The following is a 141,845-nucleotide window of genomic DNA, read 5'->3' on the forward strand; positions in this document are numbered from 1 at the left end:
AGAAGAAAAACTTGAATGAGTAATGTTGCCATGACCATGAAATAAAATACATTCAAGTTAAACGGAAATATGTCGAAAGCTTATAAAAAAATAACTTAACTAAACCATGGAAATTATAGTTCACAAAAATTTAAAACATCCTGTTACTTGAAATAACATAAAAAATTATCTGAAATAAAATGCAATATCCATTTTTATTATTATTTTTATTTTCTGTTGCTGAGTTGCCCGTTTTGTAGAAATAAAAACCATTAAAAAGAAAGGATGACTGAAATATTAAATGAATTTTCATGTTAACTGATAACTCTAAAGATATGGGATGTCGTTCCAAACCTGTATCAATCTCTTTCTTTTGTTGAACACAAAAGATATGTTGAAGAGTGTTGGTAACCAAAGAGTAGTTTAACAAAAGAAAGAAGCTCATACAGGTTTAGTACAACTTCATGTGAGAAAATGATGACTGAACTTTCATTATTGGCTGAACTATCCCTTTAACTTTTGCATGTAGTCTACCTGATTATTTTCATTAAACACATTCACTTAACATAAAATGTCCCCATGAATGAATGCACACGGAGAGGAAAGCACTTGCTGTTTTAAATTATTGACATGACACATGAGCATTCATGAAACGAAACAACTCTCATCAAAACCTTGAAATGCCACACACACATGTAGATGAAACACAAAAAGGAAAACAATCAGCTGATCATTTAAATTGAGGAACAAACTGCAGCCTGACATCAACAGAGAACACAGCAGCTAAGCAAATAAAACTGGCAAACGGACAAACAATACAACTGTATTATTCATTCATGCCCCAGTGCATGCTGGGATTCCTATCACTCTGAGAAAACAGCATCTGTGCCGCTAGTTAGTATATAGACATAAAATGAGCATTTGGCACAGTTGTGACAGCAACTAGACTCCGAGCTATGCCATTATGATGCAAGCCAGAACAACTGCAAAATGCACGCTTTTTAATACTTTTTTCTTATTATTTTCTGTAAATTTGGTATTACATTGCAGGGAGGGTCAAGGCGTGACTTAAGTTAGATTCAGCGACACATCACCCACACATTAGGAGCAATTTACTACCCGCCGGGCCATGGCTGCAACAAGCTAACCGAATTGAATGGGAATAATGGCTGATTTAATTTGATCAATATTTTTTTTGTCTGTTCACTCTCTGTAATGAGCGCCACCTCAAGTCATTTTCGGTCTCACGCTAGCTTCCAAATGTTCACACACATTTACATAACATGCTACAATAAAACATCTTGTGAGATTCTTTTTTGACTTCTTGAAGTTTGATCTAACTTCCCATTACCAATCACACACACACACAGACAAATAGACACTCAGAGGTCATGAACTGTTAACAGAGTGATATTTATTCATTTTGACTCCTGCTATGTACATAATTCATCATGCCATGCACACTCATTTTAGTTGTATATTCACATATTTATGATGGACTCCCTGCTCCCCGTGCACATACATGAACACACACACACTTTGACATGTAATTATATATTTATGTAAGACACACACAAATTCCCACACCTACATGCTTCCATCTAAGGCTTCATGAATGCATTTATGAAAGGTACACACGTTCCCATACACTTATTGGAGACACATCTGCAGTGTCATGAACATACATTTGTGTCTTGTCCATTAGCCCAAATACTAATGCACTGGCCATTAGTTTAGCACTTTACAGTGTGTTTAGCAAAGTACTTCTGTCCATCCATTCATCCATCTATCATTTAGCAGTTTATTGTATCATTAAACTCTGGAATAAGTCCTCAGCTTGCATTATAAAAGAAATGCATAGCATTTTAGGGGTTAAAAACTTTATTCAATCTTTTAGTTCTTATTTGTTCCTTTATTTCATGAATAAAGTTAGTATTTGAAATGCAAGAATTAAGAATGAATGAAATGACATGACATTCTTTGTGCGAATCTCATCTTTTTTTTATATATATATTGAAAATTCCAACTCAGACAATACATCTATTCCATGATAAACATGTTTTTTAAAAATAAAAAATCATTTTGAGAATTTATGTTAAGCACAGATGAGAAATAGATCCTCCTTACAGATCATTTGACTTTTGGTAAAGTTAGTTTATGATACACAAATACTTTTAACTTTGTAAAATTTTATTTTTTGCTTGGCTATCAGGTTCACCACTTGCAATTTCACAGTCATTAAAGCAAAACTTCCCGAAAATGGCATTTATGCAGGTTTTTCAAAAACATATGAAATCAACATGAATACAGAACCAACAAAATAAAGACGGAGACAGCCTTTCTACATGACATTTCTAAGAATCCATGTTTTAAATTAGATTTTTAAAGATTTCTGTATTTCTTTCATTAAAGCCATATCTTCACAAACCCTATAGGTTATTGATCAATTTTTTTCCCTTTAATATGCAGGAACCAAAGATAGCAGACAGCAGCATGAAAGGAGAGCCCTGGGGACTGGATCAGGACACAGCACAGGGCAAACTTAAACCAGCGTCCCGTCGAGCACGTGCAAATCCTGCTGCGTCACGGCTCCGGCGGAGAATATGATTCGAAAAGTTGTCTTCCTTCCTAGAAGGTTCATGCTGAGTATCACCAGCATCTCGCCAGGACCAGCTGTTTGGATGAATTTCACAAACCCCTTTCAAAAGCATTCCCATTCATTCCAAATGAGAAGCAAAAATGCCAGAAAAGATATTCAAATCAGTCATGCAGCGCCCCGTCTACATCTAAGGAGGGAAATCTTCCGAATGCAGCAGAGTGTTTCCTGTTTCCTCCAGATTGCAGGTTTTGGCAGGAGACTGGCGATCATTATAACTAAAGGAGACATGTCCCCCTCATTTTTGGAAACTGAGAATGTTCATTGTCGGTGCTTTTGGGAGGTAATCATTACTTTTCAAAGATCTGTGCTTTGATGTGTCCCCCCTCTGCTTTCGAATCCCTCCGCAGCCCCTGATGGCAGGCATTTTTATTCTGTCCATCAGGTAGTCTTAATAGGCAAATGGGAATAGACAATGTTGGTGCTGCACAATCACAGGCCTGTCCTCGTCTGTCAAAGTACACCCTAATTATTGGAGAATCTGAATTCCTAATTCCAGCCATTTGGATTTGAATTTGATTAAAACGGATCAAACATCATGAGGGTTGGCACAGCCTTTGGTGATTACTTCTAATCTTGGAAATTCTGCTCTAATAAGGACACCTGAATCTGCAGAAGAGCCTTTGTTTGATAATACATCACAGAGGCAATTAAAGAGCCTGTTTAGAGCGGCTCCAGCCCTCTTGTCTTTCATCTAATCAGCAATGAATTCAGCTGTCAGCACCCTAAAAGTCAGTGATTATATGATCGTTCGTGTTTACTGAAAACAGCGACATCTTATTTCACAGGTCATTTCACACTGAATCTTCCCCTTGCTAGTCATTAAACTTAAAAACATTAAACCGCATTAGACTGAAGAGAAAGGTCGTTCAAAAATTAAAATGGTGTCATAGTTTACTCTTATGTTATTCCAAATCTGTATGGGTTTTTTTCCTCAAAAAAAACAAAAGAAAACAAAAAAGGCACAGACAGACTCTGTGCCACTCTCTTAGAAGAACCATTTAAATTCCCCAGAGAACCTTTCACTGAACGGCTCTTAAGAATCTTTTTTTTTCTTAAAGGAATAGTTCACCCAAAAGTACAAATTTGCTGAAAATGTACCCCCCCCCCACCCCAGGTCCATAATCTATTATTTTCATTTTTCCAGTGACATGTCATCCCATCTGAATCAAAAGAGAAATATGAACAGATCAAGCACTATATAAAATGTTCTTTCCTAACAGTTCTGAACAAATATGTCTGTACATTTTGATTTGCGATGAATACGGGGATAGCCTTTTTTACTGGCGGAAGCATTATTATATATTATGGACTCCAATTTTGGCAGAAGCAAGTTTAAAGTTAAATCACCTTAATGATGGATTTGTTTCTTACAAGCATGCAGTTTATCAGTCTATTCCTAGTATATTCCTTTAAGGCGGGAATATACTACACAACCTTTAAAATTGGAACTGATTTTATGTCAATCATATACTGCATGATTTTCTGCAAAATGTGTCAGATCTGATCCTTATTTGCAGGCTGGCTTTTTCTTTCGGGAACAAGCGTTGACTCATCCAGAGCGCAAATCATGACAAAAATCTGTGCATGTGTATTCAAGACTTTAGCATGTAGAGCATTTAAAAAATCTAAAGACACTTTTCCACTTGTGCAATGGACATTTCCATGGATGTTAAAGGTTATTTGTAGAATCATAGATGCTAATAAACATTTAAAAACATTAAAGTTACCCTGTTATACAACCAGCATATGCTTTGAAGCATGGAAGCTGGTTTAAACTTCTCCTTAATTAGTCATGAGCTGGTTTGAGCTGGTTAGAAGCTAGTCCTGAGCAGAAGCTAGTTTCTCAGGACTAGGTTAAACCAGCTCAAACCAGCTTCCATGCTTCACCAGCATATGCTGTTTTTTTTTTTCAACAGGGTAATAGTGACTGTCAAGCACCACAAATGTAGTTTTACATGACCATATCATCTTGGCATCATTAGGTGCTAAACAGATGTGGTCACAACAAACAGTTTTTTTATGGAAATATCTGCATAAATATTCTAATTAACTTCAACAACATAAGGGAGAGTAAATGAATATGGCAGATTTTTACATTTTTTGTGAGAACTGTTCCTCTAAAGTAATATAATTCTGAGTAACAAAATCTTAGAATCACCCCTTTATAAATCACCAGCAGCCTTCAGCCTGTGCCATATATACACTGTTTTATGACTCAAACATAACTTTTTCCTTGAGATGTTTTGCTATTCCACTCCACATACACCTACGGCCTTTCCTGAATCAGAAAGCTTTTTATCAAGACTATGAATGCTCTCAAGATTAATCTTTATTTCAATCTCATTTCAGAGTTGCAGCAAATGGGTGACACCATCTGAACGTCAGCATGAATCGTACAGTGACCCCTGCAGCATATGAGATCAGACTTGCTAAATTTACTACTCTGCTAAAGACAGGATGATTCTCTTGAGCTGCTCCTGCGGTCAACATATATTATTCAAAATAGTGCATAGGTCCATGCTGAGTCCTGCGACTGTATGAGTGTGTGTGTGTGTGTGTGTGTGAGAGAGAGAGGGAGAGAGAGAGAAAATGTTCTTGCTGTGAAAGCTCTCATCCCAGACAGCACACCCTGCGGGAGATGAAGGGAGAGAGATAGAGGGTAAAAGAGAGAGAGAGAAGGGGAGAGGAAGAAGGAGAGGAAAAGGGAGTGATTGAGAATAAAAGAGTGAGAGTGTCTAGGGAATGCAAAACTTTACTAAAGTTAAGTATTAAAGTTAGTATTTTAGTCCTTTCTGATAAGTGCTCACCGTCTTGTGTGTGTGTGTGTGTGTGTGTGTGTGTGTGTGTGTGTGTGTGTTTGTCTCGGCCAGCTGGTCTAACCCAGATTGATGAGGAAAAGTTTGTGTCAGATGGAACATTGCTGAGTGGCCTGAAACTAACAAAGCAGTTTTAGCAACTTTAGCAAACTGTAGATTTAAAATGTTTAAAAATGAAAAGATGTTTAGATCGACAAAGGGCCGCTCTTCGCTACCACTTTATGGGAAGTCTGTGCATGACAGAGCAAAGCTCGTCTTTAGAGGAAAATCTAACTTTCTCATCATCTGTTTGTGTATACGGAAAGCCATCTGTGTGGTCTTTGTGACTATAAAACTAGTCAGACCAGAGAAGAATATAAGATAAGCATAAGAAATTAGAATCAACCTAGAATATCCCTGGAATTTACTACAGAACAGATGGTGTTTTCAAAAATAGGGTGACCGTACAATGGAAAAAATGTATTTGCAAAGTATCACAAATGCTAAATCAGTTTAAAGGGGTCATATGACGCTGCTAAAAAAAACATTATTTTGTGTAACGCAATGTGTTTATGTGGTTTAAGGTTAAAAAAAAAAAAACATTATTTTCTACATAACTGTTCATTATTGTTTCTCTTCTATGCCCCGCCTTTTGAAAGCACATCATTCTGAAAATTGAGGTGTGCTCTGATTGGCCAGCTATCCAGTGCGTTGTGATTGGCCGAATACCTCAAGCGTGTGACGGAAATGGTACACCCCTTAACATACTGTGATGCCGTGTCCCGGCACGCCAAAACCAATAAAACGCACTACAAACAAGGCATTTGTTGCATCCAGTAGGAACATAATTACTGATTATGACTTATACTGTCTTTTTACGTGTTGCATATCGCGCCGCATAAAAATAAAACCATGTCTGTATTTGTGATTGGAGAAAAGACAAACAACAAGCTCTACACTGCTCAAAACTCACGTTTGAATCGTCAGTGGCAAATTCTTTTGATATGAAAACATATTTACAGACTCTTGAGTCAGAAGCGGCAGACTGTCCTTGCAAAGTTGGAACTGCCCCACTTTATAGAAACAGCCTTTGTGTGTAGATGACATTAGGTTACTGTCCCAGGAAACAGTCCTCCGTAAAATGCGCTGCACACATCTGAACATTTGGAAGGAGGGAAGACCAAACAAAGTAGTTTCACTTTTACAACGAAACACACAGCATCTCCACGACATGCTGGCGACGACAACAAGCACACTGCAGCGAGAATCAAAGTTACACCTTCTTTCTTTGCGTGAACATTTGGGCAGCGTTATGCAAACCTTCCCACACAGTGACGTAGACATGTTGGGGGTGTGTTTAAATAAGACTTTTTAGAAAGGCACGGTCAAGTCTTAACTTTTATAAAGAGCATCTCTTTGGGTTTGAGACTAGTCTTTGCAACTTTAGAGAGCTTATCTATGAACGAAAAAGCTTGTTACACTCCAAAGAGAAACGAAAACTTGAAATGGCATCATATGACCCCTTTAAAGTCATAATGACTTTCAAAACCCAGTTTAGATTTATACAGAGTAAAAGAGATATTTACAAAAAAAATATACAAAATTTAAATTACTTACAAGTTGTTCTCAATGTATTTGACTACAAGCCCACATTTGTTCACAACATTTGACAGCCTCTTTTTTTACCTACTGGATAAGGATAAGGGTTGCAAATATTTTTACTCTCAATTTCAACCCAATTAAAAATTATTTTCCATGTCTAAAATCACACTTTTAAAAGACTAAAATAAGAAATAAAAATGTCTTGATTTTTAGTTGGTTTGGCTTATTTTAATGTTTGTTTTTACTTATTGTTAGATCATTTTAAATAATCAAATCAAGTCATATTAAAGCCACCTTGGAAGTTTTGAAAAGTAAATGTTCCATTTTGATTTCATGTACATTATATATATGCAGTTTATATATCAAATACAAAAACATTACGCTGTCTGAGAAGGCGTCTTTTAGATACGGACATTTGTGCACAAAGATTCTGGTGATAAAAATAGGCTTTTGTTCACTCTGAGGTTTTTCTGAGATGCAAGTAATTTCACAGAACCAGCCTCGGGGTCTCACTTTGTGTGTGCGGCAGAGATAGAGGCACAGACGGAGTTGCCCTTAGACAGAAGTAATAATATTTCGAAAGTGCTCCGGGGCTGGGTCTCACAGACCATTCAATACATGAGAGGAACCAAAGTGTTTGTGTGTTTTCAAGTGGAACACGGCCAAGGTGGACGAGAAATCTCTGGGTGGGAGAGGAAGAGGAAGAGAGGAACATTTGAGGGATAAGAGAGGGGCTGTGTGTGGATTAAAGGAATAGTCACCCAAAATAATCCAAATCCTAAAATAGATATAAAATCTCTCTGATTTGACATCTTCTGATCTTTTTTATACAATCAACCTCAATTCAGCAGCCAAGTTCCAGAAAAATAGCAAAAATGCCTACAAAGTAATTCATATGGGTAATCCTTATATTTATTTGTAACCCCTGCATCCTAGTACATCCCTGCATCTTACTCAATCCTATTCCATTATCATTTATAGTACAATTGTTTATACAACTTATTTATTTGCAAATATTATTATTAATTAGTTTTATTATTTTTTTGGTCTGTGGTCTTTGTTTACTGGAAACTTATGTCACTAAAACAAATTCCCTGTATGCTCCAGCATACTTGGCAATAAAGCTCTTTCTGATTCAGATTCTGATAAACTTGTGATTACCAGACTAAAGTTGTTTTTGTGTGAAATCTCCCTGGTGGCCTTCAGATATCGATTAAAGGAATAGTTTACCCGAAAATTAAAGTTTGCTGCAAATTTACTCACCGAGGCCATTCAATATATAGATGAGGTTTTTTCTTCATTCGGACAGATGTGGAAAAATGTAACATAACATCACCAGTCCAACAATTAATGTCTTGTGAAGAAAGAAGCTGCTTGTTCATTATGTATTTTACATTTTGAAGTGATGGTTTAAGGTTCAAATAGATGTTTATTACACATAGCTTTTCACTTCACAAGATGTTAACAGATGGAATGGAGTAGAGTGGATTAGTTCTGGATTATTGTGATGTTTTTATCAGCTGTTTGGACTCTCATTCTGACGGCACCCATTCACATTGACAAGTGATGTAATCCTACATTTCTCTAAAGCTAGACTTTTGAAGAAACAAACTATGTACATCTTGGATAACCTGAATTCCCAGCAAATATTAATTTTTAAGGTGAATTATTCTTTTAAATATTAGCTACTTGGGCCTATTTCTGTAACTATTGAGCTCGACTTATTCATGTCGTAGAAAATAATAATAGGAAATAATTTCTGTTGTAATTTTCATTATATTCTGACTAACATCTCCTTTTGTGTTAGACAGAAAATAAGTGTTCATGTTTAGAATGACATGAGCGTGAGTAGATGACAAGTTTTCTTTTTCTTTTTTTGCGTGCATTATTAAGTGTTTGATGTGTATTACAGACTTCAGACTACATACAATACACATTTATTTCTCTCTCATTCCTTCTTCTCTCTCTCTCTCTCTCTCTCTCTCTCTCTCTCTCTCTCCGTCAACCCACTCATGAAGCTTTGTTTGTGATTTTTCTCATTCAGCACAACACCAGTGAGCTCATCTTCTTTACAGAAATCTCTCTCCAAGTCCCCCTCCCTATCTTTTTTCTCTTCAAAGAGACAGAAAACCACCTTGTATTGACCTTTTTCACGCCAAAACTACTATCAAAAGAGGCTTTTACCTCATTTACACACAATCTCTGTCTACAAGACGCGATCTGCAAGAGCAATTTGGTGGTTTTGACGGATTTGATTTGGCACGCTCTCGTCGTCACGCGTGTTTGTGTTGTTAGCTGCTGCCCCCTAGCGGTGACTGCTCGGCATTACGCCAAAGAAGAAAAAGACGGCCTCCGTTTGTCTTCGCAAGGAAGGATAAATATTACTTCTAGATATGAAGCGTGTTGCTATGGTGATGGGCTCACGGTCCTCTTTACTGAGAAGCGAAGATGATTGGGAGGACAGCAGGGTAAAGGAATGCGGAGCCGGTGACGGTGTACGGTGAGCGGCGGATTGATACCAGGGGATCGAAGAGCGCGTGCGAAGCGTCAACGCTTATTTTTATCAATGAAACAAACAACAGGTTTCGCGGAAGAAACAGGGAGGAATGGGTCAAACGGTGTGTTAAATTGAAAAACATCTTAAAGAGATAGCTCACACAAAAAATGAGAACTGTCATCACTTAAATTCACCCTACTCGTTTTCCAAATCCGTATGGTTTTATTATTCTGTGGGACGCAAAAGGAGATTTTTTGAAGAATATACAAGATGCACTGACATTGAATTGTCAGTGAAGTTTTTAAATTGCAAAATCATATATAATATATATATATATATATATATATATATATATATATATATATATATATATATATATATTAGTATAAAAATAATATTTTCTATTAAATGTATTAAGAAAAAATATATAGTGCACAAGTATCTTAAACAATAATTTTGAAATCTTCAGTCATTGCCATTGCGTTCATAAGAAATCATAGAAGATTTCAAAGCCTTTTAGTCATTTTAATTAGCCTACTTTGTATGGCACTGGTGGCAAAAATATTATGTGGTAACAAAATAATACCATAGTTTCATTTTTGTGACTACGATTACATTAATATGGTATCTTTTAGTTCATGAAGCAGCTTTCGGAAACCTATTCTCTGAAATAATCATCGCTGTAGATGTATTATTATATAATTTATTAAACAATGAATTTAGAAGAGTACAAAAAAAAAAAAAAAAAAAGGATAGTTTACCCCAAAATGTTGTTCCAAAACTGTATGATTTTCTTGTGTGAAACAAAATTGCAAATTGTTCACCAGAACAGTTTGGCAGTGAACATACATTATTTTGTGTGCTGTAAGAGAAGAAATGCAGAGTTTCTAAACAAAACTATAAATGATGACTATTGTTGACTATTTATTGTCTTATCCCTTTAAGCCTAAATAAATTACTTGATTATAAGGGAGTGATTTTATCTTTGGCAACTTGTCACCATTTTAAGTTTCTTCTATTTTAATAGGGCTGTGGTTCTGTGTCACATGATTATTCAAAGTATTCTTTTAGGGAGAAAAAAAGAAGCAGTTTAAAATAGTTTAGGATGCAGTATTGCATGTCACACCGTTTACACCACTTGGTACGTTGTCACCTACCAAACACATTTCAACAGCTCTTTTAGAAAAAAGAAAACAAGGTCACCGATTTGAAATTTGATTCTACACAAATTGTTGGATTGTAGCTAGTATTGTGTGGCCATGTAGCATCTCCAGCCTACGGAGACACATTCACTGAGTGTTCAAACACAGACGAACACATGGGCACAAGCAACCAGTTTGAAAGCATTGTTACTGGCAGCTGTTCTTCACAGATTGTCACAGGAACAGTAACAGATTGTACGTTTGATACAACAGAATGTGCATTCAGTATACTATTACTTTAATCTAGTTTAAGGATAAAATCCTGTTTGATCACAAATGTGACTCAGATGACAAAGGAGGTAGTTAAAAGCTTGATTTCTTTAATGCAAGAATCATTATTGTACATTAACAATTCAATGGTCTCTGCACAGCTTTTTTTACAATATGTACCACAAGTCTATGTCAGCACCTACAGGTATTTACATTACATGTTACACTGGAGACAAAGGTGCTGGGGAAAAGAGTGACGAGAGAGGATGAGTGAAAAAAGATGGATGCTCCGGAAGATTGAAGGGAAACTACTGAAGAAAAACAAGAGTGATTGAGAGATGTGCATGACAGCGGACGTATGGCTATCACATCACTTGTGCCTGCTGCTAGAGCAGAATTAAGAGAAGGCAAAAAAAGAACAAAAAAAAATCATGAATAGCATTGTCAATAACATTAAAATAAAACCTTTGTTGCTTTTCAAAGCCGCAGCGTGGTAACTGAGAGCTGGGGCAGTGACAGGTGCTGGAGGAAGGGGCAGGTACCACACACAAACACACTCTAACAAAACTCATCAGTCGTTCACAGACACACACACACACACACACACACACAAAGTACTTGTACACACGCAATCATACAGACAATGCTCATTATGTTGCAAACATGCACACAAAAATGTTTCTTTGTTCCTGCATTCGCTCGCATCTCAGTTCAGCCATAACACAACCTTACACACACACACACACAATCAACTCACGCAGCAATATAGTGAATGAGGGTTGTGTGTTTGTCGACAGGATCCTATGGAAGGGCACTTAAGCCTCTGCACTGAACACTGTCTCCCTCCGATCACCTCAACTGGGCTCTGTAGACCAATTAGAGAATGTGCTGGGCTGTGGTGAGCACTGTTATTGGCTACTTTTATTTCCTGCTCTGAATAAAGATGGGAGGATGACTGAGGAGTGGCATTTTATTCTCGTATTTCGCAGTTGTTGTTGTTGTTGGCGTCAGTTGTTTTCTTTTTCTTAAGAGCTCAGATCATCCTATTGCGTTTGTGAGTGGGCGAGTCTGTTATGACATCATTGCACTGGGCGGAGCTTCGTTTCCGAGTTCCGTTGTCGAGGTGGAGCGCCATCTCCTCGGCAATGAAAGTGTTGAGGTCCACGTCGTGGAGACCGTTTCGGCGGCGACTGGGGGCGGAGCTGGCACTCAGGTGTGTAGGTGAACCTGGGGCTCCGGAGCGCATACTGATGCTCGCCATGGCTCCACTTAGACCTTCAACACACACAGGTAGGAAAACAAACATGAAATCCAGATGACTTAACATACATCACAACCTCTAACTCATCAAGACAACAAAAGGCAACATGCAATCACTATACGTTCAAATTTGCAACATCTAATCAGAAATTGCTGTTGAAAATAGTCAAAACGCTTCACATCACATACATATAAATTCATTCACAGCTATTTCAATGAAGTCATGGGAACAAATTCTTCATTTGTGATCCTGGACCACTAAAACAGTCTTAAGTCTCTGGGGTATATTTTTAGCAATTGTCAAAAAAAATGTATGGTTCAAAATTATAGATTTTTCATTTATGCCAAAAATCATAAGGATATTAAGATCATGTTCTATAAAGATATTTTATAAATTTCCTACCATAAATACCATAGGAAAACTTAATCTTGATTAGTAATATGCTTTGCTAAGAATTCCTTTGCACAACTTTAAGGGCGATTTTCTTAGTATTTTTTTTGCACCCTCAGATTACAGATTTTTAAATAGTTGTATCTCGGCCGAATATTGTCAGATCCTAACAAACCATACATCAAGGGAAAGCATATTTATTCAGCTTTCAGATGGTTTTAGATCTTTTTTGACCCTGACTGAATTAAACCAAGGGAAAAATATAAAATGAGGTAACAAATTATTAATTTGTAGCCTCGATACATATATTTTTGCCCGAATGTCATGTGCAGGGCTAGTGAGTCTAGTTTGTGTGCTCGGATAACCTTTGTCAGTGACATTTTGCTGTATTGTCCCATACTATTTTTATGAAGAAAAAAATACTAGAGGCTATAGAAGGAGATGCAGTGAAAAAGTGTACAATGCATATTGCCCAAAGCAAGGAAGCACTTTATATTATACGCTTCAAAGAACGTCTCGACATGTTTCTTTTCTGTTCAACACGAATAAGAGGTTTGAGATCTATATACACGCGTGTGTGTGTGTGTGTGTGTGTGTATATATTAGGGCTTTCAAAATGGCTGAAAATCTAAATTCGAATTATATTAAAAATTAAAATGCATAATTTCAGTTAGAGTGATGAAAGCTTTTGGCTTCTCTGCTGAGGCCACAAGAGGGCGCATTGAGGAAAATATTACTAATGCATGTTTATTCAAAGCATTAGAATACATGACTGTGAAGTGAATACTATTTAAAATAATGTTTATAAACCAATTACAATTAAGTTGCTTAAACAACTATAAAAAAAACAGCATCATTTATGCATGCATAGTTTAATTAAAAGGGTGGGAAGCCAATCACACAGAGTACATTTTTCATTTAAAAACATGAGATGCGGTGGTATGGGGAAAACCCCAACATAAAGTCTCGAGATATGCTTTTAAAAAGTTTAACTTCTAAACATGTGGCTCTCGTGCAAAACGCGAGTCCAACGTTGGTAGAAGATGTCCCTCTAGAAAATGCATGAAATATGCATTCTTGTGTGAATGGCTTGGTTTCAGTTTCGATGTAAACAAGATCTTCATTGATGTTGGCATTGACATTGATGTTCTCTTTTTTTCATTATCTTTAGCGAACATCGCAGCAGCGATCTAATGGCTTCAACTGGTTAGGCTAACCAAAAAATTATAATGCAATGATGCTTATTGTCATCGCATCTCGTGCGCCACAGATAAAGGCCAAAATAAACTTTGGCCATCCGCATCCACGCAAGTGGGCTCGCAGACAGCCACGCACCCCGCCCGCGTGCAGGCTATTTTTGAGACCGTGCAGACGGTGTGAAGTATACCCGGGCCGGCCCTTAAAGCAGCCTCCTTCACGCACACCTAAAATGTGGATTTTTATTTTAAATTCGACGAATATTCGAAATTCAAATTTTTTGACAGCCCTGCTGTGTGTGTGTCTGTGTGTGTGTGTATATATATATATATATATATATACACACACACACAATTTTTTTTCTTCATATCTAAATCATTCTATCATATAAAGCAGACTCACCATGCAGAGCAATGGCCTCCCTGAAAGGCTGCAGGTCTGTCTCTACAGATGAACTCGTCTCCGAGGACGTGGGTCGGCTTGGCGACACCATTGCAAGTCTTGGCGGAGCCCTGGAGCTACGTGGCGGTGGGGCTTTACCACAGAGGAAGCTGATTAGATCCTCACGCCGAATAGTCCGCCTCCTTTTCTTCACCCACGCCAGGACATCTTTGTTTCGTCTCTGATGACCGATCTGAATACCCAGCTCGTAACTCCGCTGATGGGCATCAACACTCTCTAGAAGATGAAAAAAAAAAAAGAAGAAAAAAAACTTGGCATGGGTATTTCTGTATGCATGTCAGGAATCAGCCCAGCTGCATCAATGTCTCCTAGTGTTTTATTCCCAATGATGTCAGTCTCATTTTAAATTTCTAATAAGGGCTTTTCAGTTCAGAAATTGTTCTACGGCATTAAGTAGAGAGCAAGGATTTTATGCGGAAGAAGAAACAGAACAGCAGGTTAATTATTGCTGATAATTAAAAAAGGATGTTTTTAATAACATAATAATGTAAAGGTTACATCAACTTCAAAAGCAACTGCGCAACACCATCAATTTTCATCCTGCCAGAAACAGCAGCATCATCTCCACAGGAACAGCAACCACTGCTCTTCAATATATTATTTTCAATCTACAATAGGCAACACATAAATCGGCTCAACCGTAACTGGCAGGCAGGAAGATTTGTTTCAATCGACAGGGTTTCCACTGCCGGGCTGAAATGAATTATACGCTTACAATATCTCGAGATGGGGTGCATGAAATGATTCAAGAGGAGATAAAACCTCACCAATGTGTTCATAAGAAAAATGAGGGGGGTTCGAAAATACAGACTGGTTCATTCAAAGTTCAAACTGTGAACTTCCACACTAAACTTTTGATTGATAAATACAGAACGAAGAAATCAGGCAGACAAACTTTATCTTAACACATCCTATATGCTTCGAAAACTTCTCACAATGGATAACTTGCTAAATCAGTCATATGTAGGCAGTGATCGCCAGTAAACTGAACAAACAAACACTCCCTGTTCCTGACAGCTCCTAGAGTCGAATCATCCACATGACACATCTGACACAACCAAACAGACGAACATCTGAATGATGACTCAAGACAATACCGTACACATGTCGGTGATGAGTTGAAGGTCTCATAACTGCAATCTAATAAAACACCACTACTCTAGGCTGTGAATAAGAAGAGAGAAATAAATCAATAGGATTTTAAGAACTGCTGTCAACCATGTTGTTGCTAGTCTGAAATGTATGAATAACCTACTAAACACTGTTCAACAGCTATTTTTTGATGATGACAGCTGTAACAATAACTACAAAGTCATAATTTTAAATTCTAAAATTATCATTCTTATTCTATGAGAATAGAGAAAACCACAAATAGAACAATGTTGAGGAACGATATCATTGAAATCACTTTCAGAACAAATTTTTTCTCCAGATGTTTAATGATAAAACATTTGCCCATACAGACTCTACCTGATTTTAAAGAGTTTAAACATTTAAAGCGACAGGCTAAAAACTGAAAAGTGTGCTAATAATAAACAGAATGTCACCGTTGTTACTGACACTGGTATGGTATGTATTGTATTGGACAATAATATAGTTATTTTTGTTAATGTGAAAAGGACAGTTGTGTTCAAACGCAGGAATGACTTAAAGTGAACAAAAGAGGAGTGTGATAAAAAGACAAGCAATATGTTGTCAAATTAATACAGTAAACTGCAGTTCAGTTAACAACAAACCACAAACTGTCACTTAAAACGCAACAGTGTGTTTAAAACAATCTCAGCTTACCTTTGTAAAGGTTAGTGACGGCAGTTGCAGCATTTTGAAAGGGAACCCACAAGGAAAGGCCCTGTTGTTGACATACTCTATCTGAAGGGGGTGAAAAGACAGGAAATGTTTAGGTTGCAAGTGGAGATACATCATTTCCCGTCTTAATGTGACATACATTTAGCCAGTGTTTAAAGAAAGCCAAGAAAACACCCAAGACAACTAAACCAACATCAGCTTTATATTTAGTAACTCAGCCTCTCACGCTGGCTGTGTGTCATGAGATAGTGAGCTGCCTAACGTTACTCAAACAGCACTTTTGGACAACATTAGTGCGCGTGGAATGTTCTAAAAGCGTCTATGATGACCATAAGCGCGCTCTACATAAGCAGCTCTCTATGTTTTGAGACACAGCCATTAATTACACGACGTCTAAATATGATATGTAGCAATAGGTCTCTACGCCATTTTGTTGAGTAGCTTTAGTGTATGTGATTGTACCGGTTTGTTCAAACCACAACTTTGTGTATAAAAACATGTAGTCGCAAATTAAACCGACTGTATAGCGTTTTATCTGTTTAATAACAATTATCAACTAGACAAGCTCTGGCACAACAACTCGCAATATTTAAACTTAGTCTGCTAATCCTGCCTTCGCCATTTTGTGTCGCATAGTATTATTGATGTTAAAGAATAAATCACACGTTTCCTTCAGTTCATATCATAATTTGTATTCCTATATCTTTTTGTCAACATACAGGACGCCTGAGTTTCTAACAGATGAGCTTTCGATCACAAATAGAGTTATTTTCATCAGATGAACTCCTCCCTGCACTTCGCCATTTTGTCTTGCTGAAAGACAATCAGCTGGATGACGCTTTAAATATCTTGGAAAATGTTTAAATGTACTGCAAGTAGTTTTAGCAATAAATAAAGACGGGTAACCGGTGACTTTTCTGGATTGTATCCTCACAGAAACTGATCTGTGTGTCTCGTCTGCCACTTAGCATCAATGCTAATCAGCAAACGCCACCGACCTTCAAAACAGTCGAATAAGAAGCCAAAATAAACTTAACTGAGCTTTTAATATGTACTTTAGTGTAAAACAACTCCTTGGCATCTTAATTAGGTTGCGTTTGATTTAGTTTGGCGGCTATCCGCAGAGCTTTTTGGTTGGTGTCCTTTGTTTGGCCAACTAAGGCTAGCTCTCAAGTTACTTTTGATGACATATTTCGCACCTTTATACAGTTGTGCGACGGCGGTGGCGGAGTTCTGGAAGAGATGCCAGAGTGTTTGTTGGCTCTGCTCTGTGTCCTCCTCGCTCGGTTCCTCTTGCTCGGCCTCGGCGAGGCACTGCCGCTCCCATTTGGAGAACCAGTGCTCAGGTCCGTGTTCCTGGATCTCCGCTTCCCCCTCCTCCTTCTTCTTCTCCTCCATGGCTACAAAAAAACTTAAACCGCTGCTATAATGCGCTAACCTTCGCTTAAACAGTTCTCCGTGGTGATTAAACCCGGCCGTGATCGGTTGTCGGCGGTGGCCTCATCGACAGCTGTAAGTTTACGTCTGCATCGCGAACGTTGCCTTCACTTCTCCACCACACAGTCGATGAAAACAACTTAACGTTGCCTAGACCCAAACCACGCCCCTTGGATTATGCTCGACGCCAATTGGCTACAGAAATGCAGGGGCGTGGTTATGCGTCTTCGGTTTAACTGTTCATTAGATGCTTCAACTGTCTGTTATCTGTCACGGAGCGGCACCGCCCCTGTTTATGTGAACTGCTACACCAAATACTTGAGCCTCAAGTACACTGAACAGGAACGCAAGATTGCGAAACCCATAATGAGTCTCTATTCATGCTGCGAGTGTCCTTTTACAAAGTATTTTCCTGTTGCTCTACTGTTCAGTACAGAAGGCGTCTGTTAAACAAAGAAGGGATTTTTATTATACAGCCTGTTTGTGATGACCTTCTTTGGCCTACAGAGGGCGTCATTATACAAGTACACCAATCATGCATCTTTCCATTTAAAGCCATTTAAACTCACAGACGTCTTTACAGCTAGGAAACAAATTCAGAGAAAATACAGTTTCATGTTGGAATATTTTAAAACACTTTTTCTATGTGTAAACACAAGACTGTAGATCATTCCCTCAAAAAATAAAAGCAAACAACAACAACAACCAAAAAAACATGATAGGGTCATTCTACGCTTTTATCATAGTTTTTACTGCACTACATTTCATGAATAAAAGTTTTTTGTTTGTTTTGTTTTGTTTTTTACCTTTAATAGGCTACCTAACATTAAAAATTTAGTACTTTCTTGTACTCATGTACAACTTTGAACTACTTGAGTAAAAGTAAGAAATTACTAGATTTCTAATGTAATTAAGTATTAAACTATATTTAATATGAAATGTAATGCAGTAAAAAGTACAGTATTATGCTTTGGAATGTTGTGAAGTAAAAGTTTTCTAAAGATAATCAACCTGATAAAGTAAAAGTGTACTTTTAAAGCAGAGTAAAAATACTTCACTACTGTCCACCACTGGATATAAATGTTAAAAGGGAAAAATAAATATTCTTTTTCATTAATCATTAAGTTCATTTCATTCATTAAGTTGTTTCAGTCCAGTTAATGTTACTTGTTAAAAAAATAAGTATAGCTATACTCATAATGAGTAAATAAGTAAAAACTCATCAACGAGATATACTGAATTTATATTATTTCCACTGACATTTAAAAAAAAAAAGGATATTTAAGGAGGTTTTGATTGCATTTCACAAAAAGTTTAAGCATGATAGTCAAATTGTTATGTTGCTAGAAAACCATTTTTCCTATTACGTATAAACTTTTAACATATTTTGAACTATGTTATATGTTGTTTCATAATTGCAGGAGTTACATAGCAGTGAGTGTTACGTAGAACAAGGGCGTGTGAGGACTTTGACAGGAGAAGCGCAGTGACCTCTGGTTTTATGGGTAATTCACGTCTGGAGTATAAGGTCCTGAAAGGGTGGAGCATCATTAGACTCTTTAATGTTCATTCCACCTGGAAGCTTGTGACTTTTTCTTTCCTCTTCTCTGCTTCAGTCTCTCTGGCTCCATGGATGTGAGTGAGCTAAAAATGTTGCCTGGCGGGGAAAGCGATGGCACAAAGGTGTGTGTAAAGGTGCCGGGCCCAACTCTGACATACCAGAATATTCAATACTGCATTAGAGAAAGCCGTGGACCGTGCCGCAAGAGAGGTCCTGAGCGAGAAATCCTGAAAAACGTCAGGTTAGTGTCTGTCTGTGTGCTTATGTGCTGTAGAAACAGTTAAAGCAGATGCTTCATACCAATGACTTCTGACACACACCATATTCAGCAAAACACACTGCTGTGCAGTCAAATCATTTTGATACAGATAACACTTATCTTTAAGATAAGCATCCCAGATCCATTTAATTTGCATTTGTATATCACTGTCTTTCTATGTGTTTTAATTTTTTTTTATATCTGGAAAATAAAAGTTTATGACCTAATGCTAAAATATTTGTCCAGAGTTTAGATGTTTAGAGATTAAAATAAAAAAAAGAAGAATTGAAGTTGTAATTCTCCATAGTTTGTGTTAGTGTTCTTTCTTTCTTTCTTTCTTTCTTTCTTTCTTTCTTTCTTTCTTTCTTTCTTTCTTTCTTTCTTTCTTTCTTTCTTTCTTTCTTTCTTAATGGTTCAGACATATTAAAAAATATGAATGATTTTATTTAGATGTTGCCACATAAAGCACTTTTTAGGTTATTTGATAAACATTTTTACAGTGCACTGTTTTGCTATTTCCTGTTTTAGTGGAATCATGAAAACCGGCCTGAATGCAATCATGGGAGCAACAGGAAGCGGCAAAACATCGTAAGACGCTCACAGAATCAACAGCTGATGAAGAGCTGGCAACTATACTCAGTTTCTAACCTTTATTTTTGTTGCGTGAAGGCTGTTAGACGTGATCGCTGGAAGGAAGGATCCACGAGGTTTGCGTTCAGGTGAAGTTCTGGTTGACAACAAGGTTGTGACCTCTGACCTCCGTCTCATGTCTGCCTATGTCGTACAGGTAAGAATGCAGAATTTTAATGTCAGTCGTATGTCTGCAGTGAGGATGAAATAATATTCTTCTCTGTTGTGTGGCACATGTAAGTGTTAATGCCAGGAAGATTATTGTGGAACAGAATTAGTTTTGTCTCCTGTTCAAGAGTCTTCTGCTTAGCCTTAAAATAAAACACATTAATTTAGCTGGTTTAATTCTCAACCTTTTCTTTGTTCTGTGTCTGTGTCCTTCTGTAGGATGATATCCTGATGGGAACTCTGACTGTGCGGGAGAATCTTTTATTCTCTGGAAATCTGTATGTTATATTATACTATTTATAAATATTTGTAGTTTGTAACTTTTTTATATTAAAAATATATATAACTTATTTTTTTTATTAACTTTATGTGCTTATTTTTATTGATTCTTAATATTTAGCTTTAATTTATTTTTATTTCAGTATCAGTAGTTTTAGTAGTTAAACTTCTTTTACTTCAATTTGTTGCAAAGACAACATTAAGTACTGTTTTTTATTAGTTTAGTTAAAACAAATTATATTTTATTTCAGCTTTATTTCAACTAACAAAAATGATTTTTTATAGTTTTAGCTGTAACAACATTGTTATGTGCTAACAACCAATTATGTGTCCAGCTTCTGTATGTATGAAATTAAGCTTCCTTTCATTCATGTTTCTTTTACAAAATCAAGTAAGTCTGTTGTGTGTGTGTGTGTGTGTGTGTGTGTGTTTTAGGCACGAGAACGCTGGGGGATATTACCGTACATCTGTGTATTTCCTGTCCAAGGTGTTTGTGGATCTGTTACCTAATCGCATTGTGCCGATTTTCATCTTCTCCAGCATTTCTTACTATATGATGGGTTAGCAGCACTCATAATACATTATTAGTATGCTAAACATGTGGCACATCATTAAAACCATCAGTAGCATTTATTCTATACTAAATAAAACGAATATGCACTGTAAGTGTACTTATATATATTTGTGAACAGGGTTGAATCCATCATTCACGACCTTCCTGTGCTTTGCACTGACCATGTCCATGGTCAGTCTGGCAGGAGTCAGCTTGGCTTTTCTTGTCAGCGCCAGCGTGAGCACTTTCGCCATGGCCAACGTCCTCATTGCCTTGCCTTTTGTCTTCATGATGGTCAGAATTCAAACATACGCACTAATGTCATCAGTATGTGCTTGTACCAATCTCTCTGTCTCATTCACTCTTTATTTCTGTCTCTTTGTTGCAGGTGTTTGGAGGGTTCCTGGTGAATCTCAACTCTATGCTCAACTGGCTGTCCTGGCTCAAGTGGGCCAGTATCTTCAAATATGGCCTAGATGTAAGGAGGAGGAGAAGAGAAAACAGTTTAAAAATGCAAAAAAGTGTTGTTAAATTAAAAGAGTGCATCATATGTTGTTTTATTGCATCTTTATCAGGTTGTTTAAAAAGTGCTGATTATAGTGTTGTTGTCGTTTTTTTTTTTTGTTTTTTTTTGTAGGCTGTGACTATAAATGAAATGAAAGGGCAGGTCTTCTACAGTGGCAATACGACGTAAGTTGCTCAAACTAAAGTGTAATGACAGTTCAGTTAAGTTCACAAATTTTATAACTCAACCTCTTGAGTCATGACAGACACATCATTGTTTCCTTAATAGTTTTATTCAGCAAGCATGCTTTGAATTGATAAGTACAGACATGTTACAAAATATTTCTACCCCTCACTTTGAGTCATTCATCAATGAAGTTTTTGACTTACCAGTATTTGATTTCTTTCTCATGGTCAGACTAACAGGAGAGATGTATCTGCAGTCTCAGGGGATCGACTACAGTGTGTGGGGCTTCTGGCAGAACCAGGTGGCTCTTCTGGGCATTGTACTGGTGTGCATGACGTTTGCATACATACAGCTGCGCAGGATCAACCGCTGGAAATAATGTGCATGTTCTTCATTAAAGATTCACTCCTACACACAATATGTAATTTCATAAAATTATTATTTTGTTACACCATGTCCATTTCTGTATATTTAATTCACATTTGCCTATGTAAATTATTATATTTCAATGTAATTATTAATCTAGGCTTTCTGCGTTTGACAATGAAGCATTTTTGGAAATATGAAATGTGCTGTAAAGTTTTAAAAAAGCCATGCTGCATTTAAAATGTATTATCAACTCTTCAAATGCTTTTCTGCAAAATTTAGTAAAATTATTCGATAAAATGTTTCTGGAAAGGTAAAGTGACTAAATGTTTCTCTTGCAAAATAACTGTTAGTGCAATTGGAAAATTAACCTTAACTTCATAGTTACTGACATTTAACCTTTGTGACATGTAAATATAAATATATTAAATGAAATTTAAGTTCTCAGCTCTGTGTACCCATGGAAGGCACGTACTTAAAAAATACAAGGTCATTGATTTTTGCTCTATTAAATAAAAAAAGTTCATTATACTTTAAAATTCCTTTTTCATATATTTTGATCTATGTTTGTTTATCACATGAATAAAAATGCAAATGTGTAGCCTAGTAGAGTGCATGTTAGGATGTTTTCCTTACATGAAACGGAAGAAGTAATAAAACCACTAGGCGGCACTGTTGTCACTTATTGACATTTTGCATGTTCCTCCATGTCTTCCGCTGCCCTGGTGTTAATTACACACACAACTGTATTTTTGTAAGTAGTAGTTTGATTATAATGTATTAGCATAGTAGGTAATAACTGAAATTTGTCATTCTGTCTTTTAGCCATATATACACATATAGCTCACAGACCATGCAAGGCATTTATTTAATGAATATGTTCATATTGTGAAAATATATAGTTCTCAGCTCATCTCTCTTCGTTTATTTATAACACAATTTGAAGTGAAATCTCTCCATCATATAATTTGTCCTCCAGTTCCTGCTGTAGTCTCTAAAACCCGCATAAAGCAGCTGCAGACATTTCTTTGTTATTGCCACATAGAATATTCACATCTGTTAGATATTAGCAAATCCTTATGTGTGTTGTGTGTGTGTCTGAGAGAGTGTCTGTGTGTGTAGTGCAGTCTTCTTGGGTTTCATTCAGAGCCACAATGTCAGCGCAAAAAATCTTGGAAAGCCTCCAAGGCCGAGGTAGAGAGAATTCAGAGGAAAATAGTAAAGGAAAAGAGGTGCACATGATGGAGAAAGACAAAGAAAGAGAAGGAAGAAACAAAATCTACTCACATTTGCTTAGAATATGTCAAACTGTAGTTAAAACATTTTAATTATCGGTTAACTTGTGAGACGGACCTGCTTAGAAGAACTGAAAGCACTCTTTTTAGGTATTTACTTTATGACATTGTCTGTTTATTTCATTGTCATGTCTAGTTGCAAATGGCACATAATGAGAATAAAAGAAAAAGAAAAAAAATGCATTTTCACACCTTAGGAGATCTTATCCCACTAAGGAAGGCACAAACACTTTGTCTTTTTCTTTCAACACATTCACATGAAAAAGCTTTAGCCGAAAAAGTGCAAATCAACATGTTATCACCAATAAGCTAGAGTTACATAAAAAACACTGATGTTCCAGTATAGTCAGAATAATGCTGAATATAAGTCATGTAACCCAAAATGTCCATAAACACCACAAGAAACAATCTGACTTCAAATAAATGACTTTGTGTGCCTGTGTATGTGAGTGTAAGGATATCTGAATCTCTCTGATGTGAACAAGCCTATTTCTCCAGGTTTTCTGAGCCGCTATTTAAAACCTGGCCTCATTACAGAAGCCAGTTCAGTCTAAAAATGTTTTTGGGAGCAGAAACAAACCCTATGGCCGAAGGCTCGTCTTATGAGACACGGCTGTATGCCCAGTTTGCATATGCAAATTATTGACCATTATGTAATACCACATTTAGATTCTAAATTTCATTGAAACAGATATTATAAGAAGCAAAATAAGGCCATGAAAGCATTTAGAGGGAATGACAGTTACTTGAATGAGCCTACATGATGTGCATAAAATTGGTTAATGCTTTTTTGCAAGATTCATAACCCCATTGATCAGATATCTTGGTAGCACTTTACATAAAGTCACATTTATTAACATTAGTTGATATATTAAATAACATGAAATAATGTTTATATAACATTTATTAGTCAATGTTAATGTTAAACTGTTTGTTTGTTAGCTCACAGTGCATTAACTAATGATTTCAAAAATGTATTGGTAAGTGTTCAAATTAACCTTAACTAAGATGAATAAATACTGTAGAAGTGTTGTAGTTCATGTTAACTATATGTTAACTAATGAAAGCTTATTGTAAAGTGTTAATGCTATCTTGAGTTTGAGCAAAGAACATCAACAGTTTGTGTAACACTTATCCAGTTATTAAAAACATTTTATCAGTGCACCTTCAACTTGTGCTTCTTAAAGGGGCACTTCAGCCCAAAATGAAAATTCTGTCATCATTTATTTTGTTCCAAACCTGTATCCCTTTCTTTCTCCTGCTGAACACAAAAGAAGATATTTTGTAGAATGCTGATAACTAACCAGTTTTGGCTCCCATTGACTTTATAAAATGAAAATCAAAAGGGTCCAATGCATTTTTTAACTTCGTCTGAACTATTTAATTTAATTTAAAGATTAAAATAATTTGCGCATTGTGATCATTTGTGCATTTGTTTATACTTATACATTCAAATGTGTTTTTGTGCCTTGATCCATTCGATTATGTTGAGATATTTTTGTATGTTGTGTGATATGGACTGTATGTTATCATGTGCTTATGCTGTAGAGAATGTGTTATGTTTAAGTATAGGTTTAGAGAACACACATGTTAGTTTGTGTGTGTAGACTGCTGAATGTTTCTCAGTATTCCCACAATGTTGCATCAGCAATGCCCTGACCACTGGCTTTGAGCACCCCAGCATGGTCTCCCTTAAGATACTTGCCCTCCTTTGTCTTAATGGCCACTTTATTATAATCACAGAACTCAAAGTGGAAATAGACAGGTGTGTCACTACTGCTGATCACAGAGCCATCTGCCTCCACCGTCCAATACTTCCCCACTGAGTCTGAACAGAGAAATGAGAGAAATAATGAGTAACAGACAACAGAGTTTCTGATGAAAAAAAATAATAATTAGGGCTGTATTATTAAATAAATGTTAAGAAATCATTATATATTGTACACATTTTATACATTTAAATGTTTACACATGCCTTTTGATTATTGACATTTTAATAAACCATTAAATTGGACTGCAGGAAAATGAAAAAAACTAAACTAAACTAAACAGTATATATGTATCTTTGAAAAGATATATATAAAAAATATAATATTAAAAATATAATTTTTAATGAGAACTGAATGGCCTAAAATTTTTTGAAAATTTAAAACAGTTATTATAGGCTTTTTGATTGCAAAAAAAAAAAAAATGTAAACATTTAAATAAATTCCTAAGATTACAAATGTTTAAGGTTTTCTTTTTCCATTCAGGGAAAATTGAATGGCTCCAATATTCTTCAAAATTCTGGCGTTTATGCTCCACAGAAGTCATACAGTTTTCAATGACATGAAAAAATATAATTTGTACACACATTTAAACATTAAAATAATTTACATTTTGTTTTTTATTTTAATCATAAAAAAAATAAAAATCCAGGAAAATAAAATTAGAAAAAATTAATTTGGGAAAAATAAAATTTATTTTTAAAAACAGATTTCATACGACCCTAAGTAATTATTTGCATCCTATCAACTGTTAGTAAATCTTCATGAATTGCATTAGCACTATCACTCACCTCTGAGACTGTAAGCATTGTTGTTGTACTCTAACTGGAAGACATCATAGGATGAGCGGTTGGAATCCAGTGTTCCAGTTCCTTGTTTGCGGCAACCAATAAAGCCGTGTTCCCCACGCAGCACTATCAATGGCCTGTTGATGAGCTTCAACACAAACTCCTCCTGCTCACCTGTTAAACAAAACGACACCGGCTACAACATACATTACCCGTGAAAGATAGGTGTGCTGCTATTGATTTACACTAGCACAACAAAAAATTTAATTAGCCATTCAGTCACAAACCTGCAGAGTCCACAGAAGCCGCCAGCTGTCCGTTCTTTTTGGCTGCCAAGTATTTACCATTACTAGCCTTCAGTGCGACTTTTGACCCTTTCCACTCAAGGTCAAAGAAACAACTGGGGGATCTGGGATAAACAGTCAGTTTCTTAAAAATCAACATGAAAAATAATCAAATTTAATTTGGTAATGTACATTTCTGGTCTTATTGAGCACATTTGAGCTGGTGTACTTTACTATATGCACTGTACAGTCTTTATATATATAATTGTCTAACAACTTGAGTAAACAGATGACCATGCAAACAAACATCTATCCAAGGCAAGCTGTTATATTTGCATTCCCTCTTGCCTTTATTAATTCCTCTTGCCAAATGGTTCACTCCACCAATCTTTCAAAATGTCTAATCTACTTTTCTATCCTGTGCCTAACATTCTTCAAGAACATTGAATTGTTCTTACTTAGTGGAGGCAGAGCACTGGATCGCTCCACTTAGGGTGAGACTCCAGTACTTCCCATTGCAAGATCGGAAAGCACAGCGCTTTGTCTCCCAGTCCATCTCCATCTGAAACACCTCCTGATCAGACTCCTCATCCTGATTGGCTGATAAATCAACCCCTAAAATATAGTCATTCAGTCAGAGCTTGTTTTAGCCAAAGAGTGACATTAATCAATAGATATTATTTATTTTCATAAAGCTGTACTACAAAAGTGAAATGTGCATCTGTTGCATTCAGGAGCTCTTACTTCGTTCCTTAAACAACATTACCCTTCATAAATTTGGGATTAGAAAAACTTTTGATGTTTTTTTAAAGGTCTATTTTGCTAACCAAGGCTGCATTCATTTGATCAAAAATACAGTAAAAATAGTAATATTGTGAAATATTATTACAATTCAAAATAATGTTTTCTATTTTAATATATTTTAAAATAAACAGATTTTTTACAATATTAAAAACAGTGGTGCTGCTTAATATTTTAACAGCATTTATTCAAAATAGATAGGCCTATCTTTTGTAGCAAAACACAATCTACACTACCACTTACATTTTATTTTTTAAAGAAATTAATACCTGTATTCTGTGATATGTTAAACTGATTTAAAAATGATTTATATTAAAATAATAATATAATAATAATTTTCATTATCATTATTATTTATTAGTAGCCTAACAATTAAAAAAATATTCTAAATTTAAATTTAAGTCCTAATAATGCTTTTAATACTTGCTTTTTTAATACTGAAAAAAAACTGTAAACTAAAAATGGTTACATCTAAGTTAACTGGTTTTAGGTCATATATTGCTTAATCCTAAATACATAAATGTATACCAGTAAAAGCAAATTCCATGGATTAAATCATTTTGCAGGCATTTTGCAGGAAACAAACAGCTGCAAGTCACCAGTTTTACAGTGAAGGCTGAATCTAAAAATCTTAAGTTGAGCTCCATGCATGCTTTTCACAAAAAGAGCAAGCTAGAAAATGTGCAGAGACATTTAACAGCTATACTCAACTCGAAATGATTTACCAAAACTAAAATTGGCCCATTTCACTTAAACTCGCTCTACATTCGCCCAAATATGATGCATAACCGTTATTAAGAGCATTATTTATTAATCAGCATGCTGCAGTGGCACATCTCACCCTGGCGCATGGAGATGTTTCTCTCGTTGCTGGCGGTAAGCACCACTTGCCCGTGACTTTGCTCGAGGACAAACAGCTCATCTTTGCCGACGCGCGCGCTCTTGCCAGACTTCATGGTCCCGGTGGGGCCCGTGGGCGCGATGTATTTGCCCGTGGCGTCCCGGAAAGCCACCTTCCCCGCGCGGAATTCCAGCGTGAACCCGGTGCCCGTGCCCGCTTTGGTCGTCAGGTCACCGCTGCACGTGAGGAACCGGTTGTCGGCGGTCTGTAGGTGATACCGGTGATCCAGGTAGACGAGCGTGAGCAGCGAGTCCACGCCCCACGGCACATCGCGGTCCACGGCGAGCTCGTTCCTCCCGGTGCACAAGTGCGCGTACCGCTTGCGCGCGATGCTGTACACATTCACCTGAGGATGGACGGCCAGGTGCACGTTCCATTTCTCCGCAGGCGAGATGCTTTGCGCAAAGCACGCGATCCGGTCCTCGGACCCGCCCAGGTAGCGCGAGTGGGTCTCGGACTGCAGGGACCACCGGCCGTCGTCGTGGGCGATCACGAGGAACCGACAGTCCGGGCCGGGCTGCTCGCTGTCCGCCGTCACGTTGCCGTCCTTGTCGGTGGCGAGGTAGCGACCCAGGTGGCTTTTGATGAACACGGCATTGGAGTCTCCGTGGTCACCGGACTGCTCCAGGGTCCACACCTGCTTTTTCTTCATGGAGCTCGCCGAGGCGTTGATTTTGAAACCGAACGTCTCCGCTGTCAGATATTTGTTTCCGGCGTTTATCAGCCCGAAGCGAATCACCAAAGTCTCGCCCAATCCTTCCGAGGACATGCTGGAGCTGTTCGGATGCTACGGTTCGGTGAGAATCGGTGAGCAGCGGTTCCGAGGAGCGGGTGTGACGAGTGAGATGGCGAGTGTGTGTGTGTGAGAGAGAGAGAGAGATGATGGTGCGCGCGAGAGACAGAGAGAGGGTGTGTGTGTGTGTGTGTGTGTGATGCTGATATGTAGGTTGTATGTACTTTTTAGGCGTCTTGCTGTTTTATTTCACTCTCAGAAGCATCACTGATCTTGATAGCTGTTCGCAACCCTTGATTTCTATCCTGTAAACTGTAAAATGCAAAGAGTTTGAACCGCTGCCTCCCCACGTCATCTCGATGCTGTTGCTATGGGAAGAGTAGGGCGATATCCTAAATTAAAGTGCCTTCCCTTGTGAAAAGAAGTACATATTTATTTTATTAAAATGTGAACAATGTAATATCTTATGACACTTGTAATGTGGATTAGAATGGAAATCTGTTATTTCAATTTATATTAAATACAAGTTGAACATACACTCTTAGTTCTGGGACAACAATTTTTTTGTGTGTGAATTTTTACTCATTTATTGTGTTGATGATTTTAAAGTAAATGTTTCAGAAAGGTTTGCACAAAGATGTGTAAAACGTGTGTATAACAAATTATGTGCTGTCCTTTACTACTTTATGTTAAAAAATAGTGTTTTTGAGCAACTTTATGTATATGTAATTGAATTGTAATAACATGTAACTTGTAAAAGAATTACGTTACAAAATAAATGTAAATATGTTACAGTTAAGAAGAATGTGTAATTAAATTAAAATTGCTTATTAAAATTCAAGTGATGAAGGATTTTGACAGTAATCAGTGTTGAGAAGGCTACTGTTAACCCTGCTTGCTTTAAATGTTTTAAAATGATTAACGATTTAAAAACAAATTAGAAAAAAATTGACATTTGAATTTAGAAAAGTAATCAAAAAAATAATCAAAAAGTGATCAAATTGATATAGTTACATTACTGTAATAAAGTAATTGAAATAGTTACACATTATTGCATTTTAAATAGGGTAACTTGTAATCTGTAACCTATTACATTTCCAAAGTAACCTCCCCAACAGGGTTAACTGAATAATTATATTGTCTTTGAAATATGGTTAAAGCGTACTGCAGTGATGTCAAGCATTTATGCTAAACTAAAAGTGCATTTTTAAAAAGTGTTTTAATTGTATTAAGAATAAGTCAATAAGTGTACTTGTTGGCTACAATGTTTTTTTTAATTTCACTAATTATTATTATTATTATTATTATTTGAAAATACAGTTTTTTAATAGTTCTAAGAATTGAAGTACACTACAAATAGGCCTGCATATTCGTTACAATTTATGATTTTTTTTCAAAAGGAATCACTAAAATTAAAAATAATAAGTTTACCAAATCCTCTCATGCCCATACACATCAAATTTCAGAGTTCAATGAAATAACTGGCTTTGACAACTTTACTTTTACTTTTTGTTTAGTGTACATGAGTGAAATCCACTAAAGGAAATGTAGAATATCCCTTTGTCCACACCATATGAGCAATATTTAAGTCAGCAGTAATGATTACCAATCTGCATGTAATGTGTGCTATTTGAAGTTTAAAACTGTAAAACTATAGACACTGAAGAGACCTTCTGCAACAGATATGAACCTGTAGCTTTCCACTGAGGGCTTGAACCTGATCACATCATGAGAATCCTTCTGAGAAATCTAAGCTAAGGTTGCTGCAGGATGAAGGCCAGAAGGGGGCGCTCATCATCTGCTCTGTGCAGGTTCTAACGCCCTCAGTACAGTGATAATATTACATAGGAATATGTCAAATGCACTGTTGTTCAAATATGATTTTAAGCCAAGGTTCTAATTCTCTGTTGTCAGTAAACGCATAGGTCTTTTTCAGAAATATAGGGGCGTGAGAGTCTAGTTATACTTAAGGTGATGTCTCTATACTTTTTACAAATTGCTTTGAGTGGAATAAATACCAGATAACCACCAAAAAACTTCAAGATGACAAAATGTATAATTATTTAATTATTGTGATTGAGTAATAAGATGTCTCAGTGAGTGAATTTGCTGTTTTAGTCCCAACCAACTCCCAAGCATGCTGAAAACTCCAAATCCCCTGCCTAGTTTTAGGCATCAGCTGAACAAGCAGAAAATAATTTTTGATTTCTTATTGCTTCACATTCACCTGAAACATAATTTGATATACTACACATTTTAGAGCATTACAATAATCAAAATCAAAGAAATTAAGTTAGAAGAGAAACATAGTATGGTTGTCAAGATCACAAATAATATGACAAATCAGAAACTTCCCTCAGTGCATTTATATTTTTGAATTGACTTATTTAGGAGTCTTAAAAGTAATTATTTTATTACAATAAGAATATGAAAAATACAAGAGTAAAATAAGTCCCTGCACACAGGAAATCTATATCAGCAGTTACTTTTAATATGCCATGGATCTAACAGTGTATTTTGTGTCTGCTTGAGAACAGACTGCTCATGTTTTGGATTTATACCATAAAATAATGCATATGTTCCCCAAACATATCCTCTGCTCAACTGAAATAAGGAAATGATGAAGCAAGCAGGAACTTGCTCAGGTTATTTTCAGGGCAAACAGCAGCTTTCCTCTTCCTCTTGTAAAGGACAGGATATTGATTGAGTCCTTTATGCTCTGCTGACTGTTTGATGGAAATTAAATCTCTCTGCTCATATGCTACGCTTTTCATTTTTTTGCACATGCACAAAAGTGGGTAATCAAGAGATATAATTATATCACAAGTTATAATTCCAGATTCCAGAGTTAAAATTCAAGTTCCAAATAAAATCAACATGAAATGTCAAATTTAAAAATACACTGATAAATAACACTAGATGTTTAGTTATGAGATTGCATTCATATACAAGGGATTAATCAAGCTTCATTTACTGTCTTAATGAGCTAAACTCATGTATGGCCCAGAGCCACACACAGTTAAGCTGCTTCCATACTGCTCTGTCAGTTGAAAATCAGCATTGACAGAGATACACTCATAATCACTGCGCTAATGAAGCAGTCAAATGATGCACAGTGTGCAAATCTCTGGATTTAGTGAGGTTCATCTGCCAAATCCAAATAATGAAACCATTAAGTGAAAATAAAATCCTAAAATATTTAACGCTGCAAGCTAGATTATTTTTTTTTTCTTCCCAATTACCCTAAAGATAAGTAGAATAAGATATCAGTTAAAATATTGTTGATGCTCATGGCATATTTCCTGATATTTCTCACTTTGAGGTTAAGACTGCTATTGTCGGCTTAACATTTATCAGCTCACGTGGCATTTGTTGCATTTCCTTCTTTGTCCAAAGACCTGAAAGACAGAAAGCCAAAAACATGGTAACATCTGGACTGCTCCATCCTGTTGTCTGTTGGTGATTTGTGCCCATGATAAGGCAGGTATTCCAAAAAGTCAAGGCATCTCGAACACTTCCGTGAGTCATGAAAGTATTTCATATCCTTGCATAAAATTGTGCATGATCTATGTTACTCAGACTCAGCAACTCTCTATGCTGATTTTGTAGTTGTGGAAACTCTTTTTGCAGTTTGTCCCTAGAAAATGTGATTAAAGGTTATATTAATTTTATATGTGAAAAACATTATTTTTATGAATTTATAAGGTTTGGTGAGATTTTAGGCAAAGTCTACATTTATTTAATAATAATAATTTAAAAAATGTACACCAACCCGAATCTCTTATTATTATTTAAAGTAGTTGTGCTGCTTAATATTTTTGTGGTAGAAAGAATGGAGTCCTTTGATAAACAGAAAGTTCAAAAGAACAGTGTTGAATGAGAAATATTTTTACATAATATTTGACTTACCGTCACATTAAACTGATTTAATGACCTTGCTGAATAAAACAATTAATTTATTTTTAAAAGATTACTCACCTCAAACTTAGGAAAAGTAGTCCATTTTTATTTTACAAATATTAAATATGAATTAAAATATTTTATAATTAATATAATGAATCATTTTAATTATATAAATACAATTATGTTCTGCTAAACAGAATTATACATGACATACTGTGTTGAAATGAAGAATCCCTGTGACATGGTTGCATTCATATTTGCAGCAATGTGAAAAGAGAAACTAAATCTTTTTTTTTCGTGCATTTTTGTGCATGTTTTAACACATATACATTCCTGAAATAACAACCACTTGAGCGACCACCCTCTTTACCTTATTTAGTATACAATCAGAGAACTTATCATAAATCGTGTTGCATTTTATGAGTGTTTCGTTTGAGACTTCCTTGCTATTTTGTTACACTCTCCAGTTGTATCCTATTTAGGTAACATAAAGTTGGCTTCTACCATGTATATCAACTAAATGCAAAGCACTTGAACTCTGAACTGATCTGAGAAGGATTAAGCAGGACTGATCCATTGCCATACACGGAAAACACCTGGGAAAGGTTTGTACCTGTGCAAAACAAACATTGGGGTTACATCACGGCATGTGTCATGGAGTTTACTCACACAACCTATAATGCTAAGATCCTTTCTGTCAGCCTTGTCATTTTGGTTATATTTCCATATTGGGAGTCTACCTGTCCACATTGCTTAAAGAGTGCAACATCCAGTCCATCCCATCAGATCTTAGCGTGAGTGTGTGTTACCTGTCAGTATTTCCATATAGGGTCCTTTAGGTCTGATGGGTGGAGACAGTCAGTAGGCCACTTATAGTGTTTTTGTATTTAATCTTATGGTGTACTTACATTCTCCTATGTTAAATACGGTAAAGAAGCACAATAATGCTTTAAAAAGGAAAAAAAAAATTTCAGAATAAATGCAATGACAGGAGAAGAGAAGCAGAGAGTGCCAATCATTCTAAGTTCTCATTTCCGCTTTAAGGAGTCATGTGACTTCGCCTTGGGTTCCAAAGTACTAAACCATGTGACTCATCCAGAGATTGCCTTATTTGGAGATTGGCTGAATTTCTCTTAAAGGGGCCCTGAACATAGTGCCTCTGTAAACAATACACAAAGGTTATTTCATTTCCTTTATATTGGGCAGTGTGACATGTTTGAACTCTGTATATGGCTATATGGGAGGAAACATTTAATTTCTGGTTACTTCGTGTGTGTTGGTACACTCCATCACAATAAACATAGCCATATGTCAAAACAGCTGCTTAAACTAATAAATGAATGAACAATCACTCTTTACAAGCTTACCACACAGTTTATATGCTACTTATTTCCAAGAGTAGTCTAAATTAAACTTGGCTTACTTTATATTTCCTTTCTGATATAGGCCCTTGTGACTTCCTCTCAGAATTGTCACAATGTGCTGGGGGTGTAAGACTTTAAGTCGTCTATTTCTCTTCCTCTTCCTCTTTCTGTTTGAAACATCCTTATAAGGGCTACAGTATTCTGCTGATGAGAGAAACAATGCAGATTTCAAAACAGATAAAACACCATCATAAACACGCATGTTACAACAAATGGAGTCACAGACTCTCACACCCTAAACATCAAGCTGATACTCACACTCCCCGTATAGAGAAGAAATGCTCTATACAATAGGAATGTGAAGCACTTTGTGAAAAATGATGTAGCAATAGACAGTAAAAATGACTCATTCACCTCTGTGATTAAGCTTATCTATCCTTTATGGCTCATTGAACTATAGGTATAATATTAAGATTACACTGTTGAGTTTACTGTGGAAACCGGTACATGGATAGTCAAAACTATGAATACAATTGCATGCCTAAGGTTAGGTGGGTGTAAATGTGTCACTACTGTACTGAAGAATCCTTCAGGCCATCTCCTGATGACAAGCCATGTTCATCACTAGATAAATCACACACTAGACTGTTGATTAAATGCTTCACTGCAGTGAAACACCGATGCTTAGATATAACCGGCAGCTGAATAATTCAGTAACATAAAACACAATATTGTTGTCTTATCAATTCCACACTGATAAGCCAAGAAATGCAGAGCAGCCCAGTCAAGACATGTTACCACGCGTCTCAGATTGCCCATGCTGAAGGCAGCACATAGTGGTTATCACTTATGGAACCAAATATAGCCTAGCCTATAAACTCACAAAGTGAGTTTCCACTGTAACGTCATAATAAATTAATATGGGGTCTCATTTAATTAGTATAAAAAGATTCCAGAATGGCATTGAATTTTTTTTTTTTTATATATATATATATAAAATTTTAGGCTAATACCATTTTATCACAGTTTTACTTTAAATGCTGAATGTTAACTATAGTTACCCAGGGAAATATGATTTTCAAAACGGCTGCATTTAATATTTAGGAAACGCTTAAGATGCACACTGCTATTTTAAATATGAAATTTTATTTTATTTTATTTTTATATTTACATTTAGTTATTTAGCAGACGCTTCTATCCAAAGCGACTTACAAATGAGGACAGTGGAAACAATCAAAAACAACAAAAAGAGCAATGATATATAAGTGTATCTATAACAAGTCTCAGTTAGCTTAACTAAATAATATAATAAATAAAAATAAAACAGATAGAATAAAAAAAGAATAGTGCAATAGTGCAAGCTAGTGTTAGAGGTCTTTTTATTTACAAATGCATATACATACACACACACACACACACACACACACATATATATATATATATATATATATATATATATATATATATATATATATATATATATATATATACATACAAACACACACACATACAAATAAAATTGTAAAATAAATGAAAAGGGAATAGAATATAAAAACATTAGAAAGGTAGTTAGAATTTTTTAAAGAATAGAATTATAATAGTGAGTGCTAAATTATTAAGTTCATGAATTAATTAATTTATTTTTAATGCAAAGTAACAAAGCATGTAACGTGGGCACCCCCAACCCCAGTATTTTTTCTGATCTCATGCATGATCTGATGCAGCCGCGTCTAACGTAATCGGTTATGACGTGTTACGCAAAATCCGGTTTGACAGGAAGTGTCCGTTTCAGGCAAGCAGCATGCCATTGTTTTGTATCCCCTGCATTGCAGACAGCGCGAAAGGCTAAAATATTTCAAAATTAGTTGATTTTATACACTTCCGAGCCGTTATGTATACATGACACAAAGGTCTGAATAAGAAATCTTCAACATTTCATTCATTTCTGAATGGCTTCTGAAGCATCCGCAGCCTGCAAGCTGTTTACATTCACAGCATTGCAAACGGCAAACTGATTCAAAGCAATCTGCACAAAAGCGACCTGTGATTGCGTGATATAGTGTCACAGATGACAGATTAATACGATCTAATACTGATTAATATTTGAACTTAAAGCGGTCATGAGAAATGCATGTACTTTAAATGGGAGCCACGCCCACGTAGTTCATTAGTTCATCTAAAACAAACTGACAATGAGTAACTTGCATAGGAGAACAATTAATTTCATTTTATGAACTAATGCTAAAGGAATCGCTTTTAACTAGATTATGTAAAAAAAAATGTGGGAAAAAGAAAGCAACTCTCCCCCGTTTTACCAATAAAGATACCTCGCATATAGACTACAGCACTATGGTCATTTACAGTAGGCTACATGACATACATTAAAATACAAATCATGTTACTTATAAGGATTTTAAAATAATGTATTAAAACGAGAATACAGTATGTCGCACTAGGCTGCAGTGTTCTTTCTGTCGTTTATGCAACCTGATTACAGACTTTATAAATGTATTTGAGTATTCGAGAGGTTTCGTGATCTAGTAACCGATCTATTCAGTCGCTAAATGCATTACAAAGTGAAAACCTACAACCTTAGCAGTCCAGCATTCTACACTGAATCGCAAGATAATGTCACTGCGTCCCATGTCAAATTAAAATATGTTTTACTCAGTAATACATTTATATGGCTATGTAGAATAAAATTACTTTTCCTGTCTTTTTTTTTTTTAAGTAAATTTGCCTGCTTGATTAGCCTTGCCATACATTATTTCAATTCAGAACTTGAATTTCAAGCAACTAGCTTGAAACTCGCCAAGTGGACGACGGCTGGCCAATCAAATTGTTCGATGCCGAAAGTTTACCTTATATGGAAGCAGCGCCGGGTATAAAACTGTGTTCCACCTTACGCAGAGTATTGTGAGTTTTCAGTGCACGCTGAGAAGATCTTCACACCCCTTGTTAACAATAACCTACTAATACACAGGTGAGACTGGCTTTAAATAACTACTAGATGGTGTTCAATATTATATTAGTGGTCCTAACGACGCTGGTTGAAAGTTAATTTATTATTGTTGAAGTTATGCAGAGTATAGAGTATACTGGTATGCGACTTGTGTTTTAACTTTTAATGCCACTGGAGTAACGTTAAACACTGTAATTTACTACGTTATGGGTTTTAAAGCTGTAACGTTGAAGGCTAATGTAAAGCTAACACTTATTTTCCTTTTAATCTCTGTGGTATCAACCAATAGCCTTTTAGTTTTCTTAGCTGGACGGATTTAACTTTTTAAAGCTCTTTTTTTCTGTAAACAATGGCTTAATCTATTCTCTCGGATGTAAAGCGGTTTAATTTAATATATAAAGCAATTAAATGTGGGTTTAGTAGTATCCTCAGTGTTCGCAGTTTGAATGGTGGGTGTGGCTACTATAACACTTTAACCGGCATCTCTTCTGAGCCGTTTGACCTGATTAAGAAAGGTCTAAAGATTACGTTTCTTATTCAAGACAGTCAAGCTTAGCTGTAATGCAATTTCACAGGCTTGTAGTTCAGTCACTTAAATAGGATTGATGCACTCTTGTGCTGAAACGCCTGCACCTAAAAGTCTCTTGATAACGCTTAACACCACAAGCATCAGGATCATGATGCTGTTCGTCTTGCGTAGCGCTTATCTCGGCCTTTGGAACGGGGAGTGGTCGCGTCCGTTGGTCTGATTCCACGCGCTGAATCGGCTGCATTGAGCTGCTTGAACTTATTGCCATATAAGGCAATAGTGAGACTGCCTGACCACTTCCTTTGTCTCGCACTGCTTGGTTTCTTTCCTGCGCCTTTGCGCCGCCTACTGGCCAAATGGCAATCGACAGACACTGCCGCCTACAAGAGATGCTAACGATTGCATTAACAATTTCTCCCTTTTACAGCCATGGATGAGGAAATCGCTGCCCTGGTCGTTGACAACGGCTCCGGAATGTGCAAAGCCGGTTTCGCTGGAGATGATGCCCCTCGTGCTGTCTTCCCCTCCATTGTTGGCCGACCCAGGCATCAGGTATGTAACTTAACTATATATATATATATATATATATATGCGCTAAAATGTGTCATCAAAAGCCTAGATTTCATCACTCATTTGAATGTTAAGCTATACTTAGTATAATACAAAACGAATTTGCAAAGCATCTTCACCATAATATACAGCAAAGTGTTAAAGCCTTAAACTGCAGCGTCAGGTGTACAGCAACTTTTTCAGTTCAATAAGTGTCGGGTTTTTAAACCCTCTATTCCATTCAATTTTTTTTCATTGAATGCTGTTAATACAGCGCTAACTGTACGTTTCTTAGTCATAATGGTCTCTTTAAACCTATTTTGCATAGATTCTGAATGTTACTTGTGTTATCCTCATTGCTGTGTGGCCTGGTGCCTAATCTTTAAACTCTTTCCTCTAGGGAGTGATGGTTGGCATGGGACAGAAGGACTCCTATGTGGGAGATGAGGCCCAGAGCAAGAGGGGTATCCTGACCCTTAAATATCCTATTGAGCACGGTATTGTGACCAACTGGGATGATATGGAGAAGATCTGGCACCACACTTTCTACAATGAGCTGCGTGTTGCCCCTGAGGAGCACCCTGTCCTGCTGACAGAGGCTCCCCTCAATCCCAAAGCCAACAGGGAGAAGATGACACAGGTGCGTCTCTGTCAAATCTTCTGAATCCTACTACTCTTGACTTTCCTCTGTTCACTTTTTCTATCAATTCCCTCTCAGGCTCTATGTCCTCTGCCATGATCTCCTGATAGAGGTTCAAAAGGTTTATCCCTCTCTGAAGTGTTTTTCCTGCATGTTAGCTTCTAACCTGTTACTTTTCTAACCCTATCTTGAGTGTGAAGTTATAGCATGGTGTGCCAAGGAGGCTTCGCTCCTCTAACCATGCAGTGCCTTTTGGTTTTCTAGTGTATTCACTAGAAACTTCAAGATCTAATTCTATACATTTGTTTCTACAGATCATGTTTGAGACCTTCAACACCCCTGCCATGTATGTGGCCATCCAGGCTGTGCTCTCCCTGTACGCTTCTGGTCGTACTACCGGTATCGTGATGGATTCTGGTGATGGTGTGACCCACACCGTGCCCATCTACGAGGGTTATGCTCTCCCCCACGCCATCCTGCGTTTGGATCTGGCTGGTCGTGACCTGACAGACTACCTGATGAAGATCCTGACCGAGCGTGGCTACAGCTTCACCACCACGGCCGAAAGAGAAATTGTCCGTGACATCAAGGAGAAGCTGTGCTACGTGGCCCTGGACTTCGAGCAGGAGATGGGAACCGCTGCCTCATCTTCCTCCCTGGAGAAGAGCTACGAGCTGCCTGATGGGCAGGTCATCACCATCGGCAATGAGCGTTTCCGTTGCCCTGAGGCTCTCTTCCAGCCTTCCTTCCTGGGTGAGTTTTATGCTGTGCATTTTAAATGCATAGGTTTTGTGCTCTATCGCTGAATTTACTGAGACCAATACCTTTATTTCATACAGGTATGGAATCTTGCGGTATCCATGAGACTACCTTCAACTCCATCATGAAGTGTGACGTGGACATCCGTAAAGACCTGTATGCCAACACCGTGCTGTCTGGAGGTACCACCATGTACCCTGGCATTGCTGACCGTATGCAGAAGGAGATCACCTCCCTTGCTCCATCCACCATGAAGATCAAGGTGATGACCCTAGCTTTTTTTTTTTTCTTGTCTCTTATAGCAGCTCGCAGTTAAAGGTGCGCTAACCTATCTCTTCTCTTGTAGATCATTGCTCCCCCTGAGCGCAAATACTCTGTCTGGATCGGTGGCTCCATCCTGGCCTCCCTGTCCACCTTCCAGCAGATGTGGATCAGCAAGCAGGAGTATGATGAGTCTGGCCCTTCCATTGTCCACAGGAAGTGCTTCTAAACAGAACTGTTGCCACCATAAATGGCCATGCAGTTGGTTTCAGTCTAAACCTCTCGAACAAGATAACATCAGCATGGCTTCTGCTCTGTTTGGCGCATTGACTCAGGATGCGGAAACTGGAAAGGGATTTAGTTGACTTAGAGGGGGAAGAGCTTTCCCCAAGAGGACTTCAATGTACATTTCTTCTTTTAGTCATTCCAGAAGCGTCTACCACTTTGCCCTCACCACTGGGCATACATGACCTTTGTTATAGTGTTTATAAATTATGTAATCGCTGCATTGTTCTTTTTGTACTTCAGCCTTAACTTGGCACAGTTTGTTATTGTTGCAATGATGGGGAAAGCTTTACCTTTTAAACGTGAAGATCTTGCAGGACTCCCCTAGGGTATGTGAATGAGGGATGTCCCTTGTGTATGTAAGCCAGGGTGTCTCTGTACACTGACAAGTAAACTCAAATAAAACGTGCACATGTAAAACCACACACTGTCTCTGTCTTCAGTTGTATAAACACTTGCATTCAAACATTTTAATAGGGCAATATGCTATAATCGTTGCTATTAGCTGGTGTCTACTGGACTAAACTGACAAGAAGCATGCCTTCATCAAACCTGGATCCAGCAGTGTCAAAGGCCTCCATTTAATAGCATGTAGTTGATTGCACGTCCTGTTATAACAAGCCTTAGAAACTTAGGCATACCAATTCCTTTTTTTTTTTTTTTACTTAATTTTTGTAGACTTTAAATGAGTCAAATTATGACGAATGTTGCTTTTTGTATTGTCACAAATTAAACCTTTAAAAATGGTTTGCACTAATTGTTTTTGGGCTTGTTACATTTCCATGCCTTTATCTGGTTGAATGTTTTGCCTCAAAGTATGCAACATTGCAGTAATTTCAAGCATGTCCTTTTTATGCATTTAGTTTATTTTGGAAGTGAAGGACATAACATCCTATATATTAGCTATAGACAGTTATTCAGAAGAGCTTGTAGAGCAGGGTCCATGAAACCTGAAGTTGGAGCAATTTTTTTTCTTCATGGACAAAAATGTACATGAACACTTACGGTAGTACTCAACAGTTTCCAACCCAAGTCAATTTGTGAATGTCCCATTTGTATAAGTCCCGAGTCTATATACTCCCATCACTTTTTTTTTTAATCGGCTCTATGAATTGAACATCTTTATCGTTATAAGATAGAATACTAAAATGATATAAATGTATTTGTCTATTCAGTGTTTCAAGTTTAGACGCACTCGGGGATCCCCACTTCTGTTTGACTTATATGGTTTTAAATGGCATTTGATATTCTCTGAAATGAATGCCACACCCGGGGACCTTTTTACTAGATGGACCTTACCGGAAGTAGGCACGTCTTTCAAACGTTCCGATGGTGCTACATCTTGCTGCCTCTAATATGTCTGCCTACAGTGGCAGTCACATTTTCAATTGATAAATTATTATATTTTTGCTGAGATGACAATGTGTTTTTGTATATCACCGAATGATACATATCCAAACAGATTTCCCTAAAGCGTCATGGATAATCAAATTGAAACGGTAAGTTACATCCGAGAGCTGATCATTCTATTGCTAGTTAGCTGTTGCATGTTGTCTGCAAAGATTACTTTATAAACAACTAGGATACATTTTTTTTTTTGATATCTGGACACGAAGATATTCAGTTTTCGTAACGAGCAGATTAGCAGAACATGATCATTATAATTCCTGTACTAATAGTATATTACTTACGGGTTTACTTCTGTAAAATAGTTTTTAATACTGTAACGTTAGATACTTCTAGCAGGTGTATGGATCTTAGAATAAACTGACCAGCGTTCAGAAAGCTTTCTGTCATTTTTGGCATTTGTTTTGACTAGTGATGACCTCATCTGTATTGTAATTACATTACTTAGAAGCTGAGGATGTAGGACTTCACCGTCATATTTAGTAAACAATGAACTCTTGGTTTAAAATCCAGTCTAATTAGGGCTTTGTATGAATAACTGTTTCTTCTTGCTGCTCTCCAGGCTCTGTGCTGCTTAGACAGCATTTCCCAGACCTCTGTCACGATCTCAGACTTTTCAGATGAGATTTTACTGAATATCCTGCGATTCATTCCAAGCCATGACTTAATGCTCAATGTGAGTCAGGTGTGCCGGAAACTTCGAACTCTCTGTCTGGACAAGAGCTTGAGAGCCCATGTACATTTGCAGAAAGAATACACAGTAAGCTTGAAACACACACACACACACACACTCTTTTACTGTCTCTCATGTACAGTATTTCTTACAAACAAAGGTTTGATTAGGGTGAACGTATACATTTTCCCCCAAACAATATATTCCATCTAAGTTTCCAGAACGTCTGAACAGTTATCCATCTTGTCTATTGTGCATTATAATGTTTTGATGCCTGATCAGTTCAACAGTTCTTGTATGCTTGGGCCAGTATTTTTCAGCTTGTCCTGCCAGCATTTTCATTGTCAAATCAAAATCAATATTAAAATCAATTTTAAACATTATTATATTGCTTGGCCGATTTTAAATTTTACAATTTGTATGTTTGTTATTTAATCTATATTTCAACATTTAATATATTATACAAATTATCAAGTTATTATGTATTGTACAATTAATAACATTTACTATACATTTAACAAACATGTTAATTATTTTTGTAAATATTTTTCACACATAATTAAATTTATTCCATGTACAACAAATGTACATAGAAAAAAAAATCAATAATTACTAGGAATTATACTGTTATCATATATTATAATTTTATTAGTATAATTAAAGGGGGTCATATGATGCTTTTTTAAAGCTCGTTATTTTGTGTATTTGGTGTAACACAACATATTGACAATTTTTAATGCTTAAAAAACACATTATTTTTCAAATACTGTACATTATTGTAAGTCCTCTATGCCCCGCCCCTCTCAAATGTGTTGTTTTCTACAAAGTCCCCCCTTCTGACAAGCACAGTCTGTTCTGATTGGCCAACTGACCCAGTGCATTATGATTGGCCGAACACTGTAAGCACTCGTCGGAAATGTAACGGCTCTTTCAATCTTTCGCAAGCTTCTTCTTTCAAAATAAATGTAAAGTGATTAATGTCCTTCGTTTTATCATCAGTTCAAGCCCAAAAAGCTTTCGTCTAGATACACACAGCATCTCCCTGACATGACTGCTTCAACACTAGCTTTAGTTAATGAAACCACGCATTCTTTCTTTGCATGAACTTTTGGGCGGCATTACGAACATATTTCCACATTGTGACGTAGACATCTGGGGTGTGTTTGAATGAGCCATTTTATGGGGGCATGGCAGTCTTAACTTTGATAAAGAATATCTCTTTGGATTTGAGACTTTACAGATCTTCTTCATGCACCAAGAGCTTGTAACACTCCAAAGAGAAAGGAACATTTTAAATCGTATCATATGACCCCTTTAAGACATAAATTCATAAACACTTTTGCTGAAAAAAAATATGTCATACCTGGCATTTTAATCCTATTCATATGCTACCAATATCCTAATCTGTTTTAGCTAGTCAGATAATTTTACATGTCTGACAGGTTTTAAAAGGTTGACAAACAAAATTGGGAACCAAGACCTGAAAATCATTCCTTTGCATTGCTTCCTATTCACAGGCAAACGATGATGCTGTGAAGCAGCTCTTGAAGAAACTTTCCAGTGACATCCAGACTTTAAACCTGAGCAGCTGCTACTGGTTGGCCGGCTCTACAGTGGATCAGGTCACCCGCTGTAAGGCTCTGGTCAGCCTTGACCTTTCAGGCTGTCAGTTGACTTCAGTTCGCCTCTCACATCTGCTGACCTCTCTTCGTTCTCTACGCTCACTGGCATTGGATGTGGGGCCAGGGTTTGACCTCCATCAGCTGAGCGCCGAGGGTAAGTCTGCTTTGGCTCGACTGCAGGAGCTCAAGCAGACACTGCTGACTCCCTCGTATGGCGTGGTGCCGTGCTGCAGTGCCTTACGCCGCCTGCACCTCTATCTAGAGGCCAGCGAGGGCTGTAGGGAAGCGGGTGGTTGCACACAGCTGATGGTGGGCCAGAGCAGCGTGCCGCACTATCAGAACCTGCGTTGGTTCTCCGCACGCCTGGCACCTGGTGAAGTCAATCGCACTCTGTTGGCACTCTACTTGGCTGTGTTCAGTATGAGAGTCCCGGAGGGTCTTACGGGACTGGTACTGTCTGTTCCAGGCCCCGTGCCGCCAAGGCCGGTTGCAATGACGGCGTTAATGGAGAGCATGGCGTCGACGGTGGGAAACACCGTTAGCGCCCTCCAGCTTCCACATACGTGGTTGGATGGTGCTATACTTGGGCTGGTTTTGGCTCATGGTTGCCCCTCTTACCTAAATGTCTCACGCTGTTCATCTCCAGGGTTCAATCCTCTACATGTGCTCCTTAGTGCGGGTCGTGACCTCACACCCTTAAAGAGTCTCAACTTGCGCGGCTGTGGCCGAGGACCTCTCGCCGAGAGCTGTGGGAAGGGTGAGGAGGAGATGGATGCAGAGAGTGTCAAAGCACTTACTGAATGTTGCCCGCATCTTATTTGCCTTAATTTATCTGCCACGCACTACCACCTTCCTGCTGGGGAGGATGGACACTTGTGTGGTGCTTTAGGGCGTCTCGCTGCCTTGTGCTCTTTGGCACTTCCGGTGTGTGCCTTGGCACAGTCCCCTCCAGCACCTGTGAACAGTCAAGACCCCCACACAGACCTTTTCTCAAGATCACTACTTCTCGGGCTTAAAAAGAGCAGCCGTATTGGTGTGCCCACATATCGACCAACAACAGAGGTCACAGTGGATCAGGGTGAAGAGCGGCAGGATAGAAGCTTGTGCATTCAGCCTCTGCTTCAAGGCTGCCCATATCTAGTGGAGCTGGAGCTGATTGGAGCAGGGTTTTCCTCTGCAATGCCGCGGAACGAGCCGGCCATCCGCAAGGACCCCGCCGCATGCCCCTGGTCCTACAATGTCGGAGATGGTGAGTTAGCTGCTTTGGGAGGGATTAAATATTTGCGCAAGCTCACCCTCGCTCACTTACCGGGAGTTCTGAAGGGGACAGGACTGATCGAGCTGGTTCAGGGGTGCAAGGATCTTCGGTTGTTATCACTCGCAAATCTTGGATCTTTAAAGACTATGAATTACACACAGGCCCTGCTGGAGGCTCTTCCCTACTGTACGCAACTCAGGGACTTCAGGTGAACACGTATGCCACAACACACTTCAGTCACAAAATGTAGTCAACAATCTAATCCACTATTGACTTGTTACACAAAAAAAAAAAAAAAAAAAAAATATATATATATATATAATTTATATATACATATATGTGCATGTATGTATGTATGTATGTATGTATGTATTTATATTTTATATTGTTTTGTTTTGACATTTTATCAACCATGCCACAAATAATTTAATGTTAAAACTGTAGCTCACCAGTAGGGGGCAGCAACATAATGACAAAACTTCTGTACATCCTGTATGTTTAAATGGTCCTTTTATTCTTATATTAATGCAATTTTTTAAATGTATTTCGTTATTTGTTTTTAATTATTTAGTTATTATTTACACTTGTATATCATCTGTGCGGTTAGATGAAAGTGACCCATTGATCGTAATAAATACAAAATGAAAACAATATGCTAAAAGTTGCAAACACTTCAAAATGATAAAACGGACTGTAGAAGATGATGAAGGAATGGTAGAAGTTGGATCAAAGTTTATATAAAGTTCTAATATTTACCTTATGTAAATGATTATGTTTAAACACTGATATCATTAAAATTTGAAAAAATCACATGAACACATGAACAAAATAAATGCTATTATGTATGACACTAGCATCATCATATATTAAACTTACAGCTAAATGCCATCTTTCACAATAACGTTGACTGATTTTTTTTTAATATTTTTTAATCACTTGTGCTTGAAAATAGACATTTCTGATATTTTTTAATAACAAATGGCTTCATTAGGTTAAAATAAAATACAACGCACAACAGTAAGCTTTTGTATAGTAGACTATATGTATCTTCTTGATGTATTTCTATCAGTGAAATGAAATTGAATATTGTTTTATAATCTTGCATTTATTAATTTATAATTCTTTAAAATGTTACTACTTAACTGGAAAGTAAGTCTTTTGTCTCAGCTGACTCTGGCATGCGTTCATTCTGGATTTAGAACTATGTTGGTTGGAGAGATAGTTAATACATAATTAATAATAATAACAATTTATTTATTTATTAACCATTTTAACACTATTTTAGCCCTATATTTCTTGTATTTATTCATTGTTTGTCTATGTGTAAAACTGCAGGCTGGAGCAACCCTACTGTAATACAAACGTGGCGTTTTTTGAAGCACTCAGTCAGTGTCACCAGCTGCAGCGTCTGTGTTTAGTTTCTCGACATGGGACTTTCCAGCCCGCCGCTGTGGCAGCCTTCATGCAGAGCTGCACTGAAGTCATCATGTGCCACATGTTCATGGGTGGTACCCTGGTGGCGTGTAAAACACTGCAGAAAAACTTGCTGGACAGGTTCGTTGTTTTAAATATTTCCTGATAATAAAGATCTTTTAATTAGTGAATAATTCCAGCCTGTGTATGTCAAATATTTACCAATACTTTCTCTACCTCCTGCAGTTTTGCAATATCTCGTCCAGCCCTTAATGTGGTGATATACCCTTTACTGCATGAGGATCTGGCCCATGTGATCAGAGGTATGCCACTTTGCCATCTGGACGAGATCACACTTTTCAAAAGCCGCGTAGCTGAAGATCCCATGAAACAGTGACTGTGACTGCATCAAATCAGAAAATGGAAACCGTTTGGTGGATTAACCTGAGTAAAGCTTGACCTGTGCTACTTCGAGCAAGAGGAATCAGAATTAGGCATTGTAGGGATCATCCTTTTTTATCTTATATATATATACAGTACAGACCAAAGGTTTGGACACACTTTCTCATTCAAAGAGTTTTCTTTATTTTCATGACTATGAAAATTATAGATTCACGCTGAAGGCATCAAAACTATGAATTAACACATGTGGAATTATATACATAACAAAAAAGTGTGAAATAACTGAAAATATGTCATATTGTAGGTTCTTCAAAGTAGCCACCTTTTGCTTTGATTACTGCTTTGAACACTCTTGGCATTCTCTTGATGAGCTTCAAGAGGTCGTCACCTGAAATGGTCTTCAACAGTCTTGAAGGAGTTCCCCGAGAGATGCTTAGCACTTGTTGACCCTTTTGCCTTTTGTCTGCGGTCCATCCAGCTCACCCCTAAACCATCTGGATTGGGTTCAGGTCCGGTGACTGTGGAGGCCAGGTCATCTGGCGCAGCACCCCATCACTCTCCTTCTTGGTCAAATAGCCCTTGATGCCTTCAGTGTGACTCGACAATTTTCTCTTTGAATGAGTGTGTCCAAACTTTTGGTCTGTACTTTATATATATACACCGTATATATATATATATATATATATATATATATATATATATATATATATATATATATATATATATATATATATATATATATATATATATATATATATATATATATATATATATATATATATATATATTCTGGGAAAACCACTTAAAAACCGATCGTTGAGCTAAATGGACAATCACAACTTTTAATAATGTCATCATTTCTCAGTAAAGACATGGTGTAAACAAACTCTTTATCAGGTTGAAATGTCATCTATGACTATGTGCCAAAATAAAACCTTGTTCATATCTTCATGCTTTGTTCACTGAGATATTCTCTCTCTCTCTTAGTTTTGAGATGCTATAGCCACTGTTAAGGCACATGCCATCTGAAACTAAAACAACTGTTTCGTTGCACCTTTAGACTATCTGTTGGTTCTCACAGGTTAAGATTTGTGAACATACTGTTTTTTTGAGTCATCTTTATAATGAATAGGTTAATATGGTTAGCAGAATTGGTTTCAGTGAGTTGCTTCTTCTCTCATAAACACACCAAGGAAAGACAAACAAAAGTGAGCTGTAATTTGCTCCAAAGTTCCAAACTTTTGATATAAAGCCTTTAATTTTTTACAAATAAAACATTCACAGATTAATATTGTTAAATATGGTGAAATTTTATGTATGACATTAATTACTCACCCTCATGTAAGACCCTCATTCATCTTCAGAAATAAATTAAGATATTTCTGATGAAAGCCGAGAGCTTTCTGACCCTCCATAGACAGCAATGCAACTATGACATCAGTGGTTCAAACGTAATTTTATGAAACCATGACAATACTTTTTGTGCGCAAAGAAAACTAAAATAAAAATCTTCTCTTCCCTTTCAGTCTTCGATGCATGTTCATGAGAGTACCACGATGTATGCATCAAAAATGTGTTCCTGTGGCTCAATTGGTAGAGCATTGTGTTAGCAGCGCAAGGTTGTGGGTTTTATTCCCAGGGAACACATGTTAGGTAAAAAATTTTAGCCTGAATGCACTGTAAGTCGCTTTGGATAAAAGCGTCTGATAAATTCAATTAAAGTTTTTACAAAGTGTTCGTTTTGGGGTGAACAATCCTTTTAAAGTCATTCACTTATCATTTCTCAGTAGTGTTAGTTTTTCTTGGTTGCTAACACGCAGTTCATGAAATTCTTACAACTTTAAACATAATCTCAAAACAACAAGTCAAAATCGAATATTTTAGTCAAAAACATATAATTTTTTAACTTGACCAAACGTTCAGATACTTGTACTTACTGAAAATGGTGGGAAAGTTTTCTTCTAATTGCAAAACCGTAACTCTTGTAATGCTTGTGTCTTCAGCTGTTTTATGAATGTAGTGATGGTCTCAGCAGAACAATTGGAGGTTGTCTCATTACAGATTGAGACCATGAGTACTGTAAGAAAGACCTGCTCATTGGTTAAAGACCAGACGCAGTGCTACGTTGTGGCTCGTCTGTGAAAGCCTAGTCATGCTGTGTGAACGCTGGCCAAAAGAGCACTGCAGTTTTCCAGCCTTCAAATGAGATAAGAAGGACCGGATTTTACTGTTGTTGTTAGGCGCAAACCATGACCAGGTATTTAATTCTTTATTGGTTTAATAATAGTTTCCAGTATTATATTAGTTCCTGTGTTTAATTACTAAACTAAAGGTGTTATGCTATTTACCAGGCACGTGCACAGGTAGGGCTCAACCTGTGCAGAGCACATGCCCTTTTTGCCCTTACACTCCGAAGTGCCCTTTTTTTTGGTGGTGTTTTTTTTTTTTTTTTTTTTCAATGCTATTGGTCACCATTTACGTCTGTTTGTCTGTTTTACAAATATTTAGCAAATGAAAGTTCTTAAAACGAGCTTGTGTAAATCTAATTCGATTCTCAAGCTGTCAGTAAGCTGATAACTCCGCCCCCTCTATATTCATTGAATCAACTGAAGTTCCACAGCAGCAGCACAGTAGACAACAGCTGAGCTGAACAGTTTTGCGAAGGGTAAATAAATATCTTGTTTTTTGAATAAGTACTACTAAACACTATGTCTATAAAGGCTCATATTTTATTTATTGGATGTCTGTCTGACTGGCTGAGACATGTGGGACGTCGCCTGAGAGAGAGGGCTAGCATTTGCCATCTAGTCATAGCCAATACATAGCCAACACTTAAATAGCCTGGGCATATAGTAGCATTTCATCTTTTATAAAATGCGATTTTGGCCAAATGCATTTTACCACAGGAAAAACTGAGCGCTCCGTCTATATAGCTAAAAAAACTAGTTTGTAACCTGTAGATGAAAATGTAATGTGATCCTGGCAGCGGCAGGCGCCGTCGCCGTTTTAATGACGGACAAAAAAAATAAATAACATTTACACGAATTCGCTGGTCAAAAACGATATATTGATAACAACAACATATAATTTGTTTTTACCATCGGAAAATCATAACAAGTTTCGTACTGGAATTTACACAAAGCAGCGAGTGATCCTCGTCGCCTAGATAACTATATTTCTAAGAAATTTCTTCTTTGATTTATGATTGCTGATAGACTTAATTTATTAACATTTAGGATAATCATGTTATGGTATACTCTCCGTATACTCTCTGTATAAAAAGTAGTAAAACATGGTTTTACTACAGTAATGTAGTAGTAACTAAAAAAAATTACAGAAGATCACTGTGAAATCTTTATATTTTATCATGCAGAATGTAATTCATGATTCATTCCAAGGCTTCGTTTATTTGATCCAAAATACAGCAAAAACAGTAATATAGTGTAATATTTTTACAATTTTAAATAACTGTTTTCTATTTGAATATATTTTAAAATGTAATATATTTTTGTGATCAAAGCTGAATTTTCAGCATCATTACTGCAGTTAGTACTCTTCAGTGTCACGTGATCCTTCAGAAATGCTTTTCACTGCAACTGTACTTTTCACACTATTTTTATTTATTTTTTCATTGCTGGCTTATTTTAGGGAAAGTGTAGTGAATAAGAGACCTTCAAGAGACCAACATCCCTGGTCCACCACAGTATCAAATTTTTGCCAGGTAGGCGGATACATGTTGGATATGTTATAGTAACGGTATGGCTATAGTTTCTTATAATCTGGAATTGAGTTGTACCGTAGTGTTGGACATAATTACTTAAATTATATTTCAAAAAAGTTAGTCAAAAATACTTGACTCATTGCTCACCTTCCCCTCTTCTCAATGTCATTCATAAAAATGTTAACCAAATAATACAAATTAGCTTATGAAACCAAACAGAATAGCTAAAAAAGAGAATATATATAATTGATATAAAAAAAGGGAGGGGGTGCCCTTTTTCAGTTTCAGCACATGCCCCTCAAAAGGTCTGTGCACGGCCCTGCTATTTACAATGTCACATTATTTTCTCTCCATTGAATTAAGGTTAATAGCTTATTGCTCTTGCTCTAAATTTTGAGGTAAGTACAGTTATGCTATTATATGTGATTTGAATATTACAAAAGATATGCTACATGTAAACTATGTATTGTGGTTCTTGATCATGCAGAGAACTCTTCATCATGCTGCTGCTTCTTCATGTGCTGATGCTGTCGCTTCTCTCCAGTGGTTCGGCCAAAGTTGTGCAGGATTTTGAGATTGAATGTGGATAATTTTTTGCAAATAGAAAATCACCAACACGAATTCCTAAACCACCATACAGGCAGATCTGCCAAACTCTAAATAATGTTTTGTTTTATGCCACATTCTATGACACTGAGAAGAAGATCCCTGTGTACTCAGCCTACAAGTTTGAAGGACTAATGAACTGCACAAGAACAAATGCTTGGTACATTGAACCTCAGGTAAGTGAAATATTACTCCAAATGGGTTCAGGTAATTGTACCATATTATAGTGTAGGGATTTATATCTTTATTTTTTGGCTGGAGTCTTTACAAATTGACTGATAACAGTAACATCTTTTCTATTTATCCTTTTGGACTTTGAAAATGTTCACAGCTAACCTTTAAACTAAAATCATTTAAAAATATAATTTTTTAAAATAATATTTTTGTCATTTGTATGCATGTGGCACCCGGTGATGTAAAACTTTGTGCAGCCTCCTTTGATAACAGCTCTTAGTCTTCATTTACACTGTGTCAAGTTTGAATAAATTATAATTAAGATCTGAGGTATTTCCAACTAAATCCATCAGATTTCGAGGTCCACATGTTTCTACATTACATTCCTACAAGTAATTCAAGAACATTCTTTATGAGTAACAAATAATGGGTCAAACAGCTTTGCTGAAATGTTAGGATACTAAATCACAAAAATGCTAATAAAAAATAAAATTGAGATTGCTAATATTTTACATGTGTAAACAGTACAAAGCAGAAGTAGCCGTAAAGAAGGGTGGTAGTGATGAGTTTGTAATGAATTTCGCTGGGATAAAGAACAACAATAGATTTGGTCTAGAAGTGTTTGTATACAGATTTAAAACTTCAGCCTACAGAGTCTGTGTCACATATTAGTATGACCTTTTTTTCCTCCACTAAGGTTAACTGTCCATAAGCTAATGTTTTCTATTGATTTACTATTGCAGCTTGATGACAACAATGCACCCCCAGACATGAAACTAGAGAAAGATGTGAAAATACAAGGACTTGGAGACCATCAAGCTCTCAATGATGACTATAAGAAATCTAAACATGACAGAAGTCATCTGGCACCAGTCTTCCAGTCACAGTCACAGAGATGTGGGGATGCCACCTTCACTCTCACCAATGCTGCTCCACAAGAACCCTCTTTTAACCGAGGTCAGTGGAGGGTACTAGAAAGAAACATTGCAAAAAATCTGTCCGATCAATGTCTACCGAAAAAGTATTCCGTTTATATTGTGACAGGAGTGGTACCTGGTACTAAAACCATAAGCGATACAGTGAACGTGACTGTGCCTAGTCATTTCTGGACTGCATACTGCTGCCTAGACAACAATAACAAATGCCAGATCTCAGGAGGATTTATTGGAGTGAATGAGAACTTCACTCCTGAAGAAAAACCTACTGTGAAGGATTTAGAGAAAAAGTTGAAAGATCTTTATAAAGTCACATCTTTAAGTTGTTTCTTAAAAATAAAACTAATGGAACTGAAAAGGAAATTAATTATTTTGAAAAAAGGGGTGAAAATGCATTTTGAAAACGACTATGTTGTTTGTTTTATTTTTGACTAAATGTTCATAATTGTCATCTGAATCATAAAAAAAGCCTTAAAAACTCGAGTTTTATATGTAATTTCCCCAAGTTTCGGATTCTTAGATTTTTGTTTGTAATGAATAATTAAATCAATTACAAAGTGCATAATTAATAATTTGATTGTAATTTTTATCATAGTAATGTCTCAACTTTAAAACTATTAACCTCTAATGACTCTAATAAAAATCATTAATACCGCAAACCTTGTTTTGGATGCTTGTAGAAAAAATACATGTGCATTTGCACTTGATTACAGATTTTGTTAAATTAACTAGTATCTGAATCAGACAGCACTGTAAAAAACTAAAGGTAAGGACATCATTGTTATAGACATTAACCTTAAAACACAATGCAGCGAAGTGCAACTAAGTAAACAAGATACATTTTTTATTTTTTATTTTTTTATTTTTTACAGAGAATCATAGAAATTGAACCAAGCTGTCTGTGATGATTGCAGGGGATTTGGCATGACATTTCAAAATGTTTCACTTTCAACATTTGATATGTTATCTATATTATACTGTGAATAAAATATAAGTTTTTGAGATTTGTAAATTATTCCATTCCTTTTTTTATTCACAATTTGTACAGTGTCCCAACTTTTTTGGAATCGGGTTTGTGATTCAATAATTTGAAGCCTCCAACAATTTGCCAACAGTCAGAGATTTTGAAATCAACAAAAAACAGCACATAATGCACATAACATGTTTTAACAAATTAATAGATTTATGATATCCACATGAATTTCATCTCGCCATTTTTTTTCAGTACTGGGAATCAGAGAAATTTAAATAAATGAATTAAATAAAAGTTATGTGTCAAGACTTTTTGACAGTCTATGCATGGCTACATGATGTGTAACTGCCTTCTAGTTGTTGAAATGCAGAATTGTCAGTTGCTGTGGCTGGATCTGATGATTTGAGACATCTACCTATAGTTACAGTTAATCATCTTATAACTTCAACATGAATTCATCATATTTTTGTGGTTTTCAAGCCATTTTAAATTACATCAAATTTAAAATAAATCTGACCACCGTCAGATGTTCCAACTCTGTCAGGTCTGTGTCCTGTTTGCAAAATATGTGATGGCACAGTATAAAAGCACATTTTATAAAAAAGAGAAAAGCTGGGAGGTTGAATCAAAGCTCAGCTCAGTAGCTTAGAACATGTAAGATACAAAAATGTAGTTTCATTTGTCTGAGTACAAGGTTTTATTTTTTCAATATTTCACCGTTTTGTCCCACTTCTCAAGAATCAGTGGCAAGCAAAATTTTTATAAAAGAGAATGAAGAAATAATTTTTAGTTTCTATTTATTTTAGCTGAAAACCAAAATGAAATTGTTGAGACAGCACATTTCACCCAATAAAGAGAAAATATAAACATAAGCAAAGGGAAGTAAATAGTAGAAAGACCGGTGAAAACAAGCTTCTTGAGAATTGTACTTATGCTATTTTAAGTTATTTATATATATATTTTTTTATTTTATTTTTTGAGTTATAATCATTTGTTCGATCTGTAATAAATAATCTTCATTTTTGCTATCACTTTACACACAACTACACAATCCAGCAACTGATATTTGCGTAATTTGTTAAATGTAGTTATGTAACTCTAACAAATGTAACTAGTTAATTTTGTTCTTCAATCCAATCAAATTTTTGTAATAGCAGTTGGGTAACGCATTAGAACCAAACAAGTATACAAGTACATGAGCGTGCACTGCTTGGACAACAGAACATTGCTCCCAAAGAAAAAACTGAACATGAGATTTGACAAACCTGTTGTTGTTGTTTTTTCTGTGTTGTTTGACACATATTAAGTGTTCAGAAACTTGTCTCATTCAGTCAATGTAATATTATTACAACATAAATTTATTAACACTGAAAAAAACATTGATGGAAACATTGTATCACATATTAAAAAGCTGAATGTTAATTTTCCCAGTAAGGTGACAGAAAACTTCAACACAATAGAGAGAAATGTTAAACACTTTCTGCATTTGTGTGTATTCACTCCTTTAAAGAGCAACACAAATGGGAAATCAAAAATTACCTGTATTGCAGTGTATGATGTAGCTGTCCATCAGTGTAAAAAATGTGCAAAGTAATTAAACCAAAAAGTACACGATTTATAAAGTTATTGGCTTCTAAAGTAAGGAGTCGAATCGTAAGGAGTCGTTATAGATTTCAAATCTTTTGCCCATCTCTATGTACGTCACTAGGAACACTTTGCATAATAATCTCCGCCTACCGTCTTGGGAGAAACCAGGCGGCAAAGAAGTCGACCGGAAGTTGAAGTTGAAGCTGGGTGCCGTCATCTTGTAGCAGAACTTCACTTGCGTTAGCATTCCCATTGACTCCCATTCATTTTGGCGTCACTTTGACAGCGAATAACTTTACATCTGAGGCTTTTTAAAGACTCTGTTTTTCCATTATTTATTTCTAAAGATACACGACAATGTATAAAGGGCTCCATTACCTTCTACGTTACATTATGGCCCTGTAGAAACAGTTTTTGTAAAAAATAGGCTATCGATCGCGTCAGAACCACTCGACTCTCTGTCGCATTACCGTACAGACAGGAGGAGAAGCTCGCAGGCAATTAACTTAATATGGCGTACTGGTGTTACATTTTAAAATACTATACAAAATAATTAATCAGAATACTTACTCCTGCTCACTCACGACAAAGAACTCCCCGCTCAAGCTCGCGGTCTCTGCAAGATTAACGATGGCAGTTTGCACACACAGCTACTAGAAGATCTACATCTGTCAGACAGGTTGCTGACGTCGTCAAGCTTCGTTTGAGTCATGCGCGTCAGAAACGGAAGTGCTAAAAAACGCTTAAAAAATGGGCTTCAATTGTCTCAGTTGAGTTCCAATGGGGTCGCTGTGTCCATTTCTTTTACTGTCTATGGGAGAACTCTGACCTGCCCCCCCCCCCCCCCCCGACACACACACACACACACACACAGACGCTCTGGTTGGTGTGATAGAATCATGTCGAGGAGACAGTGTGTTTTTAATTGTAAAGGCAAGTTTGTTTTATTTTCACTGCCAAAGAATGAAGATCAGAAGAACCAATGGCTAAAATTCATTTTTACCACAATACCAGATCAATACAACAAATCCCTTTTGTTGTGTTCACAACATTTCACTGATGACTGTTTTTCTAATCTCCGTACAAGGCGGGATTTTCAAAGCGTTAGGCCATAAAAGAGGGTTCATTACCAACTTTATTTGGACCAACAAGCATCTCCGAATCACAACCTGTAAGTATGATTTTATAGTTATGTGTTTGCTTTCTCCCGAGCGTGTTATCAGTATGTGTGCTGTCTGCAGCCTTTGTCTGTGCTGATGATCTTCATTTACAAACACGTCATTAAAATGAAGTGTAACTCCGTGAATACTCAACGAAGAGACATGAGAGAGATATCTATAGAAAGCTTGACATGTCTACTTTAAAAAAGTGCTGCCGAAAATATTCTGTGATAAAGTAATCCATATGAAAACAACGCGATGTCCGTTTTTCACGTCTACCTTCATTATATCTAATGTGACCATGCCCCCGCGCTGAACGCGCTATTCAGATTCAAACTGAAGCGCACGTCTTGAATACGCCCACACAGAAGAAAAAGCAGCGAGACTGTTCAAGTTTTTTGTTTTACTGTTTGCTTCGCGATGAGAGGAATAAGACATAATTCACCCCAAACAGATGCTAACGCATTGTTTACCATGAAGTTGTGTGCGGAACAACCAATCAAAACTATGTCAGTTGACCAATCAGAACACAATATGCTACCGAAAGGTGGGATTTAAGGAAACTGAATCTTTTGAACAGCTTCGCGCGAACCGTTTGGGGATCTCTGAGACAAAATGACAATGTTTTTTAATCTTGGATGGATTTAAACCTATTGTACAGGACTTATAAACAGTGATAGGCAGCTTAAAATTTTCATCTTACTGGCTCTTTAAGAAAATAACCAGTAGTTGTGAGATCTTACTGGAGTGTAAAACAAAATTTGGCACAAATTCAACTTAGAAAATGTGATACAGGAAGAACAGGAAGCGTTTGCTTAGTGTCCTGTACTATCAAAACTTAAGCTGGGAAAACACCTTAAGATAATTATTTTCCTTATTCAAGCAAACAAGATCTGTATGACTAGAAAATGGTCACCATGTGGACTGACTTGGGTGCAGTCAGTCATTCTGGCAAAAAAATCAAAATAAAAAAAGACCATGATCATTCACCTGGCAAAAAAATCCAAAAGTGTATTTGGTTGAAGAGGTCCACAATAGTGTGTGATATTCTGAATCCTGTAACAAGCGTCATATATTGTTTACTTTAAATGTTTATTTTCCTAATCAAACACACTTGTTAAATGGACTTAAGGAAATTAGTGTAAAGTTTGACACTGGGATGTTAGAAATACTTGCCCATCTCACTACAACACCAGTGTATCCTTACCTTCTGTGTTGGTATGTTCTTTAATATTTATAGAGCTGTTTCTTGAATAGGTAAATAACGTGATCTTGGTCTTGCATTGCTATAAATTTTAGGTAAGTGTCTATATTTGATTTATATGTTATAAAACAAATTGAGTAATGTTTTATCATATATATATATGAGTATATGTATATATATAAGCTGTTATAGCAATAAAAAGTCTCACATGCTTGTTGTTCCTGCAGAGAATTTGATAATTCATCATCTCTTCATCATGCTGCTGCTTCTTCATGTGCTGATGCTGTCACTTCTCTCCAGTGGTTCGGCCAAAGTTGTGCAGAATTTTGAGAACGAATGTGGTCAGTTTTTTGCAAATGGAAAACCACCAACACAATTTCTTAATCCACAATACAGGAAGATCTGCCAAACTCTAAATGATAATGTTCCTTATTATGCCACATACTATGACACCTACAACAGGATCCCTGTGTACTCAGCCTACAAGTTTGAAGGACTAAAGAGCTGCAAAAGACTAAACAAGTGGCACATTGAACCTCAAGTAAGTGAAATATTACTCTAAATTATTTCTCATTATTGTTTTGAATTTTTTTATTAAGATTTTTTTTCATCTTTTGGTGTGGATGTAGACATCAAATTTACTATTATTATTAATTAGCCATTTCTATGAATAATAATAATAATAATAAAAACAGCTCAACCGAAAATAAAAATTACATTCATTTAAAAGCAAAATATCACAAATTATTTTTGTATCACAAATCGTTGGATAATAAATCAACAAATAAACAGTTGAAGACACAATGTATTAAGACACTTCTGCATATCATATTCATGTTAACACACCTGCAGATGAACTACATAATAAAATATAAAAGATATAAAGATATAAAAGAAACGATTGCAAACATGACTCAGAAAAGTGTAGTTAATTCTGAAAAAGGTTGATTTAGGTTGATGCCTACAAGCTAAATATAAGCTAAACATGCCATAGCAAAATGTCGTTGCTGCTAATTTTCTCAGTCTTTTGTTCAAAATATTCACATATAACTTTAAAAGTAAAATTATTAAGATTCTTTTTTCTCATATACACTCTGGCACCCTATCATGTCATATGTCGTGCATCCTCCATTTTCTATGATAACAGCTCTAAATCTTCTCTTAAATTGTGTAATAAGTTTGAAAGAAGCATAACAAGGGATTGACATCATTCTAACATGCAGAATATCTTCAGATCCATCCAATCTGAGGTCAACACATCTTTAGCAACATTGGATAAACACATTGCTAAAACCTTAACATGAGCACTGGAACTTGAACATGAGAACTTTACTGTGTCCGAAACCGCTCCCTATCCACTATATAGTGCACTATTTCGGGTGTCAGCCATTTTGTAGCGCTGTCTGAATTCTGAGAGAACAACTTCATTCTGATTTCGAGTGTACAACCAATGTCCCACAATCCAATGGAGAGAGATGACGTTTACATCTTTATTATTTCTGTTTTAATGTTTTTTTGTCATACATTGTTTATATTAAAATATGTTATGTAGACAATAACTCAGTTTAATATTTTACTAATTTACTGAGGTGGCATCGTTGTTTTTGCTACAGCTCCAAGTCTCATGCACAGTGTATACCTCACCGTCCGAATCTGTTCACTTATTTGTTCACTCCTTCCTGAGTGAACTCAACTGTCTTACATTATATAGAGATTAGTGAATCAGTGAATGAGTGAGCGATTTCAGACACAACACTTGACTAGAAAAGATGAACCAATGACAAGACAGAACAGATAACCACCTGACAAGACAACAAAACCAATGAAAACATAACACATGAAGCAAAGATCACATGAGAAGCACACTAGACTATGGACACAACTTCAAATTAATTTTATAAAAACATGAACAAAACCTAAAACAGATAAACATATGAACAGATGAAATATATTACATGTGTTGTATATTACAATGCTGAATAGCAGAAGGAGTGATATGGAAGGGTGGTAATTAATGTGTCTAACTAGAAGGAAGAACAATAGATAGATAGATTTGGCCTAAAAGTGATTGCAGACACATATTAACTAGCATGATTTTGTTAATCTAATATGAACTGTCTTTAAACTCATAATCACAACTGATTCACTATTGCAGCTTGATGCACCAGCAGACATGACACCAGAAGATGTGAATATACAGGGACTTGGAGGCCAACAAGCTCTCAATAAAGATTATATAAAATCTGAATATGACAGAGGTCATCTGGCACCAGTCTTCCATGCACACTCAAAGGACTGTGCTGATGCCACCTTCACTCTCACCAATGCTGCTCCACAAGACCCCTCTTTTAACTCAGGCCAGTGGAGGGTACTAGAAGGAAACAAAAATACAGTTTGCACAATGTCTACTGAAAAAATATACTGTTTACATTGTGACAGGAGTGGTACCAGGTACTAATAAAATAAACAATAGAGTGAATGTGCCTAGTCATTTCTGGACCGCATACTGTTGCTTAGACAACAATAACATTTGCCAGATCACAGGAGGATCTATTGGAGTGAATGAGAACATCCCTCCCATTGACAAATCTGTGGAGGATTTAGAGACAGAGTTGGCGATGCTTTATGATGTTCCATCTTTTAAGTTGTTCGATAGCTCTACCCAAGGCAGAAAGAGGGACAGAACCAATACAGAACCCCTACCAAATAAAAAACCTAGATCCCAAAAATAAAAATGCTCTTTCAAAATAAAGCGTTATAGAACTATTGTCTTACAGCTTGTATGTTTGACTGTAATGAATAATCAAAACAGTTTTGATGTGTATAAATGAACTTTATCATATCACACTAATCTGGAATAAAGAATGATTAAATGTTTATGCACATGATCTCGAACAACCAGAAAACCTTTGTCCTGATGTTTCATTGAAACCATAGCTCGAACAACACCATTGATAAATTTATTTGAATAGAAAATAAATTAATGATTATATCATGATTATATAATGATTATATTTAATTTAATTTTAATATCAAAATGGTCACCAAGTCAATCAACTGTGAGTGTTCAGCCCTTCTGCTAAAACAAGAAATAATTAACGCCAAAGCATTATCTTTCAGGTTTTATAAACAACAAAAAAGCTTTTTGGGTAGATTAAATGAACTTTGTTTTAATATGTATTGTAGCTATAAGGAGATATATAGTGGATCAAGTTTGTGTGCCTCTACTCATAGTACATTTCTTTAAAAGCGTTCACATTCCTGCTGGAGTGATATGACCCAAGCTTTAAAATAATTATTTTGAATTGAGATCTGTTCAACAGTCTGATAAATTGCTATCATGGTCTGCTCATGTGTTCATTTCTTTTCTATTTCTTTTTTTTCATCAACAGCAAATAACATACTATATTTAATATTTTTTTATGTATCCAAGTATATCTTTAGTTATGTTAGAACGTGTTTACCTAGGTGTTTTTATATGCACATATGTATCACCTTTTACCTTTCTTTTTTTTTTTTTTTTTTTATATCCTCAATGTATTTCTGTACTGCTTCGTAATTCACTTCAGTTATTCTAAATAAAACTTATGATCACAAAAAGAGTGTTCATATGTTGAATGCAGGATGTTAGAAATACTCCCCCATCTCACTACAATAGCACTTTTTCCTTACCTTTTATTTTTTATTATTAGTTGAGCATCTTTAATAGATATTATAATTACTACACAGAAGGTGTTATGTATCATGTTTCTTACATTCTTGCCTCTAAATTGATAATAGCTTTTGACTTGTACAGATACATGATCTAAGTGTTTGTTTGTTATTCAAATGTTATTAGTTATAAAAAAAAAAACTATTGAGTGATTGTTGTTCATGCAGAGAACTTGATAATGTGCAGGAGTGAATGTGGTAAATTTTGTAAATGGAAAATCACCGACAAGATTTCCTGAACCACAATACAGGCAGATCTGCACAACGAGAAATAATGTTGTTATTATGCAACATTGCATGACACTGACAACAGGATCCCTGTGTACACAGCCTATATTACTGAAGGGATAATGGGCTGCACAAGTCCACGGATGAAAAACGTTAGTTCATTGAACCCCAAGTAAGTGAAATATTACCTCATCTAAAATTTTATTTAACATATTACACTCTACATCTTTATTTCAGCTAAAAGACTTGAAATAGTATAGTGACTTACCATGCTGGAGTAGTGCTTAGTGCAGTTCATTACTTCTGTAAAGTCACATTTTTTCAAGAAACTTTAAAAATAAATAAATAAATAAATAAAATAGATTTAATTTAGAAAAAAAAAAATAAATATATATATATATATATACATAAAAAACCATTAGCAGGTGATTTGATATGCAGAGTAGGTCAGTGGTGTATAAAAAGCCAAAAGTAAAAGTACAGATATCTTACCAGAAAATTACTTTGGTATAAGTTTAGTCAATGTTTAGAATATTACTTGAGTAAAAGTCTTAAAGTATGTGATATGTATTGTACTTAAAGTGTTAGTTCACCGAAAAATGACAATTATGTAATTAATAACTCACCCTCATGTTGTTTCAAACCCGTAAGACCTCCGTTTATCTTCGGAACACAGTTTGAGATATTTTAGATTTAGTCCGAGAGCTCTCAGTCTCTCCATTGAAGCTGTGTGTACGGTCTGCTGTCAGAAAGGTAAGAAAAACATCATCAAAGTAGTCCATGTGACATCAGAGGGTCAGTTAGAATTAGTTGAAGCATCGAAAATACATTTTGGTCTAAAAATGGAAAAAACTGCGACTTTATTCTGCACTGTCTTCTCTGTTGACTCGAGAACGAGTCAGTCTTTTGTTCGTTATCTGGCTCGGTTCGGTGTTCATCTTCAATTCTCTCTTCACATCAGTTCAGTAAGTGAACTCTTTGAGTACATGAATTACTCCGGGATATTGGTTTGTTTGAACTCAGAGGGAGTGTCAGCCACATTAAAAAAGTTAACAGCTTAAGTCATTTGTGGATTAATGCGTATTGGAGATGCGAACCGTTTAAAACGATTCAGTTCGATTTGGTGAACGGGTTAAAAAAGATCAGGTTACATCGAGTGATTCGTTCACGAACCGGATATCCAGACTGCTTTGTTTTGAACTCTCTGTAACACAGACACGGAAGATGAGACAATGCTGAATAAAGTCGTAATTTTTACTATTTTTGGACCAAAATGTATTTTCGATGATTCACAAAATTCTAACTGACCCTCTGATGTCACATGGACTACTTTGATGATGTTTTTCTTACCTTTCTGGACATGGACAGCATACCAAGGTCTGACGAGAGAAAAAAGAACTTTGAACATTTGCCATTTTTAAATCCTAAATATTATTTGCTTCTAGAATGCCTCAAACGATCTGATTTTCCCTTTCCCACAAAGTGTGACATGTTGAACAGAGCCATGGTGAGAATAGGCAGCCATTCTCCCAGTGTATCATTCTGTAAATCTGACTCCAAACTAGGGAACAGACACAGATGGATAAAATATGTCACCAAAATTGAGAGCATATAGGGTCAGATCACCAGGGCAGCAGCACACCTCTGACCCAGCAGCTCTGTAAAAAAGTCATCATATGCTATGTCAAACATCATCAGTCCTAAAATAAGCTGAAATCCCTTGATGGATTTGTTTCTTACAAAAAACACAACTTTTGGCATATTTTTTCACAAGACATTAATTGATGGACTGGAGTGGTGTGGGTTATCTTGTGATGTTTTTATCAGCTGTTTGGAATCTCATTCTGATGGCACCCATTCACTGCAAAGGATTTATTGATCCAAGTGATGTAATGCTATATTATTCAAAATTTTCTGATGAAGAAACAAACTCATATGCACCTTGGATGGCCTGAGGGTGAGTAAATTCTCAGTATATTTTCATATTTGTGTGAACTATAACTTTATTTTGTAGTATGTTCACTGAAGAGCTACAATTTTCTGATTAAACCTATTTTTCCCTTCACGCTCATCTTCAACTCCTTTTGGTACCTGGTTTTGGCACATCAAATCTGACGTATATTCCAACTTCATGGGAACCATTAAAATAGTTAGCCACAGTCCCACAGAAACCTTTCAGTGGAAGTAGTCCACATCGGTGATGAACCTACTGTATGGCAGCAGAAAGCAGACGCCAACCAACAGCATGGCAAAGTAGATGCTCAGGAAGGAGACTGAGTCTGAAAACAAGACATGAGCTTATATGAATAGCAACTACAACGATAGAGCAGCTAAGGCCAGTTATCTATACATACAAATCAGCTCTTTTGTAATGTGCACGATGGTGTCTTACACTAATTGCAGGGTTTCCCAAAATAGGATTTGCAAACCCCAGGGTGTTTGTAAGGAAAGTGCATGGAATTTGTGACTTGACAAAAAGAGCTAATAATGTGAAAAAATTAAATTTAAATTATATTATATTAAAATTCAAACAACTAAAATAAAAATTACCAAAAAAGATTAAATATCTGTAAGTCACCCTGAGCACTGTAAGGTTTTATTCTACCCGTCTTCTTCTCCTCTGGAAGCTGACAAAAGCTGAAATTCGTGATGACAGACACAGATCTCTACCCTGCCGATTCCTGCTCCACTCGTCAGAGTACATATCTGGAAAAAAAAAAATCTTAGTACAGAGAGGACTTACAAACATTTTTCTCTTACAGATCTAAATTCTTAATTCATATTTCATATTGCACATAATAATGTATTTATATCTAAATTCACTTGAATCTTGATATTAAAAATACACCTAATCTGAATGATTAACTGGAGTAAAGATGTGACAACTTGCCCCAGTATCTACTCATTGCTGCTTATAGACCTGGGCTATGCTGTGCAGGAAAATTCAGTTATTTTGTTTTATGCAACCAAGCATTGCAGTTGTTCTATATTTGTTCCTACACCTGTTTTCCTTTAAAGTATCTGGGCATGAATGTGTTGTTTCTCTCCCGCCAGTTGACTTTGCACGTGTGCGGTTTAAATTTTACGGCATGCTATGAAACACACTCAGTTTACTCTATAGGTGATAAACGCAAGATTAACATTGACATCTCATTTGCGGCCCCCTCAAGGTCCCCGAACCCCAGTTTTGAAAACCCCTGATTTAGGTTATTAAAATGTTATTCACACTATGAAAAAAATGGTTCCTTTATGAACTGACTGAACTGTTCTTTGGGTGCTTTAAAGCACTACACTTAATTTGATGTTGAATAACATATAGCACTTTTTAATTTAGAATGTTAACTGTAAAGTTATTTTACATTTCATATTAAGTTATATAATTATGTTTTATTATATTATTATATATTATATTTTAAAGAAATCATTACATTTTTATCTTCATCATTACAATTGGCCTTTAATTTATAACTTATATCAACTTTTATATAATATATAAGCAGTTTTAAAGACATATTAAATGGGTCAGAAAAGCATTCTTATATTCAAATAATTACATTTAATATAAATTTAAACTACATTGTCAAGTGAAGTTTTTTATTCCAGGACATAATTTCAATATTAGTCACTAGATGGCAGTTCTGTGATAGAGGTGACATTCAGTTTCTGCAGCGTCAAGACGAACACACGATCAGCCCTACTAATCGATCACGCTCATCTTTGTTTTTGTTTTTCGTTTCGTTAGATAAAATCGAGAATACAGTTTTGGTCAGCTAAGTTTTACGATTATATAAAATTATTCAAATTCACTTTGACAAGTGAAATATAATTATATAAAATAGAGTAAATAAATATCTCGATCATAATATTATCTATTAATAATGTCTTCCGTTATAGCATCATGGCGATTTCCAGTAGAAGCACCTTGTGAGGCATTCTAGTTCCTGTTTCTACCGCAGTTTATGTTTTGAAAGGGTGATATGAATTGACTAATTAGTTTTGAACTCAAGATAGATGGCCAAAATGTTGCGTTCTGCACTTCTGAGAGGTATTTTTACACGGAACTTCAGTGTTAATGCTATAAAGTGCGCTGCCGGATCCTCTAATACGCGCAGCTCAGCTGTCTGTCCTTCTAACCTGCATCACGAACCCTTGAGATTCTTTAGCAAATCAGCTACATTAACACCTTTAAGGTGGACCGACAGCAACAATAGAGAGTCAAACGCATCTGAGCATGTGCACGAGGAGGAAGACACAAGTGTTGTGTTTGGTGATTATTCCAGAAGGTACTCCTCCAGACGAACCTTCCGCAAAACATCCCCAGAGCAGCAGCTGGATCTGAAATACAGAGATGCGGATGAAGATGATGTGCAGCTGGTGGAGAAGTTCAAGTCTAGAACAGGTCGGAAAAATACGACATATTGGTATTTCCTCCAGTGCAAACGGCTCATCAAAGAGGACAAAGTACGTGGTCAAAAATCTGATTTAATAACATTAATCTTTACTCTGAGGCAGTGATGGTATTAGACTTATATCCCTTGAAAAAAAACTGCAGTGCAGAATATTAATTAGAAAGGCCACTTAAATGCTCTTAATTCGTTATTTGTTTTAATTGAAATTATATTTATAATAATTGTTTTAATAATCTTTTGTTGAGATTTAATGTACATTTATTTTGATGTACTTACTAACATACTGATGTTATAATTTAACTGTAGTGTGTTGTTCAATGTTACATTTAAAGTTAATATATTTTACTAAATCACAACTTTGTCATTTCAAGTATCATTTATAAATAATATAATACATGATGTACAAATTTCAATACAAATAAATTTAAATTACATCTTAGTTTATTATTAGTGCCTCTCAGTACATTTGGCAGTACACTTTAACCACATTTCAAAGATAATATAAATAATTATGTAATTAAATGTAGATATTTGTAATTATAAATATATGTAATTACATATGAACTTAAGTCCTGCTCAAGTGAGTTGAAAAAAACCCCACTTATGGCAATTTTATTGCATTTAAAATAAATTTAAATTACAATACATTTTCACTTAAATTCAAAGAACATGCAATTGTCAAAAAAATCCTATATTTAGTTTACACTTAAGTATATACTGTGCACACTTAAGTATGCACAAAAGTGTATAATTTTTGTAATAAATAATTGTGTTATCACCATTTTTTGTGTAGTGTAGATCAAAATGTTTCTCTGTTCCATATAAACCAATAGACATTTTAATTTATTAATTGATTTATTTATTGTGTGCGTGTAGCTGGCTGAGGCATTGGTTCTCTTTGAGGCTGATATGCTCAAAGGTGAGAGGTTACAACCTGAGGAGTATAACTACACTGTGCTCATCGGCGCATGTGGACGTGTCGGCTACCTAAAGAAAGCCTTCCAGCTCTACAATAATGTAAGATGACAATACATTTTCACTTGTCATTATTTATATTAGGCTCTGCGGATGATGCATGGAAGACACACTTGATCTTTGATTAACCCTGTTTGAATATTATGACTCAGATGAAGAAGCGAGGAATCGAGCCGTCCGATGCTACATACACTGCGCTGTTCAACGCTTGTGCGGAGTCTCCATGGAAACAGTCAGGGCTGGAACAGGCATTGAAGCTAAAGCAAGAGCTTCTCAAGAAGAACGTCCCTCTCACAGCCATTACCCAGCATGCTTTGCTCAAAACAGTTGCACTTGCTGGAGATCTGAAGTCGTGCTTTCAAATTCTGCGGGTATTAACTAATGTCAAAATACCCAGTGATGTGAAGATTTATAATTTTTTATTCTTTTTGCACTAGCGACACAGTAACATCATTTGGTTTCTGTGTAAATGCGTGAATAGGAGATGCTTCAAAATGGACAACCCATCACACAAGAGACATTTCATTATCTGCTGATGAGCTGTGTGAAGGACAAGCAGCATGGATTCAGACTGGCTTTACAGGTACTTAAACACCTCCTGACTAGAAACACACATTAATAGTGATTCACCAGCCTTTTACAGTTTTAATAAATCAGTTTTGGTAATTTAACTCTTTACGTTGTTTTTCTAAGGTGCTAAATAAACCAGTTGTAGTGATGTTCAACTGTAGAGTCAATCAGTATTTCAGCTGAAACTAATTGCTACTCTAACATCGTTTTTGGTGACAAGCTAAATAATATGGATATAAATGTCAGCAATTTAAAATATTTGCATTAAAACAAATTCTGGTATCACTTTATTTTACAGTTACATCTATTCGTTTCTTATTACTAATAACTATGATTTTCTCTCAATAAATTCTTAATTTTCTGCTAATTAATAGTGAGTAAGGTAGTTGTTAAGTTTAGGTATTGGGTAAGATTAGGGATGTATAATAAGGTAATGTAGAATAAGGCATCAATATGTTCTTAATTAGCACTAATACATGGCTAATATTCTAGTAATATACATGCTAATAAGCAACTAATAGATGCAACCGTAAAATAAAGTATTACCCAAATTCCATTTAAACCACAATTGGTATTTAATTAGTTCTTCTCTGGTGTTAGTGTGTATTTCGTTAAAAAATTTTTTAGCGAAATAGACACCATTTAATTTTCAGCCACCAAAATTTCAATCCATATTACTCACTTATCATCTTACTTATTTGCACAGTTTTTGAGTTCTTAAATGGATTGTTAAGCCACAAATGAAATAATCTGTATTCATGTTTGAGTTTCCTTGTTTAACAAATACAAATCTGTTCTCAAGACTTCTCAAGATTTGATTAATATGAATTCATGTTATGATGCTTTTATGACTTTTTTGGATCTTTTAAATTTGGGTTGATTGGACTTTCAATGAAGGGACAGGAACCTCTCCGCTTTCATCAAGAAAATATCGTAATCTTGTTTCGAAGATTAACATTATTGTTCTTCTATGTTTGGAATGACATGAGGTTTAGGGGAAAGATGGCAATTTTTCATCTTTGGGTTAACAATCCTGTGAAGTACTTCTTTTATTGTCATTTGTTCTGTAGGTGTGGCACCAGATGCTTAGGATTGGAATAAGACCAGACACTCAGAATTACAACATACTCCTGCGGGTAGCACGGGATTGTGGGATAGGTGATCCTGGTTTGGCTTCTGCGCTACTACTGAAGAGAACAGAGGAAGTGATCCCTAAACTCACAAGTGGAAAGAAAGGCCATAGGATGAAAGTCAAAGAAGCGATGTCCAGCCAGCCACTAGATATGGATGCATTTGAGAGTGAGCTGCTTTTAGACAAGCACACGCAGAGCCATGGACAAGCCAAAGAGACTGATTTCTGCCAACCCAAGGAAAAAGATCTGTGCAAAACAGACACATCTCAAAATGAGACTCAAATGCTGCCTGTATCATCAAGTGGCTCTCTCACATGTCAGTCACAAAGTTCCCGCCTCCCAAACCTTCTGGACCCCAGCACTTGCCACTCAGGTGTGGTTTCCTTGGGACCCGTAAACGGTGCTTTGGATAGGCTGGCTCTGATTGGAAACCTTGAAGGTTTTTTAGAGAAAATGGCCAAAGATGGACTGGAGCCCAACATCAAAACCATCACATTATTGGCTGATGTCATGGAACCCGGCAGCCAATCAGTGCAGAGTTTGATTAATGTGGCCAAAAAGAGTGCTGTCACGCTGGATGAGACATTCTTTAACATTATGATCAGAAGGGCAGCCAAAGCTGGAGACTTGGATGGGGCTAAGGTTAGAAATGCAATTATTCATCTGTTCATCAGGCCTAATTCAATGAGTATTACTACACCACTCACTACATCATACTGATAAAGAGCTAAAAAGCATTTTAAGTGTTGGTGATCACTAACAATGACAAGAAAGAGTGGGCAAACGAGCAGAGGTGCCATCATAGAGAAAAAGTGATTGTGTGTTAACATAGGACACGGGATCAGCAGATGTTGAACAGATTCTTTAATTTGTACTACGACAGCTGATGTTGCAGTGAAATATAAATTGAAGTGGTGAAAGCATCTGCAAAATGCATAACTGTAAATAATAAATAAATACAATTACAAAAGAGCCTGCCAAATGCATAAATGTAAATGTGTAAAAATATAAATAAATAACTGATTTCTTTCTTTTTAGGCTGTAAAAGCTCTTATGGTTAACAAAGGGCTGGTGGCAAATGCACAGACATTTTGTAGTATTGCTCTGGCTTGCCGTAGACAAAAAGATGCAAGGCAGTTGCTTACTGAAATGGAGGTATGAAATCCAGTATCATCCTTTTATTATTCATTTTCACTATTATTATACTTAAGGTTTCATCTTATTAGAATTATCAACTATTTCCAAGTTTCTTCTAAATATTTTGAAGGTTCTTTTTTCTTTCTTTTTCAGTCTTGTGGACTTGTGCCGAACACTCATGTTTACAGTGCCCTGATCAGCCAGGCAGTTAAGCGTTTGGACTATGCTTATCTGCATGAACTTCTTCTACACATGCACAAACTGCAAGTGCCGCCCAATGATGTCATCATCAGACAGCTGGAGTTTGCAACTCAGTATCCTCCATCCTATGACAAGGTTAGAAACTGAAACTGAAAATATGAGACAATCTCATATCAAGCAAATCGTAGATAAAAACAGTAAGCGAAATATAATGAATTAAGAAAATAACAATACATTTTAATAAAATGATAAGGATTATTAAGGAGTATAATTATTAAATTAAATTATTATTTATTCACTTAATTTAAAAGGACATCTAGGTTCAGTAAAATCAAATGCATGTATTTTGTGAATGTTTTTCATGTAATTGCGCTATGAGCAGGATTGTAATGGACTGCCATGGATTAATTATGCCTTTTATCTTTCTTCCTTCAGTTAAAATCACGAAACATATACCTGGACAAAATAGACGGCTTCCGTGGTTTTTACAAACAGTGGCTGGAGTTCATGCCTGGCCAGGAAACACCACACCCCTGGGAAAAATATCAATCCCCAAAGCCAGAAACTGAACAAGATGGAGTAACCTCACAAAATACAATTTCTAAATAAATCTAATTTCTGTATTCTGTACTAGTACATTTGTGTGACACCATTTCTTAAGCTTAACTGTGAATTTCTGAGGCATATTTTGTGTGTCTTGTATATTTGCATTTACTTTTGTTGTATTATTAAAAAAAATAAAAAACAATCCAAAATCAGTAATTGAAAAAAAATATTGGCATCCTATCTTTGAAAGCAAGAAAGCAAATATTAGACATCAGGTCTACTAATTTATTTTATTGTTGTAATATTTTATCTGAGTTACAATAAACGGTTGTAGAAGTTATTGGAAGGAATGATATTAGACTGTAAGTACTTCAAAACCAAATGTGTCTGTGTCTACTAACAAAAGACTGGAAGTCTAGGTAATTTCCATCTTAATAGCAGGCCTATCTGTAAACACGGATGATTTCCATCAAACAGCAAATTATTACAACAAAACAGTTTGTTTATTTATTAAACTTCCATCAGAAAAGACTGAATTAAAAGTGTTATGTGATGATTAAGTGCATGACCATTGCATGATCTTTGGTCAGTAACTGAAGAATATTATAAATAATAATAATAATAGTAATTGAGACCTGACCATTAGAGACGGACCAGAGGCATCTGTCATCTTGACCTTATTGCTTAACTCAATACATTTTCTGCCTCTTGAACTTCAATCACAAGACAGGAGATTTTTCTCGGTACACTGTGACCCTGCATGTTTCACTGAAGCAGTTCTGTAAAAACAGCAGCTGGTATCTTGGCTTTACACTCAGCTGGAACTCTGTGACTTTTTTTTGATTTTTTTTAATTTTTTATTTTTGTAGCCACCATTAAAGAGAAACCAAAGAGTTTGGTAAATAATTTTGTGGAGAAAAGTCTTCCTTGTGTTCAGAATTCAGCGTTCTGAAAATCAAAATAAGATTTTATTGAACAAAGTAGCTTCATGCATTTTTGTTATCAGTTGTTAACAATAATCATATAGCTCATTTTTGTCCAAGTTTCACCTCTACTGCTTTCCACAATTAAATATCAGTAGCCCTGGTGTATATGTTTAATACAACCACACAGATTAGACTTCTTTTACTTCCACATCCTCGTCAACAATCTGTTCTTGAGTGCTAACCATCTTTAAATCACAGTCACTGTCACACTGGCTTCAAGGCCTTCAACTTGTTTCTGGCTTTAATTAATCCAAACTAATTTTGTTTAATATACTTTGAACAAAAACATTCCGAGACTTCTACAGTTTGTTATTGCATGTTAGACAAAAATATTCCATCAATAATTTTGGCAGGTAAATAGGGATGATTTTTTTTTTAAGAAACTGGGAACCACCCAACTTTATTCCCATTGAAAATGTATAATAAGAGAGTTGCGAGTGTGATTGTTAGAGCATATGGGATTTGTTGTTTTGACCAATAAACTCATTGGTTTTAAAGATTATTTTGAAAAAGAGAGATTTTCTTTGATGACAGGAAAATCTATTTCTCTGAAATAAGTTAAATCTTGTTGATGTGCATATGTGTTGGAGAGGGTATTTATTGAATAGGTCTACATTCTTAATTAAATTAAACATTAAATAAATTACTTTTTTAATGGTAGATGTTTGCAGAAAGTCATAACATAAAAAAAGAAAATCATATTAATATTTTATTTAATCAGTTCTACTGGTGCCAGTTGGGTATTACTGTATTGATGATTCTGTAATATATTTTGAATAAAATGAAATTAATTATAAGTGAATTAGGAAACGGCTGACAGTGTTGACACATTTGGAGGATTTGAATTTTATTGTGCGTGTCAAAACTGGTTTGGGCATGTGGACAAAAGTAGAGGTTTTCAAACATTTTTAAGCTAATTAATTAACAAGCCAATCCCAAGTGTCCAGGATCAGATTTTAAAACAACTAAAGCACTAAAACAACTTCTGTAAGCTAATATGTCACTGGATATGTACCAGACATGTAGGTGTCTCCCTATGAAGATTTTTCACATGTACTCCTTAATCCAAAAGCTGAAAATCTTCTCTCTTTGTCAAACAAAAGGGCTCAAGAAGTTCCAGATGCCAAAATCAGATTTTATTTGGCGAGACAACTAACCCACGATGCACAACAAGACTGCAATCTGACTGCACCTTCATTCTTAACCAATGATCTGGTGTGCTTGTTTTTTTTTTTTTTTTGGAATCTCCCTAATATTCCCGGCACAGTTTTTTGGTTTTGTACAAGCAGTCTCTCTAACTGCCTGAAGCTATCGAGTATTCTCCATAATGAATATTTTGTTAATGTATGATTCATTTTTGATTGTATAAGTGTGAGATCAGCTGCAAGTGCGATCTTCTCTAACAATAAAGTCTGATTTTGCCATCTGGAACTTCTTGACTCCAGATTTTTTTTGAAGGAAGAGAGAAGATTTTCTACAATAAATCATTTTATAGGATTGAGGAGTAAATGTAAGTGTTATATTTTCATGCAATAGCTACTTGTCTGGTACACGTCCAGTGATTTGTGTCATTAAAAAAAAATATAAATATAATTTGTGAGACAGAGAGTTAAAAAACAGTCTTTGGTCTTTTAATTCTTACAAGAATGGTCAGTCCAACACACAGAAGCTCTGTAGTGGGAAAGACAGACTGATAAAGGCTGTCCAAGGATACACTTTGATAAAACATAGACATTTCCATAACACTTTAGAGTTGTATTTTAAAGAGAGATTTTCTACAACTATTAAGACACCTTGAAGTATAATTTTATAAATATATTAATAATACAAATAAATAGATAGCAATAATAGTTATATTATTCAAGAGTTTGAGGATGATACAAAAAAAAGTGAGGAAAGGAGGAGACACCTGTGAATGTGGTCTGTGTATCTGTGTAAATCAGATAGCTGCAGTGAAGCTGAGATTGTCTGTTCTTCAGCCATCTCATCTTTGTTGTCTTGACCTTAAAGTCTGATTTGGATTGTTCTGTTGTGAGTTACAGCGCAACACGAAGGTAAGTGCATGTTCTAATACACATTTTCTATCATGTTGTCAACCCAAAAAGTTTGCTGGTTGCACTAAAATTGCCTATCCTGATCACGTATACTGTGATTTTATCTGCATTAGAAATTTGATTGTTTTTGTTGTTGAAAATGAACTGAAACTGAATGCATATTGTGTTTCTGATGATGACTGTCTGTCTGGGTCTGTGCTGTTAACAAATATTTGACATAGCCTCATATTGCCCTTTAGGCGCAGGATGAACAAACTCCAGAGGAAAAGTGTAAATTACGCACATCTTAAATCCATAAACCAGATGAGTGTCATGTCATAAAATTGTTTTAATTCAACTGAATTTGTATTAAACGTGATCACAGTTTAATAAAAACATTGTAATTTATGAACTATAACGCTTTTATGTCCGCGGTTGTTCAAAGAACGAATATATACAGCAAGCTAGAACATTTACATGATCAAGGTACGTTATCACTGACTTTTAGAGCGAGTTTAAAACCACTTTAAATAAGTCCCGTTATAATGAAGCTGTATAATTTGTGACAGTTCTGCGAGCGAGCACAACTGAACAGAACTCGATTAAGCGATGACTAATCTAATCGCCTCTGATTGGCCATTGCGTTCATAAGCTCAACACAGTCGTGTGTGCACAGTTATAATGCGCAACGCTGTAAAAACGAGTATAAAGAAAAATGTGGCAAATTGAGCAGATATTAATTCGGTGCCGCCATTGACACTTTTCATTACATTATATTTCAATTTAATTCTTACCTTTGTCCAGCACAAGCTCCGCCTATGCATAACTTACATAAAAGTCTTTTCGTCTATTTGCCATGATTTGATGTGTTTTCCTGTTGAATTGTTCTGGGACGTTGGTTCATTTTTTGAATGTTATTTTGTCACTATTTCGTTGTCATGCATGATATCTGATGATGGCAATTTAATACTATCACATTATTTTGGTAGTGAACGTTTTGGGTGGATTTGTCTTGCAGTGGGCGGGTTTTGGAGAGCTTTTATGCTGGAAATCGTCGATCCCGATCCCAATTTGGCAACGCTGACAACATTTCCGGTTTCATCAGAGTCACGTGATCCTCCTGAAGCGCCAAACTTTGAACGCGCGGGTTCACCGACGGTGCATTCGACAAACATGTATGTTTTTTGACTTAGTAAGAAAATAATTCGAGCCATGTTAAACTTTAAAGGTTTTTGTACGAAACGTACTAAGTGCCAGTCGAGTTATTTTGATATTAGAGGTTGTTTCTCTGTTGTCTGTCATGTTTTGTAGGACGGAGCATAACATACCTATAATAATTTTGAGCGATGATGATGATGATGAAGGGGACTTTTTGGGGACACACAACGACTCTTCTGTGCTGATCGTTGAAAATGAGAGGAACGACGCAGGTAATCTGTGTTATATTTGTGTTTTAACATGACACAAACAAAACTAATGTCACAATGGTGTACATTAACATGTAAGTTAAGTTACAATAAAATAACTAACTTAACGTTAGACTCATATGGCAATACCATATTCTCTTTTACATGCTATAAAAAAATACCACTGTGTTTGTGACCTAAGGTAATATTTTTTTCTCATATCTTGGTAGTACCTCTATAAAGTACATCACAGTACCATATGAATATTGCAATCCTTCTGTTTCTCTTTGTTGATCTCAGATATATCTAAACACATTGAAGAGTTGGATGAAGACTTAGCCATCACATACTCCCAAACTGCAACAGTGCTTCCACACGCAAGATATGACTGCACCCTGGCGTTCTGGTCAGTAAAGCAGAGAGGATGCTGTTGTGTTTAGAGGACTTGTGTTGTGTCTGTGAGTGTTTATGTGCCTTTGTGTGCTTGCTTGTTCTAGTCGAGCAGAGCAGGACATTTCAGGACCTCTACAAGATAATGCAAAGCACTGTGATCAATGCTTCTGCTATATCTGCGACAAACTGGCATCCATGGTGAGTTCACTGGCTTCTAACCCAAATCTAACCTAGGGTTTATGTATCAGAGTTCAGACTGCACGATTTTCAAAGTGGTCGGCTCACTGTTCTTTTGACACTGCATGACTATCTTGGCCAGCATTCAGTCGCTGCTGTGTTCACACTGCACGATGGATCGGCAACAGAAGGTTTCACACTGCATGACTTTACAATAGGAAGAATCACCTACCACTCAGTCTGGCATGCAAACTACGTTTCACAACCAAACACCCCGTGAGATGTGACAAGGTAACAATGCGATATCATGCGTGCAAGACCGGAGTTCTCACGTGAGATACCTCAAATGGCTCCTGCCAAATTTCTACAAAAATTTCTTCCATTTCCTGGGTCCAAATAGACCAGGAAGAAAGGCTTTTTCTGAAACTAAGCCATGCTTGCTGATATTGTGGTTTATAAGTCCTCCGTAAACTCCCCGTTGCTCTGTTTCTTGGTCTCTCATTGGCTTATGGTCATTGCTGATGTAGTTTTCAGTCAGAACAGTTTTCACACAAAATGAATTTTGAATCGCCAACAGCTCCAGATATTTAGCATGCCAAATATCTCACGGTCCTCTGCAATTCTCTCAGATTGCGTCTTTGCTCATTCACACCATGTGATTGTCACTTGTGTGAATGAGCACCGTTTGCCTGTGATTTCAGGCATTTGTCAGCGATTCCTCAAATCCTGTTGGCGAGCCAAAAACTGGGCTAAAATCATGCAGTCTAAACTCCGTTTTAGTGGATGAAACTTGTATGCAATTTTTGGGGGACCATTAGAACGTTTTGTGACCTATTTTATAAATCCACAAAGAAACTTTTAGATTACTGATTTATTTATAGTGTTAATTCCAGCATGCTTCTCTTTTGGCATACGTTTTTTTTTTTTGCATACTATTTAAAGTAGGTAAGTATTTAATTTCGGACAGTGTCAGTTGCAGCTTAAACTGTTATGCAGTTTATCATCTTGCTTTCTCTGTAAGGGTGACCGGCTGTAAGCTAGTGCTGTATATCATTTTTAGTTGTACCACAAAGTGACTGGTGGTGCAACCTTGTGCTCTGATAGATACTTAATATAACGGAGCTACTGAAATGAAACTGGAAATTCACTTGTAAAATTAGTCATCCCACACAATGGTAAGATTATGTCCTGTGCTTAAGTTATCTGAGGCCTTGCATTTGAGTGACTTAAATGGGCTTAAAAATCTAACCCTTACATGTACTGCATGACCTCATTTGGGCAGCGACCTTCTTGAAACCTTTGTCTTTCTCGACTAATTCCTCTGTCATAAGCATCATATATTGAGTTTATATACACTAAAAATATAGATTTTTTTTTTACACACTTGATTTAAGCATCTATCAAAAGCCAAATGTGTATTCCATGAAAAAACTTGTCTATGTAAAAGATTCTATGTAACTACAGGAAAATTGAAATAATGCATATGCAGTGGCATTGACTGAATGCACTGGTTACTGTTTTTATTCTTGCTGTTTCCAGGCTATTCTACACTCATTCTTATTCTCTAATAAAAATACACTAGAACAATTGAAATAATATACTGCAGTGTTCTGTTCAGTATACCCCCCCCCCCCCCCCCCCCCCAAAAAAAAAAAAAAGCGTACATACCAGACTAAAACCAAGTCATTTTCTGTGTTTGTATTTAATAGTGTGAGCTCTGGACCATCCCTGGGATTTGCCACTGTAATGCCCATAAGCACAGCATCTACTGGAAAGCCCTCCGTGACAAGAGTCTGATGGGATTTCTGCATGAGTTGAACTTCACCTTTGACCCACTGGATATGGATTCAGACCTACGACGTGCAGGTATATTTTCTCACTTGACTTAACTGCAGATTTATTGTTTCCTAGTCACTAGGGGTGTGAAGAGACCCTTTCAGATAAAATGGACGAGACAAAAATTAACTTTTTTTTTTTTTTTTTTTTTTTTAAGAAATCCTCAATGATTAAATGTATAGGGGAAAAATAGTATTTCAACTGAAAACACAAAATGCTAAAAAGTTTTTTCAATACCTTGTTTGTTTTATTGTAATATTTTTTTCTATTTTAATACATTTTATTCAGATATAAACTTGTAAACACTACAAAAGGTTTTGCCACAAACTCAGCTTACAGGCAAGTAATTGCACAAGATTATAATTAGTATACATAAAAATAAATCCCATTAGGGCTGTCACTCTCAGTTCGAAAATCGTTTGCACAATCGATTGGACCAACCCAAAAAAGTTTCGAAAATGAAAATGGGGAATCGATTTTAACCAAATATGTACACTATTAATTTTAAAATTATTAAACAATTAAAAAATATAGATGTAACAAAACTCACAAACAAGCAGAAAAAGAAAATAAATTCCGAAGCGCAGTATGCCTTGCAAAAGCTAGAAAGAAAATAGTTATCTGACGTTGAAAAAGGAAACGTCTTTTTTTTTAGACATGGAAAATCGATTTTACAATCTATTCAATGAACAATTATGTCTTAAAAATTGAAAATGATTTTTTCACAAAAGAGACTGCCCTACAACCCATATATCCCTTTAAAGTGGAAGTGAAGCAGTCAGTCAAGTACATTTTTTTTTTTTTTTTAGTAAACTGATTTCCACTTTAATAAAACAAAAAATATGTATAATAAACATGATTAATGTATCCATTTAAAAAAAATAAAGCAGTGGTTCCTAAACTGGGGGGCTCTGCAAGGCTGAGGGGTAGTTTTAAGGCCCTATGTAATCCATTAATTGTAAATTGTAAATTATTTTTTTCTCAGTTTTCGCTTTTTTTAATTTTTTTAGATATTATTTTTTTATATACATTTTTTCAATTCCTCATGAAACGTATACATTTTCACATCAGTTTGAATTTTTCTTGACTCCTTTTATAATTTTTATTTGAACCAATTCATTAAAATCATGAAAGAATTTTCACATCAGTTTATTAAGAAGTTACAAAGATTATATTTTTAGGGCTATATGGAATTAAAATTTCTCACCATATTTATTTTTCACTTTTTTTATTATTATTTAAATGCATAAGAAATTGAATCTTTTTTTAATCTTAATTTTTTTTTCTTAATGTAGCCTTACAATGTTTTTTTTTTCCTCAGAAATTTTGTTGTGTATTTACCTTTTTCTGGTTATCAAATGTAGGCATAAACGAATAATTTCATTTCTTTTAATTATTGAAAATAAGATAAATCTTTTGGTAAAGACTAAAGAGCATGCTGGATTATTATTTGGATCGATTTTTGTGGCTTAATATTTACAGATACCGGTACTAGTCCATATCACGATTAGAGGTCAATGACCTACTTTTGATTAATTCAAAATTTTCCGCAATTTACTGAGTTTTTTTGCATTGCGGAAATCATAGGGTCCTACCCATGAAATGTTAGGGTTTTTTTTTTTGTCACCATATTATTAATATTGTTATTGTTACAAAATTATGTTTTAACAAGTTTAATTAGTTGAATGCATAAAACAGTTTATTCTTTTTTTTTTTCTTAAAGTAGCCTTATTCATTTTTTCCCCTCAGAAATTCTGTGATGTGCATTTCAATTTTTCTTATCAAATGAAGGCATGAAACTCCTTTAATTGTTTGGCAAACAGATGAAATATACCATTAAAATTAAAACATGGAATAAATGTTGAGTGATTATCCAGTATGGACTTTTATTTTGACTGGTTGCCTTGAACACCTTTACAGTTCTGTGTATTTGATATGACTCTAGTTTTGCTCAAATCAAACGATCAAATGCTCATGAATTGACTCTTATAGTCACTAGGGGTGACCGTAAGACACATTGGATCTTGCGAGATGTCACACCCCTACTAGTCACTTTGCCAGCCTAAATCTTTGACTAATTTTTGTGTTTATCTGGCAGAAACTTCACTGCAGAAATTTGCTGGTAGCTTGGCAATGAAGTATGCAACTTTTTTGTTGGGGTTTGAGAGTCCCAACCAATCAGTGAGCTGTCGGTGCGCCTGTCACCGCAAGATTAACAGCAATGCACAGAGTCAAACCATCGGATGTAAAGGATGCTATCAACATCACTTTAAGGTCCTGGAGTATGAGTGAGTGCTCCTCCTTTTATATTATTTTCAAAAGTTGCTATTGTATTTTGCTAGTTATTTATCGTAAAATTATGAAATAAACCAAATCTTAAATTGGAGATTGTCAGTTTTATTTAAAATATGTGTGTGGAGTTGAGGAAACTGGTTTAAGGAATAAATGTTTTAAATTATTATGGTAGTAAGATTTTATCAAAGTATAGTCAACGTGTGTGTGCGCAATATCAAGATTTTTGATCTTTAAAATGTATCCACAATGGACTTAGAAATATCGTAGTTCTGGTGCCTCTGTCTCAGTATGCTGGACAACATGACATATTCACATCAAATGTTAACTTAGTGGTAGTGTTACATTAATAGGACACTGCACATATTTTGCAGTCACAAAAGTACATTATTTGAATGTGCTTTAATGCCTTGCCCATTAAACATTTCATTTGCGTGCTGTTCTGAAATGCACTTTTTCTGGGTGCATACAGACTAAAAAGCCCGTCAGACAGCAAGTGATTAATAGACTGTTATTTCACATCTGATTGTGCTGATACTGTCAAAAACACAAGTTTCACATATAAACTAAGGCTGCCCTCTAATAGTCAACTAACTGCAAGTCGACTAGAAGAGGCATGGTCGACCAAAATTTTAATAGTCCCAGAAAATAAAAATTATAATCCACAGGAAGAGGTCACGCAGTCCACGGGTCAGGTGATTAACGACTGGTCTCTGTGGTACCTCTAATCAATAGTGTTTCTTGCCATACAACACTAATTATAATTAGCAAATTTTGTAATCCTTGCATAAAAGCTGAGTGCTTGCTATACTAAAATTTTTCTTTTTTTGATTTTGCAGTTACACTGTTGTGAGTCAACATATCAAAATGTTTTTAAATGAAGCAAAGAAAGAGAATCCAAAGGCTTGTGTTGTAATGCTGCTAGGGGCTATTAAGCTTTTCGCCAACCACACAGCTCCTGGGTAATGTATTTACGCTGTTGCACATTCTGATCCGTCTTTATGATTTAATGTAGAATTACAGCTCTTAGTGTGTTATATCTCTTTGCAGAAATATACATGCTGCTAAAACTGTATCTGCAACCGTGTCAATGCTCCTTTGGAGGTAATGATTTAAACAAAAGTTATTTTGTGAGTTTACTTGGAGTTTACGTTTTCTAAAACGTGTTTGTCTTCCAGATTTATGACAAAAGTGTGGACGCTTTTAGTTGGCTTTGATTTTTCTGGCTCTTTTATAAAGCAGCTAGAGTCTTTCTACCAGAAGCTTCATATTCCTTCAAGTTGCACATTGCCAAAAAGGTACCACCACAACAGAATTTCCTTTTATTTTTTTCATCCAAAAAGGAAATTCTAATCATCATTGGCTCCCCTTATGTTGTTTCCTAGTTTAAAGTATTTGCTTGCTAATACACTATTTGTTCAGTTGTGACCTGCAATTGATTTTTTCTTTTTTTGGCTGCAGTCTGTGTGTGCTACCTTGGGATGATCCCTTGCTGTCTGCTGTGATGAAAGGTCAAAACATCACTGGAGTGAGGCAGGGCAAAGGTCGAAGGCATCAAGTCTTGTGTGAACCTCTGGTCGTGATTCAAGCGAGAGTCTGTAAACTTCAACAGCAAAACAAGTAATGCTTCTTCCTTAGTGTACTTTTTAATCCTTTGTTTTTCTTTTAAAGTGCTATTTGTTTACTTGAATTATATGTTCAATAAGTTATATACGCCTGCAAAGAATCTTCATACCCAAAGCTCAGCAGTTGTTGAATTCAAATATCGGTTTCTGTGCATATTTCAAACAATTTATTATTCACTAGGAATAATAAAAAGTAATATTACAATGACCAATAATAATGTAGCAGTGTTCCAGAGATTTTCCCTTGTAAACACCACAGAAAAATAGTTTGGAGATTCTGTGTGGACTAATTATTTTTTTGTTATTTTGTAAGTGTCATTGCTGGAGCCCTTGGCAACTCAAACAATAAAATTATAATCAACACTTTACTTTTTATTTATTACTAAAATTACCCTTAAAAGTATTATCTAAATGTGTGTTAGGTACCGTGAGTTGGCTCGCTATCTCAAAGTTGTCAAAAGCATCAATAATCCCACGTGAGTTACAGCTGCATGTCATGAATATACTTTGAGTTATATACTCAGATTATTATTATTACTATTTATGGTCCAATCTTTCATTGTATTTCTGTCTTTTTGGGATTTAGGCTGCAGAGAATGAAAGACTTGGTTCCCCTCTACCTGTGCAAGGTAAATTGAAATAAAGCCCTTTCCCACATTGCTTTTTACATTAATACATTGCATTTTCACAATTCTACACTCCTCTTCAGCCATTTAAAAAATAGGTTACCTAAAAATTTATTTACTCACCCTTTGTGCAATCCAAGATGTAGATGTTTTTTTTTTCCCATTAGAACTTATTATTTATAGATATTTAGCAGTGCAAACAGCTGATAAAAACATCACAACAATCCACAAGTAATCCACATCAGACCAGCACATCAATGATCTTCATATTAAGTGTAAAACTGTAATAAAACCATTTCGTCTGAATCAGGAGAGAAATATGCATAGATCAAGCATTATTTACAAGGGAAGAAACAGTCCAAAGCAAACAGGATATAGACTCTTTCACTGGAGGGTGATTGTGGACTTGAAGTGATGGTTTAAAGTTAAAACATCTTGATTGATTCTTAGAAACGTGCAGCTTTTTATTTTGCAAGACCGTTTATTAATGGATTGGAAAGGATTACTTGTAGATTTTTATTAGCTGTTTGGACTCTTATTCTTAAAGCACAGATTCAATCCATTTGTGATGTAATTGAGTTTCCTAAAATATTGTGCCAGTACAAACCCTCCTTCGCATTAAACTACTGTCAGGATTTACTAAAGGCACACAGTAGGAAATTAGCACTGCAAAGCTGTGAATACTTTTTTTTGCAACTCTCCATATTGAATATGCGTTTGTAGTAGTTTCATTTTTGATGCATACATTTATGGGAGAAGAGTAATTAAATGATTGATGCAACATGATTTACTAAGATTTGCGCTTGTCAATTCACTGGTATTTGTGGCATAATTTATCAACCCAAAAAAGCATTTTTTAAAGCAGAAGGTAATTTGCACAGCTCTTGGTAGATGGCGCTGGTCATTATGGAAATGAGATGTTATGTCTGTTTTCTTTAATGTGCACCTTGACAGTAGACAACCCACAGAATATTCCCCTCCCATCAGTGCTTTAATGGAATTACGCTCTAACGCTAATTTGCCCTGTTGAGTAAATCTGGCCCATAAATCTTTATTACTTTTTTTTTTTTTTTTTTTTTTTTTATATATATATAAACATGAAGTGGGTTGTGGTCCCCAGGTTAAAAACACTTGTTTAAATTATACTTAATGTTTGCATATAATCAATTAATGGACTATAATAAAGTTTATTGCATATAATAGTTAATGTAAGTTAATGAAAGTGATGGTAAAAATGCCTTTTTGAGTGTTCTATTTGTGTGTTTAGGATGGTGACTACAGTGGTGCAGTCTGCCACATGCTATCACTAATGCCTGGTGCCACATGCCTTGCTTCCCGTCTCACACCTCAACAGTTCAGAGCTTATCTCAGAATTCTCTCATCAGGCCTCGCCCCTGATGTAACACATGAATTTGATGCAGGAAACGGCCATATGATCATACCTGATCCTTTACAGAGCACTAAGTGGACACCGATCGAAGGTAGAGAATTAACAACACTCTTATCCTCTTGTCAGAAACATACACAGAATTAAAGTCTGATTCTGGCCAGAAGGTTCAAATCATATGAGCTAATCATCATTGTGTTGCTAATAGTCATTATAAAAATGTAAGAAACACTGACAACTCATAATACAGTTTAGTAGCAGGTGTTTCCAACTGGTTTGCTGAGGAATCATGACTAATTTAGGTACAAATGTGACATTTTACCCTCTGCTAACAAATAGGTATTGATATATTTGAATCTCTTAATATTGTAGGGCTTTTATTTACAAAGTAAGAAAGCAAGAGAAACTTAAAAGGTATGCCATTTTTGTTTAATATAAACCCATAGAAGGAAAAACATGGACATTTAATACAGAAATGCTGTTTCACATGAATAGAATCCAATTCATGTATTTAACTTTTTTCCTATATGGTGAGGAAAATTTAGCTGTACATCTGCACACTCATTTCTCAGATCAGTAGTGAGTGCTGGAAGAACAGGATTGAAAACACTGCTGATTTGCAGCTTGACAGTCACTGATCACGTTAATTTGAGATGAATACATTTTTTGTTTTAAATTAGTGGTGATTTTCAAATGTAATGCTTACTGTGTGATTTGTTTCTGTACTTTTATTGAAGGTTCAAATTCATTCAAGATGATGGAGGTACTGAAGTTTGCACTGAGGGTTCTGGACTGTAACAGCATTGTTTTTGCTGATGTAGGTAAAATGGTATATAATGTTATTTTTTGTTAACTTAAAGCTGCAGTAGGGAACTTTTGACGCTCTAGCGGTTAATAAACAGAACTGCTTGCGTCTTGCGGAAGAACATTGTAGCCGGATCTACTTCTCTCTGTTTATGTCTATGAAGAATCACAAAGGTACTGGGTTACTCCGCCGCGGTACCCCCGAAGCAATCTAAAATAGTCCGAATATAAACACTTATTATAGGTGTACCCTAGTGATTCAGGACAAGCTAAAAACACGGTTTGGAAAATGGATTCATGGTGTACTTACATTTTTCTACATTTTGAACACAAACAAAGTTACGGACCGCAGCTCTGATTGGTTGATTTCTTACCGGGAGCGGACGGTAACTGCAAATGGTTATAGGACCACTGGGAGGAGCCAGAGGTGCTTGTTTTTTTTTTTTTTTTTTTTTTTTTTTTTTTTTTTCACAGATTATCCGTCTCATATTCTACTGTCAGGACATAATGACAGGTTTAACAAATATGTAAAAAATATATATTTACAAAAGTTACCTACTGCAGCTTTAATATTTCATGTACAAAAGCTAAGTTGACTTGAGTCACATCTGAATTCAATAATTTTACATTACCATTTTATTTATGTTGATTGCTGGCCACCAACATGTTTTTTGAGTTTGTTAACTGAAACATAAATTTTTGTCAATTTGTGTATGTAGCTTTTTTTCTCTTGCATACTGAATGTCCAGCACACAGCTCAGGTCATTGTGATACATCATTAAACAGTTCACACACTTGTGACTAGAGTGTGCTGTCAGTGACTTTTCAAGGTCTGGCTTCTTTTGTAATGCATGTCTCTGTTTTTAGCCAGAAACGTGGGTGTATCTGCTCAGTGTTGTCAGTTCCAGTTTTACTACTCCAGATGGTGTTCCTATTGGTGCATTCTATGCCGAGCCTGACGTCACCTATCAAACGGTGAGAGAAATGTTTATTTAGTGTCTGTCTGGATGGGGAGAGGACTGGAAAACATCCTGAGATGTTATGATGGAGACTGATAGTAGTTTGTTTCTGCTCAGGTGACCAGAGAGGCTGCAAGTGCAATTCTTGAGGAGTTGACAACAACTTCCCGTATACAAATCCCCAAAACATTTGAGCGTGTGAGTTTTAATGAATTCAATCTTTGCTATTTTTTTATTTTTATGACCAATATTTATGAGGGAAAGGACAATAACCAAGGTTCATACAGTCATGAAAAACCTGGCAAAGTCATGGAATTATAAAAGATTTAGGAAAAATAAACAAACCTGGAAAAGTCGTGGATATCTATTTCACAAATCCGTGTATGATATAATTTAATCAGGTTCTGGATTTTGGAGCAGGATTGCGCATATATCGCAAACATTTATGCATTTTAGCATGTACAGTAGGTTAGATGCTAAACAGTTTCACTACAGTGTACAATTGTCACTTGCGCCACAAAAAAAAAATATTTGCACATTTTTAAACCATTCGGTACTTTGGCACTCCTGGGGCAGGTTTCTGTGCTCTTAGTCGCATTCAAAGGGTGCGTATAAATCTGAAACCGTTTCCAAAACTGAATTCAGGTCCTGAGTGTAACATGCAATTAACAGTATTCAGTGACGTGACATGTTCTCTGCGTGGAGTAGTGTCTGGCACAATCGCAGCTTCTACAAAATGAATAGAAAGCAAACAAGTAGAATTAATAGACATTAATTTAAGTTAACATTTGATAATTTGACAGATTTTTTTTATTCTTCTTGTAAAATAATGGAATATTTAGGTCATGAAAATAGTCTCAAAAGTCACGGAAAGTTTTTAGTAAAAGTGTGTAAGATCCATAAATATAAAGCAGGGTGTCTGATGCCCATAATAATTGTCTTTGTCAGGTTTCATTTTATATTACAATGTTCTCTTTAGTTATTTTGGAACAAAAATTGAAAAAAATATTTTGTATTAATTAATTGAACAAATACAAATTTTAATATAAAAATACAAAATAGGATTGTTTTGGTTCAAGCTGTTTTTATTTCTTGAATGTTTATTTCATATGAAAAATGTCAACATCGAGAGAATATGCCTCCATTTCAGAACATGCAAACCTTGTGTAATTTTTATATATTCTTTTATTAAAAAAAGTTATATACACGGTGTGTCTCTCATATGAACCCAAAAAACATCAAAAGGGTAACCAATGCAGGTTTATTTTTTACAGGCTGATTTGTTCAAGTTTATAGAGTGTGTCAGTAAATCTGGCAGTGACCGTGTTTATTTGATTTGTTTTGATTTTAATTTAATTTTTACCCATGCTTTTGATTCTGAATATGCCTGAAATAGTTTAAATAATGCTTGGTTAGATGTTATTCATAGTGTTTGGTTATTGGTGTAGCATGTAATGTTGATTTCCTCTCCTCTCACTAGGGTTATCCTGACCAGGCTAGACTGCTGTTGGCCACTCAGGCTTTGGTACTGCGTATATTCCACTCACAGCTCAAGCCCATCCTCAGCGTCATCATGGCTTTCAGGGTGCTTATTTTCTCTAGTTTTCAGTCAACATGAGCAAGTTCAAACTTTCTGTTTACAGCTAGAAACAAAAATAAGAAATTCTGAAGTGTTAGTATTGTATCATCACATGTACAATTCAGTAGTCCTGGTTATGTGCAGGCTCTTTTGTGTAATTATTTATACGTTTGCCTTCAGTTCAACCTTTGGGCACTCCGTTGGTTCTTCTTCAGTCTTCTGGTGAGGCCAGATGTGCTGCACTACCTCCTTTGTGGTCTTCTGGAGGAACTGTCTGATGAGCGATACCAGCTCCTACAGAGGTAAGGGTGTGTGCTGGCACACATTAACCAAAACAAAAACTTCATGTTAAGCATGAACATCCTCTATATGTGTTTCAGAAAGTGGATTGAATCCGAACATTCCCTGGTTGCGTACTTCCTCTGCATGTACTTTTGGGAAAACAGCATAGTCCTGGACCATAACACCTATCCCATCAATAGCTTGCTTGCCACTTGGAATGAGTAAGAAGCAGCAGTCCATCACTATAGTATAGTCCTAGCTCATCTAATTCATGCTCGATTACATAATCTAGATATCTCGAACATACTTAAGCAAAGAGTGTTATAGATGCATGAATGTTAACCCTTAACTGTCACTGTCCCGTATATGGGGCACCTAAGTTTACTTCAAAATGTTACAAAAAAATCCTGTTTATTGTTAAACGGTTGCTACAAATTGTGTAGGAACAGTAATAGATTAATGACAAGAGTGCACCTCCAAACACATATAACAGGTCTTCTGACTTTTGTCACAAAAAACTTATTTCCTTGCTTTTTCCCCATCGCTAGAAACCGTCATAATTTATATATCATTTGAAACCTCCCAGTTCTTCCTGTGAAAATCATTTTGAAATCGGACACTGCGTTACCATAAAAATCGTTCTTTAAAATCTTTTAGTGGACTCATCCCTCTTAGTGGGAGGTGTCATAATCCAAATATATTACGGACTTTTAGAATTAAAACTTTTCATAATATTGACAAAATACATAACGTTGGAAATTTCAAGATTGCATATTTTGTGGCTTCTTATTTTGTCATAGACTTAATTTTGAGAGCGAAATTAATACATTTGTGATGGAATAATGCATCAAAAGTATTCAATGGTGTTTGAGTGGCACCTGGTGGCTTTTTGTAGTATAACACCTAAACAAAATTGCATAGGAATTTTGAATTTTTTTTTTTTTAAATCAACGTAATTTGGAAAATACTTAAGACATATGGCTTTAATTGTATAGCAATTTTGGATTAATATATGTTATAAAATATAAAATAAAAAGTACAGTACATTTTCTTAACCATAAATAAAAACTTTAAAATTAAAAAGTAACTTCTGCAATAATCTGCAGATTGTCTTATTTAAAAAGAGACCAACCTTAGGTTTGTATTCAAAAACGTTTAAGAATTAAAACAATTTAAGTTAGAATAGTGTTCTTTAACACCTATGTTCAAAAAGAGGGGGTGACAGTGACGAGGCAGTTTCTAATGTTAAATTGGTTTGGATGTTTTAGATATACCTGATTTACATTTATCCAGAGGGATAACTGGATTGCCACTATAAAGCAGTTTAGCAATAGTACATGTTATATGAAAATGAATCTGTCGTGCAATTTGCAAATGTACTGCATTTGATTTTTTTAGATCGCACATCCCCTGGCAGCTGAGCTTAAAACTGTATCTTGAGTGCAACGTAAGAATATTTTCTATTAATTCATGTCATGGTGTAATGCAAACTTTCAAAAATATATTTGGCTAAATCTTAACTTGTGTTTTAAAGGTGAGCTGCTCTTCTCTCTCTTGCAGGTGGCCAAACTTACTCCAGAAAAACGTAAAATCCTGCATCTTATCCAACAGCGAGGAAAATAAGTGACCAACATCCTGTTTTAAAAACTAATTCTTTTAATGTACATACAGAGGGATTTAATGTTTTCATAGATTATACGATTTTTTTTCTCCCTTTTTCCAGGCTTTTGTTTTCCTTCGTTTAGGAATTAACCAGTATTTTGCAATATTATGTGCCTTTACAGACCTATGATCAATATCTGGTGGATGTTAAATACAAAGTTCTATTCCACAGCAGAACAATATAGCATGCGGATAATGTAAATATACTGTTATTGCTGGGCAAAAGCAAATTTTCATTTGAAGGCAATAAAAGCTAAGCAAAACTACTCTATAGAACACAAATCATTGCCTAGTTCGTGTGAATGACACTTTCACAGTTTGAAAACAGAGTTTGTGGTGTAGCTGAATCTGAGGACATTAGGTGGAACATCCATGAAATGCAGCTTGATGAGTTCAGATAAATAATTAAGGATTTTCTTATCGTCTCTGTGAATTTCAGAATGAAAACATTGTGTCCATGTACTCTCCCGAGGTCTTCTCGGTGTATGGAAACCATGCGAAAATGTTAAAAGGAATGCTGTGGTGACAAGCTTGCTGTGCACACTTTGAGCAAACATGAAGTAGGTGTTTCCACGTTTAAAGTGGTTTCTTGATTCCACCAGCGGGTTGAGAAGGGTACCATTGTAGACTGGGCAGCGCAGTGTCTTTTGATCCACATCTAGAATACTGAGGTATCGGCTGTGATGGCCCAGGCAGTGAGGCATATTTGTGTAAGTATAACAACACATCCTGAGTAAATACACAAAACAAATGGTCAAGATGACTTCATCTTGGCTAACTGTATATATGCTGTTTTTATCTTAATGACAGTTGTTAAAATTTCACTAAAAGAATGAGGAAGAAAACACTGAATGTTTAAGCCACATACAAGAGGCACTCAACCCTGCACCTAAAGGTCTGCTTGATAAGTCATGAAACATTGACCTTTCGTTCTGGATCAAAGCCTCTACTCCATAGCACAACTTTAACAGGATAGTGTTTATTAGTTAGAATTGTCATTAGTTACTCGCCCTCATGTCTTTCCAAACCTGTAAGACTTGTTCATCTTTGGAACACAAATTAAGATTGTCGTTTCTTACCCTTCATAAACCGCAATGCAACTGACACATTCAAGGCACAGAAAAGTAGTAATGAAATTGTTAAAACTGTAATGTTATGAAGTTACAATGATACTTTTTGTGTGCAGAGAAAGCAAAAATAATGACTTATTTTCAATTTGTGCTCCAAAGATGACCGATGGTCTTAAGGGTTTGGATCAATGTGAGGGGGAGCTTTCGTTTTTGGGTGAACTATACCTTTATGCTGATGATGCACGGGGCCATTTTGGGCAATGTTACTATCAATTGATGACAGACAGAAATGTGTTACCCATTCTCAATGTAAAAGTGCCTTAGCAACATTGTTTAAAAAAAAATAGTTGCCCCATGTATCATCAGCATAAAGCTTTTTTTTCTAAGGCTACAACTACACAAAGCCAGAGCTTAACCTAATCTGATCTTTTTTTCCTCATAAAAAAAAAAACAAAAAAATCCCGTCCACATGGGGTCGTATAAAGGAATATCTGCATCCAAACAAAACCAGTCAAAGCTACTGAAAACGATGTAATATACATGCCAGATCAGTATGTGGCGCTGTAATTTTGCCACAGAGACGACGACTTGGAGCATGCGCATAAACCTTGCGTGCTCTATACAAACCTTTGTTGTTCTTACATGATGTATCGGTATCTGACTTGGGTCAACATGTGGGGTGATGACATCATAGTTTCAAAAAATATATACAGATGGCCCAGTCCACACGAAAATGCAAAGACAGCACTTTCAGATTTATCCACTCTGGGATAATAAATAGTGGTTTCACCTTCTGAAAACGCCGGATGCGTGTGGATGAAACACCTATCCGATAAAAAAAATTGTGCGTATAAACAGAAACGCATCTCCGTGTAGACGGGGCCTAAAAATCTTGGGCCTGGTTTCACAGACAGGGCTTAGACTAAGGCGGCATTAGGCCATAGCTCAATTCAGACATTTTTATAAACTCGCCTAAGAAAAAAACATTACTGTTGTGCATTCGGAAACAAAATAAAGGCACAAAATCAGTCTTAGATTTTAGTCTGGCATTGGGCTTAAGACTTGTCTGAAACTGAAAGTTGGTGTACTACGGTTTCCAGACCCTAATGTTTTAATGATTCAGAAAAGATGAATCCCTACCTGACCAACTAAGATTTAAGCTATGGATATAAAGTAATTATGTAGTAGTACAGATCAACAAAAAAAATTACGTCAGCACAGTTCGTGGTTTGATTGTGATCTGAGAAGAGATTGTCAATCCCCCAGAGGACCTCAGATGAAGACAACCCTCAAACAACATACAAAACTACCAAATTTTGATCGAGAAACACAATCATTGCTGTTAATAGTGTTCACTCTCTGTTTGATGACATGACATTAACTGTCTGATTTTTACCATACATTTCTGCTATATGGACATCAACTTGAGATAGTAGCCACTGATAAGATATTACTAAATATATAATGTAGGAACTTTAATTTCCTGTTTAGCTGCTTTGCAATGTTTTACATCAAGAAAATCGCTATACAAATAAACTTGAATTGATTTGAATCTTAAAGTGTTTTGATCCAGAAACAGTGACATATGTCAGACTTATCCAGATACCTTCCTGTTTACCCACAAAATATATGGATGTTATTTCTTATCAAGATATTTGATTTACATTTGAAAACAGGAAGTCAAACATGTTTAAGATACAAAGATGTTACCTGTTAAAGCCGATAAGTTTCCAGTTGAGCAGGTCCGATAGCTGCAGCGGTGTTGAAGTCCAAGGTTGAATGCCGTCTCTGTATCTACTCAGATGTGGCATGTACACAGACAGTGCTGTAACCATCCGCCTCACTGCAGCCTCCTCGCTGCCTAGTACTACCAAAGTTCGGCCACACAGAAGGCTAAAAACTGCATGTACTGCAAAGGGAAACTGTCGCAAAAACTGCAACGCTGCTCGTCCTACTCTGCCATGTCTCCGTCTGGTCCCACCTCTTTTATTCTTTGGAAGACAAGTAGGAAAAGTGCATTCGGAGGTTGTAGAGGCAGTGGTGCTCCTATAGCTGAAGCAGTCTGATAAATCATCGGGTACCATTCGGCAGGGCTCATCTAACAAAGGGAGAGGTATTGAATCGGATGCATGACAAACATCTTGGGAGCTTGACCGACTAATTGTCATAATCATAGGACAGTCAGGTGGGGTTAAGATGACCGCAGGATAAAAATATTGCGGCTCCTCCATACAGGCACCTCCATGATCTCCAGTGACTTCATTTCCCTCACCGTAAACACACTCAACTTGTTTGTCCTCTTGTTTGTGAGATATTTTTTTCTCAACAGTCTCTTGTTCTGGACTTTCTTCATCAATTGCACAAGGGTATGAAGCACGCAGGTCTTCTGGTAGGATTGATTCCGTTGTGCAGAGCACCTCAATGCTGTCTTCACTACAAGTCCGTATGGTAGTTACCCTCCCTTGCCTCAGACCATCTAGCATGGTTGTAGTGGACCAAGGTGGAGGTCTTTGCAGTGCTGTTTCCATTAGTATATTTGAACCCTGGGATCTGAAGGACTTCTCTGTCCCTAAGACCTCAATACTATCTCCACTACTAATACTGGTCTTCATCAAAGCTGAAACACACATTTCCACATTTTCTTGGCAATCTGAAGCTGAAACTACACCCCCATTTTCCATTTCAGTCTCTACTCCATAGGATTTTGGGGGTCGGTTATCCTTGGCTGGGGTATTTACAGAGCTGGGTACAGCCGGAGATTGGCTAGATCCACCCAGCTCTAGTTTGATTGGCACCATTTCAACACAGGAGACATATGACTCAAGACTGACAGGTTCACTAAAAATTGATGGTGCAGGAAGAAACAAGGGTTGTCGGACTGAATTCTGACCAGCTATTCCAATCTGCAACCCCACTTCCTCTTCCAAGTCACATGAATCCTCAAATAAGAAATTGGTAGATTGGAGGTTGCAGAGAAGATCATGGCAAAGTTGCTGTGAGTAGAGATGGCAGGCGTCTCCTCTGAATGACTTTTCAATGGAGATGAGTTGCTGTAGAGCTTGTTGGTGGAAGTAGCAATCACACAACTCTTCGAGAGTTTTCAGACGCTTGTCAAATCGACAAGATGAAATGTTGTTAATTGGCTTCAGAGAATGTGAGGGTATGTCCGTGCAAGGTAAAATATTACATTCTAGCACTGGCCCAGCATGCCTTAAATCATCCAGGTCAAACTCAAAAGAATGAGGAAGGTCTTCGGGTTCATAAGGAGAATATTCAGAGTCTCTAAGCTTCCTAGTTCGGAAGCAAGTGACCTGTTTTAGAAGGCTTTTGTATTCTTGAATTGATTTTTCTACATTGGCCAGTTCATCAACTTTGTTGGGCAATGGTGTTGGGCAAGATCCTTTATCCTGCTTGTTCTTCCTTCTTCCTCCAAACTGTTCATCTCTGTCATAAGTTATACAAGACCTATTCCCTTTTTCACACTCTACTTCTGCCTTTCTTGAAATTTCACATGTGCCTTTCCCTTGTAATTTGATTTCATCTTTGTGAGATAGTGATTTCTCTTTCAGTTTCACATCTAATGTAGGTATACCATTTAACGTGCATTCCCTTTCATTGGCACACATTACAGATGCATTATTTGACTCTCTTTCTATTTCTCCAAGTAACACGACTCTTGTATACTCCAAATCTCTCAGTTTTATCTCCAGTTCCGTTGCGAAGTTCTTCCTGTTCCCTGTTTTCAGACATTCAGAGACTTTGGAGAACTCTGCGGCAAGCTGCTGGAATTGCTGTATAATTTTATTCTCATCAGATGACACATAGGCAAGGCAGAGAGGTCGCACAAACCCTCGAGCCTCCAGGTCGTAAAGTGTAAGGTGGTGGACATAAGCAAACACTCCTTCTCTAGAATCTCCTAAAACTACCTTTGAGTCTTCTACAAAGTTTAGTTTCAAAGAGCCACAACCTGCCGGGCCGGTGAGCGAGGTCTGATAGTCCACTGACATGATCCGAAGGGAGAAGTGGTTCAAATCAAATGTCCCACAAGCCTTGGTTTCAGGGGGAACTGTAAGCAAAGGCTGGGGACCAACTTGCTCTGAAAACTCTGATAAAAGGATAAAGTCCTTCGTAAAATTAGCTCCAGACATCTTGGACCATGGGGTGGTGTCCCCATTGTAGGGATACAAAGGAACCGACAGTTCCTCTGGAAGTACTGATGGGTCTATGACTATTTCACTGAATTCTGTTTCTTTAGTGAAACCCACCAAGTCTGGGGAACTAATCATGGTGGTAAAAAGTATCAAATTCACCGAACAGGGGTGTAAAAAGGATTGTGAAATTATACTTTAATTAAGGAACTGTCAAAACATTTCCACATTTAATTATGATTTTCATAATGTCTTTAGTTAAGGCTGTTACCACCAAGGATGAAACCTATGACCTGTTACATTAAATGTTAATTTCCACTGATTCAGCAGGATCTGGTTATATAAATTATAGTTCTAGATATCATCTTTACATTAAAGTTAAGTTTGTCAGTTTTTTTACCAATAAAATTTTAAGTGTTTGTCAACAAATCTCTTCACAGGACAAATTGGTTTTAATTCGAATTTAAATAGAAATGGTAAGAGGTCCATTTGAAAGACTTAATCTTCTTTTTTTTTAAGATTTAAGTGATGATAAATTATGTATTTGGAACACTGGAAGTCCAAAATTGCTATCAATAAAAAAAAAGTGTTGATGTATTTAATCTTGAAACTACAATAAAAAGTTCTGAAATACTAATTACACACATTAATACTTAAGAAAACGTTTCACTCACTTACTTAACACCCCTGAAACCGGCATCTTTACAGTGCTGTCAAAATAGCTGTCCTGGTCCAGTGCAGGAGGTCTAGTTTTACTACTCATTTCCAGTAAACTGTGATCTATTGCCGCATTAAAAGATAACAAGTACGCCTACTTCAAAACCACAAGCATTAAATTATCAAGTTCACACCGATTTAAAAATGACATGCCTGACGCACTACACAGACCATGACAAACGCAATGTCATGAAAACTTACTTGTCAATTCAGAAGAATACACGTATAAATGAACTTGCCGGGGTTCGCTGACGAATTCAAACGAATAATCTTTTGCTCTTTTTTTTAATATATAAGTTAATTTATGTCGTTGTTTAGAAGTAAACAAACATTAAAGCGCTTTCCGGAGAGCAGTAACAGGAGCAGCTTTTGCCATAGTTAGCCATGTGACACCTCTGGGTGGGGGAGTGATCATAACCAGCTCAATCTCTGCTTGTTTCCGCCTCAAACCAATTCCTCAAAATAGACGTAGAAGGTTATAAAACGTGAACGCGCTTTATAACATGTTTTGGTCTCTCGTAAATGCCAACAGTCATCAGGCAAATGTGACAGTGGATCACAAAACCAATAATATAATATAGTTCCACATAATCTGTAAACTGAATAAATGAGCTTTCCAATGTGGTATGGTTTGTTAGGATATCTCAATATTTGGCTGAGATATAACTATTTGAAAATCTGGAATCTGAGGGTAATAATAATCTAAATATTGAGAAAATCGCTTTTAAAGTTGTCTAAATGTAATCCTTTGCAATGCATATTACTAATGATAATACACCTTCGATATATGGCATAAAAGAATAAAAGAAAAATGTATAATTTTGACCCATACAATTTTTTTGGGGATATTGCTACAAATATACCTGTGCTACTTATGACTGATTTTACTGTCCTGGGTCACAAATGGCTATTTATTATTGACATTTTTCTTAACGTATCAATAAAAATCGAATACATTTATTTTAATCAGCCAATCCTTTAACTGCAACTTCCTTACAAAATTCATAAAAAAAATGTAAGTATAACATTCTTAGGAACTCTGTACAAGTAAGCCTGTTTTTATTTTTGACCTTATTTTGACATACAAAACACACTTTTCTTTAGGTCATTCTGTGAAATGTAAAAGTGAGTGACCTAATATTGACTGTTTATGGTATTTTTGCAGAAACTTATTACATTTCTAAAGTGGCCTGTTATCTGCTAGTTTATGCCCAGCGGATATGCCATATCCTTTTTATATGACCTCTCATAAACCATGACTTGCTTTATTTAATTTTCACGATAGCAGCAAATTCAAAACTGAAAAGAGGAACTATAGCATACAGAAACACTTTGAATGGCAAGCGTGTAATTCACATTAATGGACATAAGCAGAAGTAACACCATAAACAACTGTACAAATTATGGACAATGTTTATTCAGACACGCATCCCTAAAGCAAACAAGAGCTCATATAAGAACTCATGTGACCCTCTCAGACGAGTAGGACTGGTGTGAAATTTGATCTTATCAGTATTTTTAATTGTTTCAGTTTCTGCAATTTTTTTTTTTAACCAAACTTGTTGGCAAGTTATAATAAGATGCATACAGGGAAACCTGCTTTACATATTAACTTTTTGATTCATTATTTCTCTTTTCTTAGCCATTAAAGCTGGATTTTACACATAGAATAGAATATGGGCAAAACAACACTTATTATAAAGGCTTAGACAACCCTCAATACACATTGCCCCAATCAAACACACTCAGCAGTTTTGCTACTTTGTACATACAGACAACAATGTATAGAAAATATTTTCAACAAATTCAATGCATTACTGCTTTATTGTCTTAATACAGAGTAATACATACTCATGGTCTACGCAGAGCTCAGAACAGGCTACTAACAAAAATCGATACCATGAAATCTTTTTCTCACTTCTTTAAAATCTACATCCAAGCAAAATTCCTGACTTGGTAAGTGCTGCATAGTTAAATGAAGCTTCAAAAATCCCCTTAAAAGAGTAGGCAAGTGGAAATACACATATAGGGGACCGTGAACAGAAACCTTATTGAAAAGATATGCAATGTTACATTCATTGATTGAAGGTGCATTAATACAAGTACTGCTCTGTGTGTATAGGAGGTGTAGGAGAGATCAGATCAGTAGAATCTCAGGTTCAGTTACAGCACAGTACAGCATGAAGCCCATCTCATCAATGTCATCCTCAGTAAAGCCCTGAAACAGATTGACATTAGGTTTGAAGTAACTAGGCAAGATTCCCGTTTCCAGATATCCGATAAGCTCAGTGATCGCTTGCAGGAACCTATCAGCAAACACTGATTCCGACCAATCCGTTTCTTTTTCACTCATGTGTAGAATGACATTGCTTAGATGGCTGCCATTGAGCTTGCGTAGCGAAGGGCAGTTGCGGCACACCGCCTTCAGCAATTTTAGGCACTTCTTTCTGACCCCCGAGTCTGCTTTGTCAAGGTCTGCTAGTCTAGCCGTTTCACTGGTGTATAGGCTCTGATACCAGACGTAGTCGAATGAGCCGGTGATCTCTCGTTGTGCTGTAAGCGTCATCTTGCCGAGACGCACCGTTGGCAACACTGTTATATAGAAGCGTTCTCCACTGTCATAACTGCTTTGGGTTAACCCTTGAATCTCCAATTTGAGCTCTGGAGACCCAAGCACTGGTCGCACCTCGCACTCCAGGGTTCCGGTCAGCGACGGCCAGTTCATCGATTCCATCACCGTCTTGCCTAGCTGCTCAGAAACCAGCCGTGATGACAGGTATCCACCCAGCATATGTCGGTCCCAGAAGCTCCGCCCCCTCGGGAAGTACTCGAGGTTTTCTCGCCGAACCATGCAATACTGAGGGTGACCCAAGAATGTGTCCTCTCCGGCAATAGGTGTCCACAGACTGGACTCCAACTGTATGGAACACATTTGTAGCAAATTTAAATATACAGCCTTAATAAAAATTTCAGTGCAAGCACATGGCCATTGTAAGGTCCAAAGATTCAACTGGTGATACACCCCATATTATTATATTATATTATATTATATTATATTATAAGTGTTTTTGCCAACTCCCAGATCATTATATTATATGGTGTGTTATTTTATATTTGTTATATTATATACACTTAATCCAGGGAATAAGCAATTTGATTTGATCATATTCTAACCTAAATCTGGTCAACCACTAAAAGATTTTTTGAAGAGTCACCTAAAACGATGCTCTTTTAAAAATGGTAGAAAGGCTTATGGAAGACCTACATATTGTATATTGTTTTATAATATAATCTGCTGGAATCTGCATGACCCAAGAACTCTGAAGAAGAACAAGCAACATACATTATATTTAATAAAACTGCAGGCTAGCTCTGGATATCATGGAGCTCTAGGAATCATTGAGATGTTCAGGATAGCAACTATTGTACATTCAGGACATTTTTTTTTCTACACGTGCAAGTGAACAAGTGGTCCACAAAGAATCTTGATACCTGTAGAGGCACGATCAGACAGGTGTGGTCGGCTTTAACCACTTGCAGGTCGTCGAGCAGTGACCCCGCCAGCGTCATGTCTCCCAGTGGCATGTCTGGGTGTTTGGAGTGCAGGAAGGCCTGGATCTCTGTGGCAATATCTAACGCTCGCTGCTGTGCGACAGACACCTCCTCCGCTGACAGACACACTCGTGTTCTGTAGTAGTGCTGCAGACGCTCAACAAACGTCATCACACACAGATCCATGCGTTTCCGTCGCTGGAGAGGTTCAGTGTCACAGCGCTGGGGCTCAGGTGAGGGCAGAGGGATGGGTTGGGACAGCTCCGCTAAACACAAAAAAGGTTTCTACTGAAAACAGCATTCACAACCCATTTTAACATGATGAAACTGGATGTTTAGTGACAACATTAAGACAATTTTTCCAAAACGGGACAAGAATGTATATTCAATTATATTCTATTTCATTAATAGGAATAATTTGATAAATAGTAAAATAAACAGTAAAATAATAATAGTAAAATGATTTGGCTTCTGGTTAACATTGACCAGTTTGAGAGGTGAAGTTCTGACGTAAAAATCAAAAGGTTTTATTTGCCTGTACTAGCATGCACTAATGAATTGTGCAGAACAAGACCCTAAAAAGGGTCACTTTTAATTAATTGTCTTTCAGCAACAAGAACTTTAATTCTTCCAAACCCAGGTACCTTTCTTGGTTGCGGCAGCAATCTGTTTCATGACCACTCCTTCTATACCCTTGTGCAGTAGTTTGGGGGAGGAACTGACCAAGCTTAACTCCTCCCAGCTGTCCGTCATCTTCTTGTCAGGCTTCTCATCAGGAGGCCTACCAGCTCGTTCTATCAGCTGTGACATCACCGGTAGAGAAAACGTAGGAGACAACAAATTAACAAGTAATCAATATAAGCTCTAATAGAGTGTAAAAAATTAGGTTCTAGAAGCAAAAATTACATTTATTTTCTCAATAATGTAACTGATTTAATGGTAATTTCTAAACACAGACCTACTGAGAGCTATGAGGTTCGCAGTAATCAGTGGTATATACTTTTGTTTAAGCCATCAGCCTGCATCGTTTATATATTTGTGCTGTCAAATGATCAATTGCAATTAATCTCATCCAATATAAATGTTTTTATTTACATAATATGTGTGTGCATCGTGTATATTTTTACACATGCATGTATGAAATATATTAGGTTTATGTTATACATATTTATATACAATAATATTAATATATATATTGGATGTGTGTATTTATATACATTCAGAAATCTTTTCATTTTGGAGGAATTAATTGTATAACAGCATTAATATATATACAAACACAGTGTGTGTGTGTGTAATATATATATATATATATATATATATATACACACACGCACACACGGTTTAAAGTTTATCCATTGCTTTTACTTTTGCTCATAATGCTTGTGCAGTGTAATTGTAGTTCTTTGCCTCATGAACACTACTGCAATCTAATATATATCAACCACTCAGAACTTTGTAGTGTGTAATACGATAAAATGAACAATCACCCGTTTCACAGCTAATGTGGCAATGCCCAGCACCACAGCTCCGCCCACCCCCAGCACCAGCCGGGCATTGGACAACAGGAAGTCAATGACAGCAGCAATCCCATCTTCTCCTCGCCTTTTACTCGAATAATACATCACGTCTTCTGTGAGTGTCTGAAAATATCAATAGAGAATTACATGACCATTTGATTTCACATGAGCTTCTTCATATATCACAGTTTTAAGACATATATCATGATATATCCATGGTACTAAGAATACCGTTTGTGTACCATAAATAGTAGTCATCAGTATCACAGTACTATAAATAAAAGTGCTATTATTGATTTAACCATCTGATACGATTAATGTACCATCGCAGTACTGTCAGGAAGGTTAAGACACACAGTTCTCACATGTGCTACGTGACAGACAGGCCGACCGAAGCCACACCTGCCTCTCGCTCTCTCTCTCTCTCAGAAATAGCCATGGATTTTCATGAACTCAGACCCAGGAAGGGGCTTCACCAGGTCTAAAATTAGACCCATGTGGCCTAGTTCCTCTCCACTTATTCATATGATAATTTTGTGATCCTAAATTAGAGTAAAGTTTCCATCTGTGATCTGCAGGTTATACTAGTAACACATGGGGGAATGCAATATCTCATAAATACCTTTTAGGCTTAATATTTTTTTATTCCTAAAGGATTTGCAGATTCAGTTGCTGGCCAAGACCTACATTCCAAAGGTATTTTCCAAAAAGCACAGCAAGTTCTTGGCCAGCAGAGAGAGATGGGGGTTCTTTATATGGTTTATTGGATAAAAAGCCAAATACACATTAAATTAGTACACATTAAATGACAGTAGGCCTGCATACAGATGGACTTTAAAACCTAGATAACATTAATTGTTGTATCAGATAAGACAGCTAATGTTAATGTATGCAAACCTGTTTAACACTATCAGTGGTTTAAATCTGTCACGTTTACAGACCTGCTGTTTAACACGTATAACTATTCATGACGTTTTTGCCTGCTAAATATTACATTAAACCACATATAACCACCAAATATTCGAATAATTCATTTCTGTAGTTGAGTTAATTTAAATTCAACTCAACCGAGTCAAACAATAGCGCTTCGCTTTGTTGTTAGCGTTTGCTAACTTCACCAGCTGTCGAACGCAGAGAACTAACACGCGTGTTGATGTTACACAACTAACACTTTATATGCCCGATCACGAGCTAAACAGCTAACTTACCTTTATAAGGTAGTGTCAATTCAGAGCCATTAGAGTAGAGTATCAAATCGAATAGTTTTGTCTATAACACACTTGCCCTCTTACCTATAACAAACGCCTCATACGTCACTAGCCCGCGGATTGACGTACATATGGACCAATGAGATTACAGTATCTCCATACGTCACAACTTAACGGTGAAGGAGCTTTGTTGTTTTTATGGAATTGCTACATATTGTATGATTTTTCATAAATTATTTTGAAAATACCATAAATGGTATCGCAACGTTATATTTTCTTTTACTGTGACACTTATTTTAATGCTTGTTTAATGCAAACATGGTCACATTGTTAATTGTGAGAAATGAAACGTACATTTTTCTTATAAATATAATAAATCAGTTGTTTAATTTGTGTGGCGAAACTAATAACCCTAAATAAAATAATTTGTATTTATATGAACTAGATTGTATAATATTTATTAAAATTATATATAAAATTATTGCTTTGGTATTTAAGTTAGCTACAAAATACAACAGATATGAAAAATCTAATTTTCAATAGAACCAGAAAAATAAAGAACAGACATAGAATCTTCCAAGAACACACAGAACAGCTCCCTTTAATCTTTTATGCAGTCTGATCTATTCCACTTGATTTAAACAAAAATAGTCTCTTCTGTCAGCCTTTTAAATACAAAGTATATATAGTCTCATGTAGACAAATGCACTTTCTGTTAAACACCTGCAATGGGAATTACACTTTATCATCTTTCTTCTACATTTTTTGCACATCCATTCAACCTCAGAAACAAATAAATAATAATAAAAAAGAAAACACAAACAGGTCTCTAATGTCCGCTGTAATGTTGGCATGAATTATTTCCTTCAGAAATAAAGTGTCAAACCAAATCAGTTATTATAATGGCAACACCACCCTTAAATTGGGGAGAAAAAGAAAAGCGTTGAGAACAGAAAGAACAACATACAAATAAAGCGATGACTAATGTAACAGTTTATCCCATTTTAGAAACTAATATTGTGCATGTCAAGCATATCAAAGAATCTAGGCTTTAGATTTGATCTTGTCTTTGTTAGTAAAGCCATTGTGCACAGACAAATGCACTGATAAGCCACTGTATGCAAATCAAACATTTTATCGTCACACTAAATAACTTCAGTCAGCATTAATAAAATTTGCCATTAATTTCCCTCATACTTCTTTCTGACCTAAAAACAGTTTGATTGCCAGAATGCATCCAACAAAACTCTTAAAGCCCAAAAAAAAAGTCAACCATATTTGTGTTTAAAGGAGCAGTTCTCAAAACTCCAGTACACATTTTTATTTGATATTGTTATGTGAATGTATATATGCATGACATTGACACATGAAGTTAACTGGGGTGCAAACTGATGAATTATGACTGAATTCAACTAGCCACTTACATGTTTTTTTATTCCATGTTTCCTTTAAACACACAGAACAAAATATAGTGGATCTTAATGATATGTCTGAATAGATAAAGCCTCTTAATAAGTAAAGCAACCGCTGCCTAATGTCCTTGAATCCACCCACGCCGGAAGCATCTCTTTTACTGAGTCACTCTGTTGGCTTCCGGTCCCCTTGAGGAAACGTAAAGACGTCTTGAGGAGATCAGCATTGAGTTCTGACTGTGTTTCAGTGACGTCTCATTTTGACTCGTCGAGTGGGTGTGTGGTCATGTGTGTAGCGGGAGCCCGGCTCTCTCTCGTCAGCTCTCCTCCAGGAGTTCTCTGAACTGTCTCCATCATGACGTCTCTGTCGGGAAGAGAGGGAACGCCTCTGCAGCTCTTTGTCCATCTCCAAAATACGAGGCCTATAAGAGAAAAGAGCAAAAAGCTTTCAGCAAACTGTTTGTGTGGATTGCAGCCATCAGCAGATGCAACATTCACTTTTAACATAAATGTGTGTTGGCAGTGTGTATAAGCTATAATGAAAAAAATCCACCCAGTGTTTTTTGTTTGTTTTTTAAATCCCCATAAATAACAAGCTCTTTCTCAGATCAAGCTGTTCACAGACTCTGGGCAGTGTTACTTCATTTTGGCAGGCCCCTCCCGAGACTGTTGATTAACACTACACACCCCAAGTCCAACAACAGAAGTGGGTGTAAGTTTTTTTTTTAATCAATCTTTGCAAATCGCCCTTCCTAATAATGTGCTAGTTTATCAAGTTCCACAACGAAAGCTGCTAAAGTTTACAGTCTCAGAGAAAGGCTCACCACGGAAGTGGGGGGGGGGGTGCAGAGCTCATTAGCATTTTTAAATGGACATGTAATGAAACGGCTCACTGTGAACAGAACTGTTTTTGACAAGGTAAAAAGGGTGTTGTTTTAACCTACCAATAAGAAATTTTATCCAAAGTATTTAATAGAGATTTCATGACCCTAACGAATCATAACTTGTGGAAAATGGGCATCTGATGTTCCCTTTAAAGGACCAGTTAAAGCTGAAATGGAAATTCTGTCATCATTTACTCACCCTCAAGTCGTTCCAAACATGTATGCGGTTACTTTTTTTCCATTGAACACAAAAAGGATCTTAACGTAGCTCTATTTTTAATGACAGTTCACAGTGACCCCAGCATAAAGGTTCTGCAGACTGATAAGACAGTACTAGAAATACTGTACACTCTTTATTAAAATATTAGGTCTGGGCAGATGTCTAACGTTTTTAAAATAAGTCTCAAATGCTCACCAGGGATGCATTTATTTGATAAAAAATACAATAAAATCAATATTATGAAATAATATTGCAATTTATTTTAAAATGTTATTTATTCCTATGATGAAAAAGCAGATTTATTTGCATCAGTACTCCAGTCTTCAGTGTCACGTGACCTTCAGAAATAATTTTAATGTGCTGATTTGCTGTTCAAGAAACATGTATTTTTATTATTAGTGTTAATAATAGTTGCTGCTTAATATTTTGTAGGTAAACTGTGATCCATTTTCCTCCATATGCTTTGATGAATAAAGAGTTCAAAAGCAACAAATTAAAATATAAATATTAAATGCCTTTTTTTAATCACTTTAATGCATTCTTGCTGAATAAAATGAATACTTTGATGAAGAATAAAGATTAATGTGGTCTGTGTATAACAAAACAGCTTTCCAAGACTCATCTTTACCTCATAAACTTGTCATATTTGCTGTAATTGTAAAACTATTTTAGGTAAATAAATTAACTATGTTTCACCATAAACATTAGAATTTAGGTTTTTCTAATTTATGAGGAAAATCTAAAGAAACTGTAGAAAATCCAGCCAGATTGCTGGAAGAAGTCAGTGTTCAACTCTCCTTAACAAGCCTTTCTATTTTAGCTAATACTTATGTCTACAGCACCAAAGTTTACTTAACAGTGCGATAAAACAAAAGGTAGTGACAGATCTGTATTGTGACGTACATCAAAGAAAAAAAAATATGTAAGGTGTGGACTTGTTGATCTGATAGAGGCAGATCTGAATGTGGTATGAGAGACTTCACAAGTACCTGTGTGCAGCATCTGGGTCGGCCTTGCGGTGCGAGCGCTTGGCTTTGAGTATGTGTCGTCTCTCAGAAGAGTGGATGGATGGGCTCAGTGAACTGGAGTTCAAACGAGGGGCGTCTGGCCTCGTTCTACAATAAATCAAGAGCGGATATCAGAGCAGTGTACACCTCCACACATGCCTCCAGTCCCTTCAAGAACAACTCTGACTCAGAACCAGAGAACTCACTTTCTCAGAATGATGACAGCTCTCCTCTCCTTGATGTCCTGTGGGCGGATGCAGTGCGTGATGTCATCGGCTGCATAGCCACTAAAACCCAATCAAAGCAGTGAGCACATTATATATTTTATAACATTTTAGCACAGTACAGAATATTTTTTTAGATAATAGTTTATATTGAAAACGTATTAAATCATAAAATGTTAATAATTAAAAATGAAAAAAATTAAATCCTTATTAAAAAGGGAAGGGACTTTCTTCCTGTACTATGGTAAAAATATTAAATTTTGAAGTTATTTCAGTTAATTTCCAAGACAACTCTTAATACTTGATGTATTAAACTTTCTAGAACTGAAAAATTAAAAGAAAACCACAAAGATATTAGGGGTGCTCCGATCACGATCGGCCGATCGTGATCGGAGCACCCCTAAAAGATATTTAAAACATCCAATAAATATTAAAACAACAAAATTACAACAACTTTAGAATGAAAACGGAAAATATAAAAATTGAAACTGATCCGCAAAATGTATAAATAATAGTTATACTAAAATAATCTGAATCAAAGCACGTAAAACAATATGGTAACTTCAATTATCTTTTGAAGTAACATGATTATGACAATTACATGGCACCATAACATAAATCAAGGTATCACTTTTATACCATATCACAATTACAACTCATCTTACAAAACTGTACCAGAACGTACTTTGATGGGATTTTGGGCATGCACCATAATATATAACTTTACTATTACTATAGAGCCACTTTTTAGTAAGGATATACAAATGGTGATTAAAAGAGTCCCATAGAAATAGCATGTTCTGGAAATGAACCGTGACAACGCGGTGTCCGCACGAGTACCGACCTGAGGACGGTGACGCTGCCGCGCCTGACGGGCAGGAAGAGCACCGGCTCGGACACACGGATGGGCTTGAACTGGAACTTGCAGCCGAAGCAGAGCGCGCTGTCGCTGAAGAACGACACCGACACGATCGGCCGCTCGAAGATGTGGATGGGGTCCACGTGGGACACTATGCACCCCCCGGGCTGGTAGTCATTGATCACGGCGCTATTAACGAAGCCCTCCGGTATGACCCCGTGCGTCACGAGGCGATCGATGACCAACTCGTGCACCCAGTCCGGTATCTCGTCCACCTCGCCTCTGGAGTACAGCCGCTCCTGCCCTGGCCCGCGCTTCTCCAGCTGCGAGCCGTACGTGTAGCCCTCGCCGAAGAAGTACTTGTTCCGCAGCGGCGCCCGGTCCACCGTGTGCTCCCGGTAGAGCCCCTTGTCTGCCTTGGCGACCACCTCGTCTATCTTGGCCTCGATGCGCACGCAGTCCTCCTCGGTGAAGATATGCGCTTGTTTAACGCTGCTCTTGACTTTTCGCGCTTCTGCGTCTCCCCGGTCCTCGTCGTCATCCGACTCGCGGTATTTGCGCTTCTCGCCGTTGCTGGTGTACTCGATAACTTTGTCCTTGTGCGGCGTCATCGACTTCAGCTTCTCCCGTAGATCCGTAAAACTGGCCATTTTCAAAAGCAAAGTTCGGAAAAACTGCGGTAAAAATATTGTTTGTCCTGAATTCGCCTCAGGTCCCCATGTTATAATATTAGCGTCGGTCACTGAAGTCGTGCGCGACGTGACCGAAGGCCCGGTTCCGCCTGCTTCCTCTTCCCTCCGTTCAGCAAATTAAACCAACCAAAGTTACCACTGCCCCATTCCACGAGCAACCCAACCGAATCGGTAACGCAAAGCAGTGAGTGGGCTGTCAATCACAGGCGGCGTTTTCCTGCCTTCAGTGCCATAATATTAGCACATAGCACAGCTAACGTTACGCCACCACTAGCTTCCAGTGGACACAGGCTTACTGCTACATGCTGTTTAAAGCCCACGCCTTCTGCTCGCTACATCCGCCGTGCTGCTGATCAGCCTATTTTATTGTATCCGAGAAAAAGTAGTTATTATGTTGCTGAAAGATTGCAAAAAGCCGCGGAGAGAGCATAAACTCGTGGAACTAAAACTGTTTTGCGAGCTGCGCATGCGCGGTGGGCAAGAGGGTCTGGTCCAGTGGCAGCCAATGAGTGACGCGATCAGCTGTCAGCAAACCCTGCGGCTATAAAAAGCTATTTTATCAAAGTATGAAAGCGATCTTTACAAATTATTATCACGAATGTATTATTATTATTATTATTATTATAATTAAAAATACATTGCATTTGTATCCTTATTTTGTATTATTATTTTATAAGTTTGTAATTAGTATGTATTTATAAAAATGTTGTAAGATATCAACTAGAACTTTATATTATAACAAAAACAAATTTTTGATAAATTTTTATGCCTTTAGAAATGGGTTTAGCGCTATCCCTGATTATTTATATTTTTCAAAAATACCTATTTAGTCATGCTAAATGTAATTTTCATTTTTGTTTTGAATTGGTTAACTACTTTAAAAAGGTTATGCAACAATAAATTTGCTAATTTTGCAAGCCAGTTAAACCCCCCTAATTTACCAGAGATCATGAAGTCCCATGCCTCAGATACAAAGGGGTTTCTTAGTAATCTCATTTCTCAGAATGAAAAAAAAAAAACTAAAACAAGAAGCTTATAGTTAACAATTTGGTGTATATTCATTATATAAATTAGATCTCAGATCTCAGACGTGATATTCATATTCCTGTTTATCCAAAATACTGTGAAAGTTATAGACAATTACAGTAGGCAAATTTATTCATTTAGGTTTCAATCAATACATTTATTAAGAAAATTGTAGAAAAAAATCAATACAAATATTCTGACCTCGGTCTTGTATGTTAACTAATGTCAACTAACAGCTAAATACACAAAGTTTGACTGTGAAAAAATGTCATTGCGTTACTCTGAAATTTACATTTCATTGCAAGTCTCTGTGAGAGAATGTGATTGAAAAAAAGATTACATTCATGCTGTTCTCCTGAGTAACATCTCTCTTCATTCAAACTTATGTGCATGTGGTAAACGTTTCAAATAAAACATTTCAATACTTTCACATCTACAGTACCAAAGGACAATTTTCCATAATAATAATAATAATCCATCTGTATAAATATTATGCGTTTAATACAAAAATAATGCTTTTATTCATCGTGTGTTTTCTATACATAACATGTGAACAAATACACATGATTAGTGCAAACAGTGCATTAAGAGGTTTGGTTTAGTCATTAAAATAACCTGATAGAAAATAAACATACAGAAAGCATAGTATTCGTTCGTATACAGACTGTTTGTATCTGTATATGGTTTTGTTATAGCATGGTGATTTCACTGGGTGGCAGCGTCAGCCTCTTCTCTCGGACAGAGAGCATATTCTCAATGTGCATGGCGATAACCCGACACAGCTCCAGACCCTACAAACAACATACATGCTCATAAACCACTCATTCATACTTTCACACTGTTCTCATGGTGCTGAATGTGTGTTACCTGTTCCAGCTGTAACTGTGTGACTCTGTGATTGGTTAAGTCCCCTATCACGACGTCTACATAAGGGTAACTGGATCCGGCGCTGGGCCGCTGTGTGTGAGCTGACTGAATCAGCTTCAGCTGGAACTTCACCTGCACCTCCTGCCATCAGAAAATCAATTAGGAAAACTGAAAACATTACAGGGTTTCTGCAGGCTTGATGAAAGCAAATATAAGACTTTTGAAGAACATTTTAAGACCTATTGAAGATAATTTAAGCGAGGGGACACAATACATCAATATGTTCTCTATATGTAAATGTTTGAGGAGTTATATTAGCAGTACTTCAGTTTAAAATAATAATTTTAGCTAACCAATCTCTATAACTTTTAAACCCAGCTTATCTAAAATATAGAATTAACTTTTACTCCAATCACACTGCATGAAGTTCTTCCTCAGTACCCTTTCCTCCAAATTAAGTAAATTTATGAATTTAAAAAATTCGAAACAATAAGTTCTTGTTTTAATCATAAACTCAATTTTGTTAAAATATGAAAACTTCATGTCTTTATTTCTCATCTCAAGTGAATGTATCCTGATTTAAGAATGTTTAGATTGGGAAACAAGACAAAAACACTAAGGAAGATGCAACATTAGTGCCACGACTTTATTAATTTCTGCTCCAATTTGAGGCCTTATTTTGTGGAACTACCACAAGAGCTTTTTAGGACCTCTGTTAGAAGTCTCTGTGTCTGTGATACTCACATGAGTGTCTTTGTGCAGGAAGTGCAGTCCGTTCTGATTGACGGCGAGGATGCACGGTGCAGAGATGGTGCTGTTGCTGCTGCTTTGGATGTAAAAGAAGGACGATCCAAACATTGGAAATGCACACACCAAACCTGAAGTTCACACAAAAACACAATTCAACAAACCTTGCTTTTCATCATGGTAATACCAGATTACAAAGAGGTAAATAAAATAATCAAATACCCAGGAACTGGGATCTGGCCTGGTGAGGGTTCAGGCTTTGGACGGCATGTACATGTTGGGCAACCAGTTGCATCCACTGCTGAGGCACCTGTCTGCCAAAGATCTCGACTGGGATGTATTCTGTCAACTCATGACTACAGAAAGAGAACATTTTCGAGTCATTATGTGACCCTTGAGCACAAAACCATTCAAGATATTTTGTACATTTCCATATATAAAAACTTAATTTTTGATCAGTAATATGCACTGTTTGGAACTTAATTCAGACAGATTTTTAAATAGATGTATCTTGATTAATATTGTCCTATTATCCTAACAAACCATACATCAAAAGGAAAGCATAATTTTTCAGCTTTCAGATGATATTTGAACCTTATGACTGGTTTTATGGTTCAGGATCACAAACGTGAAAAGTTTTTTTAACAAGAAAGCAGTGCCCAGAGTTGTCTTTTTCATAGGGCAGGATGTCAGCTTTGTATTTGATGTTACTTTTAAAAAATCTTCAGGAAAATAAAAGACTGTTTAAAGTTTGGGGGCAGTAAGCTTTTTGTTTGTAATAAGTTAATACTTATTTTTAGCTAAGATGTATTAAATTGATTAAAAGCAACAGTAAAGGCATTTACAACAGCCTTGTTTAAAATAAAAGTTGTTCTTTCTATCCGAAAAATATAGATCACAGTTTTCACAAAAACATTAGGCAGCACAACTGTTTTGATGCTGTAAATTCATCTTTGCATCACAGAAATAAATTACATTTTTACAATATATTAAAATAGAAAAAATGTTTTTTAATTGCAATAATATTTCACAACATTACTGTTTTTACTGTAAATTAGATAAATTGCTGACAATACAATGTCATTAACATATCTCAGATAACTTGGTCTTAGAATACCTTGACAAATGTTTGAGCTGATACTGAAAATGGCTTCAGTTATTGATGCTGATTATCTTGTGGGGTAAAAACCAAAAATTTTTTTCAGAGGACCATTCTGATTCCCACATATTACTCATAGGGTGTAAATTTGGTCAAATTATATGTATATTTAAAAGTACACAGAGAACAAAGGTTCACTAAAATTGGAACATACATAGTAGGGGTGTAGAGACTGTCTTTGGCTCTGTGTTGAAGAGCAGCAAGTTTGGCAAACTGGTTAAACTGCTGTTCACTGATCTTTCCCTGAGGTACGACATTCAACAGACCCTTCAGGTAGTCTGGCAGAACCTGTGCAAATACAAACACACAACTGTGAAGGAACAATATAGGTGTAGATACATTATGATGTTCTGTATTGTGTATGTGTTATGTATATACTATATTTACACTACCATTCAAAAGTGTTAGTGCATTGTATCTGGTTAGGACAGATGTGATAGGACAGACATGTCTTGCCTGGTTATAGTGCATGGTGACACAGAGCTCGTTGTCGAACTTGAGCGGATGGGCCCAGATGACTCGTCTGAACCAGAAGCTGTAGTTGGGATCAATCTGCTCCGCCTCTGTTGCGATGTCTAATATGTACTCTCTCTTATTGAGGGGCCGCACATTCTGACCTGGATGACATCACCAAAAATATGAGTCAATAAATCTGGTGGGGTATGTTCAAAATGGCATACTACTCATGTTGTTGAAGTTTTTTATTTTATCTTAATTTATTCATATTGTTAAAAGTACAACATCTATGACCTACTTATTCCAACGTTTGCTTAAAGGAACAAATATAGCACAAAATGCAATACTCTTGACTTGATTTTTCATTTCTAGTGTCATTAATAAACCAGATGTAAAAGCAGCTGTAACTTTTTAATGTGTCTCATTATTTGGTCTAATAAAAGTTAACAATCGCAGAATTAAACATGCAATATGAGGTCATGAAATAGTAAAGAATACTACTCTTTGAAACTTTTTTGCAAAGTAAATTTTTTTTTTCATTTTTTAATAATAATAATAAAAACATTCACAGCCAGTCAGAATCCACGCTGCTTTAAAAAGTATGAGTATTAAAGTGGCAGACGACAAAACTGCAGTGCATACTTATAATGAACAGAACGTTATCGTGCATTGGTGTTGATGCTAATACAGTAAACTATACCAGAAAAAAAAAACTTTTGTAACATTATAAAAAACTTTTGTAACATTACACACTATACCATTCAAATTAATGTTGCAAATAATTCAGCTTTGATTCACAGGAATAAACTACATTTGATAATATATTCAATTAGAAAACAGTTATTTTAAATAGTAAAAATATTTTAAAATGTTACTGTTTTTGCTGTACTTTGGATCAAATAAATGCCTATAAATGCATGCTTGGTGCTTAAAAAACATTCAAAATCTTACTGTTCAAAAACTTTTGTCGTGTATTTATCATTACTGTTATCTTTAAAGTTATAATAAAGTACCTCTGTTGATCACTATGAAAACTGTGTACTCATCCATTGCCTCCAGCCTTTGTAACGCCATCTCATAACATAACTCCTCTATGACATCCAGTGCAACCTGCACACAAAGCAACTTCAGCTTCTATCTCAACTTACCAATATAATCACATGCAATAAAAGATATACACTGCCACACAAGAAAAGAGACATACTGAGCAGGTCTTGATCTTCAAATGTCTCTCAATTCCTCCAGGAAATAGAAAGAGCTGTCGCTTTGAGCTTCGACCAGCCTGAAAACACATACACGAAACATAATTAGACTCTAATTTATATCCCATAAACTACTGAAGAAAAGTCTGGGGTCGGTATGATTTTTTAAAATGTTTTTGAAAGAAATTTCCTACAAAATGGAAAATGATAAATTTTTTGTGTTCTTTCGATCAATAGAAACTTTAGATCTTTGCTTCAAACTGCATCAAATCACATGGATCCCATATTTTCGAAAAGTAAGTTGTTTGTGTGAATGTGTGTAACAGAGGTGTGGGTGTATATATGGTCTTGTGTTTATGTGTATTTACTGACCATTATGGCTTTGAGCTCCATACTACTGGGGTAAACACTCCTGCCACCGAACTGAAAGGTCTTTCTCAGGTTCTGCTCACAAGCTTTAGCAATTCCTGTTGATCACACATCAAATAATATTAGATCAGTGTGCCTCATAAAAATAGTGCTTTAATTTGGAGACTAACATATGTTAAATGTGTACATGTGGTACCATGAAAAAGCACTTCTGGACTTCTGCAGATGTCTCGTAGGAACTTGAGTACGAATGGTTTGAGCACTTCAGAGCAGCGGAAAAACGCTGTCAGGATGTAGAGTAACCGCCAGCCCTTCTGACAGCTGTCACTGCAACACAACACAACACAATCAAACACTCACAGCTTAACACAGAGACCCATCAAACAAGCAAAGAAGAAGAAGAAGTGTGTATCTCACGGTTTAGAGCTGGTATTGGCTGTAATCTGTTTGAGGACTTGACAGTACGCCTCATCCTTCATCAGTCCATATTCACCCGTTAACTACAAAAACATTGATGTGTATTAGTAGAGTTATGGCCAAAAGTAAAATGAGTAAATAAACACAACTGGGAGTCTATGTGCATTACGGCAACAGTACAGCTGGTCACATGGTTGAGAGGTTGTGCTTTACCTTCAGGAAGGTGCAAACCACAAACTGCTCCGATTGGCCCCTGAGAGGATGATCTCCCATGAACTTCATTATGGCTACATCCAAAACAAGAACAAAGAATAACTTTTTGAGATATGATGCATATCAAAAAGTAGAGCAGATGGAGTGGCTGTGATTTTCTCACCTAGGAAAATTTCAGAAGCAACCCGGTTCATGTTGGGGTCAGTGAAGTCTATGAGGGACTCTAGGATAGGGTTCTGGAGAAAACAAGACATCAAAGTTTTAAATGGGAATTTATGTGCATTTTCTATGCATATGTAATTGTGACCCAGGACCACAAAAACATTCTTAAGTGTAATTTTTTCAAAATTAAGATTTATACAACATCCAAAAGCTGAATAAATAATCTTCCCATTGATGTATGGTTTGTTATGATAGGACAATATTTGGCCCGAGATACAACTATTTGAAAATCTGGAATCTTAGGGTGCCAAAAAATATAAATATTGAGAAAATCACCTTTGAAGTTTTCCAAATGAAGTTCTTAGCAATAAATATTACTAATCAAAAATTAAGTTTTGATATATTTACAGTAGGAAAGTTACAAAATATCTTCATGGATCATGATCTTTACACAATATACATTAATGATTTTTGGCATAAAATAAAAATTAATAATTTTGGCTATTGCTAAAAATATACCCCAGTGACTTAAGACTTAAGGTTTTGTGGTCCAGGGTCACATATGTATACTTAATTCAAAAGTTATGCTCACTAAGGTTGCATTTATTTAATAAAAAAATCAGTAAAAACAGAAATGTTTTGAAATACTACCACAATTAAAAAAAACTCAGAATAGTTTTTGTTGTTTGATATTTTTGTGGAAAACCTGATATATATATTTTTTCAAGCTTTATTAATGAATGGAAAATTCAAATAAACAGAATTTATTTGAAAAATAATCTTTTGTAACACTGTAAATGTACTTCTGTTGTTTTTTCCATTTCTTGGAAAAAAAGACCCCAAAGGCCAAAGCTTTGAACAGACGTGTAAGTGCATATGTATTTGTATTAATATATTAATGAATTAGTATGTTTATGTATGCATAGTGGGCACAGTACCTTGCTGAATTTCACCATCTCTGCAGGGTCTTTATTTCCTTTACCTTTTTTGGATTTATCTCTGAACGAATCACTAGTCACATAAAAAATTGCAACATTTAGATTTAGTCCTGTGTTTGACTGTCAGATTTTAAAAACGTATATACAAATAAAAAATAACACTTTTTTTTCTATTATAATAGTGGTTAACCTCTTGCTTCCATCTGACGTTCTGAAATGTTTCCTGGCAAACTCCACCATGTTGTACTGGCTGTCCAAAAGAATATTCCCCTCAGCTTCAGAGTCACCGAATTCCCCGAATCCAGCAGACTAACAATCACAAAACAAACACATTAACAAGTATCTAATGTTAGTAATATACCTTCAGAGCAATGACAGTAAAAATTCACACATTTTATTTTCAAAGACTAATTAAGGTTTCATTTCAGGCACTTCTACTGTGACCACATGTGCAATCATTATATAACATGGCATAAGGTATAGACATTCTATCAGCTATCAGACACCTAGTAGTGAATATGTGGAATACCTCTAGTGATGGGTCCAGCTCATGTGCAGCTGCAGTGGAGGCCACAGCGAGAGCGATAGCTCCTGATGCTGCCACTCGACCCTGTCTGTCTCTCGGCTCGTCTCTCCTCTCCGCTGGGAGACTCAGGAAATCAGGAGCAGCTACAGGAACCACACAGTCCATAGGGAAGGCTCCACTCCGACCCTGCACTGCCCCGTAACGCCAGCCTGGAAAAACATTCATCACCCATGATTTGTTCTGCTTAAACAGCTATTTCCTTTTTTTTGTAATTAAAACAGATTATTGTAGTACATTTGAAAATAAAATACTTTCTTATCAGTCTTTCTAATGAAAAATGTCAGACTTATTACACTATTCATTTTAAAAATATATATATATTTTGTGAAATTTACTTGCAATTTCTGAAAAAAAAAGGAAAAACAGAGTATTATGTCGTTATTTCGCTTTTTATTTACATAAAAAAATAATGCATCTCAATATTTCATTCATTAAATTATGAAATATCTCTTATTTCAAGTGTAGTTTCACAATTGAAAGCATCCTACAAACAAACAAACAAAAAAAAAATACTGTATGGTAAATGTCAAACCAAAATCTGGTGTGCCTCTCTTCAGCTCCTCGAGGTAAATGACCTTTTTCTTCACCACGCAGCCGTATCTCTGACCTGAAACACAAACACAAACATGCAAACCATGAAAAAGTCACTGTTCTTCCTCTAAAATGCATACACAGTGGTTTATGTATTGCTGTGATCATGCACTGTACGGTCCCCCTCACAGATTTCCTGGAGAATCAAGAACAAGCCTTCCCGAGGTTAACTGCAGCTCTTCTGATGGAAAGCAAATATTATAAGCTCTATTCTAGAGATTTTCCTTCAGAGGCAGCATTACGTTTACTGACTTGCAATTAAACCAAACCACTGTATACAGAACAGTTTGGGGTCTCATACGTCGCTTATGCTCACCGAGGCTGAATTGAATTGATCGAAGAGTTGCACTTTTAAATAACTATTTTAAATTTTCATAAAAAAAAAAAAACTTATTCCTGTAATGGCAAAGCTGAATTTTCAGCATCATAACTCCAGTCTTCAGTGACACATGATCAATCAGAAATCATACTAATATGCTGGTTTAAAAACATGTTTTTTTTAATTAATTATTATATTATTAATGTTGAAACCAGTTGAGCAGCAGTTGATGTTGAAACCAGGTTGTTTTTTCAGGATTCGAAGAATAGTATGTTTATAGAAACAGCATTTATTTGAAATAGAAACCATTTGTAACCTTGTAAATTTTTAAAATTGGACTCAACACTTTCTTGTATTTGGGTGTCAATATTTCCCCCACTACAAACTTTCATGCATGACATCACGGACTGTGGGAAAGATCTACAGATTTGAATGTGTGCATGCGAGTGCACTTCTTCTCACCCTCCTCTAATCCATCCATGGCCTGCAGACGAATGATATCTCCTTTATGGAAGCTGAGAAGAGCTCTGTCCTCTGTGATGAAGTTTCTCTCTGCTACGACATACTCAGAATCCTGCGGAAGAACGTTCTGAATTAAAATCAGGGCCATTGACACTCTGAAGTCTCCTAAAGAAATAACCAAATGAGAATTCAAAGCCCTTTCTGTACCTCCTTTAGATGAGAGATGTAGAGATCAATCATATGTTTGATCTGAGGTGCTTTGGCCGAGAACAGAATCAGTTTCTCATTCATCAGATTAAACTCCAGCATGTTTGGAGAGGGGATGGTCACAAACAGGATGTCTGTGTAGCTGTGAGAGAGCACGAGAGTTTAGATGCTTTAGAAGATGTACTGCTGACAGATGGTTAGACGGCTCGAGGGATGACGCACCTGTACGCACGGAGCACTCGGAAGTAGTCTGGCGCCGTAGTGCTGTGTTTTACCGTCTTGAGAAGTTTGATACCAGAGTGAGACACTGCCAACACCTGCACTCCAGTACCCACACTGCCCTGCAAACACACACGCTGGTGACACATCGGTCCGTTGCATTCACACTAACAGACTGCCAGGAAATGGAACTCACAGATGCAGGAAAAAGGCGAGAAAAATAAATCTCCCATGACTCCCTGGCAGCTGTAATCACAGCTTTCTTCACACTTTCATCCTGAACATCTATGTTTGGCTCGATGCCGTATTGTGCTATGAAACAAACACGTGTACCGTAATAACAGATCAGTGTAGTCATCACAAACAGTAAACTGAACAAGTTCTCTAGGAAGATAATTTCACATTGAGCAGAAATCCTCACCAAACAAGGATTTCATCTTCTGCCTCTCCTCTTTAGTAATGCGCACACAGGCTTCAGTAAATGTGTCATTAACAATCTGAAAAACACAATTTAAAAACAAGAAATACATGATACATTTATGAATGAAGGCAAGATACTTTCACTTTAATGCTTATTCAGCAAGGATCCATAAAAATGGATCAAAAGTGACAATAGAGGAATTATAATATTTCTATTTCAAATAAATGCTGTTCTTTCAAACATTCTATTAATCAAAGAACGCCACAACTATTCTCAAGATTGATAAAAAGAGTTGTCTCTTAAGCAGCAAATCATCTTATAAGAATGATTTCTGCAGGATCGTGTGACACTGAAGACTGGAGTAATGATGCTGAAAATTCAGCTTTGATCACAGGAATAAATAACATTTTAAAACATTGTAATAATATTACTGTTTTTACTGCATTTTTTTATAATATAATTGTACCCTGAGCATAAGAGACTTCTTACAGAGAACTCAATTTTGAACAGTATTGTATATTATAAAATATGTTTTTTATATACAGAATAACAAAAAATGTCAAATTCTATTTTAGTTTAATTCAGTACTGGAGTTTATTTAGCACTCACCTGTTTGAATATGAGGTTCAGCACCAGAGGATGATTCCAAGTGTCTTTAGGATAGAAGACCTACAGCAATTTGTACAGCAGCATTAGTTCTGTGAAGTACACACTCATAAACAAACGACACGCTGAACACACACCTCCTTCCGCAGGTATATCTTCCAGGGAACGTTTGTGTAGGTGTAATGCTCCTCTGTGCTGCTCTTGTGCAGCTGTGTTTGGATGCTCTCAGATTCCACTGGAAGATCTCTGGACACTGGTGTGTGAGAGAGATGGAGAAAGATGGTTGAGGACAAATGCATATGTCAATTTAAATTAAATAAATAAATTAATTTATGCATTTATGCATTTAGCAGACGATTTTATCCAAACCAACTTACAGTGCATTCAGCAATGCTCTACCAATTGAGCTATATGTATGCTACTGTCCAAAAGTCTGGAGTCTGCATGGTTTTTTAATGTAATTGAAAGACATCTATTTTACTCACCAAGGCTGCATTGGAAAAATAAAATAAAACAGTAAAATTTTGAACTAATTTACCATTTCAAATAACAGTCCTCTATTTTGAATATAGTTTAATCTTGTGGGAAAGCTTTATTTCAGCATAAATACTTGAGTCTTCAGTGTCACGTGATCCTTCACAAATCAACATGATGATCTGTTGCGCAAGAAACATTTAATATTATTGTCAATTCTGTAAATCAGCTGCGCTGCTTGATATTTATGAGCAACCTGTCACTTTTTTATTTTTTAGGATTCTTTGATTAATAGAAAGTCCAACAGAAACACATTTATTTGAAATATCCTTGCTGAATATAAAGTATTTATTTCTCATTGACCCCAAACTTCTGAACAGTAGTGTATATCTAAAAAAAAGAGATACAGTGATGGTATCAAATGGATTTACAGTGATACTCTGATCTATACCATGGCACTGTATCATGCAAATAGTTACAATAGTATTTACAATAGTAAGGTACTTCGCCATGGCATTCTTCAAAAACTACATCATAACACCGTGGTGTTTTTGTAAGTTACGTGAGTCTGTGTGTTGTTGACCTGGTGGAGGTAAAGTCAGTGGTGGCTCTGGTGCTTTCTTCTTGCTGCTTCTAGTTGGTTTGAGGCCTTGATCTCTGGACACAGCAGCTGGAGTGGGAGCCTTTCTCTGCACAAACAGTTATTACACACACAGCAAGATTAAATATTTCATAAACGTTTTTGTTAAAAAAAAATGCTGAGATTTAAATGGGGCTCTATGGAGAGTTTAGACCAAGTGCCCACTTGTGTAGTATAACTTTACATCCGATGACTAATGATAAATTATTGGTGGCTAGCGGAGCTTAATAGTTCAAAAATGGTTTAATTGGTTATTACAGAAGTGATAGTGATTGGTAGACATACCTGTGGAGGAGGTGGATTGTCCCTCTGTGTTTGTAGGATCTGCATTGCCTCATCATGTGGGTTCATCTTCTTCATAAAACCTTTCCCTTCCCGCCTGTCATCAAACACATGCCATTGAGGCCAATAATAAGAATGGAAATAAAATCACCTGATGAATGAAACTTTGGCACAAATAGTGTACACAGGTAACACACCTCTGTATCTGCGGCACGGGTTCTGGGAGCGGTGTTTGATATTGTTTTATGATATCTTTAATGTTGTGGCTGGGAACTATGTGCTCGGAGTTGGAGACCGAATATTTCACCACCTCTGTGCCAGGAGCCGGAGCAGAACGCATGGGACCTGTGACGGCAACAGGAGCTGAGAGAGAAAGAAAAATAAAGGGTTGGAATATGCAGAAGTAACATTAAATGCATATTTTTCAATTGTTGGACATGTTAGTCTTGAACACGCAGATAAATGATTGAATGCATTGACACACCATGTCTTTTGGCAGGCCTGCTGTCAAGTTTAATTGGTGCAGCAGGGGCTTGCTTCTTCCCTAATGTCCCATTAGATGAAACAGCCTGAAATTAATTTAGTGAAAGGTAAGAAATCATCATCAAAGCAAAAAACATAGCTGTTTTTACATTAAAACATACTCAGCAGTTAAACAGATGCACAGACTGAATAAATATAGGTGAATAAAAAATGAACCAAAAACAACATGATAACGATAGAAATATTTATAAGAATTAATAAAAGCAAACAAATTCATTAGCCTTCTAATATAAACATTAATTGCACAAACTGATTTTACACTAGTGTAAGTTTATACTCTACTGTTCACATTTTTTTACTAAATTTATGTTCACAAATGCTGTTCATAGTGAATATTGTGAAATATTTTTGCAATTTAAAATAGCTGCTTTCAATTTTTATATATTTGAAAATTTTATTTATCCCTTTGATGGTAAAGCTGAATTTCAGCATCATTACCTCAGTTTTCAGTGCCACATGATCCTTCACAATCATTCTGATTAGCTTATTTCTTCTTATTATTATTTATTTTTATTGTTAATGTTGAAAACGGTTTTGCTGCTTAATATTTTTGTGGAAAACTTGATTCATTTAACATCCCTCCACCAAGTTCTTTCAATTAAAAGTTCAAAATAACAGCATTTATTTGACATAGAAATATTTTTTGTAACAAGGTATATGTCTTTAATGTTTGATTTAATGTTCAATTTAATGTTCAATTTAATGCGCTACGTATATAAATATTATTGACCTTGGAATGTTATGTACATTGATTACCATTTCATTACAATCAATAATATGTCATGTGATAAATCAATAAGGAACAAGCAATTTGTCAAGAGTCAACAACATTGCTAGTACACAAGGTCAATCATAAACTAGATTTACAGTATAAACTATTAGATTATGTCAATACTTTGGCACCTTTGTGGTGGTGGTACTCCGTGGCTGTGGTGTTGGGGGGCCGCTCTTCTTCTCCAGGGGCTTCTGTTGCTCCTCTAAGGTGCTGGGGGTGGTGTTGATCGAGGTGGAGGGGATGGTGGGGTGGGGGGTCACCAGGGGGCTTGTATACATGGAAAGGGGATGTGGGGCGTAAGGGCTGGGTGGGAGGTTAGCGTAGGGGCTGGGAGGGATGGCGGGGTACGGGCTAGGCGGCAGAGTGCTGTAGGGAGTGGGTGGAGGGCTGGTTGGGGGGCTGGTGAGGGGAGACATTGGTGGACTGGACACTGGACTGGTCACCATAGCCATCGCCTGCATGGTCATCTGCTGAGCCTGAGGATGGCAAGACAGTCGACAGACACAGGATGACATAAAATGCTTTTGTTGTAGTCCTAGCTTTTGTCTTTTGGTGAATTTTTTTTTTATTTTGCAAATATTTTGTTATGTTTTATTATATCAGCCATTGTATTAATTGCAGTCTGACCTTCAGGGCATATCATTTTACACACAAAAAAAAATATATATATATTTAACATGAAAATGTCACCAAATCTGTAAGCAACTAATTGAAATTGCTGAAATTAATAATGATATAAAAAATTAATTAAATATGAAATAAAAAAACGAAACCAATGCAATTTTGTGCTTTTACAGTTTTTCATAATATTTGTATATTTTCTGTTTTCACTTCAACTTTATTAGAATTTTTAGTAACTATGTGGGTTGCTCTTGTTATTTCTTTTTAAAGAAAAAAAAGTCTTAATTTAGGTTTGCTTTAGGACTTTAAGTATTGGCAACTAGTTGAAATTATGTTTTCTTATGAAATTAAGTTTTTTTTTGTATATATTTAAATCTTTCAATTAATCATTATTTTAAGTACTAAAAATGTTTTATGGTTTTATATTTAGTTAACAGTAATAACCCTAAACTAAACTAAACTAAACTAAACTAAACTAAACTAAACTAAACTAAACTAAAAAGACTTTATTACCATAATGACGGCTTGCTGGTTGATGATGGTTTGTTGTTGCTGGGCCAGGACAGTTTGCTGCGGGTCTGACAGACAAAATTGAAAGACATAATAATGAATACTTGTCCAAATCATTTAATTTCAATCCCTGTAAAGCTGAACTCAATTTAATTAGAAATACCTGGCACTGGGTGCACCGCTGGCATCCTGGGCATCACTGAAGCACCTGGAATGGGTGGCAGGACTCTAACTGCTACAGAACACAGAGAGCAGAAAAATATTACACATACACGGCCAGCACACCATTAATATATGTTTTTTAGCTTTCATAATTCAAGTCCAGCTCAAAATATCAGCATTGCTTGGGATGCTGGTGTCCCTACCAGGCTTCTTAAGTTTATTAGCTGCTTGACCAGGTTTATTAGTCACGTCAAATTTACTTGTATATCAGTTTTCACAATACACATTGTCTCAAAATTTTAAAGCTTTACAACAAAAAGAGGAATAATTAAACCAAAAATAAATATTTGCTGAAAATGTTCTCAACATCAGGCCATCCAAGATGCAGATGAGTTTGTTTCTTCATTGCATCAGATTTGGAGAAATCTGGCATTATATCTCTGCATTACATTACAGCATTGCAGGGAATGGGTGCCATCAGAATAAGAGTCCAAACAGGTGAATAAAAACATCACAGTGAGTAATCCACAACTTCAGTTCATCAGTTAACATTTTGGGAATGAAAAGCTGTGTGTTTCCATCTTTAGTATGGTTTTAAGTTCGTACTGTTGCTTCTAGCTAAAATAAGTGTCCTCTATCCATAATATTGTTTTCTGTAGAGAAAGTTGCCTTGCCTGAATCAGGAGAGAAATATGCACAGATCATGCAGTCTTATGGTGTGAAATGTCACTAAAGGATAAACTTTTTCATTCAGCATTATTAGGGACTGTTATTTTGGCCAGAAACGATGGCGATGCCTTAGTAATGGATTTGTACCTTACAGAGACACAGACTTTCTCTTCAGATGTTAACTGATAGACTGGAGATGTTTGGATTACATGGGGATTATTGTGATGTTTTTATCAGCTGTGTGGACTTTCATTTTGAAAGTGGATCCATTTTTGAGCTAGTGATGCAATACTAAACTTTTTCAAATCTGGCCTGAAGAAAACACATCTTGGATGGCCTGAGGTGAGGGTGAGTACATTTTCAGCAAATGTGTATCTTTGGGTGAACTACTCCTTTCATGTTCATAATATCTTAATGCCTTACAGTAGCATTGACCAGATTAGAATTAGATTCGATTTTGTGATACAAACAATCAAGCAGTTGAGATCTGCATACTTGGGATGAGATTTGCTATACAGTACAGTATATACAGTACGTATGCAGAAAAAGATGGATAGGTTTTGCTGGCAGTCCAGCTCCAAAAACCAGCATAAACCAGCCTGGACCAGTAAAGAAATTCCTGCTTGTTTAAGCTGGACTTTTTAGGCAGAGAGCAGTGTGAACCTCCAGGCTGAAGAGCAGCTGAAACGACGACCCTTGCAGGAGGTTGTGCTTCATCACCACCAACACCTCCTCCACCTTTCATCCTACCAGACAAAACTGATGCATCGAGGTCCTACATGAAAAAGAATATTCCAGTTAGTTACTGACCAAATGCTTAAACGTACTGAAGAAAACAAACAAACAAAGACCTATAATATAATGCAAGGAAATTGTGGCTCCGACCATACAGAGGAGTGAGTCAGATCGTGCTTTCACACACATTAAACTGTTTTTAATCTATTTCTGTAAAACATATTAGAGAAATCTAATTGATGTAACTTGTGTGTGCCGTTTACAGCATGACTCTTGGCCTCTCTCTCTCTGTGTGGGATAAGCCTCATTAAAAATGACAGCCTTGACTTATTTCCTAGTGCTGTGTGGATCATAGGAAGCTCAGCCAAATACACACACGATCAACATTCACATACATGAGACTCTGTGAATTACAGTAAGGCTGTAAAGCAATCTTCCATATTCTCACTCTCTCTTATTCACATTTGTGTGTGTGAGGTAATCAGGTGACACCGTACCCCAGTTCCATCAGACAGAACTGGGTCAAACAGGCTGTCCAAATACCGGTCCATCCCTCTCTGAGTGCCATCATAGGGTGGTTCTAAGTCTGCCAAAGAGATGACGAGACAGAAGAGAGGGAAAGTAATAAAAAGGAGGAAAAAGTGAGAATGTGAACAGGAATTCACGTACAAAATCTGTATCTTTGTACTGTATTCCAGTAAAATACATAATGCGTTTACCTACGAAGCAAATAAACCCCATAAGATCAACTACTGTTTAAAAGTATCAGCAGACACTTTAAACTGATCAAATTCCACAGTAAAAGACGTTGATAATATTACAAAATATTTAAGATTTCAAATAAATAACATTCTACTCAAGCAACAAACTCTAAGAGTCAGAGAAAACGGTCATCAAAAAAAGACCAAGTGGAGACAGGTACACAACTAGAGCAAACTACTGCCTCCAGAAAAGTTAACAATGATCAATGACCTGTGCATTCACCTCTGCAAGACCCCTTTAAAAGTGTATAATGTTGCCTCCTCGGGGCACGCACACAGAAAGGTCACAAGAACACCGTCGGGGTTAGTTCAGCTGTATGTAATCTAGCCATTCTGTGTGTATCTGATTCTACTTTACATGCAGGGCTGTAGATCTGCTACTACTGATTAAAGCAAGGGCTGTAGTTTAGTGTTTCGTGAGGTTATGCTCGGTTATTCACTGGCGGGCCAATAGACCTATCGGTGCAATTACATTCGCCAGCCAATCAGATTGGGAAGGGGCAGCAGCATTATGTCCTCCCACTTAAGGATTGATGTATATTGTGCTTCTTTTAAAAGGCTGAAAAGGCTACCTAGATTGTAGTTGCCTTCAGAAATTGGTAGGCTGTTGGCTGCAACGGCGCTCGTTCGGTTGGAATATGAGAGCGGCCCATTCTCATCCTCTTCGAATCCACTGCCAAAGAGACTTCTGCATATAAACATATCCATTAAATGTTATGACAAGAAAGCACTACAATGGAAACATGGCTGTGAATGATTAAATATACTGCGTACATGCTTGCGTTAGGCCGTGCCTTGCTGGGGTCTTCAGTAGAGATGATGAAGTACGTTTTCTGTTTGGGGAAGTCTGGCAGCAGCTCCAGGTCACACACCAGATCCAGAACATAATCGTGTCCCTCTAACTCCACCCACTGCGCCGGCTCCTTCATCAGAACTGACCAACCCCATCGGCTCTCAGAGGACACGCCCCTGCAGGATGACCGACACCATAGTTACATGTCTATTATGTTTATAAACTACACAATTTTCTGTGAAATCTGTCAACTCCAATTTGAGAATGCCTGTGATTTTCATCCAGACTGCGAATATGTGCAAACGTTTTGTGGTGTATTGCAGCCTTAAGATGCTGTGTTTTCAAGTAAAGCTGAAGATTCAACAGAAAAAATAAATAAAATAATCACCTGTGTTGTAGAACGTCTCCAGCAAGTCCCTCTCCATTTGTCCAGGAATGGACAGGACACAGGAAAGACACACCTACAAAGAAATAATCAAATAATACTGGCTCAAATTAAATAAACACAAGTCTTTCTGATATTGCCATCTCTAGATACAGCTTGGGTTCCTCCTAAATCTATGCTTTTTGCTTTTTTATGGTCTTCCGGTTAAAAAAGGACAAATCCAGTTGCTTAGAAAAATAACAGCATAACACTTAGAAATTTCAACTGACTTGATTATCCAAATTTGCTATAAGAAATCTTCAATCTGTGAGGTCCCAGTGGAAAAGCTAATGTCACTAGAGATACTGTGAATATAACTGACATGTTGCCTTCCTACAAGGAAAGCTGACAAATGTCTTTTTAAAGCAAATATTTAGTAAATATTAAATTTGCAATGACCAGTTTGTAAAATGTAAATAGAAGCATAGTCACAAGAAACAATGAAGAAGCATAAGAATCATATATTAGCAAATCTATATGCTTCTTATATATGTACAGTACTTCTTTTTATATACTGTACATATATATATATATATATATATATATATATATATATATATATATGCTTTATGGAGCATCAGTCAATGCATTATAATATAAATCATATAAAGAATGGCATGAAAGTAAATGATGAGCGAATGTATTTTTTTAGGGTGAACTACTCCTTTATGAAATTCCTGAAATATTTTTTATTTAACACTTCATGCTCAACACACTAGGGGAAACCCTCCAATAAGAGGTTATTCATATCTTTAGCTAATAATAGTTATGTAATTGTAAGAGAGTTGATGGGTGGAAACAGTAGTCAAGATCATGCAGACTGACCGTCTTATCTGTACCAGCACACACACACACACACACACACATCCACATTCCAAACACACACTATCATATATCGACTAATCTGCTTCAGCCCAAACAGGCGAGGACAGAGAGACAGTGTAACTGGATGAGAAGAGGAGTGAAATAAAGCAGAGAGACAGAGAGCGGGAGTGAGATTAGATGAAAGAGGAGAGGCTGAAAGAAAGATACAGGGAGTGACAGAAAAAGAGATTAAAGAGATGAGAAGAAAGAATGGACAGATGACACCAGGCCTGATTTGCATTCTGACCTGATAATAACATGCATTATTTGACACAGACAGAAGAGAGGGAAAGGAAATTGAGAACAGAAGGGGGTGGGGGGGGGGCAGCATCACCTACATCTCATTATTTAGCACTGGGGCTCTATGTTGCAAAATGTTTTAAAAATTATCAGTTTTAAAACCCAGGTGACAAGAGTCAAGAATCAAAGCTGTCAAGAGTCAAGAATCATGTCTACTGACTGCTGTTTTTATGCTGTTTCATGCATTAGTTATTATTATATATATAATTATTCTCTTCTTTTTGTCATATATGTAAGAGCAAATTATCCAGATCTTACCATCAAAACAGTGCACTTGGAGCACCATGTGTGCTTTTTTGCGGGTGGCAGTCCACTCTAGCAGGGATAGAGGGTATGTTCGAGACGCCTCAGGGACTAGGTAGGATTTCTGCATGGCTTGGAGGAGTTTGTGTTGGCACACAGCCTTGAAGCCATTCAGAGCATAGTCTGACACAAATCTGATGGAGACAGAGGGAGAGACAGTTCAATAACTGCTTTGTCACTAAATCTCACATTAGAAGCAATGATTGTAATCATTTCATTCATAATTGAAATTGTGTGAAATGGATTGATTTGAGGTCAGTAACATAAAAAAAGCAATAAATACTTTTTATTTAGCAGGAATACATTAAATTGTTCAAAAGTGACAGTGTAAAAATGTTTAAGTATTTACTATTTAAAAAAATGCTGAACCTTCTGTTTATCTGAGAATCCCCAAAAATGTATCGGCACCCAAAATACGATAAAGCATCAAAATGGTTTTTATTATAGCATTAAAAATATTTTATTATTTATTAATATTAATATTTATTATTAATTGAATAATAAAATATGCTGATTTGTTTTTTGAGCATCAAATCTGCATATTAGAATGATTTATGAAGGATTGTGTGACACTGAAAACTGGAGAAATTCAGCATTGCCATCACAGGAATCATTTACATTTCAAAACATATTGAAGTAGAAAAACTTTATTTTAAATTGTAATAACATTTCACAATATCATTGTTTTCATTGTATTTTGAATTCAATAAATGCAGTCATGGTAAGAATAACAGACTTCCTTAAAAAATACTTGTCAAAAAAAAAAAAAAAATGTCACCCCAAACTTTTGACCAGTAGTGTATGTGTTCAGATGCATATTTTCTCACTTTAGCAGATATTTCTCCATCTTCTCAGACGGGGCAAAGGAACTCAAACAGGCGGCCATCAACAACCATCCTCTCTCTGCATTTCTGGTGTTTTCATTCCGCCACACCTGATTGGCTAGCTGCGCTAGGATCTCATCTCTGATTGGTGGAGTGGCAAGGCCTCTCTGAATGATGTAATTTCCAAACAGGTTTTCTTGAGCTCCATTCAGGTTTGGATCTCCCATGAAACGCAAAATCTATTAAATACAGATATTAAAATTCAACAAGAGAACTGCAGAGAAGTGCTGAAAATGATGGTTGAGGGTTACTGTAATGTTACCAGTATAAACACATCAAGAGCATCCTGTTTCAGATCATCTTCTAGTCGGGTCAGTGAGTTCTCCAGCGGTGCTGTTAGCATCCCAAACTGCAATTCCTACACAAATAAGCCAATATTTACTGCATTATGTGAGTGGATTGTGAGTATAATGCATGAGTGTGTGTGTTAGCAGGTAGGAGACTCACTCGGAAATGTGTGCGTATATATTTGGTCATCAGATGGTTGTTGATGTCCAGTGGAAGAGTGAGCTGGGGGTCTGTTTGTATTCTTGGAGCCTGAACCAGAGCCAAACAGTCTGAATGACGCTCCCTACCAGCTACCAAGACAAAAATCCCAAAACATAAGTTTAATATTATTTATTTATATTTCATTCATTTTGCAAGATGTCAGTGTATCAAATGTGATTTTCAAACGTGATTCCCCCATAAATAATGAGGTATGTGACATGTTGCAAAACTGCAATATCATAAACTCGATAATTGATTATAATAGGAGGAGTGTAAAATGGTTGGTACTGCATTGACAGATAGTGCTATTTTAGTGTAAATGAATGATATACTGTAATAGTATTATTATTTTTACATTTTGTGTGTTCATTTTAATTTAGATTTTGTTGGTTATTCTTTATTAGTTTTTTTTTTTTTTTGTTAAATGTGCAAGGCAAAAATATGTTATTTATCAAAGTTTGAAGGTTTTGAACAAAGCTTGAGCAATAATAATTTTTTGCTTGTATTAGCAAATGCCATCAGTAATAAGGAAAAGAGCTTTTCACACACTGGGAAATTGTCAATAACCTGCTGTGGCCTGTAACAGTCCTCCCAACTCTGCAGGAATAACCAGCTGAGTCACATTTACCACTTCCCTGCTTATTCGCTCCTACGGGAGAGAGGAACACATTACAAAAACACGTCAGGAAAAGTGGCAAAAATTTTTTTTAAGTGGCTGGGGATTCAGAGTTTGAAATGGTTCATACTGCAGAGACACTAGGGTGATGAAACAAAACGAAATTGGTCCTTATCTAATAATGAGCACAGACTGTTCATTTACCTGTTCAATCCTCCTCCTCTCCTGCTCTGCTCTTCTCGCTAAGAGGAGATTGAGCTGTAACAAAACAAAGAGCCAGCATTAAAAATGTGAAAAACCTGCATCTGAGCTCACATTAATGAATGACTTATTTTTAACTGCAGTACACAGTTAGGGAAGTAACAGTTCATTATTAGGTAACGTACCCTGATGTATCTTTTGCGATTGACAATAAGTCGGATCATTGCACGGTGCCTGATCAGGTTTATACGCATTCGCTGAAACCGCCGCCTGTAAGGCACAAACACAGTAAGAGCCAGAGTTTCAGTCAATTCAATTTTGTTGATCCTACTAAAAATATTTCTCCAGAAAAAAATAAAAATAAAAACAGATTCTAAGGTGGTCAAATCAAGCTTTGGAACATGGTTAACCAAATTAACCAGCTCAACCAGGCTCTCAAATTACATCAAGGTGGTCTACCATTACTAACGAGGTCTGCCAGACTGAATTCATCCTTACCAGTTGATCAAGCACCTAAACTATGCTTAGGTCAACTAGAAACCTTGTGAAAGAATCTACACTCAAAATCAGATTGCAAAGTTAACCACAAACATTTGTATTTGCAAAAAAAATGTAGCATTGAAGAGTTCCGAGCATTAGGTAGTTTACCTGGCCAGGAAGCCCTTGCAGTGAGCCTGAAGTTTTGTCATGTCTGAACGGAACTTGAGGAAATTCTTCCGAACAAAATACATCCGTACATAACGCTGAAGGGTCAGTGCAGCTACATGCATCATACGATCACGTTTACTCTCCAATAAATGATACACATTCTCCTTTAGAAAGAGCTGAGGGTAAGAAAAACAACAACAACAACAACAACAAAAAAACACATTTATTGTTTTTGTTAATATATAGATTTAGTTTTGAATAAAAAAAAATTAAATTCGTTTTCAATTTTTTACTTTTTAACTTTAACTTTGACATTTTTAATATGTCAAAATTTTCACAGTATTTTTCAAACAAATATTAGCAATTTGGCTTTAACATCTAGCTGAAATAAAATCACTTAATGGTTATTTTTATTTCAAATTATTATGTTTTTATGGTTGTAGTTTTAAATAACCCTGCATTCAACAATTTAAAACAGTTTTATAAAAAATTTTGGCGTCCTTATAGTCTGTTCACACAGAAGACATTTTTCAGTTCTAATGCTATTTTTCCATTGTTTTGACAGATGTGTACAACCCACCGCGTTTTTGACACTTTTACACACAGCACAGATTGTCAATCTCAGTCCTAAAACAGTGGGCCAATCAGAAGACCCCGGAGGCGGGGCAAGCATTGCAAGCTTTTGTTTACAGTAGCAAGTTGGCATGCCAACTGTTTATTTGATGGCAACATGGGAAAGGAGGCATTCTGCATTGAACTTTTTAAAAATACATTCCTCTTGCGTTTTTAGATGCAAAGACACATTTTGTGTGAATGACCCCTTAGAAGTGCTTTATTTAGTGTTGTCATTCTGCTTACCTTTGACACACCCACTTGATAATCTTCTTTGTTGATTGGGCAGAGCTTCATTAACATAAAGACACAGTTATCGCCATCTGGAGGTGGCGGCTTCTTCATTCCAAGCAGGGCTTTGTACCTGGAAACACATTATAAGTGATAATCTATTCTAACATGCTGTATTCTATACACTGGCACACGTCTATTTATAGCACTAGACTAGATTACACACAGTACCGCACTGCATCCATAAGTAACAAGCACCAGCTGTTGAGTAGGATACCTGTTTAAGAATTTATGGAACGGCACTCTGATTGGATAACCCTCCTTCCTGATGCGGATTGTGTCCAAGATTCCTGAATATCTGAGCTGAGTAGCAACCAACTCAGGGTCAAATATACCAGGTTCCTGAATGGAGATGCAAATACATTTAATTAATTTATGCATTAGGGTGGTAACTCCGTATGTATACTCTTGTCTAACGTCTTCTCATACCTTGTTATTATTTGGCTTTATGCAACGGACAAAAAATGGGTTGCACCTGAAAAAGTTAGAAAACAGGATTTTTAACTGAATAAATAAAAGAAATAATCAGAAGAAAAAAACACAAATACATGAATGCAGGAGTACTGTATATCTCTATGTGTGCTTGAGTGTTTAAGACCTCTCCATCTTGTCTAGAAGCTCCTGTAGTGATTGCTGGAACTTGGCAGCCACAGTAGAGGGCTGATATTTCCGAGTCATTGTGCTGTTCCTGTTCATTGCTCCTTTCTGCTGATTCAGCATCTCGGCATGTTTTATGAAGAGATTGGACACCATCTCGAAAACACACCCACATATGCAATTTAGAAAAATACATTCATACTTCAGGTTTACATAAAATACACCTATGCACACGAAGATATTGTGGCTTCTTTTTTCTCAGTGTCTCGTTTTTTTTTTTATACATTTCTGTAGAATAGCAAAATAGCCTAAGCTGTCTCTCTCTCACACACACACAAACACACACATACACACACACACACACACACACACGTGCATGGGGATTCACTGACTCACTCGGTTCTGGCTCTGCATAAACAGATCCAATACTTCCTGCCGAACCTGATCGTAGTTCTTATCCAGGAATTTATGGACCTAAAATCAGTACAAACCTTTGTGAGATTCTGTTTTCACAAGCTGTTATCATTAAAACCTCAGTTACAAATGGTAAATTAATTCATTGGCCTCAGCTTTTGGCATTAATTGTGTAATTAAAAAACTGCATGTGCAATCAGTATGTCTGTTACCTGGTAAGTTACACGACCAGCATAGTGATAGACAGTGAACTCTGGCAGTGGCATTTTTGGCTTGGAGTAAAGGGGGTTGTTTCCATGGTGATAGTGGCACTTCTGAAGGAAGGTGTTGTCAGTGGCCTGTCAGCAAATGATAAAACAGACTGTAGTTAACCGACTTTTTTTTCATTGATCTCCATTCATCATTAAAATTCAAGTGTGTAACCTGTGGAAAGCCGCTCTGGTCATCAAGGATGCGGAGGATCCCATGGGGCTTTGCAGCAATAAGGTCTATGCATGCCTGGTTGTCAGTGAAGGACAGTTCTTTCCAGTTGATCTGCTCTCGAATGTACTCCTCCTATAGAGACGTGCAGAAAGAAAGTGCAATTTAATGTTTGAAATCAATATTTCAGAGGAATCATGGCGTGTTCGGGTTCAGTAAGATAAAAAAACTGATGCATTAAATTAATCAAAACTAACAGCAAAAAATGTTATAAAAGATATAAAAGAAATAAAGTAACTGTTTTCATTATTGATAATCATAAGAAAGGTTCTCGAGTACCAAATCAGTATATTAGAGAATGATTTATGATGGATCATGTGACACTGAAGACTGGAGTAATAATGCTGAAAATTCAGCTTTGCATCACAGTTTAATATTTAATTTTAAAATATATTAAGGTAGAAACAGCTATTGTAAATTATAATAATAATTAGATATTAGCATATTAATTCTCACCTGTTCCTGTTTGAAAATGATTTTGCTGAAGAAGAACTGCAGGGTCTCATTAGCATAGTTGATACAGAGCTGCTCAAAGCTGTTGAACGTCAAGCTCTGGACAACACGTAACAAAGATGACATGGAGATATATGCAGGTAAACATTATTTTGCATGTTTACAAGGGTCTAAATTCCAAAAGAATAAAAAAAAACTACACACTTTACCTTCAAGGTAATAAATGTGTAAAAATGTGTGTTCGGAAGTGTCACTGTATACCTCAAACCCATATATATCCAGTAAAGATATGGACAGCGCCTCGTTCCTGGGGTATACCCGCCCATTGATCCGTTCTGTCAGCCATTGAAAAAGCAAGGAATAAAGGATCTTGGCAACTGCATCTCTGTAATTGGAGTGGAGAAAAACATGAGGAAATGCAATGGAAACAATATTGCAAATAAGTAGAAAATGTGTTTACTAATGTGTACCTGGCATCCACAGCACTTTCTACTGAGAGGGGAGTGTATATCTTCTCTCTCATTGCCTCCTGTGATGAAACCGAATAATCATTTATCTTATGAGCATAAAAGAAAGCACAAAAGCCAAGTTATGTGTTAAGAAAACCACACAAAAGTACTAAAATGTTTGAGTATCTATCTAACCAGCATGTGATCCATTGACACACATTTTTGTGGTACTGTATGCTACTTCACTGGGCACTTTGTTTTACTTTGCAAAAGTATTTTAACATAGATCTTTTGATTATATGTCTAGAAATACCTCAATTTTATGACTCATCTTGCCCGGAAGTTAGGGAACAGGCCTGGATACAGTTTCACCCTCACACACACTCTATGTCACTCACACAAGTCACAGTCAGCGTGTGCAATTGATACAATGTTATGTGACAGCTGATCCAAGTGAGTGCTGGTGTAAACACAAACCTGTGAGCTCTGGATAACAGAGCTTTACTTATTAAATGAGCAAGATGCTCAACATGACACAAACCACAAACACACTGCCAATCGCACTGTATTCATGTAACACCTCACAGGCAAAGCAGTGAAAAAATCCATGTCACATTTCATCAATTTCATTTTGAATATGCTCATGTGTCCTGATGTACTAATTCCTATAATTGTAAATAAGCATTCATTACTATTACCGTATTACTTTCATTTACTTAAATCAGCATAAATCAAAAGTAGTACAACAAATGCTGCCATTGTTTACTTTTTTTGTATCACACTAATGAGAATGAGATTTTTTGCATTAGAAAGGAAACGTTCTTATTAAGTGTATCAATGTTCTATTTTCAAGAAATACAAAAATGTATTGTCAATAATGCTTTAGAAATAAAACTGATCTGACTTTATCTTGTCTGTCCTACATTGATCTTTGTATATGTAATTTTACGTTATCCGAAAGTGACAGTAAAACAAATAAAATCCAAATAATCCCTATATAACCCCAAAATAAAAAATTATAACAAATTATATTTAGCATAAAGCATTTTTTTTTTAAAGATTTGTATTATTATTTCTATAATTTAACACTTTTATATATTTTAGGATTATGAAAAATTAGATGATTCTGATATATTACAGAAATCAGCATTCATTCATTACTATTACTCATTATTATTCATTATTATAATATACATGCTTTTTAATAAAACAAAGTATAACAAATCGTATTACTTATTATTGATACTGATTTAAAAAATATGTATTTTATATTTTAATTAGCATGAATTTAAGATAGCACAACACATACTACCACATACATATTAAAAGGGGATTTGAGGGAATCAGGGACACTGAAAGGGACATTTTCTAAAAATACAAAATATGTGAATGACACTATAGTAATATAACTGACCTGACTTTATCTTGTCTGGCCTCATTAACCTTCATTGATCTTTGTGTGATGTAATGTTAAGGTATCCTGGCAGTGAGTGAGCTATTAGGTGTTAAGATTACTCAAGCCCTGAGCAACTCCTGATTAGATTACTGTGGTTTCCACAGAGCTGAACTCAGAATAATTAAATTAGGTTACTGGAACTCATTAACAGTAACCTGCTTACATGTCATTACTATGTCTCTTTTTCTCTCATCCTTTTTCTCTTTCTTCTGTCAGAAGGATGACTAGAGTTCAGTGCATATGCAAGGTGGACAAAGTGAGTCAGAAATAGTTTCCACATAAAATCTAAATAAAGTGGCTCAGAGCACATTATGTACAGTATGCATGTACCGTCATTTTGAAGGTGATGGCTTTTTGCAGACCCTCTGGGGAAATCTGCAACAGATCGGCTACTGCACGAATCTCCTGAGTGCTCACCACAGCAGCTGTCTCCTGCACTTCTGTCTGAGACAGAGAATCCAAAGCACACGGTCCACAAGATTGATTACATTGCTCATGTAAGTGTGCTATATTTGCATAAATCTACTGAAGGACTTTTCAGATGTACAATACCTCCACTCTATGGAAAAAGACGTTGCCCAAGTGCAGTATGGATGACAGCACTCTGAATATGCTGCTCTGGTCTTCAGGACTGAAGTGGAGAATGTCCATGGCACTCTGTAGCCTCCTAAAGTCCTCCCCATCATCCTTCCCAGTGATCTCACAGTTACCTCCCTAACATGACATGATTCCATGAACATAATTATAAATAATGATGACAATAAAACCACTAGTAGGTGCTAGCAAATCCCTGTTTTAAAAAATTATTCATTGAATCATGCAAATCAAATGATTCATTCAAAACGGCTGATTCAATTAGAAACGAAACAAGTGAGACCATCTGAATGGACTGTTGAATCACTGGCTCACCCAATTTGATCAAAAACTGATTTGTTCAAGGTTTATTTGATTTTATACTTATCAAATAAATTCATACCCATTCTGTTGTCTGCTCATTTTTTTATTTGCAAAACCATTTTGCGCGAAAAATGAATAAACAATTTTGTTGTATTGATGTCTATGGTGTGTCTTGGTAAATGCCTCTATTTACCTGGTTCAGGTAGTAGTAGGTTTCAGCCTCCTGTAGGTAGAAGGCCTGTTTCATGTGCGTAGGAAGTCCAGCCAGCATCTCATAAAAGATGTGGTAGTTTCTCTCATCTTTGGCCTGCAGACACATGCAGACACAGAACAGATTAGGTCCCAAATGTCAGTAATTAATACATGGCTCCTTTAGCCTTTTCCCAGTTAAATGGGCGAGAAACAACAGACCTGAAAAACGATCCTGGACTTCTCCAGTAGATACTGTGAGGTTATGGCACCACTGATCACCCCTCTGATACAAACAACAATACAGACAGATTGGTCAAGTGTATGAACTCAGTTATCTTTCAATCTGTTTTCTCTCTTTAACGTTCAGAGGTTAAATAACAACCTTACTGTCCTACATTCACACATAAGTTCAGATCTAGTTCCTTTGTCATCTCTCAATGAACGGTTTCAGACTTGAGAGACATTAAAGAGTTAGAAAAGCACATTACATTGGACTTGTAACGTAATGTACCATTCAAACATTCTACTTTAAATAGCTATAAATTTAAGAACAGAAGCAATTTGCAACAGAAATAAATACTCACTCCTCCAAATAGACCTCCACCAATTTTCCAAAGCGACTGGAGTTATCATTTCGGACCGTCTTAGCATTTCCAAACGACTCTAACAGAGGAGTTGCCTCGAGAATCTGGATATTAAAAAAATGTAACTTACTTCCTAAAGTATTCAGTAACATTTACTAGGTTAGAGTTTTAGGTTATCAACAAAATGTTTACCTCAATCTGCACAGAGGACAGCATTAAATAGAAAAACAAAAATACAGATTATACATTCATTAACAAACATTGTATAAGCACAGATTCAAACTAAATTCTGTTTCAAAAATTGACTCACTTCTATTATTTGCAAGTATTTGTCACCTGTAGTTTATGACATGTTTTCAATATAAATCAAAATCAACGTCATTTGTTGGACCTGGAACAACTTGTCTACCAATGACACATGATTCTAACCCAATCCCTTACAATATTATCTGCTATTAAAATATTTATTAATAGTTAATTAGGTTATCAATATTTAAATGAGCATTTATTTGATATTTTTTAGTTTTTGTTTAATTTTAGTTTAAATTATTTTGGTGCTTTTATCTATTTAGCTTATTTTTTATTTCAGTTTTAGTCATTTTTAGTGCAAATGAATTTCATTAATTTCAATTAGTTGCCAAAATAATATTTTTTAGCCTTTTTTTTAAAACTCTTTTAGTTTTAATGGTCACATCAGTCTACTTTAGACATTCTACTAAGTAAATTTGCAACTACATGTCAACTTTTTCTCATTAGAGTACATTAATGGTCAGTTGAATACATTGATGATAGAATGTCTAAAGTGAACTATTTTAATAACTTTTAGTTAAAAATAACTATACCGATCCCTAACACAAATTCTAACTCTGACCATTGACTTTGCCAACATATAGCACAGAGTTTAAGTTCCCGCTCGTCGACTTTCCCCTGTCCCATTCCCCTCTCTCTCACACTTTTCTTCAAGCCAAACTTTACTGTCCTATCAAGATAAAGGCAAAAATGCCAAAAAATTAATCTTAAAAAAAAGATTGTTGTTCATGCCCCATCCCCATCTCTTTCCTTATCCCTAAAAAATGATTTGACAGAAATGTTGTTCTAGGACAAACAAGAACAGTGATCCAGGAACATGTCCCATCTGCCAAAATGTATATCAGTGATCCTTGTCAATAAAGAAAACTCAAAAAGTGTTGCATTTTTTTTTTTTAATATATACACACGTACCTGTTGTGTAATGTTCCTCTTATGGTGAATAGCAGTGAGGTACCTCAGAACCAGTTTGGTCGCCTCTGTCTTTCCAGAACCACTTTCCCCACTACAATACAAACACTTCACTAATACAACATTACATAGACATAACATACTTCCACACGCTCTACAAATGACACACTCACATACTTTCATCTGACCTGATAATGATGCACTGGTTTTGCTTGATGTCCATCAATGTAGTGTAGGCAATGTTTGCAATGGCAAAGAGATGACTGGAAACATAATGTATAAGAAGGCAGGTTTACATACTGTACATTTCTGGCAATAAAAGTATTGTAAGGGAGTGACAGATAAAATCTTAATCTTAATTTTCTTCCTGCTTCTTTTTTTTTAACTTTTAATTAACACTACTGTTAAACATTTAGGGTTGATAAGGCAAGACTGCATTTATTTGATTAAAAATACAATCAAATTGTGCAATTTAATATTTGATATAATATTTGAAATGGCACAACATTGTACAAATACAGTAATATTGTAAAATATTATTGCAATTTAAAAACAGTTCTAAATGTAATTTATTCCTGTGTCTTGAATGCCACATGATCCTTCAGGAATCATAATAATATGCTGATTTGGTGCTCAAGAAATATTTCTTAGTATTATAAAAGTTTATGTTTTCGAGAATGACTCGTCTTGGAAGTCTAAAAATATATATATAAATTTGTGGTAAAATATGGACTGTGACAAAGAATATACAATTTTTTCCTCCTTTTTAGGAGTTGAAATGTAAGAAAATGTGTTGTTAAGAATTGTTGTGATTGTTCAGACTCACGGTGGGTTATCTCCCAAGCCATGGCCCTCGTACTGCAGAACCATATCTGTGCCATAGATGTTAAATAGTTGGTATGGATTCACAGACACCAAAATACTGCCAATGTATGTCTGCATAGAAGACGAGAGAAATTAATAATGAATTTAGATTCACAAGATATTTGAATTATAATGGTGAAGGTCTATTAATGTTATTGAGGAATCTCATTTTCAAACAATTTTATTAAAAAGGAAATCTGCTTATTGACCTGTCCAGTGTAGTATTTTTGTGTATTATAACAAAGAATGTTAACGAAAGTGTTCATGTTCCTTTTTTTAAAAACTTTTTTATAAAGTGCTTCTCTAAAGAATTTTGCAGAGTGGTCACTGATTGCACAAGTGCACGAGCATGTCTGATTTGTGCATATTAGAACATAATGTGAATCCTCTTTTTCAAAGATATTTACCATACCTTTGCACACAACAATTAGAAATAGCAGACATCTCTGTGATGCATGTGCATGCTTACTGGAATATGATTGCAAGACTCACATAGATAAGCACTTGATCAAAGCGAGTCTTCAGGTTTATCAATACTGCTGCTTCAGTAAGCTCTCTGGAAAAAATAGAGGAAGAATTATTTATTTCATATCCAATAATCATCTTTACATTTGCATATGTATATTTATGCTGACATACTCCATTTGTGTCATGTCCTCAGCTCCATCCCCTTCCCTTTTCACCCTGTAGCTGACAGTAGGCAGGCTTCTTATAGAATACATCTGTTCATAAAAAGCAACATATATGCAAACTGAGAACATTCAAAGAAATCTGAGAAGACATTTTCAACTCATGCAATTACATTAGAGAATGTCGCTGATGAATTAGGTCAAGCTGTCTTTTGTAGGGCCTGCTCTACAATAATGCAGTGATGATTATCACTGGTCAGCAAGGTAATATGAGATCAGTTATAATCATCCTTGTAAATCTCATCTGACATTTGATGTAGTTGCAGACTGCAGGTAAACCTGATGAAGATAGATGAGCTTGGCTGGGCCTTTTGTTAAGGCTCAAAGGTCCACAGACTTGTCCACAGACTTGTTAAATCTGACAAATGCATAGCTGTCTACCAGACAGCATTACTCAGTATTAAGCTTTGTGAAATTAAACCTGATTATTTATAATTCCTTCCTAATATAAACATTCACATACATATATTTATTTAAAAATTTTGTAAAGAACTACAAGCTAAATCATGAATTTACTGAGAAAAAAATGAAAGCATGACACAGGGTCTCTGAGGCAGAAAAAAAAACTGTATTTGTAACTTCTGTTACCATTTGTTAAATAAACAAGTCAACAATTAATGTTGGCTTTATGTCTTAAAAGTGATTTACCTTGTCATACCACTTTCCTTTTGGCTCCCCTTCACGATCTGGTACCCACTGCAGCTCTGTTTCCCCGGGCCTAAGGCCAGCTGGTGGTGGGGTAAGAAATTCCATCATTTTCTCATCTCGGTACATGGACCATTTAATGAGGTTCTGTACTGTGTCATGAGGCAAGACCCTTTCTGCAGCCCAGTGGTCCTCTGCAGTTTGCCCCTCTCTGCCATTTTGAGCCCAGTGATCTTCTGGACCTGGACCTTTTCGCTGTGGTGGAACTAGAGCATAACGGCCATCTGGTCCAATAACCACCTGCCCAGAGGAGGTCAAATAGGTGGAGATCCCTGAAGGTAGTTGATAAGAGGCTTTCTTCAGGTCAGCATTCTTTAGAGCATCCATTAAATGTGGCGAAGTGGGGACTTCAAATCCTTGAGCAAGGACCGATCCATCAGGTAATCTGTATGTGGCCTGGCGGAGATTTTGATTTAGAAGTGCCTGTGATAGATTTGGACTGGTTTTGTATCTCCGAGGATCTGCTGAAATAATAGATCCATCCGGTAACTGGTATGTAGCGTTGCGAAGATTTTCATTCTGCAAGGCATTTGAAATGTTTGGACTCCTTGGTTTATACAAAGCTTGTGAAATAACAGATCCGTCTGGAAGCCTATAGGAGACATTTTTCAAATCTTCATTTCTCAGTGCGGAGGAGAGAGTTGGGGTTGTAGTTTTATAACTTGCATCAGCACTTATTATAGAACCATCAGGTAACCTGTAGGTAGCACTGCGAATATCCCGATTCTGAAGTGCACTTGCCAAATTTGGAGACTTAGGTTGATAAACTGGTCCCGTTATGATTGAGCCATCAGGTAAACGATAGCTAGCATTTTTCATTTGTTGGTTTTGAAGTGCCTGTGATAAATTTGGGGAAGTAGATGTGGGCTGCCCATAGTCCGTTGATATCAATGTGCCATCCGGCAATCTGTAAGTTGCATTTCGAATGTTTTGGTTCTGCAGTGCACTGGCCAGATTTGGAGATGTTGGTTCCATTTGCTGATCAGCCATTATTATTGTCCCATCTGGCAGTCTATATGATGCCTTCCTAATGTGCTGATTCTGAAGTGCATGTGACAGGTTTGGTGAGGTTGGCTGTTGTTGTCCTGCTGTTATAAGAGTTCCATCTGGAAGTCTATAAGTTGCATTTCTTAGATTTGGATTCTGCAAGGCACTGGACAGGTTTGGAGAAGAAGGATGCTGTAAATGAGAGTCTGGGTATAATATCGATCCATCTGGAAGTCTATAAGTTGCATTTCTCACATTTTGATTTTGTAAAGCACTGGAAAGGTTTGGAGAAGAAGATTGCTGTAAATGAGAGTCTGGGTATATAATCGTTCCATCTGGAAGTCTATAAGTTGCATTCCTCACATTTGGATTTCTTAAAGCCCTGGACAGGTTCGGAGAAGTTTGCTGTAAATGAGAGTCTGGATATATTATCGATCCATCTGAAAGTCTATAATTTGCATTTCTCACATTTGGATTTTGTAAAGCCCTGGACAGGTTCGGTGAAGTTCGCTGTAAATGAGAGTCTGGGTATATTATCGATCCATCTGAAAGTCTATAAGAGGCATTTCTTATGTTTTGGTTCTGCAAAGCATTTGAGAGGTTTGGTGAGAAAGATTGTTGCTGTCGTTGGTCTACTATGGACCCAGCAGAAAGTTTATATGAAGCATTCTGGAGCTGAGGATTTCCAATTGCATCTGCAAGCATTGGAGAAGAGTGTACATTTGCTACCTGATTACCATATACTAATGACCCATCAGGCAAGCGATAAGTGGCACCATGGAGTTGGGGGTTGTGCAATGCATCAGACAGAAAAGGAGATTTCCTAGGATCTTGCCTATAACCTGACACAGTTGTATAAGGGGAGACCATTCCCTGGATAGGTGCTCGGTATGATGCTTTACGAACATTTTGGTTCTGCAAAGCCGTTGAAAGAACTGGAGATCCCCTTGGACCATAGCCAGGGGGAACACGGGATCCCCTGCGACGTAAATGTGTTCTGTAGGAAGCATTGCGGACATTTGGATTTTGAAGAGCATTGGAAAGAAGGGGGCCAGCACCTGGCTCTTCAATGTAATCATAGCCTGTCTCTACCTCAGCATAGGGTGAATGTGGCCCTTGCAGTGATGATTGGTATGAAGCATTGCGAAGCTGTGGATTGTGAATTGCACTGGAGAGCAAAGGTGATGCTGGCTGACCTGGAAATTGTTCAAATGTTTCCATCTGAGGAATATATGGGGAAGAAATAGGTAGTTGTTCAGGGATCTCACCAAACTGGGCCACTTCAGGAACATAAGGTGAACCTGGTCTTTGCATCGGCGAAATATAAGATGCTTCTCTGAGCTGAGAATTTTGTAAGGCATTTGACAAAAGTGGAGATGTCATCTGTTCTGAATGCTGATCCATTTCTGGACTATATGGTGAGGGTACTGGTTGCAATTGGGAGACATGCATAGCATTGCTTAGATTAGGGGGTTGCAAGGCAAGGGAAGGAACAGGTGAAGGTGGCTGACCAGGAACCCGTGGAACATTTATGATCTCAGGAGCATAAGGTGACATGGGCTGTTGGACGGGTGAAATATAGGATGCATTACTGAGAAATTGGTTTTGGAGGGAACTTGTAAGCATTGGTGACTGAGGAACACCACTAATCTGATCAAATTCTACAGGGATTGCCTCTGCGCCAATAGGCAAATGAGATGCAAATGAAGATTCATACATTGGAGGACCAGAAAGCACAGAAGTAGGCAGAGCCCTAGGGGAAGTGGAACGCATAGGTAATGGGGAGCCATGTTTAATGGATGGATGAGGAGAGCCTGGTCTGGAGAGATGTCTAACAGAAGGCTGAGGTGATGGAGGGGGCATGTGTTTTTGAGAAAATTGAGGTGAAGGGGGCATCATGCCAGGTGCACGTCTCAGTGACTGTCTGGCCATGAGTGGACGGCCACGACCAATGGGTCTCTGTGGGTTTCTCATTGGACCAGGTGTTCCTGGAAGATTGAAACGACTTTGTTCCATTATGCTCATCCCAGTGTGTTGACCTGAGAGTTGTGGGGAGGCTGTGAAATCCTCTGGCATCATGGACCTGTTACTACGTATGGATGGTCTAAATGGCCGTACATTTTGTGTTGGAGTTCCCGAATGACCTCCTCGGCCAGGATATGGTTTCACAGCTCCCATTGGGATGTTTGGACGGCCCCTTCCTCTTAGTCGACCTCCAGGGGACCCAAAAGGTGGAGAATCCTTCATAAGGCGAGTGGACCTGCGGGAAAGGGTAGGAGAGGGGGATCTACGTTGCATTGGTGGTTGTTGGGAGTCTGGTTCCACAGCAAAACTTCTTCGAGAGGGAGAAGGTGATACTCTTTGAGGCATTAATGGAGACTGTGGTCTGTGAAGATCCCTCTGCTGAATATCTGCCATGGTTCGCATACCCATCTGAGGGGAAGATGGAGGACTCATCCGCCTAAGTGGAGAAGGGGAAGCTTGAAAAGTTTTGGCACCAAATGGACGATGAACTTGTGAGGGTGAGGAGGGTGGACTGGGCCTCCTAACTGAGGCACGAGGAGACTGTGGTGGGCTTCTCCTCCGAATAGATGCACGAGGTGAAGCTGGAGGACTTGTATTGAGAGATGGAGCTCGTGAGGGGAAACGGCCAGGCACTGTCTGGGGAGATGGTGGTGCCTCTCTAAAGGATGCCTGAGGCTGTAAGCGTCTAGGGACTGTTGGTGAAGCAGGTGGACCTTCTCTAAATGGAACCTGAGGCTGAAAACGTCTAGGGACTGCTGGTGAAGTGGGCGGCCCTTCTCTAAATGTAGCCTGAGGCTGAAAACGTCTAGAAAGTGTTGGAGAAACAGGTGGGCTCATTTTGC

General features: G+C 36.5%; 12 protein-coding genes and 1 pseudogene across 13 annotated transcripts in view; 7 read left to right on the forward strand and 6 right to left on the reverse strand.

Annotated features, from left to right (window-relative positions):
- Positions 1-11,033: 11,033 nt before the first annotated feature.
- LOC113044537 (UPF0472 protein C16orf72 homolog) lies at positions 11,034-17,646 on the reverse strand. The gene is made up of 4 exons (XM_026204615.1): positions 17,260-17,646; positions 16,043-16,123; positions 14,195-14,470; positions 11,034-12,219 (listed from the first exon to the last, which is right to left on the reverse strand). Exons 1-4 carry the CDS (start codon positions 17,456-17,458, stop codon positions 11,978-11,980), a joined length of 798 nt encoding a protein of 265 aa, XP_026060400.1. The 5' UTR covers positions 17,459-17,646; the 3' UTR covers positions 11,034-11,977.
- A 1,421-nt stretch (positions 17,647-19,067) lies between these two features.
- Positions 19,068-23,306, forward strand: LOC113044721 (ATP-binding cassette sub-family G member 2-like). The gene is made up of 9 exons (XM_026204902.1): positions 19,068-19,299; positions 19,846-19,905; positions 19,987-20,104; positions 20,335-20,393; positions 20,710-20,954; positions 21,087-21,241; positions 21,336-21,425; positions 21,585-21,637; positions 21,870-23,306. Exons 1-9 carry the CDS (start codon positions 19,127-19,129, stop codon positions 22,015-22,017), a joined length of 1,101 nt encoding a protein of 366 aa, XP_026060687.1. The 5' UTR covers positions 19,068-19,126; the 3' UTR covers positions 22,018-23,306.
- Positions 23,307-23,392: 86 nt separating this feature from the next.
- fscn1b (fascin actin-bundling protein 1b) lies at positions 23,393-28,931 on the reverse strand. Its single transcript, XM_026204616.1, has 5 exons — positions 27,780-28,931; positions 26,596-26,752; positions 26,141-26,262; positions 25,857-26,027; positions 23,393-25,127 (listed from the first exon to the last, which is right to left on the reverse strand). Exons 1-5 carry the CDS (start codon positions 28,606-28,608, stop codon positions 24,922-24,924), a joined length of 1,485 nt encoding a protein of 494 aa, XP_026060401.1. The 5' UTR covers positions 28,609-28,931; the 3' UTR covers positions 23,393-24,921.
- Positions 28,932-36,669: 7,738 nt separating this feature from the next.
- LOC113044540 (actin, cytoplasmic 1) lies at positions 36,670-40,249 on the forward strand. Its single transcript, XM_026204620.1, has 6 exons — positions 36,670-36,822; positions 37,758-37,882; positions 38,280-38,519; positions 38,834-39,272; positions 39,359-39,540; positions 39,625-40,249. The coding sequence occupies exons 2-6, from the start codon at positions 37,760-37,762 to the stop codon at positions 39,766-39,768; spliced, it is 1,128 nt and encodes a 375-aa protein (XP_026060405.1). The 5' UTR covers positions 36,670-36,822; positions 37,758-37,759; the 3' UTR covers positions 39,769-40,249.
- An 870-nt stretch (positions 40,250-41,119) lies between these two features.
- Positions 41,120-46,835, forward strand: LOC113044539 (F-box/LRR-repeat protein 18-like). Its single transcript, XM_026204617.1, has 5 exons — positions 41,120-41,323; positions 41,794-41,991; positions 43,422-44,992; positions 46,120-46,338; positions 46,444-46,835. Exons 1-5 carry the CDS (start codon positions 41,303-41,305, stop codon positions 46,592-46,594), a joined length of 2,160 nt encoding a protein of 719 aa, XP_026060402.1. The 5' UTR covers positions 41,120-41,302; the 3' UTR covers positions 46,595-46,835.
- Positions 46,836-50,820: 3,985 nt separating this feature from the next.
- On the forward strand, positions 50,821-52,940 carry LOC113044722 (endonuclease domain-containing 1 protein). Its single transcript, XM_074559812.1, is given in 3 exon segments — positions 50,821-51,102; positions 51,844-52,344; positions 52,908-52,940. Coding segments are annotated over 3 exon segments (816 nt in total).
- A 4,040-nt stretch (positions 52,941-56,980) lies between these two features.
- LOC113044806 (endonuclease domain-containing 1 protein-like) lies at positions 56,981-59,897 on the forward strand (annotated as a pseudogene).
- A 4,897-nt stretch (positions 59,898-64,794) lies between these two features.
- On the forward strand, positions 64,795-70,096 carry ptcd1 (pentatricopeptide repeat domain 1). Its single transcript, XM_026204623.1, has 8 exons — positions 64,795-65,359; positions 66,184-66,324; positions 66,435-66,653; positions 66,764-66,865; positions 67,923-68,627; positions 69,024-69,140; positions 69,276-69,458; positions 69,759-70,096. The coding sequence occupies exons 1-8, from the start codon at positions 64,910-64,912 to the stop codon at positions 69,930-69,932; spliced, it is 2,091 nt and encodes a 696-aa protein (XP_026060408.1). The 5' UTR covers positions 64,795-64,909; the 3' UTR covers positions 69,933-70,096.
- Positions 70,097-73,914: 3,818 nt separating this feature from the next.
- On the forward strand, positions 73,915-88,025 carry LOC113044542 (uncharacterized). Its single transcript, XM_026204622.1, has 21 exons — positions 73,915-74,063; positions 74,200-74,318; positions 74,595-74,700; positions 74,792-74,885; positions 76,574-76,730; positions 78,799-78,988; positions 79,832-79,954; positions 80,043-80,096; positions 80,171-80,290; positions 80,454-80,612; positions 81,040-81,093; positions 81,204-81,246; positions 82,511-82,724; positions 83,368-83,447; positions 84,302-84,409; positions 84,511-84,591; positions 85,874-85,978; positions 86,153-86,274; positions 86,353-86,475; positions 87,653-87,701; positions 87,815-88,025. The coding sequence occupies exons 1-21, from the start codon at positions 73,930-73,932 to the stop codon at positions 87,875-87,877; spliced, it is 2,298 nt and encodes a 765-aa protein (XP_026060407.1). The 5' UTR covers positions 73,915-73,929; the 3' UTR covers positions 87,878-88,025.
- Positions 87,893-94,234, reverse strand: smcr8b (Smith-Magenis syndrome chromosome region, candidate 8b). Its single transcript, XM_026204621.1, has 2 exons — positions 90,697-94,234; positions 87,893-88,645 (listed from the first exon to the last, which is right to left on the reverse strand). Exons 1-2 carry the CDS (start codon positions 93,270-93,272, stop codon positions 88,228-88,230), a joined length of 2,994 nt encoding a protein of 997 aa, XP_026060406.1. The 5' UTR covers positions 93,273-94,234; the 3' UTR covers positions 87,893-88,227.
- A 1,007-nt stretch (positions 94,235-95,241) lies between these two features.
- mief2 (mitochondrial elongation factor 2) lies at positions 95,242-100,280 on the reverse strand. Of its 2 annotated transcripts, none has more exons than XM_026204625.1 (5): positions 100,216-100,280; positions 98,894-99,046; positions 98,048-98,204; positions 97,344-97,669; positions 95,242-96,768 (listed from the first exon to the last, which is right to left on the reverse strand). In XM_026204625.1, exons 2-5 carry the CDS (start codon positions 99,026-99,028, stop codon positions 95,989-95,991), a joined length of 1,398 nt encoding a protein of 465 aa, XP_026060410.1. In that variant the 5' UTR covers positions 99,029-99,046; positions 100,216-100,280; the 3' UTR covers positions 95,242-95,988. The 2 variants fall into 2 exon arrangements, with proteins under 2 accessions (XP_026060410.1, XP_026060409.1); XM_026204624.1 differs by having other exon boundaries at positions 100,132-100,269.
- Positions 100,281-100,705: 425 nt separating this feature from the next.
- On the reverse strand, positions 100,706-105,925 carry LOC113044545 (RNA demethylase ALKBH5-like). The gene is made up of 4 exons (XM_026204626.1): positions 104,723-105,925; positions 103,861-103,941; positions 103,637-103,762; positions 100,706-101,965 (listed from the first exon to the last, which is right to left on the reverse strand). The coding sequence occupies exons 1-4, from the start codon at positions 105,385-105,387 to the stop codon at positions 101,788-101,790; spliced, it is 1,050 nt and encodes a 349-aa protein (XP_026060411.1). The 5' UTR covers positions 105,388-105,925; the 3' UTR covers positions 100,706-101,787.
- A 346-nt stretch (positions 105,926-106,271) lies between these two features.
- Positions 106,272-141,845, reverse strand: part of myo15ab (myosin XVAb) — a 38,133-nt gene continuing 2,559 nt past the window's right edge. Inside the window, 66 exon segments of the mRNA XM_026204903.1 lie at positions 106,272-107,246; positions 107,323-107,463; positions 108,067-108,200; positions 108,292-108,425; positions 109,383-109,516; positions 109,685-109,845; positions 110,698-110,794; positions 110,889-110,966; positions 111,259-111,353; positions 111,452-111,582; positions 111,673-111,755; positions 111,886-111,959; positions 112,049-112,121; positions 112,986-113,058; positions 113,176-113,294; positions 113,515-113,720; positions 114,104-114,178; positions 114,944-115,055; positions 115,151-115,292; positions 115,373-115,491; positions 115,566-115,681; positions 115,791-115,866; positions 116,400-116,459; positions 116,534-116,649; positions 117,454-117,559; positions 117,796-117,889; positions 117,990-118,155; positions 118,277-118,361; positions 119,239-119,586; positions 120,245-120,309; positions 120,405-120,476; positions 121,736-121,847; positions 122,305-122,393; positions 123,141-123,256; positions 123,343-123,537; positions 123,750-123,822; positions 125,208-125,386; positions 126,080-126,315; positions 126,399-126,494; positions 126,584-126,714; positions 127,193-127,274; positions 127,446-127,499; positions 127,628-127,712; positions 128,091-128,266; positions 128,949-129,066; positions 129,211-129,335; positions 129,423-129,468; positions 129,592-129,746; positions 129,987-130,064; positions 130,217-130,342; positions 130,428-130,559; positions 130,941-131,036; positions 131,199-131,322; positions 131,408-131,466; positions 133,173-133,286; positions 133,401-133,556; positions 133,933-134,046; positions 134,151-134,214; positions 134,516-134,619; positions 135,731-135,827; positions 135,922-135,996; positions 136,560-136,669; positions 137,090-137,153; positions 137,237-137,319; positions 137,935-138,376; positions 138,689-141,845. The exon segment at positions 138,689-141,845 is cut by the window's right edge and continues 1,734 nt beyond it. Of these exon segments, the coding sequence (XP_026060688.1) occupies positions 107,145-107,246; positions 107,323-107,463; positions 108,067-108,200; positions 108,292-108,425; positions 109,383-109,516; positions 109,685-109,845; positions 110,698-110,794; positions 110,889-110,966; positions 111,259-111,353; positions 111,452-111,582; positions 111,673-111,755; positions 111,886-111,959; positions 112,049-112,121; positions 112,986-113,058; positions 113,176-113,294; positions 113,515-113,720; positions 114,104-114,178; positions 114,944-115,055; positions 115,151-115,292; positions 115,373-115,491; positions 115,566-115,681; positions 115,791-115,866; positions 116,400-116,459; positions 116,534-116,649; positions 117,454-117,559; positions 117,796-117,889; positions 117,990-118,155; positions 118,277-118,361; positions 119,239-119,586; positions 120,245-120,309; positions 120,405-120,476; positions 121,736-121,847; positions 122,305-122,393; positions 123,141-123,256; positions 123,343-123,537; positions 123,750-123,822; positions 125,208-125,386; positions 126,080-126,315; positions 126,399-126,494; positions 126,584-126,714; positions 127,193-127,274; positions 127,446-127,499; positions 127,628-127,712; positions 128,091-128,266; positions 128,949-129,066; positions 129,211-129,335; positions 129,423-129,468; positions 129,592-129,746; positions 129,987-130,064; positions 130,217-130,342; positions 130,428-130,559; positions 130,941-131,036; positions 131,199-131,322; positions 131,408-131,466; positions 133,173-133,286; positions 133,401-133,556; positions 133,933-134,046; positions 134,151-134,214; positions 134,516-134,619; positions 135,731-135,827; positions 135,922-135,996; positions 136,560-136,669; positions 137,090-137,153; positions 137,237-137,319; positions 137,935-138,376; positions 138,689-141,845 (10,850 nt within the window). The 3' untranslated portion in view covers positions 106,272-107,144.

This window comes from Carassius auratus, chromosome 26 (genome assembly GCF_003368295.1).
Source record: "Carassius auratus strain Wakin chromosome 26, ASM336829v1, whole genome shotgun sequence".
Taxonomy (NCBI): domain Eukaryota; kingdom Metazoa; phylum Chordata; class Actinopteri; order Cypriniformes; family Cyprinidae; genus Carassius; species Carassius auratus.

What these genes read in the sequence shown, in the direction of transcription:
- LOC113044537 (XM_026204615.1), bottom strand. Translation starts at nt 17,458, where the DNA reads ATGGAGGAGAAGAAGAAGGAGGAGGGGGAAGCGGAGATCCAGGAACAC. An exon ending in CGTCGCACAACTGTATAAAG is followed by an intron (nt 16,124 to 17,259) that starts GTGCGAAATATG and finishes CACCCCCTTCAG; the next exon opens with ATAGAGTATGTCAACAACAG. An exon ending in CGTCACTAACCTTTACAAAG is followed by an intron (nt 14,471 to 16,042) that starts GTAAGCTGAGAT and finishes TTCATCTTCTAG; the next exon opens with AGAGTGTTGATGCCCATCAG.
- LOC113044721 (XM_026204902.1), top strand. Translation starts at nt 19,127, where the DNA reads ATGGATGTGAGTGAGCTAAAAATGTTGCCTGGCGGGGAAAGCGATGGC. An exon ending in TGTCTGCCTATGTCGTACAG is followed by an intron (nt 20,105 to 20,334) that starts GTAAGAATGCAG and finishes GTCCTTCTGTAG; the next exon opens with GATGATATCCTGATGGGAAC. An exon ending in TGCCTTTTGTCTTCATGATG is followed by an intron (nt 21,242 to 21,335) that starts GTCAGAATTCAA and finishes TCTTTGTTGCAG; the next exon opens with GTGTTTGGAGGGTTCCTGGT.
- fscn1b (XM_026204616.1), bottom strand. Translation starts at nt 28,608, where the DNA reads ATGTCCTCGGAAGGATTGGGCGAGACTTTGGTGATTCGCTTCGGGCTG. An exon ending in AAACATCTCCATGCGCCAGG is followed by an intron (nt 26,753 to 27,779) that starts GTGAGATGTGCC and finishes ACTATATTTTAG; the next exon opens with GGGTTGATTTATCAGCCAAT. An exon ending in CAGTGCTCTGCCTCCACTAA is followed by an intron (nt 26,263 to 26,595) that starts GTAAGAACAATT and finishes TGTTTATCCCAG; the next exon opens with ATCCCCCAGTTGTTTCTTTG.
- LOC113044540 (XM_026204620.1), top strand. Translation starts at nt 37,760, where the DNA reads ATGGATGAGGAAATCGCTGCCCTGGTCGTTGACAACGGCTCCGGAATG. An exon ending in TTGGCCGACCCAGGCATCAG is followed by an intron (nt 37,883 to 38,279) that starts GTATGTAACTTA and finishes TCTTTCCTCTAG; the next exon opens with GGAGTGATGGTTGGCATGGG. An exon ending in CTTCCAGCCTTCCTTCCTGG is followed by an intron (nt 39,273 to 39,358) that starts GTGAGTTTTATG and finishes TATTTCATACAG; the next exon opens with GTATGGAATCTTGCGGTATC.
- LOC113044539 (XM_026204617.1), top strand. Translation starts at nt 41,303, where the DNA reads ATGGATAATCAAATTGAAACG. An exon ending in TGGATAATCAAATTGAAACG is followed by an intron (nt 41,324 to 41,793) that starts GTAAGTTACATC and finishes GCTGCTCTCCAG; the next exon opens with GCTCTGTGCTGCTTAGACAG. An exon ending in ACGCAACTCAGGGACTTCAG is followed by an intron (nt 44,993 to 46,119) that starts GTGAACACGTAT and finishes GTAAAACTGCAG; the next exon opens with GCTGGAGCAACCCTACTGTA.
- ptcd1 (XM_026204623.1), top strand. Translation starts at nt 64,910, where the DNA reads ATGGCCAAAATGTTGCGTTCTGCACTTCTGAGAGGTATTTTTACACGG. An exon ending in CGTGCTTTCAAATTCTGCGG is followed by an intron (nt 66,654 to 66,763) that starts GTATTAACTAAT and finishes ATGCGTGAATAG; the next exon opens with GAGATGCTTCAAAATGGACA. An exon ending in GAGACTTGGATGGGGCTAAG is followed by an intron (nt 68,628 to 69,023) that starts GTTAGAAATGCA and finishes CTTTCTTTTTAG; the next exon opens with GCTGTAAAAGCTCTTATGGT.
- LOC113044542 (XM_026204622.1), top strand. Translation starts at nt 73,930, where the DNA reads ATGCTGGAAATCGTCGATCCCGATCCCAATTTGGCAACGCTGACAACA. An exon ending in TTGCTTGCCACTTGGAATGA is followed by an intron (nt 86,476 to 87,652) that starts GTAAGAAGCAGC and finishes TGATTTTTTTAG; the next exon opens with ATCGCACATCCCCTGGCAGC. An exon ending in AACTGTATCTTGAGTGCAAC is followed by an intron (nt 87,702 to 87,814) that starts GTAAGAATATTT and finishes TCTCTCTTGCAG; the next exon opens with GTGGCCAAACTTACTCCAGA.
- smcr8b (XM_026204621.1), bottom strand. Translation starts at nt 93,272, where the DNA reads ATGATTAGTTCCCCAGACTTGGTGGGTTTCACTAAAGAAACAGAATTC. An exon ending in AAACTTATCGGCTTTAACAG is followed by an intron (nt 88,646 to 90,696) that starts GTAACATCTTTG and finishes GTATTTACTCAG; the next exon opens with GATGTGTTGTTATACTTACA.
- mief2 (XM_026204625.1), bottom strand. Translation starts at nt 99,028, where the DNA reads ATGTATTATTCGAGTAAAAGGCGAGGAGAAGATGGGATTGCTGCTGTC. An exon ending in CCACATTAGCTGTGAAACGG is followed by an intron (nt 98,205 to 98,893) that starts GTGATTGTTCAT and finishes GTGATGTCACAG; the next exon opens with CTGATAGAACGAGCTGGTAG. An exon ending in TGCTGCCGCAACCAAGAAAG is followed by an intron (nt 97,670 to 98,047) that starts GTACCTGGGTTT and finishes TTTTGTGTTTAG; the next exon opens with CGGAGCTGTCCCAACCCATC.
- LOC113044545 (XM_026204626.1), bottom strand. Translation starts at nt 105,387, where the DNA reads ATGGCCAGTTTTACGGATCTACGGGAGAAGCTGAAGTCGATGACGCCG. An exon ending in GGCAGCGTCACCGTCCTCAG is followed by an intron (nt 103,942 to 104,722) that starts GTCGGTACTCGT and finishes ATTGGGTTTTAG; the next exon opens with TGGCTATGCAGCCGATGACA. An exon ending in GACCCAGATGCTGCACACAG is followed by an intron (nt 101,966 to 103,636) that starts GTACTTGTGAAG and finishes TTTCTCTTATAG; the next exon opens with GCCTCGTATTTTGGAGATGG.